The sequence below is a fragment of the Alosa sapidissima genome, chromosome 9, assembly GCF_018492685.1.
Source record: "Alosa sapidissima isolate fAloSap1 chromosome 9, fAloSap1.pri, whole genome shotgun sequence".
NCBI lineage: Eukaryota > Metazoa > Chordata > Actinopteri > Clupeiformes > Clupeidae > Alosa > Alosa sapidissima.
This window is the reverse complement of record NC_055965.1, coordinates 5706491-5850345: the sequence shown is the minus strand read 5'-3', so window position 1 is coordinate 5850345 and position 143855 is coordinate 5706491. Positions and strand designations below refer to the sequence as shown.

General features: G+C 43.2%; 7 protein-coding genes and 2 long non-coding RNA genes across 30 annotated transcripts in view; 4 read left to right on the top strand and 5 right to left on the bottom strand.

The window, feature by feature from the left end:
• The window catches only part of LOC121719300, a 13735-nt gene extending 502 nt beyond the window's left edge, over positions 1 to 13233 (bottom strand). The window contains exons 1-2 of one of the 2 annotated variants that reach the window (XM_042104778.1): positions 13223 to 13233; positions 1 to 814 (exon numbers count right to left, since the gene is read on the bottom strand). The exon at positions 1 to 814 is cut by the window's left edge and continues 502 nt beyond it. In XM_042104778.1, coding sequence (XP_041960712.1) covers positions 1 to 606 — 606 coding nt within the window. In that variant the 5' untranslated portion in view covers positions 607 to 814; positions 13223 to 13233. Of the gene's footprint in view, positions 815 to 1153; positions 1413 to 13222 lie in introns of those variants that run through there. The other variant, XM_042104777.1, reaches the window with a different exon arrangement.
• Positions 4244 to 14379, top strand: LOC121719302. The gene is made up of 3 exons (XR_006034228.1): positions 4244 to 4844; positions 8519 to 8523; positions 14368 to 14379. It is a non-coding gene; the product is annotated as an uncharacterized LOC121719302 (long non-coding RNA).
• Positions 14380 to 37894: 23515 nt separating this feature from the next.
• On the bottom strand, positions 37895 to 74104 carry LOC121718534 (SEC14-like protein 1). 7 transcript variants are annotated; one of them, XM_042103545.1, is made up of 18 exons: positions 74011 to 74091; positions 73713 to 73823; positions 71967 to 72056; positions 55818 to 55967; positions 55227 to 55358; positions 53475 to 53603; positions 52115 to 52379; positions 51632 to 51741; positions 50786 to 50975; positions 46612 to 46700; positions 46047 to 46117; positions 45548 to 45719; positions 45313 to 45447; positions 44709 to 44843; positions 43794 to 44045; positions 42784 to 42962; positions 42340 to 42366; positions 37895 to 41088 (listed from the first exon to the last, which is right to left on the bottom strand). In XM_042103545.1, exons 3-18 carry the CDS (start codon positions 72027 to 72029, stop codon positions 40983 to 40985), a joined length of 2205 nt encoding a protein of 734 aa, XP_041959479.1. In that variant the 5' UTR covers positions 72030 to 72056; positions 73713 to 73823; positions 74011 to 74091; the 3' UTR covers positions 37895 to 40982. The 7 variants fall into 7 exon arrangements, with proteins under 7 accessions (XP_041959479.1, XP_041959480.1, XP_041959482.1 ...); XM_042103546.1 differs by having other exon boundaries at positions 73717 to 73823; XM_042103548.1 differs by lacking the exon at positions 73713 to 73823 and having other exon boundaries at positions 74011 to 74104.
• A 2310-nt stretch (positions 74105 to 76414) lies between these two features.
• Positions 76415 to 77303, bottom strand: LOC121718536. Its single transcript, XR_006033960.1, has 2 exons — positions 77246 to 77303; positions 76415 to 76717 (listed from the first exon to the last, which is right to left on the bottom strand). It is a non-coding gene; the product is annotated as an uncharacterized LOC121718536 (long non-coding RNA).
• A 6671-nt stretch (positions 77304 to 83974) lies between these two features.
• Positions 83975 to 105844, bottom strand: tmem186 (transmembrane protein 186). Of its 15 annotated transcripts, none has more exons than XR_006033968.1 (12): positions 105802 to 105844; positions 104802 to 105609; positions 104228 to 104347; positions 99038 to 99269; positions 98532 to 98615; positions 94052 to 94209; positions 93838 to 93942; positions 92939 to 93559; positions 90131 to 91860; positions 84942 to 85021; positions 84461 to 84631; positions 83975 to 84148 (listed from the first exon to the last, which is right to left on the bottom strand). XR_006033968.1 is itself a non-coding variant. In XM_042103563.1 (8 exons), exons 1-2 carry the CDS (start codon positions 95618 to 95620, stop codon positions 94702 to 94704), a joined length of 702 nt encoding a protein of 233 aa, XP_041959497.1. In that variant the 5' UTR covers positions 95621 to 96458; the 3' UTR covers positions 83975 to 84148; positions 84461 to 84631; positions 84942 to 85021; positions 90131 to 91860; positions 92939 to 93559; positions 93838 to 93942; positions 94052 to 94701. The 15 variants fall into 15 exon arrangements, 6 of the variants coding, with proteins under 6 accessions (XP_041959497.1, XP_041959499.1, XP_041959498.1 ...); XR_006033967.1 differs by lacking the exon at positions 105802 to 105844 and having other exon boundaries at positions 90131 to 90312; positions 90420 to 91860; positions 104802 to 104919; XR_006033969.1 differs by lacking the exons at positions 99038 to 99269; positions 105802 to 105844 and having other exon boundaries at positions 104802 to 104919.
• On the top strand, positions 86715 to 94598 carry LOC121718543 (4-aminobutyrate aminotransferase, mitochondrial-like). The gene is made up of 16 exons (XM_042103561.1): positions 86715 to 87284; positions 87650 to 87735; positions 90159 to 90259; positions 90565 to 90594; positions 90828 to 90945; positions 91089 to 91138; positions 91231 to 91311; positions 91435 to 91527; positions 91649 to 91711; positions 91801 to 91864; positions 92235 to 92383; positions 92673 to 92810; positions 93011 to 93178; positions 93395 to 93541; positions 93850 to 93961; positions 94075 to 94598. Exons 2-16 carry the CDS (start codon positions 87672 to 87674, stop codon positions 94194 to 94196), a joined length of 1500 nt encoding a protein of 499 aa, XP_041959495.1. The 5' UTR covers positions 86715 to 87284; positions 87650 to 87671; the 3' UTR covers positions 94197 to 94598.
• Positions 96479 to 101119, top strand: gde1 (glycerophosphodiester phosphodiesterase 1). The gene is made up of 6 exons (XM_042103562.1): positions 96479 to 97008; positions 97473 to 97648; positions 98395 to 98500; positions 98779 to 98871; positions 99084 to 99295; positions 100174 to 101119. The coding sequence occupies exons 1-6, from the start codon at positions 96745 to 96747 to the stop codon at positions 100319 to 100321; spliced, it is 999 nt and encodes a 332-aa protein (XP_041959496.1). The 5' UTR covers positions 96479 to 96744; the 3' UTR covers positions 100322 to 101119.
• mcrip2 (MAPK regulated corepressor interacting protein 2) lies at positions 101289 to 105397 on the top strand. Its single transcript, XM_042103569.1, has 5 exons — positions 101289 to 101977; positions 102200 to 102269; positions 103124 to 103254; positions 104288 to 104389; positions 104873 to 105397. The coding sequence occupies exons 1-5, from the start codon at positions 101923 to 101925 to the stop codon at positions 104941 to 104943; spliced, it is 429 nt and encodes a 142-aa protein (XP_041959503.1). The 5' UTR covers positions 101289 to 101922; the 3' UTR covers positions 104944 to 105397.
• A 10813-nt stretch (positions 105845 to 116657) lies between the features above and the next one.
• LOC121719342 (phospholipase A2 inhibitor and Ly6/PLAUR domain-containing protein-like) lies at positions 116658 to 119135 on the bottom strand. The gene is made up of 6 exons (XM_042104829.1): positions 119035 to 119135; positions 118149 to 118265; positions 117808 to 117909; positions 117578 to 117718; positions 117298 to 117411; positions 116658 to 117217 (listed from the first exon to the last, which is right to left on the bottom strand). Exons 2-6 carry the CDS (start codon positions 118195 to 118197, stop codon positions 117018 to 117020), a joined length of 606 nt encoding a protein of 201 aa, XP_041960763.1. The 5' UTR covers positions 118198 to 118265; positions 119035 to 119135; the 3' UTR covers positions 116658 to 117017.
• Between the last annotated feature and the right edge of the window lie 24720 nt (positions 119136 to 143855).

Genomic DNA, 143855 nt, shown 5'->3' with positions numbered 1-143855 from the left:
ATGAAGAAATTCAACTCTTTTGCCATCGCTCATGAGCAAGATCTGGACAGCGCCCTTATGTTTAGCTTTAGGGCTGGAAGCTATCAGGTGCTGGAAGCAGGCCAACATTCCTGGGGACATCTCCCCAGACTTCTCCATTTGGTGCATCACTCTCAGGACGTCACTGAGAAAGTCATTCTCAATTCTTACTCTTCGATCAGGCCGGATCTCAATGGCAGTGGAGGAGTTGGCCGAAGTAACATAGGTGAGGTGCAGTTCTCCACATATGATCTTCAACTCCACATTGGCAAGACCATCTTTTTTAGAGGCCATTTTCTCATGTGCCAGTTTCTCACGTGCCTGCTTCATGCAACTCTTAAATTCATCCCTGCAGCAATGTCCAACAAAGTGTGACTCACAAATGTTTTCAGTTGTCAGCGGGGCCTCCCTCACTCTGATTTTCTGAAGCAGTTTGAGATCATTATTGTCATTCCACACCACATAATGGAACACAGGAAAGCCCCAGCAAGTTGGAAATGCATTGATCTTGATAAGAGTTTGCTCTCCTTCCACCTGTAGTGCAGCATCTTCCTTTTTGGACATGGGCATGGCCTCTAGAGCTTTCATGGCGAAGTCCAGGTTCCTTTTTAAGACTGAATCCAGAATGCCTAACTCAGTCTTAACTGACTGGAGGCTTTCAACATCAAGAGACTGGACTCGGAAGGACCTCCTGTGGGAAAGAATGGTAGTCTCTTACATAAATATGTACAGGCTACTTACAGTAGATGATGCACAATGTATGAAACATTTTCCTATCTTAGCAAACTGGAGAACTCTGTTAATTTTCCCTTTCGAATCAGGAATTAAAATGTAACTATCAACTACAAGCTTCCGGGTGGCCACACTAATGACAGTGAAAGATTCCTAGTTGTTGCAAATCATAGTCTGTGTAATCTGACTTTAAATCCTGTGACTGTCTTTAGATGTGTCAGTGTTAGAGCATACTGTAGTCTTTCACAAATCTTTCCAAAGTCTTCTGATGTATCTGAGTATCATAGCCTAGGCCTAGGCTACTTTTCTTGTTTCTTCTTACACTTTCACACCATGTGGACATTTAAATCAAATCCCATTTCAAAGTTACCAAAATGGAAAAATAAATCAATCGTGAACTTACTCTGAGTCTTTGGACATGCTGATTGACGTAAACCTATCTTTGCAAAGAATTTCTATAGTCACATAAAACTGAGGCAGAGCTAACTACGCCACAACTTCTTTTCAAAATCTTCCCCCATGCAGTGTTTCAAATTGAAAGTAGCTAAAGCATTCCCAAGCGTGAATACCAGCATGCCTGGACGAGTATTCAAGACCTGCGCAGATCAATTTCCTCCAGTGTTCACAGAGTTATTCAATCTTTCTTTAGCCCAGTCAACTGTACCAACATGTTGCACTGACATCTACAGTATAGATGTCTGTAAGTGGATTTTCAATTTCTTGACATGCTAGACCCCAAGTGGTGAGGGTGGATAGCCACACCTCTTCATCCCTTACCCTCAACACAGGAGCACCACAGGGCTGTGTTTTAAAGGAGCATTTCACCGCTGGGAAGATGAATGTGTATTTAAATTGGGTCATTTATGTAGTAGAAATGTGGAGTCATCATTGAAGTCAGTGCCTTCTTGACCGAAAAAAAGCCAAACATGTGTTTTTGGCTCATGTGGATGAAAGCCAACAACTCCAATAACTCCCTGCCTTTCACTGCTCTTCGCTGCCCCAAGCCACTCCCCCGGAAAATAGTCAAGACCTGTAAGCACACAGAGGGACTCATTAATGTAACATTTTGGCATTAATAAGGATTCTAACATTAAAACGATCATTGTTTTATGTTACACTCATTCTTGTGGCCATATATCGAAGGTCCTGTTCTTCATATGGACATTTTGCTATTTTGCAAACGTTACCATAGGCTACTTGTTTGCATGTAAATCATGCATTTTACATATGTCCATGTCAGATGTCCCACGAATTGACAGCATAGGCTTGGGGGCAGCTGTTGTTTTGTATCAAAATACCTTATAGGTTTGTAGTTTAAAAATACTGCCAAATATTTTTGGTAAAACCAATAACCCACTTGGTGATGTGATTATAAAAGTGCAAAACAATGAATGCAGCACTGGTGCTGACTTGAAATTTGCCCAGAGTTGTTGTGATCAGAATATTGAGATTCAGGCAGATAAGTAACATGTAGGTTGCTCACACACACAATACACTCCCTCATACCAACCTCAAGTTTCTTGATAACTTAAGTCATCCAATTCGAACACATGGAACCATGTGGCTGCCCTGCAACAAGTTGCCCCATGTATTGCCTAAAGCAAAACGTTGAACATTTCATTTAATTAATAATTTGCCCAGACTTGCTCACACACACAATACACTCCTTCATATCAGCCTCAAGTTTCTTGAGAATTTTAATGATCAGTTTCTTGAGAACTTTAATCATCCAATCGGAACACATGGAACTAGTTATGTGGTTGCTCTGCAACATTGTTCAATCTGGGCATGCATCGATGCATTGACAATGTCAGAGACTTGTCTCCTCTTTGTACCGCTTGAAAGTTCAGTTGTGACTTTTTGAGTGCATCTCTGTTTAGGCTATGAGATGTAACAGGCAGGTCAGCATAGTTGATCTGTTGACTGTTTGCAGGTTATGGCATGTCTCGTAGGCAGAGAAAAACTGAAAAACTCAAACACTGTTTGAGTATTTTTGGTACTTTCCCAATAGAAAAATACAGTTGATTTTGATACATGGTGTGGCTATGCATGTTATAGTTTATTTTGATACATTTAAAATTAGGGTATTTGATATTTTATTTTAAAATACATTGATGTATTTTTGCCCATCCCTGCCAACAGCTAGAGCAGCCAGGCAGCTACAGTGCTACATCCTGTTGGCTGCAGTGCTACCTAGGGCTGGCCCTGATGCAGGGTACTGTCAAGTAGTGAAGTGATATGCAGGTAGCCATTGTTTAAGTCACTCTGAGTTAGACAGAAGGCGAGCCCTGCTTGCTCTGTTAAGGTAGGTAACGTTGCAATTATGCATTTGCGTAAAAAAAGGTAATCTACAGTACATGCGAAATTCCCTGAATATTAGTGCAAATTCCCTCTTGTTAAGATATTAAGAATGAAATTGCACAAAATGATAAATCGCCTCATTAAACCTCTCCCCGTGTCAGTATATCTATGGAACTCCTCCTATGGCACATAAAGACATTTTATGTGAGAGTAAGGTATTTGTGTTTTTTGTCCTTCAATTTATGAGTATGGTGTTTGCATCTGGTTTCCCTAATGTATTTGTGCTAAATTCACATCTTGAGCCTGTTTATCTGGATTTTTTGCCTCATGCCACCCTTGAATTAATCAGTGCCTCACTAGTGCCACCCTTGTTAAAAATGTCTAGAATCGCCACTGCCCTTGAGCAAGGCACCTAACCCCTCACCACTCCCCGAGCGCCGCTGTAGCAGGCAGCTCACTGCGTCGGGATTAGTGTGCTTTACCTCACTGTGTGTTCACTGTGTGCTGAGTGTGATTCACTAATTTACAGATTGGGATAAATGCAGAGACCAAAATTCCCTCACAGGATCAAAAGAGTATATACTTACTAACTTACTTATACTTCCAATTCTAGGGAGTTTTTCCTCGCCCCTGTTACCCATGGGCCTTTTTTTTTTACTTAAAAAGAAACAACAATGTTTTGTGTTTGTAATTGAGTGTGCAGAGTGTGTGGTTGTTTTTGTGTACAGTATATGTGTGCTTCTGTGTGTGTTTATTGAGTGTGTGTGCCTGCATGTAAGTTAGTTTTGTGTGTGTGTGTGTGTGTGTTTGTATGTTTGTATGTGTGGGTGCATGTGTGTGAGAGTGTGTGGGTGTGTATGTGTGTTTGTGCATGTGTGTGCTATTCAACTACTTTACCAATATCCTAGCCTATCTGTTACAATAATGCATACAGAACTGGTTCCTTCCTTCAAAAGACTGTAGGGGACTAGTGAATCACCTTCATTTAACAATGTTAACAAACATCAAATATAAAGTATATATATATATATATATATATATACACACACACAGTATAGGGTAGGGTGGGGTGATAAGGGTTAATGTAACAACAACATATTACAGTTTATAGCACTTTTCTTGACTCTCAAAGTGCTTCACAGGAGAGGCGGAATCTCACTAAGCACCACCAATGTGTAGCACTGTTACGTGCCCTTGTGTAGCCTACTTGGCTGTTCTAGTCTCACCCTCTACCTGCATTCTCTCTACCTGTCATTACCCCTTATTGTGTGCAGGTGTGCTGGCGTCTGCGAGTGGGCCTGCCTATAAAAGCCGCCTTTTCCAACATGGCCGCAGCTCGATCTCGGATCACACGCTGTTTACAGACCGATTCAGATACAGATTCTATTCTCGCCGGTCCGTTACTCTGCTCACAAATTGTCTTTTCTTTTCCTCGTTTTTCGAAACTGACCATTGTAACTGGTGACGGGCCGGTGAATTTTTTTGTTTGTTTTCCCACGTTAGAATAGCTGGATGTTAGTGTAGAAGGTAAGCCGTGCGGAAGACTCACGCATTTTTATTTCGAGGATGTAAGATAGTATTTGCTTAAAACTATTAGAAGGTTAGGAAGCTTGCTAGAATCTGTTTTTAGTTATTTATTACTGTGCTTTCGAAGCATTGGCATCGTTGCTGAAGTCTCAGTTCGTCCAAAATAAATTAACATTTATATTTTTCTTATTCCTGACTCCTGGGCCTTTCTTATGTTGTGTTTCCATTTTCATATTTTATTGGATTCATAACAAGCACTCATCTGAGTGATGCACAACAGCCATTATGTGCCAGAATGTTCACCACACACTAGTTTCAGGTTGAGAGTGAAGGAGTGAATGAACCAATTACACACTGGGAGGATGATACAAGGCCACACAAATCAGGGAACCACCTACTCTTTGCAAAAAGTGCAAATGGGATCTTTAACAACCATGGTGAGTCAGGACCTCATTTTAACATTCATGCAAAGGAAAACATGTCATGCAGTACAGCATACCTGTCAACATTTAGCTTTCCAAAAACGGGAGATTTTTTTGGGGGGGGGGGGCAGTGTTTATACCGGATCTGTGTTTGCATATTTAATACGTTTCATACGCATGTTTAATTTAAACACTGCATTTCGGTCGTTGCTTTTACCTTACCATTACAGTACCTTACGCATGCCAGTTATGTATCCACCAGCTGCCTGCCTGCAGCCTACTTCCAAAACTCCAAAGCTGCTTGCTGTCAGATTTGGTTCCGAGGGCACAAGTTCAGTATGGGCTGGAGTGTCTATTATTCAAGCTCTCAACGGAAGAATGTACGGGTGTGAGGCATTTGGAAAAATAGCTAGTTTGGAAAGCATCTTTTGCAGCGATTTTTGTGTGAGCATATCAGTAAACACCCCTGACCACTCGGTGAGTTTCGCGTCTTTGTAAACGAAAGTTTAATGCGTTTTAGAAAGATTTTTCCAGTGCACCTATGGAGCGTTGTGGAGGTGGGGGGGTGCTACCAAAGAAACCGAAAATACTCAGGACAGCAGCATGTGTCCAAATTTCAATCTTAAACATTCTATTTAATCATAAACTATCTGAAAACGGGCTTTTTAGTGTAAAATACCGAACTTGTCCTTTAAGGCGCCCCTGTATGTGTGTGCGTGTGTATCTGTTTATGCACATGTGTGCATATGGAATGGGTTAACATGGCCCCTGGAGGCAAACATACGCAAACAATTGGTCATCCTAGGCCCTACGGTTCTCAAGATATTCACAGAAAACTATGTTGGTGTACAGTCACTAAATGTACACATAAATTAATTTATTCTATGGCCCCCCATGAACGAAAGTCCACGAAACTTGGCATGCATTCAGAGGGTGTCAAAATGATCCTACGCTTTCAATTTTGTGCAGTTTTGACCATGTCAGCCAGAGATACCTTACAACATCTCATTTTTGCTTTTTCATTTTTAACTAGGTGGCACTATACATGAAATGAATGGTTATGGGATGAGTTGACATGACCCTTTAAGACCAACATACAAAAAAAAGGCGGTCCTCCTACGCCCTACCGTTCCCGAGATTTTCGGTGTTTCCGGCCACCTAGGCCACATGGTACCCTGGAAATCCAGAGTTCTCGCAAGAGCACAATGGAATTGACTCTGCACATTGATCGTAGTGTTATCCAATTGCGTCGAAGTCCGGAATCATTCAGAGTAAACATTGGTCTGGTGTTAGTGTGGCCCCCATGAACGGAATTCAAAAAACTTGGCGTGCATTCAGAGAATGTCATAATGATCCTACACTTCCAATTTCGTGCAGTTTTCACCATGTCAGGTCAGAGATACCTTACAACATCTCATTTTCTGTTGCTTTTTCATTTTAACTAGGTGGCGCTATACATGAAATGAGTGGTTATGGGATGGTTTGACATGGACCCTTAAGACCAACATATTAAAACAAAACGGTGGTCCTCCTAGGCCCTACAATTCTCGAGATTTTCACAGAAAACTGTCCACCCTACCCTCCTTTCGTGGGTCCAGTCCTGGTCCAGTCCGGCGGGGGGGTGATGGATCAAAATGAAAAACAATGGTTCCATGCTATCCTTGTGGGGCTACATGCCCACCAAGTTTCGTGCACCCCGGTCTTTCAGTGTCCCGGGAATCCTTGACGGAAAATTACACATGCGAAAAAAAAAAAAAAACGGAAGAAAAAACTCTGACTAAACCTATGGCCGCCGCTTCGCTGCCACTGTCTATGTTCGCTGCACGGCGGTCATAATAATAGTAAATGGATTTCATTGGTTTGTCAAAACTGATCCAGTTAAAACGTGATTGACAGAAGTAGCCCTAGGTAACTGGGGATCTCGGCATTAAGAAACCAAATCAAATTGTCCTGAAAACTTTTCCTGCACGTCTTTTTTCAGGCAAAAAAAGAACTTTTAACAGCGCCTGGTATAGTATCAGAATCTAAAGGTTATACTGGGTAACACCAGTTCTCTGAAACATCGAGTGGAGAGATCCACCTAAGGGAGGGACATCCGTACCCGACCTCTGCAGAAGCAACCAATTGCACCAAGTCTGGCTTTGGCAGCGCGAATCCGACGCCACGGATAGCCCCGCCCTGCATCCGTGGTATAAAGGATGATGCTGCGCTGCCTCTCATCAGTAGAAAATTCGCTTCTCGTGAAGCAAGTGGGGCTTACTCGGTGGATCTCTCCACTCGATGTTTCAGAGAACTGCGGTTACCCAGTATAACCTTTAGTTCTCTTTCATCATCTCGTGTTCGAGATCCACCTAAGGGAGAGATCTGGACAGCTCCCCGATTGCCCATTTGCCTACCGTGACACTGTCAGCCTCGGATGGTCTCCACGCCAGGGTGTCCCCTCAGCGCAGTGGTGCCAGACACATCCAAAGTTATACGCACAATCACAATATAACCCCACTCAGCGGACAGCATGACCAGGGAATGTGTTTATGGTTATGAATACGCCATGGTTATCGGCCATGTAGCCCACATCGACTAGAGATTGCCCGAGCAGGGCTGCGCCGTGAGGGAAGTGACAGTAGTGTAACGAACGTAATGATGCGACTCGCGCAGATCCAACGCTCAGGACTGAATGAGAAACCGGCGTTCTAGTAACATCCAGCCGGTAGAATTTCACAAAGGTGTCTGGACTAGTCCAACTAGCTGTGGAACACACCTGTTGCACTGATATCCCTTGAAACACCGCCCATGAAGCCACCATCCCCCACGTAGAGTGAGCTCTCAGGCCCGAGGCTGAGGGGCTGTAGCCCCTTCGAATCGTACGCTCCCGCTATGGCGTCGACAAGCCAGTGCGATAAGCGCTGTTTCGAAATAGGTTTTCCCGTGCGCAGGGGGGCCCAGGAGACAAAGAGTTGGTCGCTCTGCCTAAAACTCTTAAACGTCCCACATACTCGACGCACCCGACCAGTAGCGCACCAATGTGACGTCACAGTAGCGCCGTAACCATTTATACTCGCGCGTGGTGGTCGCAACACTAGTTGCAATATTCTCCTGAACAGAGGTGTCGCTGTTGTGAAAAGACTAACATTAACTACTTACACAGCAGAAGAAGCTGCAGTAAGAAACACCAGTAGCTAGCCTCTGTGATGGTACTTCCAAGGGGGCAGGCGAATTCCCGGAAGTAGAAGAATCGACGTAGGCTGGAGGGACCACCTCTCTGCTAACTCCCATAGAAGTCCATTCATTCTAGGATTTTTTTGAAATACCATAACTTCATATAACATATATCCTGTGCCGATATTGTAGCTTCTGTGTAATCCACATAAACACTACAAAGGCAAAACAGACTCCACTACCTCGTCCGTAACGTTGGTTACCCATAAGAAGAATGGTTAGCTTGTTCGGTTGGAGGGAAGCTAGCTTTGACGTAATCTCTCTTTCGCGCCGTAGGGAGATAACCGTATTGTTTGGATAAGAATAAGTCCACCTTACTGTCTATGACGGTAACTCATAAGCAAAACCTAGCATACACGACCGTATGTTAAGGTAAAGCATTACACAGAGGCAACCTAATAATAATAAAAAAGTAAACCTATTTTTTTTTTTTAAAAACGGCACTAATCATTACAGAGGTTTTCGATGGATTGACCGTAGGTCAGAAAAGTGGAAAGAAGATTAGCTTCAAGGCTAAACTTTTTTGTTTTGTTGACTGTTTTTGAAGATGATCATGTATGGTAGCTTCAACATTAACACGACTTGATGAGGATGATATTAATAATAATACATAAATAAATGTTTAACTTTGATGACTTTGAAGGCGAAGGAAGTGTGAGAAGAATTTCTGTGTATCTATCATATGAGTTACAAGATTCAGTTCGATGGCTAACGTCACGAAGTTAAGTGTGAGTCTGCGCAGTACTGGGGGGACCAACTGAAAAATCGTTTTATTTGACTCAGTGCCCTCCCATTGAAAACGACGGAGTCTGTTCGTCCATTTCTTTTACTGTCTATGGGTACTTCAGACTTTGGTTGCTACTATTCACAACTACCATCATCATTATCATGTAGTTTCCAAGGTGTGTGCACAGGTAGATAGATAGATAGATAGATGGATATATAGATAGGTACTTTAGTCATCCCGAGGGAAATTTTAATAATTTAAACAGTTTAGTTAGCTGGCTAGCTAGCTAGCAGCTGGCTGAGTTTGTGTAATTTCCTGAAGTGGAAAGAGATTTTGTTCAGGCCTTAATAGAGATCCTTTGTTTGAAAATAAATCGTTTCTATTCTTTCCTCTTAATTCCATGTGTTGCAACTCTCACTGGTAACTTTGTTAACTTATCCAGCAAACTATTAAAAATTCACGACTGTAACAAAACACTGCAACTCGCTTGCCCTCGAACTAGTCCATCTTCCGGTTTCCGCCTTGTCGCGCTCGTCTGAAAAAAAATGAGTTGTGCGCTACCGTGTGCTACACGGCCAAAACCCTGGCGCGCCAGAGAGATCTACGTCATTTTGACGTCACATTGTCGCGCTACCGGTCGGGTGCGTCAGGTATGTAGAAGCCATTAGTCCTGTCCATGTATGTTCTCAAGGCTCGAACGGGGCATAAAGTGTTTAACCTTTGCTCTTCCGCTGATGGAAAAGGGGGCGGGTGAAAGGCTACAGTGGGCAGTGCTTCGATTTGGCCAGCTTCACTCGCGGTCCGCGCGTGGGATCACGCGACTTTAATTTGTATTTTTCCAGTGAGACGCTGCAACAACCCAAACAACCGGTAGATGGCTCAAGTGAGCAGGGTGTCTCGTAAAAAGAAATGGAGCCTGGAAAACCCTACACAGACTTCACTACAAACTTTAGCAGACTGGTTTAGAAATAATGTAATAGCCAGAAATATGCCTGCCCTGCCCTAATAAAGAAATATTTGGTTAACTGCGAGTGAATCCCGTTTGCAGCCGTAGAGACGCAGGACAAATTAAACATTCTGGTTTTCTCCGAGTGCAACGATGATAGACAGACATCATTTGGACAAAATATAGAGTATTAACCTCCGTTGCTCAGCCAAATGCCTTCCTGTTATGTCCTGTTATCACGGAGTTACAGGCGATAAACGATTTTTGATGGTCACAAGTTTACTTCATTAGGGACTGTTCGTTATTTATTTAAGGGGCTACCGGAGGAGTTTTGGGAGCATTAGTCCAAAAAGACGTGACCCTCCCTCGCCAGCAATACATTTTTCTATGACCCTCCAAAGTGATTATGAAAAAATCACTGTCAACTTTTTCCGGGTTTATCGCCTACTGTATTTTAACGTTTTCACATATTTGGCCATAAGCCGTTTATCATAGGCTATCACGAAACCAAACTACAAAGGCGAACACTTTAACAGGGGGAATTAATTGGGCATGAATCATGCTGAACGCTATTTCGCTACCTTAATAATAAGGTTCTATCTGCGTTTTGAGTAGGTACTGTACAACCGGGACGATTGAAACGGGGACGAATGAAACATTCCGGTTTTCTCCGAGTGCAACGATGATAGACAGTTTGGACAAAACATGGAGCATATTAACCTCCGTTGCTCAGCCAAATGCCTTCCTGTTACGTCCTGGTATCACGGAGTTACAAGCGATAAACGATTTTTGATGGTCAAGTTTACTTCATTAGCGGTTTATTTTTTTGGATTATTAAAGAGTGTTTTTCATTTAAAGGTTTGACTTCGTGCTTATTCAGTAGAGCATTTAGTGCTCTCCCCAATCCCAGACGTTCACAGTGCATGTTTGTTTGTAATGGATGCAACCGCGAGATAGGCTATGCGTTTGACAATGAGTTGTTAACAGAACCAAGACATATAGCCCAGCAGCAATCTAGGGACTGATCGTTATTTATTGAAGGGGCCACCGGAGGAATTTTGAGTGCTTCAGTTGGAAGTTGCATGACCCTCTCTTGTCTGCTAGAAATTGTTCAATGACCCTCCGACAGAATTGTTAAAAAAGACATGACCCTCCCCTGCCAATTGTCTTCCGCCCGCGCCACAGCCACACACTTTGTGATAACGTTCTTAAATCAATCTTTCCCGTGAGCTTGCATGCTACCAGTCCTTCCTTTTCAAATGTGTTGCGCCTGTTTGCACAATTTCACAAATAATCATATGTGATTAATAGTATGACAAAAAATCCCTGTGCACGGGGACCGAAACAATGCATGCCAACTTTTTCCGTGTTTATCACGTATTTTAGCTTTCCCCGCTGTCTTGCTGTTTTAATGTTTTCCCGTAGAATATCCCATATTTTAATACTCTCATAACAGCCCTGCCATCAGGCCTGTCTCTGTGTTGCCCTGTTGCTACCCCTTGCCCTTCCAACGAAACAGATGTCTTCAAATCATCGTTTTCCTTGCTTGAAGGCGAACGGCGCGATTGTCGTGAGAGGACGATTCATTGGCGCTTGCATGTTCGGCCTTATGTCTACGTGCTCACCTGAGGCTACTCAGCTGCAAGAGAAATAATTTCCCCTGTTTGTATGTTCACTGCAGGTTGGCCTACCATAACTTACCAACTCTGCACTGTAGACTGGCTATTTATATTTTTCTGTGAAATAAGCAAATGTATTTGTTCAACTTTATGAACAAATAGGGTACTTGGAACATAATACATTTGACAAAGGACAGATGAATGTTGCTAGTGACAAAATATTAACTTTCAGTGTTTTACGATGTCTTTGTCATGGGGAAGTGTTTTTCCCCATGCATTTATTCTAGGTTACTGTCAGTGACTGCCGTGAGAGAAGCGGGTTCTGTGTTTCGTTCATGTCAGTGACTGACGCAAGAGAAGCGGGGTCTGTGTTGTGTTGTGTTGCGTTAATTTATTTTCATTGGGCATACCGTGCCGTGTCGTCCACAGTTCTTCAGTTCTGACAAAGCCAAAATTACTCCTTTTGAAACAATGAGTGCAGGAAGCGCGTTTGTATGGTTATATTGCTTGACGGGGGGGGTCCCAAGCAGCTTTCAGCCATAAGGCTACTTTGAGAACATTTCAATTCACCCGACACTAATATTCAAAATGTTGAAAACTATTTCGGCATAGCCTATAAAGCAGTTTAATTAAATGGAATGTTAGTTGTAAACAAACGAGCTACTTGGTGAGGCTTGGCCTCACAGATGCGCTCGTGCCTTAGATGGCAGGAAAAATCTTCACGATAGGCCTATTAACTAACCACCCGATTCACGTTGGCTGGGGGGAAGGGGGGCCATCAGACAATTGTGCCCAGTTAATCCGGCCCTTCCCCCAAAAAATCACACCTTCCCACCTCTGACAGCTTAAAAGAAGTCAAGAGGACTCCTTACTCACAGACCTATTCACAAACCTGCGGTTTTGAAATCCTATGCAGCTACAGGAGCTTCCAATCGCGAGGAAGCAATTTTGCATTGTAGGCATAACTAACATGCAATAACGCCGCCAACAACAACCAAAACTAGGCTAATCATTGTCAACATGTAAATGAAATGTAACATTAGTGTGAATCAAATTAAAATGTTCTCTTTTGCAAACGTAGGCATAGTAACAGAATAATTTAATAATGTTACAAAGATACTACATCAATCCGTATGTTTCATTGGGCTACTAGGCTATTTGTTTTGCCTTGATTCATTTAGGCTAGGCCTTTTTATTCAGGGGCCGTATTCACAAAGAATTTTAAGGCTAAAAGTAGCTCCTAACTGGCGAATTTAGGAGAAACTCCTAAAAATAATGGGCGTGTCACTCCTAACTTCAGGACTCCTAATTTTTTCACAAAAAGTAATTCACGAAGCATTTTAGACCTAAATGTAGCACCTAAGTCTGGGACAGCTTAAGTCGAGAGGACTCCTAACTCACTAAGACCTATTCATAAACAGCTTTTTTGTGGCATTTTACGTTGCAATGTTTTGAAATAGCCTATGCGCAACAGGAGCTTCCAATCGCAAGGGAACAATTTTGCATTCATAAAAGGGATGCAATAACGCCACCAACAACAACCAAAACTACTCATTGTTAACATGTAAAGGAAATGTAACGTTTCATTGTGAATCAAATTAAAATGTTCTCCTCTTTGCAAACGTAGCCTAGGGATATGGTGACAGATTCATTTAATAATGTTGCAAAGGTAGGCTACTGCATCAATCCATAGGCCCATGTTTCATTAGGCTACTAAGCTATTTGTTTTGCCTTACTCTTTATTCATTTAGGCTAGGCCTTTTTATTCAGTTATTAATCATCTTCCGTCCTTGCACTACTTGTGTAGCGCACGCATTCTCCGACCTGTCAGTCATCATCGGAAGAGAGGTGTTTGGAATTCCCGCGTTACATTCGTCAGCCAATCAAGGTGGTCACTTCAGTCAAGCTCGTGCATGAGTAATGACGTCACCCATAGCCACGAAGACTCACTCCTAGTTTAGGAGTTGTCTGAAAGGCTTTGTGAATAACTTTTAAGAGAAAACTCCAATCTAAAATCTTTAAGTGCGATTTAGGAGTAGCCTACTCCTAGTAGTAAGATAAAAGCCTTTGTGAATAGCCTATGAACCCAGTTATTCATCATCTTCCGTCCTTGTGTAGCGCACGCATTCTGAGACCTGTCACTCATCATCGTAAGGGAGGTGTTTGGAATCATGCCCGCGTTACAATCATCAGCCAATCAGCCAATCAAGGTGGTCACGCTTGCCCATTTACCCAAATTAATGGTCGAATATTACTGATGATCATTGTTATTTAAGAACATGCAGTGTGCGTAGGGTACCAAAACATCTTGCTCGTAAAAAAGCATCATAACGCACATTCTGGCGGGTCTGTTATTTATAATAATAATAAAGCTTTATTTGTATAGCACCTTTCATACACAGAATGCAGCTCAAAGTGCTTTACATTTGAAGCATGTAACACAATAGTAGTCAGTCAGTCATTATCAATCACTTTTCTTTGCTGTTTATGATATGCTCAGCAGCATATCAAAAATATAGAAAATGACGTCATAAGACTGGCAGCCTTAACCCTCTTACCCCCCACAAGCACGCCATATGGCAACTGTGGCAAGGAAAAACTCCCATATTCCAGGAAGAAACCTTGAGCAGAACCTGACTTAATAGGGGGAGCCCATCTGCTTCTGGCTGGCTGCGCCCTCCAATAGTAGCAGATGTAGAATAATCTGAAAATGTAGTCTACAGGATAAGATGAGTTAACTAAAAGCTTTCCTGTACAGGTATGTTTTCAGATCTTTTTTAAAAATATTTACTGAACTCGCCTGCTTGATGTACAGAGGCAGGGTGTTCCATAGTTTGGGGGCATAATGGATAAACGCAGCTTCTCCACTTTGTTTGTGGAGCACTTTGGGTACGATTAAAAGATTAGAATTGGATGATCTAAGTTTCCTTTGTGGTTGATAAGATATTAAAAGCTCAGAGATATATGAAGGTGCTATGCCATTCAGAGCTTTGTAAGTAATTAACATAACCTTAAAATCAATTCTATAGGAAATAGGGAGCCAGTGCAGTTCAGCCAACACAGGGGTGATGTGTTCTCTCTTCTTAGTCTTAGTTAAAAGTCTAGCCGCAGAGTTCTGTATGAGTGCCAATTTCTTTAGATGTTTTTTGGGAAGACCAGTGAAAAGTGCATTGCAGTAGTCTAACCTGCTAGTGATAAAGGCGTGAATTAGTTTTTCTGCATCTTGTTGAGTTAAAAAGGGCCGCACTTTGGCAATGTTTCTCAAGTGGAAATAGGCTGTCTGAGTAACTTTACTGATATGGGGCTTAAAACTTAACTCTGCATCTAAGATGACACCGAGGCTTGTTACTTTTGGTTTGACCTGGTGTGCCAAGTTCCCCAGATTACTAAGAATAATATCTCGCTTTAGTTTTGGTCCAACCAGAAGTACCTCTGTTTTGTCATCATTTAGTTTCAAAAAGTTTTTGCTCATCCACTGATTAATGGAGGTTAGGCATGCAGTGAGGGAGCAAAGGCCATCTGGGTTAGTTGGCTCAACAGAAAGATACAATTGGGTATCATCTGCGTAGCTGTGGAAGTTTACATTATGTTGACTTATGACGTTTCCCAATGGAAGCATATATAGAGAAAATAGCAGGGGACCAAGGCAGCTCCCCTGGGCCACACCAAAAGGCAAGTCATGTTTTTCAGATACATGATCTCCTAGACTGATATAAAAATCTCTGCCAGTAATGTAGGTTTGGAACCAGTTTAGAGCATTATCAGAGAGACCCACCCACTTCGCAAGGCGGTGAATTAGGATGCTATGATCAATGGTGTCAAATGCCGCACTCAAATCCAGAAGAATAAGGATTGAGACTTTGTTTGAGTCGGTAGCTAGTCTGAGATCATTGACTATTTTTACTAGAGCCGTTTCTGTGCTGTGATTTGATCTAAAACCTGATTGGAATTTTTCAAGGATACTGTTTTCGTTGAGGAAGGTATTTAACTGATTACAAACAACTTTTTCAAGTACTTTGCTCAAAAACGATAGATTTGATATAGGCCTGTAGTTGCTCAGATTGGTATGGTCAAGATTTGACTTTTTAAGTAAAGGTTTCACAACAGCGGTTTTAAAAGCAGTTGGAAATATACCTGTTTCTAATGAGGTATTTATTACCTTGAGAAAAAAGGGAGCTAAGCCATCATATACTTTTTTGAGGAATGTAGTAGGGATTGGATCTAAAACACATGTTGAGGAGCCGGTTTGAGTTATAATTTTACCAAGCTCAGATTGAGTAATAGTGCTAAAGGACCTTAATTTTGGGGGGCTGTTTTTGGGTGTACTATCAAACATATTACTTGTGTTACCAATAGCCTCCCTTATAGAAATGACTTTGTTTTTGAAGAAGTCTGCAAATTCTTCGCATCTTAGAGAGGATGCCTGACTGAGTGTATCAAAAGGTGTTTGATGCAATAGCCTATCAATGGTAGAGAACAACACCCTAGAGTTTCCACTGTTTTCAGCAATTACCTTAGAGAAGTGGTTCCTCCTCTCATTCCGAATAGCTCTATTATAATTTGCAATTTTTTCTTTTAGAATGGCACGGTGAACCTGTAACTTAGTTTTTCTCCATGTTCTCTCAGCTTTCCTACATGATCTTTTTAGATCATGGATATTTTCGTTCATCCAAGGTGTCAGTTTGCTACAGGGCCTTTTTTTAGTCTTTAAGGGTGCCACTCTGTCAAGCAGAGCGCCTAATTCACGATTGAGAGCCTCTACCATTTGATCAATGGGATGATGTAAAATATCAAAATTTATGGAGTCTATAAGAGCTATGAACTGCTGTTCTGCTCTAATGTCCAAGAGTCGCGATTTGATTGCAATTTCGGGATGAATTTTTGGAGTATGTAGTACAATATTAAAAGATACACAATGATGATCAGACATATTTATATCATTTACTGATAAGTCTGTGACTTCTATCCCTCTGGAAATGACTAGATCGAGGGTGTTGCCAAGGTTGTGGGTGGGTCCTGTAACATGCTGCTTTAGCTCTAAACTGTCCAACACATTAAGGAACTTACTGGCTTTAGCATCAGTTGTCTTATTGACATGAATATTGAAGTCGCCATTTACAATTATCCGATCATAGCTAGTGATGATGAGCGACATAAGTTCAGAAAACTGGTCGAGAAAGCCAGTCCATAGTTTAGGAGGGCGGTATAAGGTTAATAGAAGTACAGCTGGGTCAGCCTTCAGAGTGAGGGCAATATACTCAAAGGAAGCGAATTCGCCAAAGTTGACTCGTGTGCAACTATATTTGTTTGAGAGAATGGAGGCAATTCCACCACCTCGTTTGCCTTGTCTAATTGAGTGGAAGAAATTATAATTTGGGGGACAAGTCTCAACAAGAACAGCTTCGCTGTCTGAAGTCAGCCAGGTTTCAACAAGAAACAGAAAATCCAATTTTTTTTCACTAATAAAATCATTGATTGCAAAGGTTTTGGTAGTAAGTGCACCTATATTTAGTAAACCCATGTTAGCTGAAAATGCCTCTGGCTTTTGAGGAATATGCTGAGGTATGGAAAGAATATTTGTTAGGTTTCTAGTTTTAAATTTGTCTTTTCTTTTTACTATACGTTGGGTAGAAATCAACGTTGGAATAGAACTATAAGCATAAGTCATGCTATTGCATGACACAGCTTGATCTATGGTAGTAGTATTGTATGTTACCCTGCAGAAAACATTCTCAGACTCATCCACATGTATAATGCCATTCGAATCAATACCTGGGGGGCGTGAATCTGTAATATTTTCTACAGAATGTCAATGTCTCAGTGTGGACGCTATGTTGTCAGAGAGTAGCCTGGCTCCATGTTGGTTTGGGTGGAGACCATCACGCTTCAGCATACTGGGCCTCTCCCAGAACAAGCCCCAGTTGTTGACATAGGGGATGCTTAGGGAAGCGCAGTAGCGTTTGAGCCAGGTGTGGAGATCGAACAGTCTGGACCATCTCTCAGCACCTTTTCTGTAGGTAGGGAGAGGCCCAGAGATGACAAAGCGTTTTTCTGTGCCCATCAGAGTGGTGATGAGAGTTTTGTAGTTTTCCTGCAGTGCTACTGACTGCTTATCTCTGATGTCGTTCGTGCCCACGTGTACGATGATGTTGTTGACCTTGGTGTGGCGGGCCAGGATGCTTGGGAGTTTCTGCTGGATGTCAAGGACCTTGGCACCAGGGAAGCAGTAGACCTTGGAGGGACCGCTACATGATGGGGGAATGCAGAGGTCTCTAACCATGGAACTGCCGATGACCAGGGTGGAGGTTGATGAGGTCCGGGGAGGAGGGGGTCGGGGGGGCGCCGACTTTGAGGAGGGACCAGGATGGTTGTCTCGGGGCTCCTCATCCTCGGTCAGAATGGCATAGCGATTTTCCAGTCGTATAGGTTGGGCTGGGCCTGGGTGCCGTCCGGACCGTCTGCCGTGCTTGTGATGCTTGCTTCTACGCCATGGCTCAGGCTGGTGTGGAGTGGAGCTGGCCAGCAGAGCAGGCTTGGTTCTCAGCAGAGGCCGGGGAGAGGCAACAGGGACAGAAGTTGCATTAGTGCATGGCATGGTTAAAGTATTGGAGGACAGAGTGAAATCAGGGCATCTGGCATTTGTGTGTGTAAGAGAGGTAACGTTACTTACGGAAAGAATGGTGTCGAGGAACTGTTCATCCTTCTCAATCTGATGGAGGGTCGCTATTCTGGCTTCGAGTTCCACTATCTTTTCGCTGAGAAGGACGCATGAGTCGCAGCCTGGTGCACAGCTGAGGGGAGGCATCGTGTCGCGGCGAGGGCTCGCCGGTGTCAACTGTTTTTTAAACGTTTGTTTGCTAGTTGACTAGCAACAGCGATATCGTGCAGTTCCTTGATAACTCGAACACAGGTAGCGGGTAAGTAATCTGAGAGGATCTCACTTTTATATTGAGTCACTAGTTTTGAGAGACGTTAAAAGGAATTTGATGCTTTCTTCTTCCAGATATCGTTTCCTTGGCCCGGTATTATTTGCAGCCCACGTTTAACGTTAACGTTTGACAGAAAAGTTTGACGATCAAGGTTATAGAGTCCGATAATCCAAAGCCTCGAGCAACAACAGTTTATGCAAGAGTTTGTTCACGAGATATAATCGGTAGCCAGTAAATCCGTAGAAAGTAGATGGTAACAAGGAGTTTGGAAGTTTAGGTAGTTACATACGGAGCACGCCGACCGGAACCGGAAAAAAAGTGTGGTTTCTCCAGGATTCCTGCACTCTCTCAAATCTCCTATTTACTGTAGGCTGCGCCAACAACATGCCTTTATTTTGGGCAAGCCTGCATTCATTCATTCATTCAACCTTTATTTATTCTCGGAGGGTCATTGAGGGAAGCCCTCATTTTCAATGAAGCCGAAATTACAGAAGCGAAGCAAAGCGCTCCACAAACAAGACAACATTCGAGGCCTTCTGTTGAAGAATTTTATATAAAGCCTGCGCTGACAGTAATCCTCCTGCCCCTGATAGGCCTACCACAGCTGTGGATAGTGTGGAGTGTTCAAGTAATAACACAATCCAATGTGTGTCTCAATTGTCCCCCGCTGACCACCTCACACATTTCTCTAGATTTTGCAACGAACTTACATGACACAATGCCATAAAATATGCCAGTTTTAGGACACAGAATAATGTTTGTAATGATACCAGGTAGGCCAGGTATTGTCGAAGGTGCATGGTGAAGTGAAATTCTTACTTTGGAAAACAAACATTTGCCGATATCATCGCCGATCATCAGAATATTACAACAGATTCTGTGTTCTGGACTGTAGGTAACTTGTTAAGCCAGTGGTTCTCAAACTTTTATTTCATTCCCCACTTTGATCAAGGGGCATGACTGATGATAGTGGAGATAACGTGTTATCCCGAGGCTTTTGCAAGTCAGCATCTTTGACGGTAGTCTATTAAAAATATAAGTTTTCGATGTCCCAAACGGAGAGCCATACTTTATTGTTTTTAACGATCTCTGTGTTACTCACAAAAATGTAGGCATGGGGACCTGATGAAGTAGGTTATCCAACTGTCGTGTTTTAAATTATTGTGATTACGAGCCAGTGGTTTTCAAACATTATGCGTGACTCGGACATCTAACTAAATGCAACAGGCTCATATCGTCCTCGCATTCGCAAAATGAGGACCAGTGTTTTGTCAAATTGCAAATAGCTATTCGTTTTAACTATTTTTTTACAAAAAGCACTTCATACTATCTTAATCTTGGAATATGGGGAGGGAAGTGGCGCGTCTGCAGTCAGCCAAATATGAATGTAATTCTGCGGCATAAAACAGATGTAATTGTTTATTGTACAGAAAAATAAAAATGACATGTCAAGCAGTCAATTGACTACATTGCAGTCAAGAAGTAGGCCAAATTAATTTACGAAACCAAAACGTGGGTCATAGTTGTCTAAGCCTCTATTGCGTAGCCTGTTAAAAACGTCGCCAGATAGTATTAAATCGGCAACAACATTGTTTTCTGCAGAAGCCTACCCAAGGCTACAGATTAATTCTGTACAGTTATTTCTCTACTGGCTCAATTATCACACCACTGTTTTGATTTGCGTAGTTGCGTTAACCCCAACACTGACAATAATGTAGACAGCAAATTTCGATTTTCGTGTAGTCAAGCCTTAAGCCATACCCAAGTAGCCTAAATCGAGGTAATGTTTAATTATGCCTGATTTATTTTGTTATTGAATTCGTAGGCTGGGATTACTCTCGGCAACAATTATGTAAGGGACGGCAGGCAGAGCGATGTACAGTGGCAGAGCGACGCACAGTGGCTGAAAGTGGTACTAAAGCTTCACGCAGCTTCACGCCGCGTAATGCGCGAATGAAGTGGACATTTGAAAGCGATGCCCACTGTATGAGCTCCCAACACCTCGCAAGAGAACGTAGGGAAGCATTTCGGTACAAAGGTCGGGTTAGGTTTGAGAAAAACCTTATCCCCATTAGAAGAGAACTGAAGGCATGAGGCGTGCACCGAAAATGCATGCAAGTCACTAACACGTTTAGCCGAGGCTAGCGCAAGCAATAGGGCTGTCTTGAGCGACAGCAATTTCAAGCTTATATCCCCAATAGGCTCAAAGGGCTGCCGTGACAGCGCATCCAAAACCAAAGGGAGATCCCATGACGGGATGAGCTTTTTCGAGATTGGCAACGAGCGTCACACCCCCTTCATGTACCTGCGTACTAACGGGTGCTGACCCACCGTGTCATCATTGAAACCAAAGTGACACGCTGATATAGCCGCCAAATACACCTTAATGGTGGAGAAGGATTTCCCCTCCTCCTTAAGGTCTTGTAAAAAGCTGAGAATGTCTGAGACAGAGCACTGATATGGCACTAGATGACGCACGTCACACTACTTTTCAAAGACTCGCCACTTATAGTCATACAGAGACCTAGTGGAGAAAGCCCTTGCGCTCTGGATGGTAGCCACGCCGTTGGGCGGTAATCCCAGCGCAGTCAGGTTCAGTCTCTCAAGCCCAGAGCGCCACCCGATCTGGATGGTTGTGGTAAATTTCCCTGTTCGCCTGTGATAGCAGGTCCGAACGTAATGGGAGCGCCATCAGGTGCGCACACAGCAGGGAGGTTATCTCCACCGTCCACGGGGCTTTGTGCCATCTGGGTGCTATCAGAATCATCGTAAGCCCCTGTTCTCTCACTCGGGTGAGAGTGGGAATAATCAGACTCAGAGTGGGGAAGGCATAGAGGAGCACTCTGGGCCACGGGTGGGCTAGTGCATCTACGCCGAGAGGCGCGTTCTTGTCCTGAAGCGAGAAGTACATAGGACAATGGGCGTTTTCACGCGAGGCGAAGAGATCTACGGCTGCTCTGCCGTATCTCGTCCACACCAGTTCTACTACCTCCTGGGTCGCACCCCAACCCCTCAGGGATGCGCGTCTGTCGTTACAACTTTCCTCGCGGTCACTGCCCCGAGGGGAGTGCCGTGGGAATAAAACTCCGCGGATTTCCAATGGCGCAGGGCATTGCATTTGCCTTTGCAGTGCATTTGCGCGACACTTTCACATCTCGGCGGAGATCGCACATGGGGTCGAGGTGGACAGATGCAATCCATTTCATGAATTCCCTCATTCTCAGCAGCCCCAATGGCAAGACCTGTATGGCGGAAGCCATGAGGCCCTGTAGTCTCAGGCATGTGCGAAACTTTACCCTCGCTCCCTCTCTGAACAGTGTGAGGCAGTTCATGAGAGAGCGCACGCATGGCAACTGAGTTCAGCTCCAGTCCTATGAAAGTGACATTCTGGGCGGGAGTGAAGTTGCTCTTGGCATAGTTTACCATGAAGCCTAGGGAGTTTAAGTGCACCCGCACCCGTTGTGTGTCCCGAAACATCTGGTCCTTGGAGCTGGCCAGAATGAGCCAGTCGTCCAGATATGTTAATATTATTATCCCAGGCATGCGTAGGGGGGCTAACCCCGCTTCTACACACAGGCAAAATGTTTTGGGGCTGAGGGCAAGCCCAAATGGGAGAACTGTGAATTCGTAGCATTTGCCTTAATAAGCAAAGCGTAGAAACTTCCTGTGTGGGGGATAGACGCCAATTTGGTGAAAAGCGTCTGTCAAATCGATCGATGTAAATAGTTTTTTTGTATTGAGCGTGATAGAGTGTTGAACATTAATATCCTGAAATGATATCGTCTCAAATGTTTGTTTAACACCCTCAGGTCCAGAATAGGACGGAGCGAGCCGTCTTTCTTCGGAATTAAAAAATATCGGGAATAATATCCCTGATTCCCTTCGCATGGGGGAACCTCCCGAATTGCTCCCGTTAACAAAAGAGAGTTGATTTCCTCCTCTAGGAAGTGGCCTGAGCCCTCTTCCGTTTGAGAAAAGACTATACCGTTGAAACGCGGGGGCCTTATACCGAACTGTAGGCGGTAGCCTCTCGATTGTCTTGACCACCCACTCGGGGACGGACGTGGCTTTCCACGCTGCAACGTGTTGAGCCAGTCACCCTGCCGTCAGCCCCTGAGTGCCTGTATGAGCGTGCGGAGTGAGAGCCCTCATATGCGCTGCACTTGGCCGTAGCCTCATATGTTCTGGTATTTGATTCTTTATGTTCAAACACACCATGGCCGTAGCCTTTATTGAGAATGTGTGAGTGGTGTAGTGCGAACGGTGTGGTGACACTGCCTGTGCACTGAACATTCCCAAGTCTCCCCCCACGAGCGCGCTCTGGCTTGGGGAGGACGGGCTTTCTTTTCTCAGCACAAAGAACGGTGCTGGAATTCCCGTTGAAACCGGGGAGGTGGAGCGCTCCCCACCTAATTCGAGTCTCCTCCTCTTTAGCGGGGAGACACTCAGGTGCTAGTCCAATGGGCTGGCAGCCGGGGAACCTGGACTGGAGAGCCGATGGTCACGTAGACCGCTTCCTCTTGGGATCGGCCGGCTTCTTAGCCGCGGCGGCAGCGAAAGACATCTTACTGTGTTCTGCTCGGACTGGTCAGCCCAACTGAGCAGAGCCGGGCCCTGGAGGGTGTCCGGGGCCTTCGTGTCTTCGTCGTCTCCCTCGTGGTCCGACCACGGCTGCTCATCAACGCTCTGAGTGGCGGCCACTTTAAGCCTTCGCCGCAGGAGCTTCCAAGGCAGAGCCATGCAATGACTGCAACTCTCCGGTTGAGACAACGCCTCTTGAGCGTGCTTGTAGCCCATGCACACTACACAAAAGGGATGGGCATCACTGGCTGCGATGAGGGCACCACAAGTGGCCGGGCAGGCACGCGATGTGGCCTCCTGGACGAGAGCAGGTGTAGCGGGCTTCGAGAGAGCCATTAGGTTGGCAACCTGGTGGCAAGCGAACAAGCGACGAAAACAACTTAACAAGCGTCAGCCCGTTAAAAGAGAAAACGCCAGTAAGCTGGAAAGCTTCTGGTAGCTTCGTCTAACAGCTCGTTAACTGACCGAAACGTCAACAATCACGCCCGGCGGAGGCTGATCCGGTGGGCTACTGGATGTGTCCTCCTGCAGGCAGTTAAATGAAAGCGAGCGATGACGGTCGAGCTGCGCAGAGTATTGATGGGTCGCAATCCGCGAGAAGCGAATGTCATCTGATGAGAGGCAGCGCAGCATCATCCTTTATGCCACGGATGTGGGGCGGGGCTATCCATGGTGTCGGATTCGCGTTGCTATCTGTCAAAGCCAGACTTGGTGCAAGTGGTTGCCACGTGCTTTTTAACACCATATCTTATTCTCTACACCTGACAATCATATGCATTTGTCATGTATACAGACCTTACAGGCCCTTGAGTCGTGGATCTGCTCGAGGTTTCTTCCTATATGTATCTCCAATTCTAGGGAGTTTTTCCTCCCCTGTTACCCATGGGCCTCTCTCTTTCTTTTCTTTTCTTCCTTTCTTTCCTTTTTCTCTGATTGCCTACATTCTGTAAAGCACCATGATACATGTGTAATGTTTTGGCGCTCTACTGTATAAGCACAATAAATTGAAATTAAAATTGAATTTTTGCGTAACAAGTAGTTTCCTCATCACAGTTGGGTTAATACACAAACATTGCTATACCTCATTATACATTGTACTTATATATAAATACAGTAAATATCTTGGGTTAGACTCGTGTGCATGAATGTGGACAGATTTTATATTCCTCAAATGAACAATATGAACGTATCACCGTACTTGTAACATTACTGAACGTCTCCGTTGTCTGTACCAAACCATAGGTCACTGGCTGGGTCAATGGACACCGATGGGGAGTTCCTGGATAAGAGCAGTACAGTCAGAAGTGGCTCTGCTGCATCACCTGAAATGACAAGTGGCCCTTTGAGAGAAATGATGCACAGGATGAAAGCTGCCCTGGCTACCTTGAGGAGAACTCATACCTCTGAGGTCTCTGAGACAGCTGTTCTACGCTCTGTGTCCATACTCTCCACTCACACTGGTGAGCACATCGTATCCAACGTCTCTGAAGCCATGAGAGATGCGCAACATGGAAATACATTCCACGACTCGACTTGCATCAACACAATCCTGGAAAGGCTCGTATCCAGTGGGAATATCCACAAGATCGCCAAGAACCTTGTCAGTCACTTTCAGGATGTTCTTCAGAATGAGAACGTCAGCCAGACATCCATTCCTGTGGCTGCTAGTGGAAGCACATCAGATTCTGAGACTTTGCCAAAAGGAACTCCAAAGCGGACTTTAAGTGCCTCTCACGTGATTTACTCCTACGCAGAAGCAGCCATCAAGGATTTGCTTCAACCGTATTTTCTTCCTGGTATGGTACAGAGCGCCGGTGAGGATGTTGCCTCGGCCAGAGTTCCCCTTCTCAGGATTCAAAGCTTCCAATCTTCTGATGCAGGAAGAAGTATCCCCCATGTGCCCTCTAAAGCTGAGTGCAAATTTAAAGATGTGGCCAATGTGTTCACTCGAGTGATGACCTTCCAGGTCATGTATATAGTTGATTCCGAGCTGGAGAAACATCAAAAGTCATCTTCTTCCCGGTTGTCTGATAGATCCAGGATGCTGTCATCAGCTGGTAGAGACGTAGATGACACAGCTATGGAACGTTCCTCCACTCGACCCCCTCTGCTTCATACCAACCCTGATCACTATGGCGGTCGGTTCTCTGAAAGTGGTTTCTTTCAGAATTGAGATATTCTGACTCTGCTCAGTCTGGTGCAGTGGATGACGTCAGAGCCACCACATCCTCTACCAGGAGCCAAAGTGCCAAATCTGCCACTGCAGGTCATGAGCCAGACATGGCACTGAACTACGCATCCCAGAAACTTGGGGACCCACTAGATCTGTTCACCAGGGTTATGGTTCACCAGGTCATGGATATCCTCCACGTGGAACTGACCAGGCACCAAACTGAAGTTGGCCCCATTGTGCAGCATCAGAGTGCAGGACGTCCATCCACCGGGACCTCTGTGCCAGACAGCAGTGACTATGGCTGTTTTGCCACAGTTCTGATGCTCAGACTGCTGGCCAAAATCATGGATCAACAAACTGCCTCTGCCGATATGACGGATTGCTCCCGAGAGTTGATTCAGAAAGTCCTCTCTGAGTTCAGCAGTGCCTCAGGAACGCCGAACTTCCTGACATATGAAAGCAACACCAAAATCCAGACTTTGTACAGAAGCATGGACAAGTTCCTTCTGAAGGAGTTTGGACCTGAGGCCATCCTGCAAAGAGCTATGGAGACACAGGATGTCTCCTTTGATAACATCTTGCTCACGGCATTGAGGAAAGAGCTGCTGCCTCATTGTGACACAGAGGCAACTTCTGCCCCATCAACTCCGACTGCTGCACCCTCTGAGCCACTTGAACCTGTGCCTGGAGCAGCATCTGGGCAAACCACCAGGAAGAGGCCCAAACTGAGGTTCAGTATGAAGGTGCAGTGATATGGCTTTGTGATCCTTTACCTTTCCCACGTGTCCTGTTTTGAGCACAATAACAATATAGTGGTTATTCACATGTGGAGGTATACAGGTAGCACAGCTCATGTGTTTCCCCATTCCTCGTTCAGATGCCAAAAAGACGCAGCAAGAAGGTGGCTCCCACTTTAAACATTAAGTAATATTGAGGTAATAACATCTTCAGTTTCATACAGTGCTGTCCTGACAGCCTGGCGTAGCAGAACAGAATTTAATTCTGGCAACATGCCATTCAGATTTGTATTAAGAGTTGAGTTTAAACTCAGCCTGGCTGGAGCCCAGTCCAGTTTGCGTCGCGTAAAAACAATTTTATAGGGGGCACGTAACTGCGTTCCGTTTGTGACGCATAAAAACAAAAACAAACGTTGAATAATTGAGTATTTTCACAGGCTGAATTTAAATTTACTGGGAAAAACATTAATGAATATCATTACATAATTAACTTACACTTTTACCTTCAAGAGGACCCATCATGAGTGTAGAGGGGGGTGAGTCTGGGACACCAGATACTAGTGTTAAGCCTTTTGTAGGTGTCATGACCTAATTCAATAAAACGCCTACTGTATAAAGGAAGGTGCCTGCTTGAAAACCCTCGTAAAATGCTCTTGAAGGCTGAACTGTTAGTGATGTTTTTGTTACTTATTTGTGATTTGTTAGTGATTTTGGTTTTGACTGCAAATGCCTACCTATAGCACAAAGAATTTAACATCTCTCCTGTGTGTATTTGAAAATCACTGTTGAGGACATGTTGAAGTCATGTGTCTCTCCACAGTAGCATAGCCATGTGATGGTTTTTGCCCAGTTAATGGCTTAAAAGAGTGATTTACTATGAAGTAGCGAAGTTTACCCTATAAGCTATGATTTATGCTGTAAATGCGTATTCTAGTCTCTCTCAAAACTGTGCAGATTGATGTAATTTTGGTCCCAAACAGATCAGTAAGTAAACAGAATCAAATGTTAAAGGTGCAGTCAGCAGTTGTATGTGTTTTTTTTTTTTTTTTATCACATTCAGCAAGCATGTCGTCACAAACACTAGCTGCCCATTACGTGAGTAGCCTACACTGTAAAAAAAAAAAAAAAAAACGTCTCTGTAGGCAGCACAGGCTCCGAAAACTGGAAACAAAGACGTGTTTTTCTGGGAATACTGAAGGGGGAGGCTCCTCTCTGGTGTGTTTTGTTTGTGGTCCTTTGTTAAAAATATAATGTGTAGTCTTTTGGACAAAAGCGTCTGCTAATACATTTAAACATAAACAAACAAACTTGCTTGCTCTTTGCTCACTTTAATGAGGGCAGATTTATTTGTGAAGACTAAATAAGGGTGAATGATGAAGTAATTGGAATGCTTTCTTGCTCAGCTGAGTGGCCACATCTGGCCCATCACTACTCACATTGTGTGCGCATGCACTCCCCTGGCTGTGAGGAATGAAGGGCCTTTCCCATCTGAATATCTAAAGTTGATGGCTGCCAGTTTTTAATCATTCTCAGAATCGCTCTGAAAGTGATTTCCAACTATCCGTCTACAGAGAATCAGCCCCAGCAACCCCCCCCCCACACACACACACACACACACGAGAATCACAAATTGCTTTACGCCAAATGTGCAATAGCCTACTATTTGTATGATACGTAAGGGATAACGGCCACCGAGGTGTCCTGTTATATGGAATGAATGGACTCCCCAACGTGCAGAACTCCCCAAAGAACTCCCCAATGCGCAGTGGGCTCCGCTGCGCATTGGGGAGTTCTTTGGGGAGTTCTGCGCTATGGATAGTAAACTAATCCACAGGTACTGTGTCCAGGGTAAAGGGTGCAAGCCATTTACAATAGTTGTGAGTGAGATCAGGAGAGAGGGAAGGCCTCTCAGGCTTTGGTGGGGAGATAATAAATAAAAACACGGCTCTATGAGCATTCAGACCCGACATTAGTGCGTTTATTTAACACACAATATCTATGTTACATGCAGATTCATTAAGGAGAATGTCCTAAATATAACTTTTAAAGGACAAAATAATAATAAAACAACTAGAACATTACTAAATATTTGACAAAGATTACAATGTTCAAGAAAATAAATTGTGTAACATTGTAAGATAAAGCAGTGAAGTTGAGCTCAGAAGTAAGTCAAACCCATTCATTGATTACATTATTAAAAAGGCTCCTCAGAATGCAACAGAATGTCCCATTGAATTGGATGGTCAATCTTAACGTCCTAATAATTAACAATTAACTCTTCTTATTCTTCTAATTGGCTAATCTTATACCATGTACACAAAAACACCCTTGATATTCATATGGTTACTGTCCCATGTTATTGAAGACAGCGTTCTGTCGTATATGGCGCATCTCTGGCTTGTTGTTAGCACCAGTGAATATAACAAAACAATCAAGCAGTTGAAGGTCATCACGATATAGAAACTCAACTCTTTTGCCATCACTCATGAGCAAGATCTGGACAGCGCCCGCACATTTAGCTTTAGGTCTAGAAGCTATCAGGTGCTGGAAGCAGGCCAACATTCCTGGGGACATCTCCCCAGACTTCTCCATTTGGTGCATCACTCTCAGGACGTCGTTCAGATAGACATTGCTAATTTTTACTCTTCGATCAGGTCGGATCTCAATGGTAGTGGAGGGGTTCAAAGTAACATAGGTGAGGTGCAGCTCTCCATATATGATCTTCCGCTCCACATCGGCAAGACCTTCTTTTTTAGAGGCCAGTTTCTCACGTGCCTGCTTAATGCAACTCTTAATTTAATCCCTGCAACAGTGTCCAACAAAGTGTGACTCACAAATGTTTTCAATTGTCAGCTGGGCCTCATTCACTCTGATTTTCTGAAGCAGTTTGAGATCATTATTGTCATTCCACACCACATAACCGAACTTTGCAAATATAAAAAATGCATTGATCTTGATAAGAGTTTGCTCTCCTTCCACCTGTAATGTAGCATCTTTCTTTTTGGACATGGGCATGGCCTCTAGTAACCGGACCCTAGCCAGATAAATTTCGCTCCGCCTAGCTCCACTCATCCATCTGGAACCGATCCATTGAAGTGTTGCTTCAGAAGGCTGGGCCTAATCAAAAAATGCATGCATATGATTGAATAAGCCACTTGTCCGTCATCTAATGACGTGCTACTTCAACCACTCACATCGAAGCCAACCCGTGACGCTGATAACAGTCTCACAGTCGCTTCTACGCTATGTCACATCTATGAAACTCCCGCCCTGCGTCCTGTCCCATAAAATCGGTTGCAGAAATCACTCTCAATGGAAGAGGTCCCAGATGGATGTGAGTGAAGCTAGGCGGAGCTAAGCGGAACGAAATTCATCTGGCTAGGGTCAGGTTAGGCCTCTAGAGCTTTCATGGCAAAGTCCAGGTTCATTTTTAACACTGAATCCAGAATGCCTAACTTAGTCCTAACTGATTGGAGGCTTTCAACATCAAGAGAGTGTAGGCCTACTTGGAAGGACCTCCTGTGGAAAAGAATGGTAGTCTTACATATGTATAGGCTACTTAAAAATAATATAAAATACAATATAATATAATACAATACAATATAATACAATATAAAATGAAGGCAGAGCTAACAACTTCTTTTCAAAATCTGCTTCCTCTTAAAAACATTCACTTTCGTTTCCCGGTTAATTTTCATTTTCCTCTGACCCATCAAAAGAGACGTCGGATGATTATTTAAAGGTACAGTGCATAGATTTTGCTGTTAAAGTAATGCACCATAAACATGAACACCATAAACATGAACATAAACATTTTAATCATTTGTGCCATTGAAAAGACTGGCGTCGCTCCTGCCAGTACTGGTTTATGACGTCAGCCGCTACATCTCTATATTAATATTTTATGTATTTTTATTTTCCCCTTCCTCCTTTATAATGTTATGTAGGTTATCATATTATTTGTTTTATTTTATTTACCACAATTATTATACTATATCTCTAGTTATTTCATTGTTATTGTAATCTAAAGATGAATGAATGAATCACCCGGTTGCCACTACAGAGGTGTAGCGGCTGACGTCATAAACCAGTAGCCTACTGGCAGGAAAGTTCAGAGCAGCGCCAGTCTTTTAACTCGAGTTTAAACGGCTAACCCGTAGGGAAAAAGATATTGTCAAGACATTAGGATATATATGCAAATAGGCTACTGTACCCTGGAATACAAAAATAAACTTTGGAAAGACATTTGTTTTCATAGAGAGCCTCAATGACCGAATCAGTGGATTTACCTGTTGTCAGTTGAGTTCATTCATTGGACCTAGTTAAAAATGAAAAAGCAAAAATGAGGCATTGTAATCGCAGGTATCTTTGGCTGACGTTCAAAACTGCACAAAATTAAATAATTTTAAGTGTAGGACCATACAATAAATGAATATATGTGTACATTTCGTGACTGTACACTACGCGCGTGCGCACACACACACACACACACACACACACACACACACACACACACACACACACACACACACACACACACACACACACGCAGTCATAAACACACACAAACACACACATAAAGATACATGCAGGCGCACACGCGCACACACACACACACACACAGGTACACACACACTCACACACACATACACACACACAGTCTCACACACACACACAGCGTACACACACAAACATGTACATCCACACACACATAAAAACACATGTGGGCAAGCAGGCACACGCACCCCCGCCACATACACACACACACACACCACACAAACACACCATTACCCCAACACATACACAAGCGAACACACACAGAGAAGCACACATACAGTAGCCTGGCAAGCCAGACCCACATTAAAATGTAGGGTCTGGGCACTCACCGTTCGCAGTGCTCAGTCCGAGGGGCGGGATAATCGGTTGTCTTTCTAATTCCCTCTGCACGCAATAGGACAGCGCTATGAGTCCCATGCATTTCCCACCAGCGGAGGTAGTTGGCTAGTTCAAACTTTTGCCAACTTAATAAAAGCTTAACTCGTGTCACACCAACAGCAACATACATCTTATTTGTTTTCAAGTAGCAGGGAATTCAAGCCCAACCGTTGCAACTCTGCCATCAATCATTATGTTAAGCCCGCCTAACGACTCTATACATGATTTGATTGACCTGATAGAAGTTTCATTTTTCGAGCTCACAAGCCAACGGAGAGTTGCTATACTAGTCGCTAGGGTGCGTCTAGATTTCTTGGCTACACATACAGTGCAACCGGAAAAGTATTCAGACCCTTTCAAGTTTTCCACATTTTGTTATGTTTTATACTCATCTTAAAATGGATTAAATTATTTTTTCTTCCTCATCAATCTACACACAATACTCCAACACTCCACAAAAAAGCAGGTGTTTGGAGTGTTTTGTGAATTTATAAAAACTAAAAGACTAAAATATTAAATTTACAAGTATTTAGAGTCAGACCCTTTGTTGTGACACTTGCAATTGAGTTCTGGTGCATCCTACTTCTATCAATGGTCCTTGAGATGCTTCTACAACTTGATTGAAGTACCTGTGCCTAAATTAATTTACTGGACATTAAGAGGGGCACACATCACAGTTGATGGTGTATGTCAGAGTGAAAACCAAGCAACAAGGTCAGACTGATGTAATTTTGGTCCCAAATGGATCAGTCAGTAAACAGAATCAAACATTAAAGGCGCAGTCAGCAATTGAATGTGTTTTTTTTATCACATTCAGCAATCATCTCCTCAGTAGCGATTGTAAAAGTTTTTTTTTAACAAGGGTGGCCCTAGTGGGGCACTGATTAATTCAAGGGCGTGTTGAGGCTAAACATCCAGATAAACAGAAACAGACTTAAGATGTTACATTAGCACAAATACATTTGTAAAACCATCAACCATACACCATACTCATAAACTGAAGGACAGAAAATGACAAAGACCATACTCTCACATCAAACTTCTTTGTATTTGAATAAAATCCAATGCAAATAAACAAACATATTAAAGCTAATTATCTAAGTTGTCTATCACTGGGTTATGCTGTGCTGAGTACAAGACAAATTCCCCCATGGGGACATTAAAATATATTCTATTCTATTCTATTCCCCTTGTCCCATAGCCTAAATGGGAATCAGAGCATACGGTTATGTATAGTGAAAAGTTTATATATGAATATATTTATTTCAGAATAAAAGGAGGAGTCACAAGAACTTAAATGACCTAAGTACTAACACACCATTGGAAAAAAGAGTTTAAGGAAGAGATATAAAATACTAAGTTCATGTCACGCTGTAGGCTACGATCTTGCGGGGATCCTTCTCCCAGACCCAGAGTTGGCATGGCTGCTTTTGCGCAGGCGCGCTGGAACCTCTCGACGAGGATGAGAAACAAAAGAGTAAAGAGAAGTACAGAGAGAGTCGGGAACATGTTGGAGGGGGATAGATCGGATGATAGGAAAGTGAAGAAATGAATCATCCGGTTTCCTGAATAGCATCCACCAACAGATTATGGGATACCCAAACGTCAAAACTACTACTCCCTAATCTAAGAACATTATACACATTATGCCCATATTCTAACATAAAAAAGCACAATAATACAAGTATTAACCCCTAACCCTTAACCCCTAACACATAAGCCAACATGTCACATCAGAGTCCAACCCCATTAAACCGTGTAGCCAGAGCTCCCCCCTCTGTCAAACAGAGGAAAGGAAAAAAGGACAATCAAAACTTACCCCCTCTTTCCAGATTCCCCAAATTCCAGCAGAACTCTGTTGTAGATTCTTACACAATAATTTCACAAGGACTTGAATGTATATCCAAAGGAAAGAGTGGGTTTCCTTCATGCACACCGGGAGGGGAAAAACAGGAGGGGACATCCAGACAAAAGAAAATGTCTTTATCCCTTCCCCACTGGAAGTAGTTTTATTGATTTTTTTGTGTCCAATATATAAAAGGTATAAAAGTAAAAAGTAGAAATTATAAATTCAAAAATACAGATAAAATTTACATAAAGAAAAGCACAGTAATCCATAAAATGAATCCCCTCAACACACTTTACTTGAGCCAAAGGAACATACAAGGCTGCTATCAAACCCCTATCAAACTCTATTTATGTGGCCACCCATGGCTATATATGGTTTGGTTCCCCATTCCCACTCCTGATTGGTAGCTTTTGTTATTTAATTTTAATTTCATTTTTACTCAACTTTCCGACAGTCAGGTGGTTGACCGTGTTCCGACCCCCCACCCGACAGGATGTACATGTCTGGTTCTGCCCCACCTGTTTTTCTGGGTACTGCTCCCCCAAGACATTGTCTGTCTAAGCACCTAGTGTTCTTTTGTGGTTTATTAGATGGAGACATTATAAACAGCCCAACGTGTGGTTACATTAGTAAGTAGTAGTCACCTGCATGTATACCTGCATGACTTTATGTGCCATATTCATACATGGTTATATAACATATCTGAACACTTTAACTTTACCTACCAACAAGTGATTATATTGCATACCAAAATTACATGTCAAAAGTTGATATGTTGCATACAAAAGTTATATGTCAAAAGTTGATTATGTTGCATACAAAAGTTATGTTATACAAAAGTTATATGTCATACAAATGTCATACAAAAGTTATATGTCAAACAAAAGTTATATGTCAAAAGTTGATTATGTTGCATACAAAAGCTTGCCTTATGCCTGAGGTGTGTTGTAAAGCAAAGCAATTGTGAAGTGCAGCAAAGCATAGCAGCAGCGGTATGTTTAGCAGACACATCTTTCATTCAAAACTCACAATCATATTCTCAATGACTTCCCCTCACCATTCCCCTGTGTCTTATTAGTCTCTTCACAGTTCAGGTTACATCTCATATGTTACATCTTTAAAGTGAAGACATGAAGAAGCCGAAGCCCTGAAGTACGGGAAAAGTTGAAGAAGGAAGAAAAGTCCTCCTCTAACAAATCCCATACCATAAGTCACAGACATCTCTATAAAAAGGGTGCCTCCACCACAGTGTTCAGAATCAAGTCCAGTCATGTTACAGTGTCATCCAATGGAATTGGACTAGTCCAAGACATGTTACTGAGTGCTGGTTACAATGCAAAGAATATAAAATATAAAAAGATACAAAAACTAGATATAATTGCATACATCTTGAATTCAATATACAAACAGGATACATCTAGCCTGGCTAACGTCAGACCACATCTCATTGAATAAAATCGCGCACGTAAGGCAGCATGGGAAAACCCAGGCTAGGATACTGTACATCATGAATTCCGGTCTAATTCTTATAAAGGTGGTTAGCCTACTGTTTCTCATTTACTGTAAGTATGTTTGCATTACAGTTCATAAATGGCATTGGCATAGGTTACACTAGTATATGCCTCAATATAAAATCCACACAGAACAGTACAATACAGTACAGCATAGCATTATGATAAGCACTTTGCACAGAACTGTAGACTTTGGTCCGAAAGGGCCATATTTTTGCGCCACACACGACAGACAGTATTATCAATAAATGCTTTTTTCAAAAGTACAGTTAACACTTAAATTACCTATTTGTTTTATTAATGTATTGTCTTTTTGTGTACATGATATATGATTACAATGTTCAAGCAAATAAATTGTTTACAGTAACATTGATAAGATAAAGCAGTGAAGTTGAGCTCAGAGGTAAGTCAAACCCATTCATTAATTACATTATTGATTATTTACATTATTAAAAAGAATTCCTCAGAATGCAACAGAATGTCCCATTGAATTGGATGGACAATCAATGTGCATTCCGCCTACACTAGGCCTAATTCAGAATACTTGTGGATTAACAGGACACTCTTCTTATTCTTCTAACTTGCTAATCTTATATCATGTACACAAAACACCCTTGATATCCATATGGTTACTGTCCCATGTTATTGAAGACAGTGTTCTGTAGTATGGCGCATCTCTGGCTGGTTGTTGGCACCAATGAATATAACAAAACGATCAAGCAGTTGAAACTGATAACGATAAATAAACTCAACTCTTTTGCCATCGCTCATGAGCACAATCTGGACAGCCTACATGGATGAAGGCACATCACCTCCACCTCCTGGTCTACAACCAACCCAAAAGTGCACGTTACCCCGCTGCTCATCCAGCTACACTGGCTACCTATGACGGCATGCATCAAATTCATGGCTCTAACGCTTGCCTACAAAGTAGTCGCTGGTTCTGCTCCCACCTACTTGAATGCCCTCATACAGACATACCTCCAGACCGCTGCGCTCCTCAAGCGAACGACGTCTAGCTGTACCACCGGTTTGCTCAGGACAATCCAAACTTTTCTCATCTGTTGTTCCTCGTTGGTAGAACACACTGCCAGCTCCTACAAGGGCAGGGACATCCCTCTCCATTTTCAAAAAACTCCTGAAAACCCAGCTCTTTAGAGAACATCTCCTCTCATAGCACTACTTACAACAAGTCTTGCTGATCCTAGCACTTACCACCGCGTCAGCCAAATGTAATGTAATGTAATGTAGTATGTGTATATTTCATGATTGTACTACGCACACACACAGTCATAAACACACACAAACACAAATAAAGATACATGCACACACATGCAGGCGCACACACACACACAGGTACACATACATAAACACACACGCAAACACACACACATAAACACACACACACACAAACACAAGCATGTACACCCACACACACATAAAAGCACACATGTGGGGAAGCAGGCACAAGCACACACACAAACACTCTATTACCCCCCCCACACACACACACACACACTCACACAAACACTCCATTACCCCCCCCCCCACACACACACACACACACACAAACACCCCATTACCCCCCCACACACACACTCACAAGCGAACACACACAGAGAAGCACACATACACAAAAGCAAACACACACATGCACACACTCATTTAAATACACTAAAGTTGCAAGAGTAGGGGATGGAGTAGGAGATGGAGACAAATTGACAAGCGTGATTTATTTTTGAGTAGAGAATGTGCAGGACTGAGCGGTGGTCATATTTGACATCTATTATTATTTATAATTTATATGTGTATATGTATATTCAGTGTTCAAATCAGTCCAGTTTATACAGGTTTTGAAATATTGTAATCCTCTAGTGTTCCAAATTATTGAAATGTTATTTAATAAAATGTTCTCTATAGCTACAGAACTCCACAGAGCACCTTTAATACATCTGAGAAAATGAAGCATATTGAAGTAGAAAATGATCAGAATAATAAAACTCCAGCTAATGAGGTTGTTATCCTCTCCCAGTATTCTCTCTGTTGCCTTGGGGTCAGCGGGTTGGAGCTTTTCCTACCAGTCTATTCATGGCAATATGTCGGCGTACTGGACTATGTCCTGTTGTGCACAAACCCGGCATGAGTCTAGGAGGACTGTAGGCCACCCAGTGCTCTTTAGATTCTGTTGAAAGCAATGAAGACAGCGTGATAGCAGTATTTATAATTGAGGTGATCGTGTGTTCTCTTGCTCATAATTGGAGTGGCCTTGCATGGCCTTGACAAGCAGTAGGCCAGCAACTCTTGCATTTGCATGTATTTTGATGAAAAGTGGCTCTTTAACTGATTCAACAGCTCATTTTGAATGGAGAGCACATGAGAGAAGGGAACGCTCACCACGAGATGCCTTTCCCAGCCTCAGTGTGCCACCGCCTTGGCTAACAAGAACACAGGCCCGACTCAATAGTCTCACAGAAAAGTGACGATAACACGTTAATTACAGATGGAGATTAATTAAAGTGATGTGATTGCTGCTCTGACAATGGCTGCACCCACTGAATGGGGAGATAGTGGGGTCTGCTTGCTTGTTTCTCCATGTACTTGAGCATATGAAGGGTTCAGATGCAAAAGCCTCTAAATGCCACCTACGTCAAAAATGAGATAAAGATGGTGAGTGAATGCTTTCCTCACATAGTATACGTTAATCAAATAATTTAACTTCAAAACACATCAAATAACACTCTCTTCCTGGTCTGAAATATCGATTTCTATGCAAAAACCTATAGGAACCGGATTTTAAATGCTCATTTAAAAGAAATGTGGTCAGACGGATTTAGAGGGTTTTGCATCTGAACTCTTCATATACATTACCTCACACAGACCATATGAGAGGAGTCCATTCATATTGATGGATGGGAGTCAATAATGAATGCAGAGGAAGAGAGCGAGGATGGTTGATTAAAAGAGATTCATGAAGAGAAGGTCAAGATCACTAAGCCGAAAGATTTCCATTCATTTTCATCTTTAATCAGCCATTATGTGGTTAATCAATATGCTTTCACTCAGCTTGGCAAATATGCCTAGGAAATGTATTGTTTAGCGTTTTTGGTTTTGATTTTATGCTGATTAAAATGTCCAATACAGCACAGATTATACTCTTCGCATTGGGGCTATAATACTATCGGCTCTGTTTGTACAAAGCACTTCTTAAGATGGTAATTACACAGTATCGCTGCCTTTTTACATTTAAAGTGTATTGAGTTTCTGCACACTGATGAAGCCTCTGTACCTTTCCCTCTGAGACAATTCCAGCTGTCTGGTTTGATCCTTTTAATATACTGCTTAAGAAGAAAATGTGATTGATATGGTATGTGTGTCTGTATGATGTGTACATTTCAGCACACTGCAACCCTGTGAAGGCCTCCGTCTCCCTCTACTGGTAGGTTTTAAGTAGTAACCATACAGCCTATTGCATGAAAAGATCACAAAATATACAAGTACATAAACACACACACTGAATCATAGAGTACAATGAGCTCCCTATCAAACCACTCTGCATTAAATTATTCACTTTACGTCCATGATTTACACGTGTTGTCAGTAGTTGTTCAAAGCAAAAGTTAATTTGTTCTAATGCATTGTAATGCGTGTAGAAAAGCAAGAGGGCAAACACATTTTAATCTCATAATTCAAGTTTAATAGTTTTAAACAAAATGTAAAGGCGCTATTTTGTATATTAATTTAAACATTTTTTGACATACACAATAATTTCTCAAAAGATATGCAGTACATGGAGTAAGACAAGCACACAAAAGACAACGAGAGGTGGTTTAGAGTTCAGGAAATGACAAGACAAGAACACTTTTAGCCCTCTTAGTCAGATGACATTTACACTGGCAAAGTCAAGGTTACAGAAACGAGAGGCGATCTTTCATACGGTCCACATACAAACACGTAGCGACTCCTGTCGGCAGGCTGCTGCATGACTGAGAATACTGAGGGGCGGTAAGAAGCAGTCAGTCAGTCACACGAAAAACCTCACAAATCCAGCGCAACCTTTCAAACAGGCATCCTTGCCGACCTGATGATGGGAAATTTCCTTGGATTAAAGAGGGTCATCAGTCTCGGAAAAAAAGCCAAAACTGTAACTTGCATTCCCTTAAACACACACACAAACTCAATAAGGACCCATGGGGGAAAACGACAAGGCTTTATAAAGTGAGGGAGGTTTAGGATGGGGGAGAATGAAGCAAAAGTTACAATTTAAAAACAGGTCGGCATTGGGAGCCAATATGTCACCGCACAATCACAGCTGATACAAACACAGCCCTCTTTCTTCTCTTGAGTAAAGCATTTCTTGGTTAATGCAGTAGCACATCGAGACTATGTTCACCTTCTCACCCAAAAGTCTAAACATGACACACACACACACAGAGTGAAAAATGAATGTACATGTAACAAAAGACTGAATGATTCAAAAACAAAGACTGTGAATGAGGGTCAAATTCGCACTACTTTTACTAATGTAACAGAAGACCAATGACGTGGTCTTTATTGTTTATGGCGATCACGCATTTTGTCTGAATTATTGTGCTGATATCCAACCTGGACTGAAAACTAAAGCCAAAAGCCAGTGGTAAATTTGACACCTCATCTCACGCATGCACACAAAACCACCACCACGCAGCTGCTTCGGTAACTGCATGGTATCCGTTGTCGGTCAAACTAGTTCGACCGCTGCCTTAAAGATTCAGGGTGTTTGATCTGGCCACTCTGTCCTACCTGAAGACCGTCGTTACACGAGAGAGATTCTGAAAGCTAGTCGCTACTGAGGTTGTTTGAAAGGCTAAAGCCTACTAAAAGTGTATAATCTCAAGCACAACAGTAAAATGGCAGCTTGGAAAGGAGATCAAGGAAGATATGGTTCTCTTCAGCACGTCTTGCTTTTAGTGAGATATATATATGTGCTCAAGATGATAATGGCAATAATACAACGTAAGGAACTTTCTTTCATCCTTTTTTTGCATTACCTGTACAACAGGCCCATTTCATACGGCAAAATCAGGTGTCAATCTGCAATCACATCAAAGTCCAGTCCCATCTGGCCTGTAACATGGTTGGGGAAACATTCAAGGACTTTATTGCAATAACCAATGCCTGTGAAATATGCACAGAATGATGTGCAGAATCACATAATGCTGAAGAATGTATGCCCCTGGAAAACTCTCTAACTGTTTATACACTAGAGAAAGGTGATGGTTTAAGGAAATCCCTTTAAACGCAACAACAGTAATGTGAGTTATGTCAACTCCTTGAAAAAAAAAAAAAAAAAACATTGTACTTTGGGGAACATCCCCGGAACACCAGCATTACATTGCAAAAAGTAACTTATCTCCATTTTCAAGCATCCTCTTCCAAATAGGTTATCATCAGTAAAGTTGTCTTTGTAACAATATCAAAGTTGACCTCTATTTGGTTGAAATGACCACTTCACAAATATGGCAACTCTGAAATTCACTCACTACAAAACCCACCCCAGGTCATCTGAACACCCAAAACCATCCCAAACGAGGAAAAAAGTTTGACCTATTAAACCGTTATTAAATCACACGACCCTCCAATGGTCAGGTTCTGTACAGACAGTTCTGCTCACCCACTTGATCAGTAGCCCATCTGAGGAGTCATTGTTCAAGACTCCACTCCATGAATATAAAACTACTGACCAACAGGGGAGCATCGCAAACTGGCCTGTTGCTTGATCGACTTGTCTTGTGAACGGTGAGGCGCTGACGTCGGCCTGCTCAGTCCTGACTAGAGCTGGGGGTGGGGGCGGGGGGGGGGGGGTCGTGTTCCATAGCACCCAGAGTACACCAGCTGCCTCCTTTTGCACACGTCACGTTCAACATGATAAATAGAAGTCTGACAGCAGAAATTCAGCTGGGATTATTGCCTCTAGCCCAAGTCTCTCCACAGCTCACACTTGACCTAATAATGAAAACAAAATGAAAACCCTCACCAGAGAGACATCACACTCGCCCTGGTGATATGGCATCACACTCGTCCTGGTGATATGGCATATTCTGTGTAACTCTGTGGTGGTGTGGAGAGGGTGTGTATAATACATACACGTATACATCAGTGTGTGTATGTGCAAGGATATGTCCACATGTACACAACACGCTGTAAAAGTGTGTGTGTCTGTGTTGGAGTTTGGTGTTGTGTGTGTAACAGCGGATCCAGTTCAGTGTCCCCAAACCCTTTGGTTTTGGGAGGTGTATTGCTCGGTCCAACATGGCGTCCAGGATGCACTGAGTGTCCAGTGAGATATGGCCCATACGGTCCTCTTGCTGTCCTCCAGCCTGAAGCACAAGGAGGGGAAACCTGCTTGTGTGCGGACCTGCTGCCACGGCTGATTGCCACGGCTAGGCAGGTCGTAGCCCTTTAGACATGGAAGAGGTGTGCGTGCAAGTGGGGGTTTTGTTTATTTGTGTTTGTATGTTTTTGTTGTTGTTATTTTTTTGTTTTCCACCCCGTCCAAGACCAATGTATGTTGTGTCTGTTCCCTTAATGCAGTAGTTCAGTCGAGCTTCAGGTCCACAAAGGGGAGATGGTTAGTGAGCATCATGGACGTGGGGTGGAGTAAAGGATTGGGGAAGGGGGTCAGAAATGTGGGATGTAGATAGGGGAGCACAAGGGATTGTGGGCCAGTGTTGTCCCCTGCCCCTCACACCCAATCCCTACTGTCTCTCTGATTGGCCAGCTCTACCTTGAGATCATGGAGCTGGACTGTGATTGGCTGGAGGTGGTGGTGGTGGCGCTGAGCTGGGAAAAGCCGCTGTGGCTGGACTCCAAACTGGTCATTGAGCCCCTGGGGAAAGAAAGAGGGGGTATAACTTCTAGTAACCTCTTTGGTTTAATTAAATACTGTAAAAATATATCACAATCATGATCCATTAGCCATCAGGTGATTTGCAAAATGCAGAATTTTGGTTTCTTGGAGGGTTTGAGAACTCCTGTGTGATCTGGTGAAGGTGTCCCATGCCCATTCCAGAGCCCATAGCAAAGCATGCAACCTTAAGTTAGTGATAACACGTTTCATTCTGTGTCAGACAGAATGCAGGAAAATGGTTGCTGCGCGGTCAACATTTATGAGACGGATAAGGTCTGAACAAAATCTGAGACGGTGCAGCAACGACCTTATCTGATATGACACAGAACGATCCACACAACTCTATCATCTGGTACTCGCGGCACTGAGGAGCTAGGGGGTTTAACACCCTCTTATTCCTGGTAGTTACATGAAGATGTTTTGGGTCTACAAGTTAACATTTTCAGTATTCTTTAGGCTTAAAAATTAATTCACTTGGATCTTAAAGAGAAATGACAGTGAGGATTTGGTTCAAGAATTTATAGACTTCATAGAAGTGCTGATCGTTGCCTGCAGCTAAAACATTTAAAAAAAAAAAGTGCATAACACAAGAAGTTCCATAAAAAAAAAAAAAAAAGTGTTAAAAAGTGCACCGTGCAAGAGGGTGCGGAGATCACATGTGGCCAAGATGGAGATTGCAGCCATCTTGGAAGATGGAAGATTTGCGAAAGCATGAGTTTGAACACAACAGCAACCAGTTTACAAACTTAACAGATCCAGGACCAGCAAAAGGCCATTACTGATACAGGAAAATATTAAATAAGCTGCAGCCTTCTGCCTGAGCACATCTACAGTAAGGGCAATAGCATGCCACAGCCAAGCACTGCACTTGTAAAAAGCAGCTTATTAAGTGGTCGCTCAAGCATGAGGGGTCACAGAGGTTAGTAGCCAGTGCTGATGACTTGCTATGTAATTCAATAGACCTTATAAGCTCATTAGCATGTGGAAAGCAATCAGCATTGAATCAAAGCAAGCTTTCCATACGGACATAAAATATGGTCCTCTGATTGCACATGACTCCTCCAAAAAGAAGTTTTTGTTTTAAAGTGAGGACCTTACTGTATGGCCAGCATGGGAAGGGTTAAGAGCAAGTCAGGAGCAGCGAGCATCCACACTCATGCTTAGCCAGGCTAGGCGCGGTTAGCGAAGCGCTGCTGCGGCTAAGCAAAATTCAAACACGAGTCCACTTACAAACTCTGCACATCACAGCAAGCCGTTCTTTACAGAGGGAAGACACAGAAGAGAAAGAGGGGGGAAAAGAGGAAGAGGAGGAGGAGGGGAAAAAAAGGGGGAGGAGAAAACAACAGAAAGGAGAGGAGGTAAAGCGGTGGGCGCGTAGCCTTGCTTTAGCTTCAGTGGGACTAAAAGAGATTAGCCACCGAGGAACAAAAAAGAAACAAAAAAAAGAAACTGGGTTTCTTTCTGGGTTTTCTTGTCCTAAGCAACCATGTCTTCACCACTATAAAAACTCCCATCTGAATCCCCCTGTCTAGACAGCACTGTAACAACGCAAAGGAAGATCATACTAAACACCAGTGAAGCCTGACATTATCAGTGAGGTCTCACATTATCATGACAGTAATTGACAACAGGTATGATATTTAATCTTGGTATGTGTGGAGAGAGGGCTCTTACCTGAAATCCTCGGAGCCCAGCACCTCGGTGTAGTACATGACCTTGCACTTGTGCGAGGACACCTGCAGCGTGGCCAAGACGTCGTCCACGCGCGGCAGGTTGGTGGCGGCGCACGCCGGCATGCTGTGGAAGCGCCACTGCAGGATGTAGAATCCTGGCCACCGCGTCACGTGAGAGCCCTGGGGGGGGGCAGAGACAGATGCACGTCATCTCAGTCCAATTTAAACACAAACTTATCGGTTCACTTATCGGCTTATCAACCTGATTTTATATCCCCATAACTCCTGGACAGCAACAGCAAGGGAGACGGACAAACAAGGTTTTATCTAAATCATAGCTAACCTGCCGTACAACCACACGTCCAACATTTACTACCACAATGTCTGACTCAGTAGCTATAACCATCAGCAGAGTGTATGTCTGAGTCTGCCACAAATGACTGGTTGGTAAGGGTTGTTGTGAGCACCATATGCGATTTTACAGGAAACTTCTGTGGAGTCTAAAGTAGTGGAACCTGGAGAGGGAACTTTAGGTTGGGTTGGGCTGATGTATAGCTTATCAAGTGCACTCATATGAGATGTATATATTTAGTGATACTCATGTATAGCTTATCAAGTGCACTCATATGAGATGTATATATTTAGTGATACTGATGTATAGCTTATCAAGTGCACTCATATGAGATGTATATATTTAGTGATACTCATGTAGCTGCACTAATAATAGGTCCATGTTAATTCACCATTCTCACCACCAGGGGGCAGTCAAATGGTGCTGATAACAGTGGTGCCTTTGTGTAGTGAATTCATTGGCTATGTTGGGCACAGGCTTAGAAAACAAAACACTGTGGCAGACAACTTGGCTGAAAATGCATCACAGATATCATTATCTCACCCAACTTCATCTCGCTTCATCTCTTTCGTCTAAGAGCAGACAACATCTTCCATCCCCTCACACCCATCACACCAACCCACCCCCAGCCCACCTGGGGGCTCTCCCACCCCTCTCACCTGGACGCTCTCGCCCTCCTTGCAGGTGAGGGGCGACTCCACCATGCTGTAGTCCTGTCCCAGCATCCAGGACTTGTCGATGAGCTGCACGTTGTTGCCCCCGGGCGAGGTGATGCCGTGGCCCACCTGCGGGTCCTTCCGGGGTTGCTGGGGCGCCCGCTTGGAGTGGTAGATGTTGAAGACCACGTCGCCTTTGCACACGTCAAAGTCCCAGGTGATGACCGAGGAGGCGTCGATGATCTCGACCACAACCTGTGTGTGGAGGTAATAATAATAATAATAATAATACGTTTTATTTATATAGTGCCTTTCTCAGATTCGAGGTCACCACAAGTCAACACAAACAAAGCAGGACAACACAAAAACAAAAACACAGTCAAAAAAAAAAAAAGTGTGGGGGGTACTTTCATCATCAAGTTCAAATAAGATTTTTGGTCATTTGGAGAAATGTTTTGATTAAAGCTTGTTATTAACTATGAGTTATTAACTATGATATACTAGGCAAGATAAATTATGTCTTTGTTTGTGCGCCTGGAAATTCTTTCCATTCCCTACACATCACTAGGGAAACAGGAGACCAAAACATTCTGTATTGTTCCAACATGACACCTCTGAATACAATCCCTCACAAAACCTGCAAAACACACAATACACTGAGAACAGGCGGTGCAAACTCCTCCGCAGCCCTGGCACATTCCAACACTGCCTCTGCAGTCCACCAGGTGGCGCCCCCACTCTGCATCTCTGCAGCTGATTCTGCATTGAGGGACTCTCCGCATTGAGGGACTCTGGTAACTTTCCACTCATGAGCCTGGCTCCACTCTCTGCACCCCTCCGCATCCAGTCAGCCCGCTGCATACAGGGGGGGGGGGGCACCCAGAGGACCAGGCTGGGGAAGGAGGGGGGTGAGCTCACCTCATGGGGGGCACCCTTGAAGACGCTGGCGCTCTGGTAGATGGTCTCGGTCCACAGGCGGATGTCATCGTTCTCCAGCTCCTCGGGAGTGCGGTACAGAGACTTGGGCACAACACCTCCCTCAGGCACCTCACACTGCAGAGACAGAGAGGAGCGAAAGAGAGAGAGAATGAAAGAGTGAGAGAGAATGAAAGTGAGAGACAGAGAGCAAAATGAAGATGACTGCACCTAACCCCGGGCTAGGGAAAGAGGAACGACTCTGCAACGGACAAAAATATGCTCAGTCCCTAGTCTTCTGTTTGATACTAAAATGTTGAATCTTTAAGATTGCAGTGTTTTGGTTTGCAGCATTACTTCATGTTCACCATACATGCGTGCTGTGTTATAAGACCAAAGGCTCAGTATACACTCATACGTGCTCCTTTGAAAGATCACAAAAGCAGCTCTCCTCAATTAGAGTTATGAGAACTCTCAAATGCAACAGTGACAAGGGACATCAAACAATCCCCATCTACTAAAAGAGCTAAAAGACTACTCCTCTACCATAAACTACATATCTCTAAAACAATGTATGCACACAGACACAGACATCTCTTTAACGTACCATGCACTCTCCGCCAAGGAAGTCTGGGATAATTTCTTTGTCGATGTAGTCCACCAGACCCCCAGGGCCCTGATAGTCGTTTCCAGCATAAATAAGGAATTTCTTTCTGGTGTTCTCATCGATGAAGGGGCTCACCTGGACACAGGTACACACAAAGGCTATAAATACACCATACACGGATACACAGTCACCAAATACTGTGTACACAAAATGGAGATATTGTGTGTGTATGTACCAGTGTCCAGAGCACAGGGAAGACTCTGGGTGCTCGGAGTATGAGGAGGCGTCCGAGCGTCTCGGGGTAGTTGGCCTCCACCACCTCGATGATCCTCAGCAGAGCCTTCACGCCCGGCCTCCACAGGTGACGCATGTTTAGGCCCTCCAGATCCACCAGACACGTCCAGCAGCTGAGAGAGAGAGAGAGAGAGAGAGAGAGAGAGAGAGAGAGAGGAGAGAGAGAGAGAGAGAGAGAGAGAGAGAGAGAGAGAGAGAGAGAGAGAGAGAGAGAGAGAGAGAGAGAGAGAGAGATATAGAGATAGAGATAGAGAGATACGGGGGATTTAGGTTAGGTGGATTGCGGATGTGAAATTCAAAGAGCAACAGATTGACCAAGAAAAACAAAAACAGGAACAGAAGTATGGGAAAACAGGAAGCTGCTTTACACAACATATAAATAAAGACATCCACCACACACACAGGACAAGAGTTAAACAGGACAGGAGTAGAGGTCTCACCTGATTGGCCTGCCAAACACTTTAGTGTTTTCCTCACAGCGTCTCAAGCCCTCTTCATTGATGGAAAGCACCTGCACACACACACACGCACGCACGCGCACCCGCAAATAGAAAGCTGAGTGAATGTCTTTCACCATTTTGTGAGACCATGTCATATACAGAGCATCATTCACAGCTTGCCGACTTCATGGTGTTTACTATTTCGCAAACAATTCAAACCTGCATGCAATGCAATTTCCTTGACAGTTACGGAACGACAAAGCACATTGTGGATCTCCATTGTCTTTGCTTATATATATATATATAACATATTTTCTCTTCCTCGTCTGACACAAGACAATGCATTAGTGAGCATTACAGTGTCTATTTCAAGGATGTTGTGCGGGTTTCCTGAGTCTCGTGTCAGGTTCACGTTATTCGATGATCAATGTCAGCTTGTCAGCATGCCGTAGATGACTGCAGGTTGTCATTTATTTCCGCTTCCTTGTTTGTCAGCCAACAACACATTTCTGGGAAGTGCAAGTGACACCTTTGTTTAGACTGGCATGCGGAGACTGGCACTTACATGTCTGAGGAGCGACTCCTCTCCGAGGGCGCGCACCAGTCCTTTGGTGTCCATCTGGCCCAGGCGCAGGATGTACAGAGGACGACCATCTGTAGAACACGCACACACACACACACACACGATGAGCACACATACAGATACAGATACAGAGGTAAAACAACATAGGCTGAGTGTAGTTTAGGTATTTCACTGTTCCCTATAAATCAGCCTTAACAGCATCATACAATACAGTACTCAGAACGAGTGGGAGTATCTCTGAAACTGGTCAGGTCCAAACCCATTCACCGCTGCCCTGTATTCCTGTGCCTCAGGAAGCTGAGCACACTGCACACCACAGCCTCCTATTTATGGGGCCTGCCCACACAAACAGACACTTACAATACTCACACATACTAAAGTCTCAAGCCCCTACGGAAGACTCTCTCCCTCCCCCCCCCCCCCCCCCCCCACACACACACACACACACACACACAGCACTCGAAGACGGGGTCAGTGACCACGGGGGACTCCCTCCCTCCCTCCCTCCCTCCCTCCCCGACCGATGATGCCCTCAGGCTGAGTCAATACCAGGGCCTTGTGACTGAGAGAACACACCAGTAAACACATACACAAGCCTGCCCCGCATGTGCTGCGGAGAAGGCATGTGCTGCGGAGAAGGCACGTACTGCTGTAAGTCAACACACACACACGGCTCCGCCAGTCCAGCCCTGTGTGTCCTGACCTGTCCTGCTTGTGCAGTAGAGCCCTGTGTGTGTGGTGTGTGTGTGTGTGTGTGTGTACTGTAGATCCCTGTGTGTCTTGTCTTGCCCTGTTGAAGAGCAGGCGTATACTGCTATGACTCAATACAGGACGAGATTATTATGATTTGCATGAAATTGTTTGAGTGCTTCCATGGGAAAGGGAAGTGCTGGTGGGAGATGAGGAAGGAAGAAGCAACAGAAATATTCAAAGAAAAAAAGTGATAGAGGGATGGATGGAGGGATGAAGGGAGAAATAAATGGCCTCTTCTCTTCCTCTCACAACGAGAAGCGTGTGTTGAGGCCTGGTCATCATATGATTCTTGCTGAGTCACTTATCTGATTGATTGAAGATAGTAAAATGATGTACGTGCTCAATCTGGCTTTTCATCACAGTTTGTTTCTCCAAAAAAGAACAACTAAATACTTTTATGTGACTTCAAACCATTTGTAATGGGCACACAAATAAACAAAAGAAACTCAATCGTGATTCTTTTAATGCATAAAAATGAAGGTGCTTGATTTTCAAAAGACCACCGTGTAGGTAGTGGCACCTGAACTACCTCTCTCTCTGTGTGTGTGTGTGTGTGTGTGTGTGTGTGTGTGTGTGTGTGTGTGTGTGTGTGTGTGCGTGCGTGCGTGTGTGGGCGTGTGTGGGCGCACTAATGAGCGTTAGGAGTGCCAACAGATAAGTGCTGGCGAGTGGATTAGTCAGTGCATGTGTCAGAACACACAAATGTCAAAGTGTGTGTGTGTGTGTGTGCGAGTGTGTGTTCCATGGAATGAGTGAGTATTTCAACGGCATTGTTTCTGTGTCCATGCGGGTGTGTATATTTGTATGCCTGCTCATGTGTACAGATGCACGTGGGTGTATTTTGGCATGCCTGCGCGTGTGTGTGTGTAATTTTGTAGTCCTTTTATGCCAAGATGTGATGTGATCTGTATGTGTGTGCTTTTGAGTGTCTTAGAGTGTGTGCTTTTGAGTGTAAATGAGTTTAAGTATGGACGCCTGTAACAGTGGGAAGCACACAGCACGCCAGGTGATCGGTTCCACTCAAGGACAAATATGACAATCTCTCTCTCATTCACACACACACACACACGCACGCACGCAGTTGCAGATGGCTCAGTGACGCATGTGACCCACTGGGCCCCTGGCAAGATGACGCCGATACACTGCCTTTGATACAGACGCGAACCACAGACCGTGAGCCGGCTGCACTCACAATGCCAGCAGCACTCACACCAGTGCGTGCGTGCGTGCGTGCGTGCGTGCGTGCGTCTGAGACAAGGTGGGGGCTGAAAGATACTGATCTCCCGTTGGCTGGCACAAGACGTCGGAGAGACGGTCTGTGAAGTGTCTGACGCCGCTAGGAGGACGGAGGCATGCGGAGGCTGCAGATGGGAACATGGATAGCGCTGCAGGTGGATGGGTACGAACATGAGCATGAGGAATGCTGATCAACACTTATGTAACCTGGTGCCAATCGCTGGCACAAAGTGGACGGAATGGAGACTAGAGGTCAGCCAGCAGCAGACGATGAAAATGCTCCGTGTTGAATACGGGCTTATTGTAATGGAGCGAGTTCATTCTGAAGTGTAGCAGAAGTTCATACGAGTTTCACACTGTGAGCTCCAGCAGGCTCTGGCACGCAAGGGCATTAGCAGAGGCACCAGAGCCAGTATGCTAATATGCTAATAACCTCAGTCATGTTCTGGAGTTATGTGCATTCATTATGTTCACATTTCACCACAAGCTAACCACTGAGCGTATTGCATTAATGCTGATCTTATCATCCAACATTGCTACACGGAAATGCTCCTCAGTAGGCTATGCAAGCAGGGCCGGTTCTAGGCTACTATATTTGGGTGGGCAACATGGCAAAGCGGTCAAATTGGATCAAAATGGACATAAACAAAACACACAAAAATCACAACCACCTAGCACAAGTTGCTACAGCCAACAGCCAGGAATAGGCATTATTTCTAATACAAAATAGTATGTTATCATTTGTATTTTATGTTGTTGAAGAAATATTTGCGAAATATCGTTGGAAAACCAACAGCCTACCTTTTGGTAATGTGAGGACATCATAAAAGAGCAAAACAATGAAATGCAGCCTCTGACTAGCGCTGACTTGTAATTTGCCCAGAGTTGTTGTGATCAGAATACGGAGATTCAGGAAGCTGATTCAGTGCAAGCTTAGTGACGTGTAAGTTGCCCACACACACACCCTACCCTCAAGTTTCTTGGTAACTTTAATCATCAGTTTCTTGAGAACTTGAATCATCCAACTAGAATACATGGAATCTGTAATGTGGTTGCCCTGCAACAAGTTGACCCATTTATCGCCTAAAGCAGTGTTTCTCAAAGTGTGGTCCGGGGACCACTAGTGGTCCGCAAGCTATCCCAAGTGGTCCGCGAGCAGACGTGGTAGAATATAATATAGATGAGTTGTTTGCAATATTGAACCAACTTGTATGTAAATTCAAACAGTTCTGCAACATGCCTATGTATACTACGCCAGTTTAAATCATATGAATCCTCTGACACAATAAGCAAGGTGAGGCCTATTGTGTAATATACTGTTGAAGTACGTCTACTCTTCTTTTTTTTTTTAGCTAGGTGGTCCGTGAGGTTTTTTTTCATTGGTTAAGTGGTCCTTGGTCTGAAAAAGTTTGAGAAACACTGGCCTAAAGCAACACAATGAAAAAGTAATTGCTTGAATGAATAATTCGCCCATACTGGTGATCATAACATTGAGATTCAGGAAGATGATCCAGTGTAAGATGAGTAACTTGTAGGTTGCTCACACACATGCACTGACAATGTCAGAGACTTGTCTCCACTTTGTACTGGTTGACAAGTTCAGTTGTGACTTTTTGAGTGCATCTCTGATACAGTATTTAGGCTATGGGATGTAACAGGCAGGTCAGCATTTTGATCTGTTGACTGTTTGCAGGTTATGGCATGTCTCGTAGGCAAAGAAAAGCTGTTTCTTTCAAACACTGTACACTTAATCAACTGCCAACTTAATCAAAGCGTCAGTGTAGCGATGAAGGAATAGATTAAATAGACATATATGGGAGTAGAGTGTGGGTATGTACCTTGTAGTTTATTTTGATACATTTAATTATGGTATTTGATATTTTGTTTTAAATACAAAATAGTGCCCCCCACCCATAGTGTAGTACTGTAGCAGCCTGGCTTTTCCCCTGTCTGCACAACTGAATAAAACTAATTCTTGACTTTGTTTGGGTGGGAAAGACACAATGTTTGGGTGGGCTAAGCCCACCCTGGTCCCTGCCTAGAGCCGGCCCTGTATGCAAGTAACCCTATTCATCAGCCCAGGGTTAGCAGTCAAGCTAGCCACTGACAATGTGTGTGTGTGTGGCGGAAACGTTAGCTTTTTGGCATTAGCGCCACTTCTCCTTACCCTTATCGTGGTGGTGCCAGCCGCCAGTGTAGTAGTCGTGCAGGACCTGCGGGCAGCTCCAGGACTCCAGCAGGTAGTCCACCTGGTGCTGCTTGCGCCAGGTGAGCGACTGGCACAGGATCTCGCGCGCCTTCTCCATGTTGAAATCGCGCGCCCGCAGGAAACGCAGGATGTGCTCGTCTTTGGGGATCTGGGGGACGGAGGGTGAAGAGTGTGGGGATGAGACAGTGTGGGGTTTGCGATCACAATTTTTTAAGAAAGAAAGAAAGAAAGAAAGAAAGAAAGAAAGAAAGAAAGAAAGAAAGAAAAAGAGAGAAAGAAAGAAAGAAAGAGAAAGAGAGAAAGAAAGAGAAAGAGAGAAAGAAAGACAGAAAGAAAGAAAGAGAAAGAGAGAAAGGAACAAAGAAAAGGGAAGTGACCGTGTGTATGTGCATATCCTGATAGATCAATAGCCGGGGGGACGTGTGACTGAGCAAATTGAACCAGCCATCTGTGTGTGTGTGTGTGTGTGTGTGTGTGTGTGTGTGTGTGTGTGTGTGTGTGTACGCGCGCGCATCAATGTGTCTGTATGGAAAGCAGGTGTGAGAGAAAATAAATATTTAGCAGCGCTGGGACTGAGAGGGAGACTCAGGGACCGGTCTGGCCTGTATAAATATTTATTAGCCAAGGGAGTGGATCATTTAGCCTATGTCTGCCTGTGTGTGTGTGTGTGTGTGTGTGTATGTGTAAATATCCCAGGATGTAATTTGAGTGTGTGTGTGTGTGTGTGTGTGTGTGTGTGTGTGTGTGTGTGTGTGTGTGTGTGTGTGTGTGTGTGTGTTATTGACCTTTGTGGGTATGGCTCACCTTGCCCTTGTGCGTTTCCTGGAGCCAGCCACGCAGCCGGATCAGGCAGCTCTCCTGCAGGGGCGTGAGGTCTCCCAGGTAGCGCTTGATGTAGTCAGCATCCAATTTGTCTGGTACACACACACACACACACACACACACACACACACACACACACACACACACACACACACAAACATACACAGTAATTAATGACTTTGTTCATAATAAAAGCTCAAAGTTAGACAATCTGTTAGACAATCTGAATCCAGCTATCTAAGTGCTGCATACCCTAGTAGCTAGTAACAAACTGACCCTGACAGTTCAATCAATTACAAACTCATAATACTAGTAATATTAACAATCATGATGATCCAATGCTCTCTCACTGAACAACTCTACCGGTCACCTAATACTCACTTCACTGACCCACCAATCTCCACCAATCACCTCTCACCTCTCTGACTAAGTCCCTGTCTCTGACCAATCAAACGGCTCGCTCACCATCAGGAGTGCCGGCCACTGGCTCGTTGGGGCTGCTGGGGGGGCTGGTGCCCTCCTTGCAGACGAGGGCGAGAGCGTCCGGCGGGGCGCTGGCGCTGTCCGAGGGGGCCGTGATGGAGATGGCGGGCGTGACGGGCAGCTCGGTGGGGCGCACCAGCGGCGCCAGGGGCTTGGCTGGGGAGGCGGGGCCAGGAGTCCAGCGGGGCATGTGAGTGATGCCCTCGTCCTCCAGCTGCTTCAGATAGTACTCGATGATCTCCTTACCCTGCAGGGGGAGGGAAAGGACTATAAGTCAGCTGGACTATAAGTGTGTGTGTGTGTGTGTGTGTGTGTGTGTGTGTGTGTGTGTGTGAGAGAGAGATAGAAGAGTGGCTGGATGTGCATATGTGCGTGAGTGATTGTATGAGTGAGTGTGTGTGTGTGTGTGTGTGTGTGTGTGTGTGTGTGTGTGTGGTGGTGGGGGGAGGGGGGGGGTCACTTTGATCCTTTGTTCACTCTGTTCCTTTCATAAAGGAGCTGTGGTTGTGTACAGCATTGTCTGACCTGGAGAGTGAGGGGTGGATTCAGTGTGTGCATACAGCTGGAATGCTTAGTCACAGAAGCACACACATGTGGTCTTTTAAAGGCTATGTGTTACACACAAGTGTGTGTGTGTGTGTGTGTACAATTGTAGCAATCTTAAAAAGAAAAATTAAAGAGACATTTGGAATATTTTTGGGACATTTAAAAAATCAAAATCACAATATCTGTCAGAAAAATCGCAATTAAGATATTTTCCCCAAATCGTGCAGCCCTAGTACACACGTGTGACAGAGTGCAATCATAACAATAACTTGTAAAGGAGCGTACAGCACACATGACTGGGGAGAGGCTCCGGTGAAGCAGGCTCAGGCCCACGCCTGTGAACCACCGCCAGCACAACACAGCTCCAGCACACTCACCGCAGTCGAGCACTCATGCGCATGTGTGTGTGTGTGTGTGTGTGTGTGTGTGTGTGTGTATGTGTGTATATATGTGTGTGTGTGTGTGTGTGTGGTCAGAGAAAATGAAAGTAGCAGGTAAAAGCTGCTGAACCACCATTTCACACTCACACTCACAAAAAAAACAAAAAAAAGTGTTCCTTCAACTAAAAAGAAGTGTTGCTTTAACTTTTCTAACCCTCAGAACAGCTGAGCAGACATTCTGAGGGTTTATTTCTTTTGAGGAAGTGAGATTTACAGAGAAAAGGGCTGTGAGGTACCCATGAGGTCATCCACAACAGGGCGTTCACCAGCAAGGAAATACCATAAAGAGCCTGTAGCTGTGTGTCGTTACGGTTTGACCACCGGGGTGCAAGTCTTGACTCATGAGTGACCCTGACCTTCTTGATGCTGCTGGCGTACTGCTTCATGGCGATCTTCTCCACAGTGCTCTCGAAGCCGAAGAAGGACTTGATGTCCAGGCTGGCCGTCTGCTCGAAACACGTCCAGTCCTCGTTGTCCGGGTGCACCTGTTAGCCAGCGATATGAGAGAGAGAGAGAGAGAGAGAGAGAGAGAGAGAGAGAGATGTAGCGTTACCATGGAAACTCATTATAGCATATATGTATAAGTTACATAACAGTCCAAGATGGGAATTATTTGTGTTTGCCAAACACACCATTTACTGGAAGAGAAGAGTAGGTGGGGGTCTCAATAGAGCTCACCTACCGGGTGTAGATCTAGTGTTTACCAAAGCATTTTTCAAACCAGAATATTGACAATACTAAGCAGGGTAAGGCAGCTACACCTATACCATCTACTCTGCTCCACTCTATCCAAACCAATATGATCTCACTATCTCAAACCAATATGATCATTAGGACATATCAGGCTAGTGTGGGGGGCAGGGATCTGCACATGATGGCCTGGATAAGTTCATAGCAGCTGATCTAGGACCAGCTCAACACGCCTCAAAGAAAAAGAAACAGGGGAACTTAACGGGGAGATGGTGCAATGGTGAGATGGGAGATGTAATATTAAATAAAATGTTAATAATAATTGTAAAAGAAAAAAAAAAAGTCTTCTCAGAGGCAATGACCTCATTAACACTACCCTGGTTCTGAATGTGCTGTGGCCCCATTCCGAGACTTGACACACAACTCCCATCTTTCCCCCGTGTGGAGAACCTGGCCTGGTGATCTCGCCCATCAGACACTGACCAGGGATCAGCATCCCAGGGCCCGTCCGCCCAGTCACCACCACAGAGGGAGCAGCACAGACCTGATCTGAAGTCAGATAATTGCTCCCCCCACCCCTGCACCCCTGCACCTGCAGGAGATCTGCCCTGGCCAGCGTTGGCTCTGTGTGCTCTGACTGCGCTGGCTTGGACTGCCCTGGAGCAGCATGCCGGAGCGCCAGGAGGAGCCTTCAATTATTCATCCAGCTGAGGAGGGCCTGGCGGCAATCCAGCGCTCGGGGAACGGGGCCAAGGCTGCGGGCGGAGAGCAGAGAGACATGGCGCTCACGGCTCTCCTCTCCACGCCGCTTAGGAGGGGGGTGCGCGGGTGATCTCTGGTCTTCAGAGGGGGGTCAGGTTAAGGGATCTGAGAGGGCTACGGAGACACGTGGGGGATGTCAGCAGCACACGCTGCAGTGGTGATTTATGGGCAGACAAGAGAGTGAGGAGGGGCTGAGGCCCTGAACCCAGGGAGGCAGGGAGAGTCAGCTGATGGTGTATGCGGCACTGGAGAAGGCATCATTCCAGAAGCCTGCCTGCCTGTGTGTGTGTGTGTGTGTGTGTGTGTGTGTGTGTGTGTGTGTGTGTGTGTGTGTGTGTGTGTGTGTTTTAAAACATCAAGACATGCTAATTATATATATGCACATGTGGCAGAAGAGGCAATGGTTTCATTTGTGCCTCGTACATACCATATTTTCTTGTGTCTATATTTGTGTACTCCATGTGAAGGTCTATGTGTGTGTGTGTGTGTGTGTGTGTGTGTGTGTATTTTTGCATGTGTACTCCATGTGTAGGTCTACGTGTGTGTGTGTGTGTGTGTGTGTGTGTGTGTGTGTGTGTGTGTGTGTGTGTGTGTGTGTGTGTGTGTGTGTGTGTGCGCTCATGTGCTCGTGGGTGTTTTTGCATGTGCGCACTCACGGAGTAGATGCAGAGCTCGTGGATGATGACTCTGTTGGAGAAGGTCTCATTGTGCGACTCGATGTGCAGGGTCCTCTCTTGGCGGTTCAGGGAGTTCTTCTGGTTGAAGTACACATAGTCCACCCCAGCAATCTGTGGCCAATCACAACACACACACACCTCATCACAGCTGTGCAGTGCCGCTGGGAACTTCCGACTTACGAGACGTCTCAACAGTAAACTTCCATGACTCAACACGCAAATAAACACGTCTAGACATATTCTTGACATTGTATTGCACAGATATTTTAGCAGGGACTTAAGAGTACTGTATGTCACACCGCTGGTGCATCTGAAACCACAGCAGCGCTCTTGAGAAGCTCTCGTCACAGGAAGGATGACACACGTGAGCCTTGTGGGTTTTTAAGATGGATGGAGATAATTTGAAGCAACATGATGCTGAACCTGCAGATGATTTTAACTCTGCGCAAGCCTAGTTCAAACCACAGAACAGATAAACTAAGCCCACCATTCCCCTCGTCTCCTAGCTGGGTATGAAGGGCAGGCTAGTGCGTTGGGGGTGGATGGTGACATGGCACGTGTTTGACGTACTCTTTTGAGGAGCCGCGGGGCGTCCACGTCCAGCTTGCAGCGGCGCTCGACGTTGTGCATGCAGCCGTCTTCGCTCTGGTCCTCGTCCAGCACGTCGCTGCCCACGAACATGGGGATGAGTGGACAGGTGGGGAACCGCCGCTCATACGCCTGGGGGAGAAGAGAAGAGAAGAGACGAGAAGAGAAGAGAAGAGAAAATGTAGCTTAGATAACCAGAAGAGAACTTCTCAGAATTACAAAAAAAGCATGGCTTAAGCAGAACAGGCCTGCAGTAAGCAGAAGAGCTGCTGTTGCAAGTGACTCTTGATTTCAAAATGACAAGAATCCTCTCAGCCCTTCAGATTCCTTCCGCTTTTTCAGTGTATGAGGATATAAAAAGGGGAAGACATCACAGAGCTTGCACGTCGAGGCAGAAAATAGTCCAACACAATCAGTCACTGCCTCAGTGCTTGCCTTTGGAGACAGACCAGACTGATGTAACCTTGCAGGACACAATGGAGGGGGAGGGGGGCGGGGGGGTGGAGGGTCTGCAGACGGGACTCAGCTGCAGAGAGTGGAGGCACATGGTAGTTACAAAACCTCACGCCTGCTGTGCTGACGAGGGCGTACGTGCATTCATACAGTGGAGTGTGTGCAGAGCATTACACAGTGTCCATTCCCCTATATGGTTCATACCATATGAGCTATAGACCTCAGTGTGCAGATTTTGTTTGTAAGTGTGTGTGTGTGTGTGTGTGTGTGTGTGTGTGTGTGTGTGTGTGTGTGTGTGTGTGTGTGTGTGTGTGTGTGTGTGTGTGTGTGTGTGTGTGTGTGTGTGTGTGCGCGTGTGCGTGTACACACACACACGTTCAGGTGCGGACCTCCAACAACAGTGGCGGCAGCAGAGCCGCAGCAGATCTGCACTCATCACTCACTGTCCTCAATCCGATCTTACGAAACGCGGCGGTCCCAGAGGAGCACGGCGGCCTCAGAGCAGTGAGGACGGACTCCACACAGGCTGGATACCAGCACAGACGGGGGAGTGGCTGACCTGAGCGCAGCCGTTGGGCTAATAGAGGGCGGAGGGCCCTAGTTTGGAGCGGGGCGGAGTGGTGTTACAATTCCCAAATCCCCATGTAATCTTTGGCGCTGGCCTACAGCAGGCTTACTTACGGCATTATATTTCAATCTTCTCCAGCCTGCCAAAAATGACCTTCCCTAGCTTCCTAGTATGTGCCCCGCACAGCATTACTGCACACACACACACCAACGAACGAACAGTCCAACATCGGTCCAGGCAATGCAAGGTCACCGAGCATAAAGCGACCACTTGGTCTGAGGAAGACAGGGAATTGCTTTTATATAAAAGCACTCAGCTCATGCGTGTGTGGCTAGCCTGTACTAAGGAGAAAGGGGGGGGGACCTGAAGCCACGCAGACTCACGCAAACAGGAGACATTACTAGCGACATCTGGTTGAACAAGCCCTGAGTGCAGGAAGCATGGGTCAGAGAGGGCCAAACAGGACTGAACTCATCTGAACCAACCCAGTTAGGCATACAAGAGCACACACACACACACACACACACACACACACACACACACACAGGGCTGCCAAGACGAGCCTGGATTTTACTATCGGAAGAATATCACAGTTGTGAACTGTGTGAGATGCGTTTTACGGTGTGTGTGTGTGGCGAATGTTGAAATCGCACCAGAACAAACAAGGCCGAGGACAGTCCAGAAGAAAAACAATGATGACAACAATGACGACAACAACCATCCAAAACAATGTCATCGAATCTGGGCCAGAAACACGCGTTCCAACCAGGACAGGCATGGATCAATGCCCTGACGTTCTCTGTGACCCAGATCTCACAGTGTCTCTGTGTGTGTGTGTGTGTGTGTGTGTGTGCAAACAGGAGACATTACTAGCGACATCTGGTTGAACAAGCCCTGAGTGCAGGAAGCATGGGTCAGAGAGGGCCAAACAGGACTGAACTCATCTGAACCAACCCAGTTAGGCACACAAGAGCACACACAGGGCTGCCAAGACGAGCCTGGATTTTACTATCGGAAGAATATCACAGTTAACGGTGTGTGTGTGTGTGTGTGTGTGTGTGTGTGTGTGTGTGTGTGTGTGGGGCGAATGTTGAAATCGCACCAGAACAAACAAGGCCGAGGACAGTCCAGAAGAAAAACAATGATGACAACAATGACGACAACAACCATCCAAAACAATGTCATCGAATCTGGGCCAGAAACACGCGTTCCAACCAGGACAGGCATGGATCAATGCCCTGACGTTCTCTGTGACCCAGATCTCACAGTGTCTCTGTGTGTCTCTGTGTGTCTCTGTGTGTCTCTGTGTGTCTCTGTGTGTCTCTGTGTGTCTCTGTGTGTCTCTGTGTGTCTCTGTGTGTGATTTCGTGCCAGGCATACATTGCCCATCCACTTGCTGAGTCCACCGTGTTGGGCTCTTTTCAGCGCTAGGTGCACGGCTCTGGAAAATCAAAAAGGCCACCTCCCAAAACGTCAGCAATAATGGACTTTCACAAAACCACGCCTGCCGGCCACGAGCCTGGTAAACAAAGTTCACCGGCCGGGCCAATACATGACAACAAACAGAAGAGCTAAAAAGGGTTGGAGGTTGAAAGCAAAACCAACACACATGATTACTTAACCAGCAGCACGTATGGAGTACAACTTGCGTCACTTCAAACTGATTCTGAATATGTTGTATAATTTGAATTGCTGAATTTAAGCAATAGTATTGAGAAGCGAATTTGAACATAATATGCTGAAATTTAATTGAATGAAATTGAATTCTCAATACAATTGCTCAAATTCGGCAATTCAAATGCTCTACAATATACTCTCTGTAGGAATAACTCTAAATCTGTGTCTAAATTACATTTCTTCACTATGCAGTATCAGGGGAACATTGTCCACCAACCGGAAAAGAATGACCAAAGGCATCCGATTTCTCAGAGACACCAAGCAGATCAGTAAGAGAGAATCAAAAACAGACCCTTCACACCAAACAAAGCAACGATCTTGGCAGAGGTTCTGCCTCAGGGCGTGCGTGAGCATTGGTTAATAACAATTTCAATAAAAGCCTGGAGGCAATGTAATCAGTGGAGCCACGGGATGCGTCAGCATAAGCACGCCACATGGACACGTCCGGCTGCCAAAGCGTGGCACCATGCCCACCGACTGCACAGCAGACCATGCCCATCCCAAATGAGCACGAGACCCAGACACCGCAAACAAAGTAGGTCAGTCAATATTGAATTAGTGGATCATGACACTGAGCCAGGCTTGATAGCTCTTCAGTTATCAGTTTAATTGAAATCAAGGAGATCCTTGTCGTTCCGCCTCAAATGGGGCACATCCCGGGGAAGGGAAACATCTGGGATGCAACAGTGGTCACGGCAACGTGATGCACACTCACGTGAGTGATGCCTGCTGAGGGGTGCTGACCGTATGTGGGACAGGAGCCAGTTGGTTCCTTTACACTTTTGCAATCAACCCTCAAGTGGAACAAACAGAACAAATGTCTTTCTCTCCCTCCCTTTCTCTCCGGCCTGCTGTTGACCCAGAGCCATGACGAGCCTCGTCGAAAAACAGACCTCTCTCTTGAAAAGAGAATTCAGATGTTTTTGTTGAAGGCCCGAAAGATTGCCATGGAGACTGGGTATACTCCGGGAGAGCACGCATCGGGTCTAGATTTGAGCGGTGGCTTGAATTCAAGCGTGATTCGTTTGGCTTTTAAAGAGTGGTCCTGCCAAGGGTGAACGCTGAATGTGAACGAGGTCCTCTTCCAAGGGAGGATGAAATGCTGATTAGATTTGAAGAGTTTTGGTCTAAACCTTCCCTAAAAGAAAAGCAAAACTTGAAAACATCACCACCACTAAAGAGCACTGACAAACTAACTGGTATTGCTTGGTGATGTAATGGGGTAAGTTCAGCTGTAAAAGCTTCTCTCATATTTAAGTCGGGCGGTCCCTCCCAGACTGCAGAACTACAAGACACAAACCTGAGAAGTAATCTGAGGATGATGGCAAAAGTATTTGCCTGTAAAAACACAAATAGAGCCAAACTGTTGCGCTCTGCCGCTTTAAAAAGAGACACTGTCTTTTTTACACCCCTCAGTTGGAGAGCTAAGAGGGTAATGGGGAGTGATCTGATGCAGAGCATAATCCACTTAGTCTATGAGGGAGAGGCTCCTTGGACAGGAAGGGGGGGGGGGCACTGCAGTCGCCATCAATTACAACAGCGGGGGTGCCACAGCCAAGGTCAGGCAGCTACGCTTGGTGTCGGAGTGCTGCGCCGACACCGTAAGTCGCTCTCTTTATGCCCATCTGACCCCTGGCACACATGCAGCGTCAGACTCACAGAGATATGCTAGAGTGAACACGGTGACACAAAGAGCAGTAACTCACAAACATACGACAAAGCAGACACAACGCAACTGATACACGTTCACGTTCACACACACACACACACACCCCATGTGCCGGGCAGCGGTTCATGCCGCAGTCACGTTGCCTGGGGGATGGTGCATGGCAGCCACTGGCCCAGCTAATTAAAATCAGCTTATCAGCAATGGCCAGGGCGCGTCCAGACCGATGGGATCAGCCATGTGGCCGACGGACACCACAGCCGTCGCTCCCATCACCTCCGTGCACCTCGATCAACATCAATCAGTCGGGGGGGGGGGGGGGGGGGGTTGTCAAAGCTGAGTAAGTGAAACCCTAACTGGATGCTAGGATCAGCTAAAATAACTGGCAGTTCTAGCGGACTTGACTGAACTTTCTCAGCTGGACTGATCTGGGTTCGGGTCAAATCCTTTGCATAACAGCATAATCATGGCACAGTGCGATTCTGATCGGGGTTGAGAGGGTGATTGTTTAATGGTTAGCAAATCAAGGAGATTAAGCACATTCATCCAAAATGTGTTTCGAAACAGTCTTGGATCATTGATTGGAAATCTGCCACCCAACACAGGATGTCGAATTTTATGATCTTATAAAACCTCAAAATCTCATACGGCTCATCAGGTTTCCAGGCTGTACATACTGCACTAATGACATAATGAAATCTTCCTTTTCACATTCATGCCTCGACTCACCATGAGCAGATGACAGAATCATGTAACAGCTCGAGCAGACGGACAGCTGGGCCAATTAAAAGTGCCTCAATTAGGGGAGCACCAGAGCGGTAGATAAAACAGAGTGGCGACACTCCTGTAGACCTCCATAGGAAACAATGGCGGCGCTTTTTCCCGGCTACTTCCACATTATGCTGAGCTTAAAAGTTGCTAACTTTGACATTCACGGCTTTAGCCCCATTCACTTCCATTGCTTTCTGCCTGATATTGTCAGTGGCAAGTAGACAAAGCTACGACGTTTTTTTAATTGGCATATGCATTTCCTATACCAACTGCACTAGTAGATACTGGTATTGTTCTTTGAGGTTTATGTGCTGCTTGTTTAACTGATATTTATAGCTTAAACGTTGACCGAAATTTCAAAGCTAAAAGTTAGCCTGCAAACCTTGATGTGGAGAGAGGCTAGCTTAAAGATAATGTTCCTATGACAATAATGAATTTCAGACAAAACACATTTGGTTAGCCTATTGTAGTAGGGCAACTTTAGATGATAGGTTGGTGGTCAACAGATTTTTTTTAATGCTAGAACTATATATTTCAAACTTAATTGCGTTAGCTTACGTTAGCTAGTCAGCTCATTCACATACATAGTGTTAACGATATACGCTATGAGGGGGGAACACAAACTTTATCTTGATAAAATACATTTCATTCAGCATGGTAACTCATGGTATTCAGATGTGCTGGTTATCAATGGGTTTGTGATTAACGCTTTTCAGGTGAAAAATGGAGCAAATGAATGTGATTATTGTCTTTAAACCTGATATAGATTAGCTTGCTAGATGGCGAGTTTTATGGCGTTATGAACTGAACCGTGGGCTGAACCAGACATGAAAGTGTCCACGACTCGTGAACGAGGGGATTTCAGTTATGAATTTCAGGAGAAGCAGTAGGAGCAAAACCTAGACTATTATAAGTTATTGTTGTTGTTACTGGTGCGTGGCTCTTCCCTTGCCAGCCCAGTCCTGTGCCACTATCACTGTAACAAACGGGACAGTGGCCAGGGCTTAAATTTCACTGCGGGATTGCGGGTATTGCGCATAATTTGTTCAAGTCCCGCAACTCTAGCCATCATAATGCGAGAAATTCCCGCATACACTTTTACAGCCTGTCTAATGACGTTAATATAATCATGAAGTGGCGTGAATGCGGTGCTATTGACCGGACGGATCAACCACCGAGTTGAATTGAACATAGCCTCATGCAGACACACACACACGGAGAGAGAGAGAGAGAGAACCACTTTGCGCTTACGCAAATAGGCTGCGCAACCATGGCAAACTTTTACATCTGGAAAGAGCTCCTTGGTAACTATCCTGCTAGCTCAGTCACGTCAACACTTGATCCCAGAAAGATCGTCTTCGACTGTTAGTTTTTTGAACATTTATTGTATCTAATGACATAGAAAACATAATGATTTGCATCCGCATTTCCTCTATGCACACCTTTTTTATGCATTCTAGCTACTGTCAGTGACGCGAGAGAACTTAAGTTATTAGGAAAGTCCGGTGTAAGTTTAGGCTACATTAATTTGTGCGTAGTGCCAGTGTCATTCATTTATTTTACATGTCTTACAACATATACATGCATTCACAGTCGAGTGAAATCAGATATAAGCACACAAAGACGCTTAGAACTCATGTTAAGCCGATGGTAGCACACTGAATGCGAAAGCGATTTTTGTGTGAGCATATCAGTGAACACCCCTGACCACTCTGTGAGTTTCACGTCTTTGTAAACGAAAGTTTAATGCGTTTTAGGAAGGATTGTTCCAGTGCACCTATGCAGCGTTGTGGAGGAGGGGGGGCGCTACCACAGAAACCGAAAATTCTCAGGACAGCAGCATGTGTCCAAATTTCAATCTTAAACATTCTATTTAATCATAAACTATCTGAAAACAGGGCTTTAAGTGTAAAATACCAAACTTGTCCTTTAAGCTGTTAGGCTACTGAATGCTATTGCTAGTGTTACAATGATCAAAGCTGTGTGGTAGATTTGGGGAGGGGGGGCACCTTCATCTTCATCTCGCCAAACAAACTGAAAAGGACACTGGATCTAATGTCCACACACAAAAAGGATACAAAATGCATAGCCTACGTTTTGACAATGTAAGTAAAGTATATGTAGCGTGATACAGGCAAATGTAGGAATCCAATAACAGCAAGGAAACAAACGTTGTTAGAACTACCAAAGAACATGTTTTAGATCGATGTTGCAGACCAATTATACTCGCAATATGTAATTGACACTATAATGTAAGCATGCTAACACGTAATAACACTCGTTTTTGGCTTGTTGTAATGTTTCCCGTCAATAACGCACTCGCTGCTGTCTATCCTATTGAAATAACATGACACGCAAAGAGCTGTTTGGAACTGTTGAAGCGTACGTGAACCATGTGACCGCGTGTCAGTGACTTCAAAGAGTGTCGCAACTCTTTTTCTATGGCTCTGGGGAGCACTAACTCCTTATCTGTGTGATGTAGCGAACACACAGCGAAAACAGTCTCCTGCAATAGCTTGCCTTAAGGCATTTGGATAAATGGTAAATTATTTGCAAGAATTTTGCATCAAGATGTTCTGTTCTGACATAGACAAAGAGAATATCCGTTTCCTATGCAACACACAGATGTAAGAACCATTTCATTATAAATGTTTGATTAATTCACACTCTCTATCATTAATAGTATAACGTGAGCTCAAATGTGACTGAATTCTTAATGACATAACTGCATGCAAGTTGCATAAAGAAAAGGCAATGCAACTGCTCAAGGAAAAAGTGTGGTCACCAAATTATCCATCACGGACAGGCAGTGGAAGTGAGCGCTCCAAAGCTTTCCTTGACAAAATGATGGGCGGCTGTCTCCACCCCTGCGGGCCTTACAGAAGGGGAGCTGTGCTGTGGCACTGCGATAACGAACACTTCAGCCTCTCTCTCAGCGTGGCTCTACACATTGTGTAACAGACCCCCGGTGCCGATGGGAAGGTCAGGCACTATTTATAAAAGCGCTTGACGTCTGGGAACAGAACATTTTGGTAATGGGCGCTTTAAGATATATAGATACACAGACAGGGCTGGTGGGGCCTGTGATGGGGATTGGAGAAAGGGGGGGGGGTCAGTTGCCATGCAAAATGGGAAAACAAAGGAAAACAAGGCATGCCTGCCAGATGGAACACTCTGTTCGTTTGGACTGGTTCAGGAGGGCAAAACACTTAAGGCTCTGCGGAGTTTTGTAAATAACCGGAGACAAAGGGCGGACGAAAAAAAAAACACATAGGAAGGACTCGCACGCACGCGTTTCTCACAGTTGCATAAGAGGCAAACTATTAAGCAGGTGTGGCTCTTTTCCATGATCGCAAATTAGACCCAAAGCGGTGTTCTTCCTTTCCCCTCGCTCTCTCGCATCCAACCTCCACTCGTTTTAACAACAAGCATTTGATTCATGGCCCAGCTCACATAGGCAAACCTTCCCCAACAAACAAAAGGGACAAAGGCAGCATTATTGCATTTGAATCGCATTTTTCTGGAAAGCACGCCACGGCTTCTCTCTTGTTGACGCTGTGGGTTTTGGATGGGTTGCCTGTGCGGGGGAGCAGCGATGCACTCCAAACACTGCTAATGAGCCACCAACTGATCTCAATTAGCGTGCGCTATCCCACATGTTTACCCAGGGCTCTGGAGAGGTCAAAAGGCAAAGATAAATCACTCGGGGTATTACAAAACAAAAGCGTGTGTGTGTGTGTGTGTGTGTGTTGCCAGAGCTGTTTTTGTTAAGGAGGAGTAAACTTGTATTGCTTAAGTTACTAGTTAAGTTGTACGTCAAGCTTGTATCTGTTGTTCAGTGTCAGTTGTTATGTAAAGATGTATATGAGTCTGTGTTGGTGTGAACGTCAAAGAGACTAACTTGTCCAGTACTGAAATGTTTAGTGATCAAATAGACCATTTTAAAGGCCGTGCTATACTGGTGGCTGGCTAGACATTCACCAGCCAGGATAAAATGCACACCAATTACTGAGGGTAAACAGATCTGATAGCAGCACTCCAGATAGAGTCCTGGGGAGGAGTGTTTGTGGATGGGGTGAGTATCTACTCTGGATGTCCAATGTTCCGAACGTCAGCTCTGAGTATAAGGGGGATTCGTGTGTGTGTGTGTGTGTGTGTGTGGTGAGCTCAAGGGGAACAAGTGGCCAATTATTGTGGCTTTCTGACAGTAATAGGATCCTCTGCTAATGAAGCCCTTGTGCACAGCTGTATGGTCGTCCATTACCCTTGGCCCCGAGCCAGAGGGAGATCACTTGTACATATACACTACGGCAAACACTGCAGACCTCACAGGCGCCTGGTTACACAACACGATTACATCCAGACTACAGGCCGCTGCCCGGAACAAGGACAGCAGGGGTACAAAAAAGGCAGGCAGCAATGAAGCATTTCGTCTGCAAACCTGCCTAACCAAAAATGTGTCTTTCACCCTCCAATGTGGAGGAATGGGAAATGAAAATGAAGCAGAGAAGTAGGTCACTGAGCGAGCGAGAGGAAAAGAGAGAGAGGGAGGGAAAAACACATCAACTTTAAAGCTGAAATGAGGTTTTTGGAGAGGGCAGGGAATTCACTTGTCTTCAAGGGTGCAGAAAACACAAGCGTTTAAACAGCTCACTAACCCCAAGACAGCAAAGACTATTAGGCATCCCGAAGCAAAAGTCGGACTGAATAACAGTCACTGAGGTGTTTCTGGTCCTGGTAACTGCATTCTTCAGCCGAAAAAAGCCTCCATCTATGGAGGCATTCACAAGCAAGGGAATTTTGCCTTCTAGAAAATCTCATTCGCTTTTCTTGCTAGACCGGTTAAGCAACCTCAGGCCACACCTGAAAAGCGAATATAATGTACCCATAAAAATGCAAACAATAAGGGACATGAATGACTTTCTCTCCTCCATTGCAGTTTTAAAAGCGAGGCGAAGGACAGGACAGCTGACTGTGGTCCTGCTGGTGTGAAAGTGTGCCCTTCAATTATAGCCTGAAAGACCAAGAGAGCCAAAGAGTTCAGGAGGAGACATTCTGCTGACGCTGCGGTGATGCTGGATCCTGGGGACTGGAGGGACGGACGGACAATTAGGAGGTTTTCACAGCCTGGAACCCCATTCACCCCAGGCACACTGAGTGGGTCTGATCTGTAGAGTTACAGTGAAGCTACACCAGGTGCGTAACTGAAGCGTTCCGTTCGCAACGCGTAAAATCCATTTTAGATGAATGGTCTATTTTTTTTTTTGAACGTACGCGCCGCCATCACGTCTGGTGTAGCTACTTCCATTGATTATAGTGGCAGCTAATTGTTGCAGCAGACGCAACGCGAACGGAACGCTTCAGTTACGTGCCTGGTGTAGCTCAGCCCTTAGGTGGCTGGTCTGTATACCTTCATATTCAGAAGACAACATTGGAGACTTGGGGGCTTGACAAGGAGAAAGGAGCAGTCGAAACGCCAGCTAAGTGGCAGAGGAAGCCCATCTGTCGGCAGTCACATGCTCTTTACCATCAAAAACAGGAAGTCCCGACACAAGCAGCCCAAGCGAGACAGTATGCAGTTTGCGGTCTGCAAGGCAGGGCGAGGGGGTTGGCATCCAGGGACAGCACGAGAGAACCATTGTCTAGCAGCCATGTATATTTAGCCAGTCTAAGTCTGCCTATATCACAGAGTTCAGCATAAAAACAGCTACATTTGAGTAGCACGTCTGAGTGATATTTCTGCAAGGGCTGCCATTGCTGCAGTGGCTGACGCAGTAGCTGCTGTAGGCAAATCCAAGCCTGGTGCTGCTAAAATGATTACAAGCTGATCAGTGCTGTGCACTGCCGGAAACTGTGCAGTGTTGATTAAGCACCATCCATTACTGGAAACTCGGGGAGATGAGCGAGGGGGCCTGACCTCTCGACGGTCCACTGCTGGCCCATGAGGATGGATGAGGTGGTGATATAAGCTCGCCTCAGCATGGGGCACTTACGGGGAAATAGAGTGTGAACGATACGGCCAGGAATCATGCTGGCTGACTGCCCCCATAACACTGTGCGTGGTGCGTGTGTGTATATAGTTCCATGCCGCGGTGAGTCAGAGAGCATAAAGATGCAGGTTTGACAGACCACAGGACGGCTGGAAGACAGCCTTACAGTCATCCTGTACTGCATCAGCACTCCCACACAACGCATTGTGCGTCGGTGCGCATGCACGCGTGCGTGTGTGTATAAACGAGTGACATGAGGGATGGGGGAGGCTATAAGGGGGGGGGGGGGGTGGTGGTGGTGGGGGGATGGGGAACTAGTGCAGTCAGTCCTGCAGAACCTTATGTAAAATCGTGTGTCCAGGCACACGGCCGTCATCACCATCATCATCATCATCACCCCTCCAGAGGCAGTGCCGCTGCTCATCTCTGGGCTCGCCACTCGTCCCCTTGGACTCGTTTTGCCAACGCTGACATTTTCTAACAGATAAAATAAGTGAATTACCTCAGCGCGCCTCGTGTTGACGTACTTGCTCTGCAGCGGGGGATGAAATTTCTTTATCAAATTTTGAAGATATTGGCAAGCTGTCAGCTGTGCTTGGACGGGTCAAACGAGCAGCGGCAAAAGCACTCTGCCAACAGCAGTGATGTAGGGGGGAGTAGAAACTACAGTCCTGCAGCGCTGGTACTGGACTCGATTCACTAAGAACTCGGAATCGAGTGGTGAGGTGCATTTTCCAGGTTACCAGTTTCTCTAGTCATCAGATCGCCACACGTGACATATGCAGCACATGGCCATAAACCATGGCCATGGGGTGTGTGTAAATAAATAAATAAATAAATAAATAAATAAAAACAAACATCTGTTCTGGACAAAGCAGGGTCTGGAACATCAAAGAACGTAAATGCTAGGTCAATCGCGAATCCGACCAGACCGTTTGACACCTGGCGAGACAAATCAGGTCAACTATGTGATGAATCAAATCCTTGCAATGTTGCAAGATTTTGAACAGAAATTCTGATTCATAGCATTTGGTATTTCTTTAAAGATGATTTGAGTCCTCATTATCTAATTGTACATCTTGTACTTCACAGTGTGTCAAAGTAACAAAGCTGTCGACACAATGCAGTCTGCTGGAACACAAGACTGCATTCCAAATGACATCAGAATTCCGTTAATGCTTGGGGAAGGCAGTAATCACTGTCCTGTTAGCAGCACAGGCCAGTTGTCACGGGGTGAAAATTGTGAGCTTTTGTGCAGCAAATGAACCCTTGTGTCTGCTGTGGCGGTCATTATGCCGAGGGCTGGACACATGCCTCCAAGCTCAAGCCACAGCGCAGGGGACCAACGCGTCCCTCACAGCCTACACAGGCCACGTCTTCATGGGCAGTATCAGGAAACACAGTTTACAGAGACATACTAAAGCAGACATTCTAGCTGTTTTCTCTGGAATAACCAGGTGAATGTGACTTTTCTGTTACTGGTCACTGAGGAAGTAGTCATGCCGGTTGTTGGCTGTCAGTGTCAGCCATTTCCAACCCTGGCTCAGCAATGGCCCGCAACTTTGCCTGATGTATATTCTTATACTGTCGAGTCGACAGCTCAACCAGGGCAGAGTTGGGTTAGGGTGTCAAGGATCAGCTCAGCCGCGATTACGCGGAGACTGAGACGGAGCCAGCGCTGCTGATGAGAGAGGGCTATTAGGAGAGAGGGGAAGCATACCGATGTCAATCTGTTCTCCAAATATGGCCTCGTACAGGAGGAGAAAGGGGCCCCCTGTACATACACTTTTCTGATAGACAGTCCAGCAAATGTGTGAGTTCTATCAGAGGAAGGTACCAATTTCCAGGCTGGGTGACGACATTCAGATATTTATCGGCTGGGAAAGTTCAAAGTTGGCTCATTTTCATTACACGTGGTTGTGCAAGTGGCATTACAGAAGTAGTTGCATTTACACTGTGTGCAGGCAAGGGGTATGAGGACACGAGGATTTGACTAAAACCAGCATATCCCCCATTTCCTGATGATGCCCTGATGTGCACAAGAGTGTCCCGGCACATCCTGTCCCCTCGCCGCATTAACACGGGAGCCAATGGAGCTTTGTCCCAGGAGATTACACAGGCTCTCATTTAAACAGACAAAGCAGGCTTATGCCGCTAATGCGGCGGCACTGCAGCCGGAGGGGGGAGGGTGGTGGTGGTGGAGTCGCCGCGGTGAGAGGGCAAGGGGATGGTTGCTTAGCGCAGAAACGGCAGGCATCCAAACCTGAAACAACAATGACCGGGGCGGGTCAGTATCGTTCCTCCCCAGTCCCAGGGGGAACTACTGTTTCACGAGCCCCACTGCCGGCAGTGCGCTATAATATCAACAGCGCTATCGGCTCAATTTCCTGTTATTGCTAGAGAGCTTCCGTCAGTCAGGCTCTCCAGGTCAGAGGAGTTTGCCTGGGGGGCCCATGCCCTGCGTCTCGGGCCATCTCAGGCACCGTCGCTCTAGCCTCCACACCGCTCCCCACACCCACCCGCTCACCAGTGACATTCCTCAGGGAAGACTCCTGGAAGTTCCACTGGGGTGGTCACGGGGAAGGAATGTCGCTTGGTGCTGATGCGTTCTACAGCAACTGGGCGGACACCCCATTCCAGATCTGAGCTGCGTGCGATCCAGCAGCTATTTTGCTGAGAAAAGAGGAAGTGCTGGTTTCTTATCGCAGGGTTAGAAACACAGCTGATCAGCTGCCCCGTACACACAGACATGCTGGTGTCAACTGTCTGTACTGTGGGCTTGAGCCCACAAGTGCCTCCAGTCTGTCAACCTGCAGCTGTGCATCAGCACCATATCATTTGGAAGATTCCAGAGGATCCTTTGGGGGTTGTGCCCCTGAAAAGCTATTTTTTTTCCAGCTTTTGTTTCTATGGTAGGAAACAAAACACACTTCAGAGACTTTGCAGAGTTTGCCTGCAAACTGTAATAAACAAGAAGTTCAACAACTCCGTCTCACTTGACACAGACAGGAAATAAACAACCTCTTGGAATCTAAAACTTGACTGATGCAAAGAACAGTCTTGAAGGCAGGCGACAACAAAGGCCTGGTGAGGCTCAAGAAAACCTTCCACTGGCTTCCTGGCGTGTCAGCTAAACTAAAAGTAAATTTAGTTGTAACCCGCTGTGTGTTGACAAAGGTTGCCAGAACAGAAACTCAAGCTTCCAAACACATTCAGCCAGTACCATGAGAGCGGAGCAGTGAGGGAGGAATAGTTTTCCCAGACACATTCCAGATCCCGACGAGCACGGACAAGCTGTGGGCGTATGAGTCAGAGCCAGACCAACACCTCCACGCGCTCTTCTTCACCACACTGACAGTGTAGAAGACTGAGGTCATCTACAGTTGGAGTTCTATGAAAAGTAGTTATGTAATATTCAAAACATTCCAACATAAATTAAAAAAGTAAAAAGATTAAAAAAGAAAAAAATCTTCTGCACAACTAGGGTAAAAACATCTTATCTAAAATCCCAAGGGATCTTTTAATTTATCATCAAACAGAAAAGAATAATAATCCCAAATAACAAGGATGAACATCAAGGTAGGGGTAAACTGGAGGTTGAATAGCCATTTTCAGGGGCAGGATGTTTGCTGCAAATTTGATGAAATGTTCCCTCAGAACAAAGCGCCCCCCCCCCCGAAAATAAATAAAACAAGGCTAGAAACTGTGTAGGACTCGCCAATGCGTTTAAGAAAATCGCTGAAACCTCATTCTGTTCAGGGTTTGGATATTCTGCAGCGTCCTTTCCATCTCCCGTTTGCTAGTTTGCAGCAGCCCCTTCCTCACGCACCCCTGGGGCCAGGTCATGTCTTTGGTGGGTCCCTCAAGCAAAAGAGTGAGCACACAAAATGCTAGCAGACCATTTTTTAGAACATGCCTAGGACTTGTAAGCTGGTGGGGGGGGGGGGGGATCAAAGCTTTTTTTTCTTTTCCAGAAAAAAAAGAGAACACGCGCACACTTTCAGCTGATCTGCTGTACTGTAAGTCCTTTCTGCCTAGTCCATCATGATTTGACACAAGAGCTTTCACACACGGGGTGCGGCTTCATATCAAAAGACAACTTGTCCTCGGACTCCCACCCACAAATCTTAATCTTTCCACATGCCCTGAAAGCACATTGCCCACTTCTCAGCTCCATGACCATCAGAAGCACGCCACCAGCCAGGCATAAACACTACCGCTTGATCAAGCTCAGGTGGAGTGCGGAGGTGTGCCTGGCGGAGCGGAAGAATAAACAGCTGCCTCCTGGTCTCTGTCTTGCGTGTATGTGTGTGTGTGCGGCCACCGTGCCTGCGCTGAATCACACAGTGTTTTTCCACTGACGCTGAGCTGCCGGTGAGCCGACCCCTAACACTAATAACTAATAACACCCTGACAACCGCGGCTCGTTGGGTGGACAGAGGGGGCAAGAGGCTGCTGTTCCGCCTCCTGCTCCCTCAAGAGACAATATGTATGGAAAGAGAGAGAAAAAAATCTTTTACCCATGTGACTAAGTGGTAACAAGGGTTGAAGGTCTCTAAAAGCCTGTGCTGCTGTGTTCAATTTTTAAAGCAGTAAATGGAGTACCAGCAACTCAGCAGAAAAATGGCTGTACAACCTGAATGCTATACATTCTCTACTCAGGAAAGGACACTGATTCAGCTTGCATGACTTCTACTGGTCTAACATAGAGGTGTCATATAGCCTAGGCATAGTACTAACAGCACTTACAAATTTGTTCTATAGCTTCTGGACAGAAGTAGTTTGATACTTATGGTCAATGGATACTGTGCAGGACACTCTTGCTGGCAAAAAGACACTGATACCTTAGAAAATTAAAAGCAGAATGTGTTTGTGACTATTAGGACTTTGTCCATTTATATTCTGACATATAGGCTATATCAAAGTGTTGCAGACAATACAAATGCCAATCAGTAGTTGAGAAAGGGGAAAGAGGCAGTTACTGAATAGACACTAAAAACACTTACCGCCATCACCAGCTCAAAGGGCTGTTTGTAGACCCTCACGGGTGACTGATATTTTTGCACCATGGTGCCACCTCCACTGGTGCCGTCAACCTGTGAGCAAAGACCAAGAAATAACACGTTTACCTCAAGTATTACATAATAACTGAATATTTCTATGACAGGCCATGATGTGAGTAATGGCCCAACCTCAGCTACTACCAGCTACTTTACGCCACAACAGCTGCCAACATAGAGGGATCTTTCAGGGAGTACAGGAGTGGGGGGTAGGAAATGTATACAGGGTCATCTCACTGGATGCAAATAGTCTCCCATTCATCAGTTCGGCTGCATGAGGTTGGCAGTGCGCCCAGCACCTTGAGTGGCCGTCCGCAGTGAAATACTGCAGGAGAACACTCTCAGCCGCTGTGGGTGAGCAAGCCCATCTCATTGATAAACACAGCGGTCTGAATTAATCAATGGCCACAGAGAGACTACTCAGGGTGGCACTGGTACACACAGCACAATGCTTAAAGCAAGATTGAACTCTGTCTTGGTGCCAGCATTGCACAAAAAAAAAAAAAGTCCTCTCCCTGATTTCTGGAGGAGGTACTGCTGATTTCAGTACTTTGGTATCTCAGCAATAAACTGTGCCTGCTGAAACAGAGGACAGCACTGCACTGCACCTTCATTCCATACAGGACCTGGCAGGGTTTAGGAACGCGGTTATTTTTAAAAGCACGTTTCGCATTGTTTGTACTATACACACTACACAGAACGTACTGCATCATCACGATAGGGTGTCTGACGTTTGGGAGTCTGAGACTTAAAAGGAGGGGGGAATTTAATACACAAATAGCATGTCTAAGTCATTTAGGTGGAGGGTTTGCTAATGTCTGATATAATAACAGAGCGACTATGGTCTCAAAAGCATGGCCAGACTAAATTAAGTCTATAAAGTTACTGTAGGCAATCAATACAAAGTCTACACGTGTTTACATGATATTTACCAGCATGGCTTGTATGGGTTTCTTATCACCTGTTTTAAAAAGACAGATAGTTCCATGATTCAGTACATAGATAGCAGCATGGCAGGCACACCAGAAATAAGCCCTTTGCCACATGTTTTACTAGGCTGCAAGGAAGAGACACTCAGTACCTTGAGGTTAGATAACAAGGATGCCCCTAATATGTAGTAGGTTAATGTCGTCAAAATAACAGTAGCCTAGCTTCAATCAGCAACTAAGATCAATGCTGCAGTTACTTAACTCTGTGATTGAATCACATCATTATCACATTAGGATAACTGCCTGGAATATTAATGATACTGAGCTAGAAAGGCATCTAGTTAAACAAGTGCAGAACAGCTCGTACCCCCGGATTCTTAAACTGTAACGCGAGTCAAAGATAGCCTACAAAATCGCAACATGGAACTACCTGGTCGCATTCGACACTTTCTTGGCTACAAAGTAGCGAGTAACTTACCACATGGAATTATCAAATAATAGACAACCAACAATGATTAAAGTTACACACAAATATGATTCATAGATCCACATACTGCCCATTGACTAACGTGCAAATGGACAAGAAACAATGTTAACGGTTTGAAGCACGGTTTTAGTCTAAACAATGCTTGATTTTGTTGCTAGCTTTCGTGGTTTCGTTGCTAGTGAACAAACTAGCCAGCTAACACATATAAGTGCAGTCTGCGTTGTTCGCCACAATTTACTAGCATTAAAATACAAAAACAATAAAGCAACAACTCACCAACCTATGTGAAAAATGGAAGTACGCCCAGGATTCTGCACCGGAATAAGCAGGCAGTAACTAAACAACGATGTAGCGAATCAATTCCAAAGGCATCCCGAAGCTTCTTAGCTGTCGGAGAATAGCAAACCCGGTTTGTGTTAATACTATCGTTAACTTAGCTTTTGTAGCTAGCTGGCTTGCTGTGCTGTTTCAGTGACAGTCATATGATTCTGCTACTACTATGCAACCCACTATTTAATTCAGCATCTTAACATTTTCAGACGCTAACTTAAAAGGCTTCAGTTCAGTAGCCTACCTCTGGCAGTGAAGGATGTGTTTTCGTCCGTCACTGCTGAGGGGGAGGCTGTATCACCGATTAAAACCATTCACTCAGCCTCCCGTTGACAAATTATCACACTCCGCCCCCTTGTACTCTTCCGCACTCTGTACAGCAGCATGGATGTCCAGAATACTTCACTGCCCTCCTGTGTTTGGTCACAGAACAACTTCGATTTTTTTTTTTGCCCTGCCATTCATGCCGTTTCACACACTGTACATGTTCAGTGGTTTTAAATGCTCAAATGTGTTAACAGGAGATCAGTTAATAGGTCTACAATGCCATCAGTCAGTGAGAGTATTTTTGTTTTATTGTAGGCCTATGGGTCAAATATGAATATTCACACAATAACTCCACACTGTTAACTGTAGTAAATGAACAAATGGATATAATGTGGCATCTGCAGTACAGCAGGGAATTATGTAACAGCTCAACAGTACAGATGCTGGCACAAAATGTCCCAACCATTGTGTAATTATGTAGCCTAACAATCTCTGTTCAATTAATAGAACAGACTACCATTTTTTCGATTAGGCAACACAAGTCAAATTATTCAACTATTAAATAATTGCTATAACTACTAGCCTTGTTCAATTCCAACATTCTTGCTCATATGTGAGAAGGTGGCCTACATATCTTTAAAGAGTCAAGGGTTTTGATGCAATGTGTAACACTATTTTGAGGTTTAATGAAAGCATCCCAGCTACACCAGAGGCAATATAGGCTCCTGTGTTCTGTATACTTTTGCAAAGCACAATTTGTCACTTGATTTATCCAAAGTAAAACATGTTCTCTCCATAACTGATTGCCTTAAATAAATGGATTCTGTTATCCAAGAGCCCTGTTTGGCACTGGGTCCAGGTCACATCAAAGTGGCTTACTCAGGAGGTCCAGGATGTCTCTGTTCAAGGCTGATACTTTCAAGGGCGGATAAAGGCAGTCTTTTTAGGAATGCTTATTAACGTGTAACTAAATAGCTTAAGGCCCATAAATGTTTGGTGAGTACTAGGTCTACATCTGAAAGTTTATAAATGTGAAAAATTTAACTACTATTCTGTGTGCTTTTTTTCTAAGGTCTTTCTAAACACTCAGGGCATCACACTTTATATACTTAAATTTCACAGCAGCAGTCCAGACACCAAACAGGCCAACATCTCTCTGTGGGTATCGGTCTGTGGATTTCTAACCACAGGGAAGCATGTACACCCCTGTAGTTAGAAATATATAGTAGTATACATAGTAGTCAAGCAGTTTACAGCCACAGCTGATAGCATTAACCTGATTACATTCCGCAGTTAAGGCCAATGGTCTACATCTTATGGTCTAACATCAAAGTTCCCCAAAGTCAGCTCATTTATAGCACAAGTCTGTGAGATTCTGGTTTTGTAATGCATGTTGCGGCTTTATGCGTACCACATTAGGTTTTTTTTTACTTTGACTTCATTGCCATGTCAACATTTTTCTTAGTGTAGCTCACAAGCTCACAACAGATAATCATGTAATTTGCCAAGTGTGCTCTGGAAATTCACAATTTCGTCGCCGTTTAAAAAAAAGAAAAAACATAGTCCAGTCCATACAACTTCATTTCAATTTCAAAAGAAATACTGGATGTTTTTTTTTTTTTTTTTAAACGGCGACGAAATTGTGAATTTCCAGAGCACACTTGGCAATCGACTCCTACGGACTTTCCCCTAAAGATGGCAGCAAAGATGGCAACATTTCCGGAAAGGTACTGGCTTGATGAAATTCATTCTGGACTCTCTATCCGACCACATAAAGACCTCGGGATACTTCGGTTTGGCTTTAGGGACCCTCTACTCACTACCACGTAAGTGTAATGTTGTTTGGAACTGTAGAAGAGGTATAAAAATAGTGTTTTGTAGCGGCGAAATAATATGCCCTTCTCACTTCCACGCTAACGAGTTTTGACTAAAAACGGTAACATCGAACTTTCTCAAAATACATCCGAATGACATGATTTGGATGTCAACTCAACGTATGTACTCCCAATCATCCGTAAATTGATCTAAAGTGCATTTTACTTCGGATAATTCCTTTAAAGTCATTTGCATAGCTACCGTCGGGAACACCCACTGGCATGCGTTGATGGAACGCAGCTGTGTGTGGGAGTCGTAAGGCAGGGGTTTTCAACCTGTGGTCCACAGCCCACTTGTGGTCCGTGAGGACATTGATGGTGGTCCCCGACCATGGATTCAGCAATGTAGATTCAATGTGGGAATCAGTATTTTTATTCAGTGGTGGTTATGTAATTAGTCAGAATGGTGGTCCCTGGCTCACAATCAGTTGAAAACCCCTGCCCTAAGGTCATCAACTTATCAGGTGCAGGCAAATTTGTTACAGAGATAAAACACTAAAACATGGATTTTGGAATGTGTCAAATTTATTAATAAAAGTTGAACAAAAAAAAGCTTTCCATATTTCATGAAAACCAACATTACTTAAAGGAGACATCCAACAAGTTCACCATAACGGCTCCCACACACAGTTGCATGCGGTGCAGTGCTTGAGACGTATCCCGTCCACTTTACATGGGCATAAGTCATCCGTTGCCGAACTGAATTGTGGGTCTGTTGCGACGCGTTGCTCCCGAACTCAACTGTGGGAGCTAAGACTGTATAAAATGGGTTCACATAGATCTCCATTTCTCCAGGTCACTGAGGACTGTCTGTGTGAAGGGGGAGAGGAAATGAAAGAAGGGGGGGGTGAAATCGCCCTTTATGCAGACCAGAGCCAGCAACTGTTCCATTGAAGTCTATCGCCATATAGTGCAGGGCGATATGTAGCAAAAAAAGGTGTTTGGAACATTTCATATAGATTTTTGCAAATTATGTTTTTTCATATCTTCAGACCCTATAGTTTGCAAAACTACCTGTTCCCAATTTTTTCCCGGACTGCACAGGTCCAAAATCCAAGATGGCGGATATATCACCAAAAATTGCAAATAATCGCCTTTTTAAACATTTTAAATGGATATATGTATTATCATTATATACATACATGTTCTAATAAAATTGAATGACTTAGGTAATAAATATGACCATGGGTGACATGAGAGGTCATGATTATCAACCAGTGATTGGTGTAACCACCATTATGCTATTTATTGGCATACCCGGAAAAACACATTGACTGATTAAAAGTTTTTCACATAACCTAAATAATCATTTGAATTAAAGTAATGTTCTGCACTCACCACAATAGATTAGATTAGATTCAACTTCATTGTCATTGCAGAGTACAAGTATGAAGACAATGAAATGTGGTTTGCGTCTAACCAGAAGTGCAAAAAAAAAAAAAAAGAAAAGTGCAATGTGATATACAAAGTATAGACAGGTGGTGCATAGACAGGTCAAGAAATGTGTAGACAGTATACAGTTGATTTATATAAGGTAGAGAGGTTTAGAGTAATATAAATATGTGCAGTGTATGTTAGCAGTTACTTTATGAGAGCAGAATAAATATGGCTATGTAATGTGAACAATGTATAAACAACATGCATTGGAGGGGGGGGGGGGGGGGGTCTGCCTCCTTGTTGTCCCCGTCAAGATTGCTATGGTCGTGGACACCTCAACAGACACAGGCAAGGAGGCATTGGGCGGGGGTGGCTTTGTAGGTTGGTTGTCAACCAGGATGCAGAGCTAGAGTTCAGCTGCAGGAAAGCTTCCTCTGAACCTGCTGTGCGCCTTATGCAAGCATCACTTGCCCTGGATGGCCTCAATGGAGGGGAGTGAGAAACCAGTGATGCGTTGGGCAGTTTTCACCACCCTCTGCAATGCTTTTTGGTCGTGGGCAGAGCAGTTGCCATTCCAAACTGTGACACAATTGGTAAGGATACGCTTGATGGTGCAGGGGTAGAAGTTCACCATGATCTGAGGAGGCGGTGGACCTTCTTTAGCCTCCTCAGACAGAAAGCTTCCTGAAGTCCACAATGAGCTCTTTGGTCTTCAATAATTCTGTTAACAGGACTTGCAGGAAATTGTGGGAACATATGAATTTGTTGATTATATGCAAGCCTAATGCTGCCCACTACAGCTAAGTCTGCCTTCATCCATGAATTGTGACTGGTTTCAGAAACAGCATCATCTGAACAATCTACAGAGAGTAGCTCAGTGCAATTAACACACACATTGGATAGCATCTTAATAGATGGCATGGCTGTTGTGCAGGAGATGGTTGTCAGGAAAAGTGACATAAACTGTTGCTAAGATCTGGCAGAATGCTTCTTTGAAAATGTTGAAAGTGAGGCACGAGGCTACAATGACCTATAGGCTACTTATTATTTAACAACTATACCATCACAAACTCCATGAAAGACAGGACGAGACCGGTCGATACAATGGGAAAAAGCTCATGATCGGGGATACATGATAAGGGAACCTCATGCACACCACCTTAACTCACCTGGAGGAGGGGAATGGGAATTATGTGAGGATGCTGTTCATTGACTTTAGTTCAGCATTCAACACGATAGTACCCCTCACCTTGGTCACAAAGATGAAGGCCTTAGGACTGAACACCACCCTGTGTCACTGGATATTTGACTTCCTCACCAACCGTTCACAAGTGGTTAGAGTGGGGGGTCTGACATCTGACTCATTAACCATCAGCACTGGTGCTCCCCAAGGCTGTGTTGAGTCCACTGCTGTACAACATCTACACACATGACTGCAAAGCCAACAGTAGTCATACCTCCATCATCAAGTTTGCAGATGACACAGTGATCTTGGGCCTGATTAGTAACAACAATGAACAGTTCTACTTGGATCAGGTTGATGAGGTGGCACAGTGGTGTCAATCTAACAGCTTGACACTGAATATCAATAAACCAAGGAAATGGTAGTGGATTACAGAAGGCAGCAGCAGAACTACAGTTACACCCCACTAATGATCAGCGGGCAACCTGTAGAGAGAGTCACAAGTTTTAAATACCTTGGTGTCCACATTACTGAAGACTTAACATGGACTGTTAACACTCAATATGTTCTGAAGAAGTCCAGACAACGACTCTACTTCCTTCTTCAGCTAAGGAAATTCAAAGTTTCAACATCCATCATGAAGGCCTTCTACATTTCAGCGGTTGAGAGTGTTCTAACTGGTAGCATCATCACCTGGTATGGGAACTCCACAGTTAGAGATTGTAGTACTCTGCAGAGAGTAGTGCGCTCAGCTGAACGTACTATAAGAACTCAACTCCCTGCTCTACAAGATATTTATTCCAGAAGAGTACTCCTAAGAGCCCAAAAGATTCTGAAGGACTCTTCTCATCCTAACAATGGATTATTCCTACCGCTGAAATCAAGACGCCTATGTACTCAAATAGCCAGAACTGAGAGACTCAGAAGTTTATCCCCACGCCATCCGAACTCTGAACTCACACTATACTGACTTTGCACTCATTCACTCCTCAGCACTCACTCATTTCTTCTTATTATTCTAATGCTTTTTGTGCTTGTGTTTAAGGTACAAAAAAAACTTGTGTTGCTTTAAGTTTTTGCGTTTAGTAGGCCCTTCAACTTTTATGACGTGACGTTTCTTGGGCATTTAGCTTTACCATCACGTCAAGTTGTAACGTATGCGCAATGCTCATCTAGGCTATGGATTTAAAGTGGCTTAAAGGCAGCAAAAGTGGGATATAGTGCAACTGCTTCCCCAAAACAAGATTGTCATCACAAGGCTAGCTGGTTCGTTATATTGCGAAGCATATAGCCAACTTTGTGTGCAGCAGTGAAGCGGAGTTTGTTGTTAACATTGTTGGTAACTGTCAGGGAATTTAACCCCAACATAGATACAAGAACCACAACACGTAGTATGACTTTGCCCACAAACTCTGGTACCAAGAGGAGAGCCTGTTAATGTAAGGAAGAATTCCTCACACCATCAGTCTCTGCAGCCCAAAAGTTGTCTTATTGTACAGCTGCACACAGAAAATAGGAAGCATGACATACTCTTGTCTCACCCACACACAGGGTGCAGTTCCTGTCTGTCTGGGTGCACACTTAACTTGTACTCCCTGTTCTTAGAACTCAGCACAAGAACATTTAACTTGAACTCTCTGTTCTTAGAACTCAGCACAACAATATTTCTGCTAACAGCTTACACAAATGGTTATACAATCATTTCCTTACAATAACAAACATTTCTTCAGTTAGGAGCAGTAGCCTACCGTTTTTTTATGTTGCATTCATTTTCATTGGCAAAAGCTAGCCTAATATATAATATAAAATGAGAACCTATATAGATTTGAGGGAGCTGCAGCTGTTAGCATCAGCACGGCACGGTCATATAACACAGCAGGCACTAGCCCAGTGAAGGATCGTGTAAACCCCACCCCCAGAAACCAGTTTCAAACCAAGCTTGCGCTGATGATGCATGATCACTGATCAAATTGCTATTTTCTGACAGGATGAGCACAACCATGCAGGTGGTCTGAATCTCAAGCTCTTTAGCCTAGCATCTTAATGCTGTATTCACAACACGGTGACAAAATGCTGTTGTTTACGAGTTCATAGCCTGGTTATTTATCAAGGACTACATCACGTTTTATATGTTATTATGATCACTCGCATCGCATTACCACGGGGTTACTGTGTAGGTAATGCTACGGTTAACTTAACATTGTGGTGAATAAAAAGAAAAAAAAAAACGAATGGAGCTCTAGTGTGCGGACTTTGTCATTTTAACTTAACATGCCCACCATTACACTGGAGAGATGTTAGAAAACGTTTAAGCTACTTAAGGTAGCTCATTATCTCAGATCAGTGAAGAACTGCCAGAGAAAACGTTGGGGAGAAAACTAAAACAAGTTAATGTTAGACTTAGACTAGCTGTGTTACAGTTTCTCGTTGCAAAATTAAAATCTCCATGCGCTTTTGTAGGCTACACGCAGTCTCTAAAACACTGCTTACAGCTCGAGTCACGTACTAGGTCATTTTTTTTATAACGATAAATTTAGATAGGCCTAGGCTACACTTATGTGGTGGGTGCTATTGCGTTTTCTAAAGAATCTCCCATCTTGGTTTTGTACAGAAATTAATATTAAGTGACACATACGTAAAAGGGAGAAAAAAAAAGCTTCCGATATTTAGCAGGCTACGGTCTGGAATTTAATTTAATAGCCTATTGTTGTAATACACAGTTTACACAATAATTACACTGTGTTATAAATATTGTATATCAATGCATTTATTGTCTGACAATTACCCACAATTGTGGCTCTGTCTCATTGAACAGTAGCTTATTTATTGCATTCTAATCCATTGTCAATCACTTCCGGGAACTTTTTGAAGTTTACATGAACCACGTGACCTTAACGAATTTTTAACACCCATAGAGCTGGTAAGTCCTGCCCATCCGCTAAACCCCCAGTGGACCTCTAGATTGAAAAATCGTCAATGCAAGTGAATGTGAGAAAATAATTATTTTCTGGTCCCGTTTGAATTGTGCCATGAATGAACATATGTTGTCTGAATTTTTAATATAATCTCATGTTACGAGTTTGACAGTATATTATATGATTCTTCGGCTAGCAGTTGTGGAAAAGACATAACGAGAAAGACTACATGTCGCCTATGTGACGTGAGCTAATCGCTAACATTAGCTGATATGCTAGTTTTTGTAACGGCAGGAATAAACACACATGGTAACAAAAATATTCGAAACATGTCTAGCTTTACTCAACACATTAACACTATGATAGTGAACCATACAACTTTACAATTACACTATGTTCAAAGTCGATCTTAATAACCCTCTACATCTCGACCAACTGATGGTTGTTATGGGAAACTAGTTAGCTATCGTATAGGGGAAAGCTGTAGTCCACAAAGTGCTCTCACACAAAGTTTAACCGCATCAAACTTCTACCCGCTAAATTGTAGCATTCTTTACACGAAAATTTATATTAAAATTTCACAAACATATATGTTGACATTCATGGCAAAATTTAAACGGGACCAGAAAATAATTATTTTCTCACATTCACTTGCATTAACATTTTTTCAATCTAGAGGTCCAGCGGGGATAGCGGAAGGGGCGGGACTTACCAGCTCTATTGTCGCAACTCTACCTTTATATGGCTCTGGTTCCGGCCACTTCCAGCAACCGTCTGTCTCAGGCTTTAAGCATACAATCTGGCTCTCTTAAGACTACAGATCCTGTTCAACCGTTTCCTCTGCCCACAACCATTTCAAAATAAAAGTACTCAGTACAATAATATCCTATTAAATAACCTAACCATTTGCACTGTCCAACTATTTAACTATTCAGCCATTCCAACTGTCAGTAGTCATCAACTACAACTCCCGCCAACTGTTTCCTGTCCTCAACTTCAAGATAAGTCCTCAATACAATAATTCGCTATAAAATAATTTAACCATTTAAACTACTCAACTATTTAACTGTTTCGGCCATTCCAACTGTCAGTTGTCATCAACTATGACTCCCCGCCAGCTTTTTTCTTTATCTGACCTCCATTTACTACTTAGATTATATTTTAGACAATATTCAACAATATTTCATTCAGCAGCCATTTTTGCATTTTCATGCACTCGTAATTCCCTGGAATTACATTCTCTAGTTTATTCTGCTGCTGTTGGCCGGTTGCTACACACACACACTCATCAATACGTCTCTTTATGTAGACAGGACTCGATCCCCATTTCACGCCTATAAACATGAACTACAGCGAAGTATCTTGCTCCGCCCATGTGTAATCTTTGACGCAGCCAGGCAGCTACAGCGCTACACTGTGGGGGCAAGTCCATGAGCTCCCATGTACATGCCCTAGAGCAGTGGTCCCGGTGGCCCCCCAAAACATGTCTGTGGTATATAGCATCTGGCCCGCACGGGAGTACAACATCGTCAAACTATAACCTTCGTAATTTCCCCCATTCATTCTCTATGGCGAGTCTGTACAGTACACTTGTAATACTCTTTTTGTCCACTGGTGGTTGTTTTGGCACGGTTTTGCGTTTACCAATCGAAAACTGAATGAAATGTAGGCCTACCTGCAAACAATGTAAGAGGCCTATGCTGACTGCATCAGTGCTCAAAGTATTCTAAAAGTTTATCAATTAATTGTTAATAACTAACTTCTATTCAAGTCATATTCCTGGGACAATTATTTCCATTTTTTATTCACTCGTTCAAATGTTCATCCAAATTCACAAAGTTCTCATCAGGTGAGTGGAAGTTAGAATGGTGATTTCAGATATTTTTGCCAGCGCTTCATAAACTCTCATAGTTTGAGAACTTATTTGTAGGATATCGCTTGTTCACAACTTAGCTGTGTATGCAGACAGAGTTCACACATTGTAAATAAAATATACTTTTGGGACTCCCTGCTAATACTTTTGGGAATGCTAAAGTCTTTTTATTAGTATAATTTCATTTGAGCTACATTTTACTTGGCATGATGGCAATATAAAACACAGCTAACAATGGTATTAAATTGCAGTAGCCTATGATTAAATGTAATGGAATATTCAACTAAGGTATACTTGTTGTTCACAGCACTAAGCTATTTATGGTTACTGATATAGTCCGAGTCTCTGGCCCTCTCAGAGCCAGGCATAGTGAGCTGGCCCTCTCAGAGCCAGGCATAGTGAGCTGGCCCTCTCAGAGCCAGGCATAGTGAGCTGGCCCTCTCAGAGCCAGGCATAGTGAGCTGGCCCTCTCAGAGCCAGGCATAGTGAGCTGGCCCTCTCAGAGCCAGGCATAGTGAGCTGGCCCTCTCAGAGCCAGGCATAGTGAGCTGGCCCTCGGAAGGAAAAGTTTGGGGACCACTGCCCTAGAGCATAGCACTGTAGCTGCAGCAAGGTAACCAGGTTGCCAGGTAACAGATTGTTTTAGTTTTCATACCCACAGTACTCAGACATGGAGAAATGGAGATGTATGAAAACTCACCGGATCTCTCCTTTAAAGCTGCAGTTTAACACTTTCCTTTATTGACAATTCTGCTAACTGCAGTAGAAACAGGGCTATACATTATATATTTGATAAGCCTACATAAAATCCTCTAGGGTGTAGGAGTCAAACTATTTCTTTTGGCATACCTACAGTCACTCAGGTCTTGACGATGGCAGGACACTCCAGACTGCTGAACACATGAAGGGGGGGGGGGGGGGGGGGGGGGGGTGAAATTCAATAGTAATACTACACAGGTACAACTAAGAGTCTTAGAAAAACAACAATTCAACAGAAATTAATGTCTGCAGTATCATACATGAGCATCAAACAGCTGTATACATGCTCACACCTGCAACTGCCAGTGACAGTCTCTTTGCTGTCTCTGTTATAGTCTAGGTCTGACGGGGCAGGCTCCAGCATACTACCCGACAAGTCTGGCAACACTGAAACTTTTGCCCCAGACCAGTAAGAAAAAACTATCCGTAGTCAGTCAAGACAATACCAGCAAATCCAACCAGTAGTGGGACGAGTAAAGGCATAAGATGGTCAACTCATTTCCCCATCAGCAGTGTGTTTCATGTCGGCCTCTAGGGTGGGGGTGGGCGGGTCAAAACCATTTCTGTTGGCATACCTAGTCACTCAGGTCTTCACAATGGCAGGACACTCCAGACTGCTGAACATATGAATGGGGGAGGGGGAGGGGTGAAATTCAATAGTAGGCTAATACTACAAAGTTACAACTAAGAGTCTTAGAAAAGCAGCAATTCAACAGAAATTAATGTCTGCAGTATCATACATGAGCATCAAACAGCTGTATACATGCTCACACCTGCAACTGCCAGTGACAGTCTATTTGCTGTCTCTGTTATAGTCTAGGTCTGACAGGGCAGGCTCCAGCATACTACCCGACAAGTCTGGCAACACTGAAGCATTTGCCCCAGACCAGAAAGACAAAACCACCGGTAGGCAGTCAAGACACTTACCAGAAAATCCAACCAGAAGTGGGCCGAGTAAAGGCATTAGGTGGGCAACACTCGTTGGCTTCGTGTGCTTCATGTCGGCCCTCAGGAGATAATGAGAAGGTGACTATCAATGTAAAGACCATAGAAGAGTCAGTGAGTGCCACGAGGCGTCCTTGGACAAAGCCGCGACTTCTCATCATGCTTCTCATGCATATCACTGTCCAGGTGTTCCAACAATCAAAACTCACTGCAACATAAAAGTTGCAATAAAATGTATTCATCAAAATATGTTACCAGCCTAGTTACATGTGTGTGGGGAAAAAAGTAACATTAGTCATTGCAAAATAGTTTGGGGACAACAGTGAAAGACTAGGACGTTCTTACTAAGTTTGCAACAAATTGGCTAACATTAAGTTAGCTGCTGAACACCAAGCTAGCTGCACCAAGCCTGAGTTGTACCTGCGAATTATTTTTCAGAAAGCTACCTAAAGAATATACCGAAAATTCATCATTGTCTTCAAATAACTAAATGGTTGAAAACAAACGGTTACAAAACCAGATAACGTTACCAACCTCAAAGTTCGCTCCTCCGCCGACCCTCAAGGTCGGAAACAGAACAACTTCCGTGAAAACTGTAGCTGTTTTAAACACAGCCCAGCGAATCAGATTGTCGTGAAACGGTCACGTGCAATGTTCGGACTTCTGGGAAAGGTAGTTTTTGGTATGGCATGAAGAGACACATGAAGTTTCTAATCTGAGGTCTGTGTTAGAACATCTCCAATGAAAATGTACAATGCATTGCAATTTGCAAGCTGCAATTTACGACAAGACCTGGGGAGTATTCCAAGTACGTGGTTTAGTGACAAACCTAGGTAAGTTAACTCAGAGTAAATGGTAAACCACAAGCCCTATGACATTGTTTTGTTAGGAGAATGAAGCCATACAGCTCTTTTTAGGAGGTTTACCACTTACTCGGAGTTAACTTACACAGGTTTGTCACCAAACTACGTAGTTGGAATACCTCCATGGGCTACAAATTTCTAAATTCTTTGAATTGATTGCGGGCCTTTGGCGAACACTCACTGCCTGTAGGCCTAGACTGTGGCGAGAGAGACAGGTAGGCTTTCTGAAATCCGTAGCCTGCTGCACACTGACCCAGTACAGCTGACAGTGTAGTCTACTGCACGCCCTGGTATTCAGGTATTAACACCCTGGTATGACCATACATTTAGGTATTGTAGGCTATACTATGCAGTTAGATGCTGAGTGATGGCCAAAATATTGTTTTTGCCTCTTCACCTCAAAGTCACCAGAGGGAAAGCCTCATATGCTTAGACAGAATACAGATTTGCATTTGCAACTAATTCATGACATTCAGACTTGGTTGCTAACAGGGAATAACATTAACCAATACAAACACACAGACACATTGGCAGTGCAGTGCACATAAGTTGGTTTAGACACACATTTCACACAAAAGCATGCACATACAGACATGCACACGGGTAAATGCTTCACCTGACAATTCAAACATTATGCTAATAGTCACAACCACATGAATTAATACATAAATAAAATAAATATGTTAAGGATAGAGATGGCACCGCCTTCCAAACATGCAGACTGCCTAAGATTGCTGACACAGAACAGTATTTGGTTATTTGCTTAACCCTTAGAACCCTAATTTTCCCTACCTTTATTCATAAGGATTATTGGCCATTCTAAGTGCCACACACACATATTATATATTGTTTTTTTTTTCAGCAGAGTCTAGGCTGTCCAGATCATTTCGTACTAGCATTGATTTTATTTTGATTTTTTATCAAAAATTAAAATATAAAGAGTATTATAAAAAGTCTTATATTTCGACATGTATCTCCACACACTGCTAATGCATTTGTTAATGGCTGGTATCTCTAAGCACAATTCTTAGAGCATTTGCTTTGTCATTCAGACTTGGAATCCATCAATTGAACAAACCCACACACATACTCTGCCTCCCTGGTGTGATTCTTTGTCAGAGAAAAGATGTCTTTGATGTTTTCACCATCCCTGCCACCTACTCCAAGTGCTCATTAACTCTCCAGTTAGCGTAACATTTGGCCAGGTGCCCTGATCAGGGGTGGGCATCAAAGATTTGAAGAAGACACATTCACCATTGTTATTCAAAAACAATCTCATATGACTAGTTACAGCTAGTTATTTCCTGCCTAAACCAGAACGACGAGAAGGCGGTTAACTTTTAGCCCAGCCTGTCACACCTCCTCTCATTCAGTGTTTAAAACCCACTGTGTCCTCTTGCTTGCCACAAAACAGACACACCATCTTGACTGGAACCTGTTGATTGAACTTCATCACAACACAGTGAGTTGCTCTCAGAGAATTTAAAGTGTTAAAAAGTCATGCCACTGTTCCCTAAATGCTGAAATTTCAAAACATGTGTCAGATGTACTATACCAGGAATTGCTATGCTAATAACTATTTGAATTTGACACTGTACAACTACTGTAAGATGGATCAGTAGCAACAGTGCCCCCCTGTGATTATAATGTACCATTTCTAAAGTAGCGATCACTGCACCTCTTGTGATTATAATGTACCATCTCTAAAGTAGCGATCACTGCACCTCTTGTGATTATAATGTACCATCTCTAAAGTAGCGATCACTGCACCTCTCGTGATTATAATGTACCATCTCTAAAGTAGCGATCACTGCAACTCTTGGACAGGTTGGTCCTCTGCAGCTGGAACATGGCCTCCCGTCTCTACAGGCGATGCCTGGCTCTGCGCTCCAGAGCCTGGGTCTCAGCACAGGGTGAGAAGGACCGGTGTTATACAGCCCTGCTGCGCTGCGCGGCACTGCATGCTCATACTGCACTTCATGCACACAGACAGTGAGCAGTGTGGGGCTATGGGCTCTGTATGTATGCCCTATAGTTGTATTAGTGTGGAATGGGTTATATTTGTGTGTATATGTAGCATTAAAAACCTCTAAAGTTTCTTTTCCCTTGAGAATGACTATAAATGCTGACACAAATATGAGATTGTAAAGTGCGTTATGTCACCCATACATCAGAAGAATTTGACAAGATTTGGGAAGTCTTTTGAGTAAAGCTTGAATGGGGGGCATTAGTTAAGATTCCAATCTTTCAAGAATCTTTCCCAAATCTTGTCAAAGTCTTCTGATGTAAGGATGGCTTTCAAGGGCGTAGGTTTGGTCGCAGCTTTGGTGGGGACACATCCCCAACTCCTGTTGTCACAATACCAACATTAGTGTTTCAATACCAATACTAAGTGAAGAATCTCAATTTCGATACTTTTGCGATTTTTTTAAAACTTGATTTGGTTTGTGTGATTTGTGAGATCATTCACATCAGTGGCAATCATATAATTTGATTGTTATGTTGTTGTGGTATAACATAATGACTGAGCTAGGCTTAAGGCTAACAACAGTAGAATGCAATAGGCACAGTGATGGCTCATGATGCAATACAAGGAACAATCATAGCCAGAATTTTGTTAAAAGCAGACCAAAGGTCAAAGTCTGGTCAATTGTGATAGAAATGCTGTAACTTTAGGCTTAGGCCTACTCATTAAAATTAACAGAGAGCCCACTACCTGTATATTGCAACCCAAAACTTAGACATGTCAAGATTTCTGAAACATGTAATATGTATTTCAAATACAAAATAGTATTTTGTAATTTTTATTTTATTGGGTTGAAGGAAATGGCTCTGTATTTTGTATCAAAATACTTTATTGGTGTGTATTTTTGTATTTTAAAAATACTGCAAAATACTATGTGAAAAACACTAAAAAAAGTAGATACTACTTGATGAATAATTGGTAATTAGGCAACAATGGTTAATGTGAGATGGCTAATGTGAGAACAGCTGTGTTCAACGACATTCACAACTTTTCAGTGACGGCCTTTGCTGAAGCATCAAATACTCTTTTGATCCCGTGAGGGAAATTTGGTCTCTGCATTTATCCCAATCTGTGAATTAGTGAAACACACTCAGCACACAGTGTACACACAGTGAGGTACCCACTAATCACGGCGCAGTGAGCTGCCTGCAACAACAGCGGCGCTCAGGGAGCAGTGAGGGGTTAGGTGCCTTGCTCAAGGGAACTTCACTTCACTTCAGCCGTGCCTACTGATCGGGGTTTGAACCGGCAACCCTCCAGTCACAAGTCCGAACCAGTAGGCCACGGCTGCCCTGAAGCCGTACGCAAGTAAAGATGAGCAAGGTGTGCAAGTTCACATAAGGACACCGACAAAGGCAGACAGCCCTGGTAACTTAACGTTGTCGTTGACACACCTGCTCGCTTGACTGCCACTGCAAAGTAGCCTGTGCATTGGCATTCTCCATGCGTGTAGCCTGCGTGTCAGATAACCCTGACGTTTCTTGTATTGTCGTGCTGGCTGTCGGAATGATCAGCAGTACAAATAAGTACGCTAAAATATTGGTGGGGACAATTTTGTCATCTTAAAATTTTGATTAGGACTAGTCCTTAGCGTCCCACCCTAAATCTACGCCCATGATGGCTTTAGTGGCTGAGTGATTCTGAGTTTCTGTCAGTGGGTGGAGCTAGCAAATTTCAAAACTTATGGATGCTCCGGTATCATTCTTAAAAAACAAAAACATACAAGAGTTTGGCCTATAGCGCTTGCCATTACCATACAGTAAACATATCTGTTGACAGGTTAAATTTTGATCACAATGCATAATCAGACCAAATCGACTCTCATCAGGCCAACAGAAGTGCATATACGTGGGGTGAATAGGTCAGGGAGCCGGGTAGAGAGGAGAGGACAATAGTATAATGCCTTTTAATCATCCACTAGCACTATTCTGTCCAGTTCCCTCTGGTTCAGTTCCTGTTTTGCTGACGTGAACCTCAAGTGAAGAAGAGCCAGGAGGAGGAGCTGTTCTCTGAATCTCGTCAGTTACTGTACATACACCTCGGCAGGAACAGGATCAGACTGGATTCAGATTATTGCCCCATGTGTCACCTCTGCTTATTTATTTACACAAGGTCACGTCACCACCGTTTAAGCATCCAAAACAGGCTATGACTTTTTATAATGTAACAACAATTGTCACTTGATTTTTTTAAGTAATAAGTTTTAAGTCTTAAACATTTTGAGTAATAATGACAACTGATTGGGGTGTTACTCTCAATCATAATTGGCACAAGTTTTTTACCACTGTATTTGTTGTGTTTCTGCTGCAGGTCCAAGGCATATCACTCAATCAGCGTCGGTCAAGACCCTGGAGGAGTTTGAGTATGATGGGCCTCATATGAAGACTTCAGTTCCTGGGCCACTGTCACTGGTAGCCTACTCTTGACCAATATCTCCTGAAATACTGATTCAGCTGTCCTGTCACTGTGAATGGTTACCAAATATGTTTTGAGAATTAACACTCACCACCAGACCATTTTCCCTCGAGGTTAATAAATCATCAAGTTTGTAGTGAGGCCTTTTGGGATTACCTTTGAAAATAGCACTAGTTGATGAGTACATGAACTTATCCATGAGGACAGTGCGTATACAATGTTTTGCTTTTGTCATCATTGGACAGCTTGTCACATTCCTGTCTTAACTATTCTCCTCCCCTTCCACTCCACCTCCACATAGGCACTGCAGAAACAACTAGGAGAGATCCAGGTGAGCAGGGAGGGTATGTTGCACACACAAACACCACCCCTGACTTGATACCAATCATGTTAGGCTCTGTAAAATTCATCCAAGAATTTCATCTGGAGCATTTCAGGAGCATTCCTCCTAAAATGCTCAAGAGTCCAAAAATAATTAAATAACAGTATACAATATGGAGTGGAGCATGTGTATATCAGTCAGAGGGGTGTATGAATTGACTGCGCTGGTCCCCCCTCTCTCAGAACGTACAGTCTCTGAACTTCTTCTGTGATTACGAAGAGAGTCGAGGGAACTACCTGGTGGATGTGGACGGAAATCGCATGCTGGATGTCTACACCCAGATCGCCTCCATACCCCTTGGTGAGAGCGGAGACACAAAAACCTCTCTCTCAATGTTTTGTGTTTGCATATGGTTGGAGGTAGTCAGTGATTCTAAAATAATGAACATAATGTCAGAGGGTAAATACAATCAGTGACGGTCTCCATGCTTTATTCATTTGCAGGATACAACCACCCCGCCCTTATGAACATTATGACCAATCCTCGCAATCTGGTAAGGGTGGCTAATGCATTCCTTACCTGTATGAGTGGGAAAAGAAGACAGTGAGAATCATGCATCATCAAATTTAATATAAACTCTTTCAGAGTTCCTTTGTTAACCGGCCAGCTCTGGGTATGCTACCACCCCGGATGTTTACGGAAAAACTGCTGGATGGGTTAATCTCTGTGAGTACTAAAGTACCTCTTTTGTCAATAACTGATTTAACAGACAACTATGCTTGTCTTCCTATTAAATGTAATGGTGTTTTAAGGCTAGTCTGTTAGCCATTTCTATTTTCTCCTCATCAGGTGGCCCCCAAGGGCTTCAAACGGGTGCAGACAATGGCCTGTGGCTCTTGCGCCAATGAAAACGCCTACAAAGCCATTTTCATATGGTACAGAGTAAGTACAATTCAAACACCTTTAAAGGAATAAAAATTCACAGAAATAGAGAAAACTTGTTGTTGATGGTATTGTTTAGCTATAAGTGTACAACTGATTTGGCTGCTTATACACTCTTTAGACTAAGCAAAGAGGCCACAGTGACCCAACTTCTGAAGAAACGACAAGCAGTGTCATTAACCAGGTCAGAGTGACACACATGTTTACCCTATAGTATTTTTTCCTTTTTCCAATGTGTCCTGTAGTTGAATTAACTGGCACTCTTCTCAAAAGGCCCCTGGCTGTCCTGATCTCAGCATTCTGTCCTTCATGGGTGGATTCCATGGCAGAACCCTGGGTAAAGAAGAACACTCTCAACCATGCTAGCTATTAACAAAGAGTATAGAAGTACCATTAAGTTGCCATTAATGCTACATTAAAATTATTATGCATTCACCGTACATTGTGAAACCACCACTGACTATATGAGTGTATACATATATACATATATACACATACACACATCACATATACATATACATACACATACTGTACATATGTGTGTGTATATGTCATTTTTATACATGTATGTAGTCTGATATGTGTAATTTAGGGTACACTTCCTGTTGTTTTAAACTTTTTTTTTTTAATCAAGAGATCACCAAACTAAACTAAATGGAGCATGAGAGGTCACTGCTTCTTGTGTCTGCCATTTATCTGTCCCACAGGCTGCCTGTCCACCACTCACACCAAGGCCATTCAGAAGCTCGACGTGCCGGCTTTTGACTGGCCAATAGCACCCTTCCCCAAACTGCGCTACCCACTGGCTCAGTATGAGAGAGAGAACGCACAGGAAGAGAAGAGATGTTTGGAAGAGGTGAAGTCCTCACACACAGACTCTTTCATCACTGAGAAAGGACATTGAGTATTATAATAATGCTGGCCTGTTTATGTTCCCATAAGCCCTACACTATTATCTTGAAATAAAATAATGTTTTCAATATGATAAGCAGAATCAGATCGAGGACATTAGTTGTTAGTTGTCTTAGTTTGTCCACTGGCTCATTGCTTCTCTCTGTATCGGTGTTACCTTCACTGTAAGATGAACGGTATGTGAAGATGTTTCTGTTAAACCCCACAACATGCCTGTATATGTCTGTCACAAGGTGGAGGACCTTATCGTTAAATGGGAGAAGAAAGGCAAACCAGTAGCAGGCATTGTGATTGAGCCCATACAAGCAGAAGGAGGCGACAACTACGCATCTTTTGACTTCTTCAGGAAGCTCAGAGCCATTGCCAAGAAGGTTTGGATTTTACTATGACCATGTGACTCATAGGCCTCATGGAACTGTAAACGGTGGCTGTGTGGAGCGGGATATGAGGCTGACTGAGTCAATATTACTACCTCTGCTGTGTGCTGTGTCTTTTTTACCTGATCATTTGCACCTTGAAAATTGACCACACAATCAGAATATTGTTGGTGATCTCTGTCTCCTCCCGACAGCACGGCTCTGCATTCCTGGTGGATGAGGTGCAAACAGGGGGAGGTTCCACGGGACTGTTCTGGGCCCATGAACACTGGAGACTGGATGACCCAGCAGACATCGTCTCCTTCAGCAAAAAACTGCTGACAGGTGGCTTCTTCTACAAAGACGAGTTTCAGCCAGACAAGGTAGCGTCCAGACCATTAAAATCTGATTACTGAGTGCTTCTGAGTAGCATCACAATTAAATGCTATTTGGATTTGACAGATCTGATCAAGATTCTTCTCCATCTGTTCACATCAAGATTGTGTCAAAATCACTTTATCATTCATATAAGTCCCTTTATTTTTCAGCCTTAAAAAAACATATGCTTTTCATGAGATCTGTTTTTTTCCCCTCCTAAGCCCATGAGGATCTTTAACACTTGGATGGGGGATCCCACAAGGAACATATTCCTGTCTGAGGTGCTGAAGGTGATGCGCACCGAGAATCTTTTGGACCAAGTGAATCGTACGGGTCATGTCATGCTCAATGGCCTGTATGACCTACAGGTAGGCTTCAGGGGGGAACTGTTGTAAACATACACAACGTGTAAAGGTTTAGCAGAGGTCAAAGTCAGTCTACATACGTAGTAGCAATAACGTCTCTCTACCAAATGTTCACAATGTGCACCTGGAGCAAAGGTTATCAAAGTTTTTTTTTTTTTCATAAGCCTATTGCATTTGTTGGCAAAAGCCGAACTTTCAGCCAAACCCTTGACATAATTGACGTCAAGTTTCCATGGAAACTATTTTCTACTTGGCCCCCTTCATACTTGCAGTTAGTGTGAACACGAGTTTTGTTCTACCTTTCACTCCAGGCTCGTTATCCTCACCTCCTGAGTAAAGCCAGAGGACTGGGGACATTCTGTGCCATCGACGTCAAGGATGAAGACACACGAAACAAACTCATCCTCAAGGCCAGAAACAAGGGTAGGACAAAGCATGACGCCCCAACATAGAACATGAGAATACAGTTATGTCGCATTCAAATAGCACATGCATCCTATTGAGAGCTCTTACCTGCCTCTGTTGCTCTTGCTAAGGTGTTGTACTCGGAGGCTGTGGCACCCAGTCTATCAGATTTCGACCTGCTCTGGTCTTCAAAGAACACCATGCACAACTCTTCTTGAGCATCTTCAGTGACACCTTGGCTGACATGAAGTAAAAGGCCGGGAAGACTTCCCAACGGAACACAGACACACGCAGGGTCATTTTTTTCTGGCCATACCATAAACAATAGCACACCAATAAAATAGCACATTATCTGTTTTGTTTGATGCATTGGGCAGCAATTATTAGTCAATGCTGCTAAATATAGCCATATAAAATATCGCAACATGCATCAACACACAAAATGCTTGATATTCCATACAGAGAACATAGGCTTTTTTTTTTTTTTTTTTAGAAGTTGGTCCAGAAACACTTTTTGCACAAAATGATATTACAATTTCAATGTTGCAGATGTATTTTTAATGTTATGAATCAATGAAGTAAGTTTGGAAAAACTGCATAGGCTATTCTGTTTCTTGTGCAATCATGTAATAAATTGTCTACAACATGTATGTAAGATACGGTACCCCTTTATGCCATATTTTGTACATCACACACCAACATTTCAATAATAAAAAACATGACCCAAAATATAAAATGTAATCAAAATAACACACGATTTAGATTAGAGTGCCAAAGACCTTCTCAAATCCACGCTTATCAACCACGCGTCCAAATCGGGTAGAAAAATACATTATGTCCGTGGTACTATATCGCTTGAAGTACAAAATCGTCTCGTTTGGAGAGTCGCCGACATCTCCAAAAGTCATGACATCGTTCACCGGCATGTACAGGTCATTGCGACGGCCCCAGAACGTCAGATGGGACACCTTGAGCGTAGTCCCAGAAGAGTCCAAGTACATCCTTCCCACTACTCGTCTGGCGAATTGACTGATGGAGTAGAGCATGACAGCAGCAAACGCTGCAATCCCAGTGCTGTAGTTCACCACGGTCAGGGAGAGTTCTCCTTGGAGGAAGAGGTAGTATACAGGGGGGAGCATGACAACAGTGATTCCAGTCTGTATAAGTTTAAGTCTAGACAAAGCCCGCAAAATTGTTATGGTAGGTAATGCATAGATCAAAGTATATTTCTGCGAGGACAGATCAGCACAGTGGGCAACAATCTGGTGTTGATAGAGTAGAGGTGCACTCTGTAGGCCTACGTATGGCAATGCTGGTCTAGTGAAGAGTCCCGAGTGAGAGTGCGCTGGGATCCTACGAAGGACTTGGCTGACACCGCTTCCTTTAGCGCAATAAACGTGTCCCCGACATTGAATTACTGGAGAGATCGCAAAGCGACCAAGCTGTATTGATTTAAGCTGTAAAAGGGGTAATATAAAACATACGACATCAGATTAGCCTACTTGAAAGATAGCGTTAACGTTAACCAGGAGAAGTGTGAGTGACCAACCCCAAATTTCAAGCACTTTAGTCTGTGATATTCACATATGATTGAATTGTTTTGCTCTTCACAACATCACGGTCAGAAGAGCATGCATAAAGGTTATATAATTTGGAAGGATTTTACAAACTTACCATCTTATCAGGCCTGACCAGGGACTTCAAGTAACATTATAAACATGACCTCTACAAGCACATGCGCATCAGCCCTTGAATCGCTTCTTTCTTTTCGTCCAACATGCACTAAAAGCGCAATGCTGCCCCCTTTCGATATGAAGTATAACTAGCTGCCATCAGAACATTCAATACAAAATCAATGATTCAATGTGGGATATCAATTCATCTACACATTGCAAAGTAAAACCTGATTTTGCTACTATTACAATACTACAAAACATTTGGAACATTTGACACACATCTACATATGCTAAGGCTACATAATAATGTGCCATAACTATTACATTTCATTTTGATGTAGTTAGGATCAGAAAGCCCATAGGCCTACAAGATTTACTTATGTATTAATTTGATGTAGGTCTACGCCTAGCTGCGTTTTGAGTTTCTAACAGACAATGCAATCTTGCGCTGTGGTAGGCTAGGCTGCCAAGTAGTTGACAAATAGGCAATTGTGCAATGTGATTACATTATTTGGCACCTTGAAAGACAGCGAGCGGACACGTCCGTTTACTCCAGTTTTTCACAACCGGTAGCCTACATGTTTGAGTCATTCAGGCTTTCAGGGCTGAGCTACACCAAGGTTTCCACTGTTGCCAAACCCATTGTTTAGTCATATATTTCACAATATAAATAAACTATTACAGTGAGGATCTAATTTACATAACATCTCGACTGCATTACTTTCTTAAAGCCTATTGTTACCACGACCACATCTGATTACCTGTATGAAAAAGGTAAGTGAAAGGGGACTCTTATTTCGCTTTTGACTGAACCGGATATTGACTGATTGGTTGGTAACTAGGAAGTCCAGTTTCCCGTGCCACAATTTCGCTTGGTGTTGACATGAAGTCTACCCTGGTCAGATTTTGTCATTCGCTCTGAACTGTTTTAACGAGGAGTGTAATGTCTTGTGTGTACCAAAAGCTGTCTGATTCCCGACTTTTTGATTTTACCTCCTAGCCTAGCCTCCTACATTGGAATCCATCAGTCGTCTGTCTGAATATTGAATGGGCACTGTGCATTCAGGAACACCTTAGCTGCAGCTGAAGTGGCACCGGGATTTTGAAAACAATTGTGTTAAAAAGATGCTACAAATTGGGGACGGTGTCACCTGCCTGTCGGCAGTGTTTATCGTGCTTCTCCTCGGAACCAGGAGCGCGCTATGGTCCACGGTTGTCACTACATCACTTTACTTTTTTCTGGTGATGTTCCGATTCCCGCAAGTCCCGGCGAGCCGAGCGCGGCAGGTGCTGCGGCCTGACAAATCGACCGCCGGGGCGATTTCTGTCATTGCTCATCGAGGTGGCGGTCACGATGCCCCAGAAAACACCTTAGCGGCTATCCGTGAAGTAAGTGAATCTGCATGTGTCTTAAAATTTGTCCAGATTTTATTAAAAAATGTTTTGTTATTAATTCAAATAGCGAGATAATTTCCAGGCTACATTCGATAGATGTCACCGCGTTACCTACTAGGATTTGATAGGAAAAGGCGTTTGAAATAAACGGCATTAGCGTATTAGTTCAGTAATGGGTCTAACCTAATTGTTTGGAGATGGTGCCATTCATGCTTGCACCCTTTAGCCTAGTATTAATCTTTTATTAGATTAGCTTGATTGCCTAAAATCAATGAGGGTGTGTGTTCTTTGGTTAGATAGAACGTTGCCCAAGAGAAGAGCCTATGTTGACAGACTATAATGTCCTCTAAAAAGTGCTGTGTATAGAGGGTTTTACTGTGGGTGCCAGATTCTGCTTTTTCCGTCTTGCCATGCAGCTTTCTGTTCCTCCCCCCACAATCTTTTTTCGCCACCACCAGGCCAGTCAGAATGGAGCGACAGGCGTCGAGCTGGACCTGGAGTTCACCGCCGATGGGGTGCCTGTTCTTATGCATGACGACACTGTGGACCGGACCACCAATGGGTCAGGACCCCTCTGCCAGCTGCGCTTTTCTGAAATCAACAAACTTGATGCTGCAGCCAAGCACCGCCTCAGGTAAAGCACAAGACCGAGAAAGACCAATTCATTGGAAGGGGAGGTGGTTGAAGGGATGGGATTATATTTTGTCACAATCTGATACAAGTAGGAAATAAACAATAAAGTATAAATCAATAAAATAAAAAGAAAGAAGTGAAATGTTCTTTGTTGTCTCATGTAGCAACCGATATCGGCCATGAGTGTGTGACAGACCGGGCCCCCAGAAAGGAGGGTAGGCCGGACACAGTTGTCTGTGAATATCTCGAGAACCGTAGAGCCTAGGATGACCAACTTTTTTCATATGTTGGTCTCAAGGGGCCATGTCAACCCATCTAGGGCTGCACAATTAGCACAATCGTAATCGCAATATGAACCAACGCAATTACCTAATTGCAAAAGCTACAAATAATCGTGCACAGTTACTTTTGTCACATTTATGACTTCCTCCAATTCATGTCATCCTCCTTGACTGTGCCACTCCTGGTTGGTGGGTATGCATAGTTCGAGTGGGGCACAGAAATTCTGATTGGTGAGTTTCCCAGTCGGTCGGGGTGCTATGCTTCTTGTGCGCTGGCCGTGCTCACCAGTCAGGGGGCAAACTCACCAGTCATTGACAAACGTGATTTATTTTTGCGGAGAATATGTGCAGGAATGAGCTGCAGTCATATTTTGTACTGCTCTGCGGTACATCTAGTTTGATCCTGTCTTGTCCTATGTTGTTGTATATGATGTTTTGTAACATTTGTAAATGTACTCCTTCCCAGAGAGCGCTTCCGTGGGGAGAAGGTACCCACGTTGCAGGAGGCTGTAGAGGAGTGTATTAAACACCAGCTAACCATCTACTTTGATGTCAAAGGTCATCCAGATGAGGTACTAGATTAAAATGAGGCACATCATTTACCTCAGGGGTCAGTCCTCCAGCATGTGTTTCACTCAGTCACTGATGTTTGGTCTTTAACAGCATGCTTGAGCGAAATGCCTCCAACTGCAAATAAAAAAAAACCTGTTTTGAAAATGTTTTACCTGTAGCCATATCTCTCATTAGAATACATTTTCCTTCTTTTGTTAAATGAGTTCAAAAGGGTAGATTAGACACACTTCCACGGAGTGATGCTGACTAATTTCTTGATTGTGTGTCTATTTTTCAGGCAGCGGCTACTCTGAAGGACTTGTATAAGAAGCATCCAGTCCTGTACAACACTAGCATTGTCTGCTCCTTTGAGCCAAAAGTCATCTACAGGGTAGACAGTTGTACTTTCACAGAAATCATCATGTCCAAAATGAGTTGATGTTTCACCAGTGATATAATGTATAAATCATCAGTTTGACCAGTCTATAGAATTGTTCCCAGTTGTCCTGACTGACATCTATGGTTTAAAGATTTTCAGTTGAAGCTTTGACACACACCGAGCCACTACTCTACTGTAACCCGCGTCTCCTCCTTCTGTCCCAGATGCGCCAGGCAGACCCAGGGGTGGTGACTGCGCTGACCCACCGGCCGTGGAGCCTCAGTCACCTAGGCGACGGCACGCCGCGCTTCTCTGCCGCATGGAAGCACCATTGGCACCAGGTGCTGGATGTCCTGCTGGACTGGGCCCACCATCACGTGCTGTGGCACCTGTGTGGGGTGTCCGCTTTCCTGGTGCAGAAGAACTTTATCTCACTGTGAGTCTTAATTACCTAATACTTTTATAATTAATTTGATTATTATTAATTAAGATACTAAAAATTAAAAGGTGTTCATTTCTGAGGAAAAGCCATTCAGATCACACTCACGACCGTAGAATAAGCCACAAATACCCAAAGGACCAATCATGTAAAAAGGTAAATAATTAAAAAATACGGCAAGGTAGGCACAGTGGAGATGGGATGTACTGCACTGACCTGTTTTTACTCATTATGATAACCTAAAGTGGCTATAAGCAAAGTTGGCAACGTATGACTAACATATGCCATGCCATTTTGTACCTCAGAGTCCACTCTTCCATTCAAGTTCACAGACCAAATCAATAACAAAATCATTAACCACAAAGGATATGTCTGTAAGGAAGTAACTTCATGAATATTATAGCAAGGGCGTGTTCGATCTTGCAGCACTGCGCATATCTGTCTTACAGTACAAACATGCCTTACATTCAGCTTGCCCACAAAACCTCAATGCACGGTTTTGTTTCGCACTTAGAGTGTGTTTAGAAGCATCAAAGACCCTAATGGAAGTACAAAAGCATAGAAAAAGTTTGTTTTGCATAATATGGCTCCTTTAACAAGGCTGCATTGATTATCTGATCAGTACACACATCCCCAGACATCACAGTAGCTTAAAGTATCACCCATCCGGTCTTGCAACAACCTGGGTCTGTTTGTGGATGATAATGAGTGTAAATCTTCATATGGGACCAAAATGACCTCAATCGGTGCAGTTTGGCAGTAAACAAAAATGTATAGTAAGTTATCATCCAAAAGTAGATCAGAGCTTCCATTTAATGACCCTGAGCTGTGTGACCTCTACCACGGTGACCTCTATTCTCACCTCCCCCTCACAGGGACTATGTGCAATACTGGGCGGATCGGGGTGTGGAGGTGGTTGCCTGGACTGTGAACACGGCGGTGGAGAAGCAGTACTACCAGGAGCTGCTGAAGGTCAACTACATCACCGACAGCCTGAGGGAGGACTGCGATCCACACTACTGACCCACCTGCGGGAAGTCCCAAGGAACAGCACCTACCTACCGTGCGCACTGACGCAATTGCCAAATTCCCCACGGCCTTCAAGTAAAGACGTGTAAATATGATATTACTTAAGTACTGTATAATGCAGGCCCACTCAGGTGCAACTACGCTCAGACTTTTAAGTGGAAGAGTAGAATTTGTAAAAACAATTGTTCCAGATATTTAAATATGTGAAGTTTCTTGGTGCAACTACTCGCAGACCTTCATGTGGTGGGGAAAGGGAGCATTACTGCGTCCATGGTCATGAATAGGTTTAAATGCTCATAAAAATGATATGAAGATGTTTTAGATTACTGTAATTTCATCGACACAATGAATGTGTGCATGCAATATTTCAAGATGTACAGTATTTACTTCTTTCAAACAAAGAAAACAACCATTCTTTAGAATACCACAAAAAAACAACCATTCTTTAGAATACCATTAACACTGGACCACTATCTTACAGCAAGGCTGTACTAGAGCTGCCATGTAAGTTTAAGTATCGTTGTAACCTTGACTCAAGCTACTAATTATCATTTTTCCATCAAATGAAATCACATTATAAAATATTTCTCCTATAGCCTCAGTTTGTGTTTATTGTGTTATCCTCAAACTTGACAGTGAGTATCAGAAATGGAACCAGCAGCAATAAGATAGATAACATCATATCTTCCAGTACAAGGTGCCTGGCAGCTAACATATTGATAATGTTAGAATTCTGCGATGTCTTGATTAAAGGTTTAGCTCACAAATAAAAGCCTGATCACATAATTTGAATTAATTCTTTGCTTTTTATTTACTGTGATATTTAACCCATGTACTTAGTTCTCACACAGTGGGTTAGTTAATCAAAGAACACTTTATATATGATTGTATTAGATTTTTACTTTTCCCCCACTTAATCTGCTTGGAATTGACTAGGCTTGACTGTAAGACAGGTTCTCATACAATGTCTGCAGTGCAGTCACATATCAAGCAGTGTGTCAAATTAACATTTTGTAACATTAAAATCTCCACTAAGTAGAATGGCTTCCATTTTGCAACACCCCATCACAATGCTTGCAGCAACCTGAACTGTTTAACATGCACCAACAACATATTGTCATTTTAGCACCTTGCTTGTTTTCTCACCTATTAGTGTCACCACAAGACAGTCTTCAGAGAGAACTTTTACCATCAACACGACACTGTTTTCAAAAGACCCTCTATAAGAGAAGTAATTCACACATCGTGTCTTTGATGTTTCGCCTCCGCTTCTTCAACAGTGTGTGCTTCAACACTAGACTCAGTATAGGCGGTGCTATAAGCTCTTGTACTGTTGCAACTCCTTGTTGTCACTGGGAGGTCAGTCCGAAAACGGCAACAGCAAGGGAGCAGGCAAGTCGGCAACACTCCACAAAGTTCAATGTAAAAACCTGGACACATTTCCTGTCTGGAAATCCACGGGATTACGTGAATATTGCTGCAGTTTGGATATGCGCAGCAAGTCCAGCATTGTTTTGTAACGTGTCAGTCGAACTGGATATCTCGTGCACTTGGAACACTAGTGTTACTTTCAAGTTTTGTGAGCTTGCCTGCACATGATGTACACAATCACAAGAGGTCCAAGCAAACTTGTTACACAACGGAGAACAGGTAAGATGTTACAAAAGAAACGGCGACCAAGTGAGCGTTGTTAGAATGACATCAAAATAACAAATCAATAACGGGTAACTTGAATCAGCACCCACCTATTAAGATGACATTCATATACTTTGCTATGCCTTCGTTGATGTTTGTATGCCTAACGTTACTTAATGAAAACAGCTGCCTTGAATTTCACCGGCAATGTCAGTCACTGTTTTATTTTTTGTTCAGGTACAGCACAGCAGACCGAGAGCAAAATAACGGACTTGAAACACAAACAGCCCCACTGGTTTACAACAAAGTGAGTAGTTTTGAAATCAGTACACTAAAGACAAGTGTGCCTTTTTGCCAGGTTGTAGTAGCTAGCTAGCTAACGTTATAGCTAACTTTGTGACTTTGGATTGGGAATCATGCCCACGTGCGTTAATGTCAGTAGCATCTACTGTGTTATTAACTTACGGTCATATTCACGACATGCAAAACCAATATAACGTAACGTGGCAAACGTCTTAACTGAATTGAATATCAATTGATGGTGAATTACATGGGGACGCAATAGCTATAATATCTACTTTGATTGCTATGCCAACGTGCATGTAGGCGATGGATAACGCGGTTGAGTAGCCTTGGAGGTTTCGGGGTTTTGTGACCTTGCAAGGTTAACTCTATGCGTACATAGTAGCTGGGAGCTAGAATGTAGCCAGTTAGCTTTAAAGCTATTAACGTAACGTTATCGACTTGTCCTGCACTTAAGCAGCTTTACTGATTGAAAGTTGAAAGGGTGCTTAATGTGCTGATTAAACAAATACTATTCTCTCATTAATTAAAGTAACGTTAATTCTTATGTATGGTTCCCAGTCCCCATTCTCCAGGATGAATGTTCAGCTGTTGTCGTTACATGCACGGCAGGCACACTGGCAGACAGCTGTACAATGTTTTTGTCGAATGGCTACATTTGTTTAGTATTGACCAAACGTCATTTGACAATCGGACAAATGATTACCCTTGCTTGCTCCATAACATTACTGCTATTTCCTTGGGTGTTCATAGGAACTGGTAAAAATGACAATTGGTATTTGATAATTGCAATTATTTTATACCTTAAAACTTTAATTGATCTGATTCCGTCACATGCTTATTTAAACCCTCTTTCAGCTACCCTGCTCCAAAGATTGTTTTCCACCGATTAAACGGACAGAGGTACCACAAACCATCTGTCGCAAAAGCTGTCCCACGTGAAGGCTTCACGCCCGCACATGAAGAGAATGTTAAATTTGCCTTGGAAGGTGTGTGCTTCATTATGATCAACTTTATTAGTTTGTTGCTTTAGAAGATTGGTAATGATTAACGCGTGACTTCAATCTAATAGTGCATGGGATGTCAACGCGGTATTGGTGTTTTTGTAGTTAGAATTATTGTGCAACTGTGCAAACCTATTCTAATGGATGACCGAGGTGATAAATCAAAGCTCATACTTTCCTGCCTTGACATGTATATATACCACTAAGACTAACTTAAACGATCTTCACAATTTGCTTTCTACATTGACACAAAAAACAAGGAATGTCACACAAGGAATGCTTTTCAAAAACCCAAATCTAGTGCCACTGGTGGGAGAGGACTCTGATGAAAGCTCACTCTTTCTTACACACAAAACACACACAAAAATAACTGTACAACTTCAAATGTTAAAACACTGCAGTTTTGAGGAATTATTTGCTGTTCTTATGCAGGAAATGCAGGAAAAAACTGCATTGTACTGCATAGTAGTACTCTACTGCAGAAATGCGATAATTTGGACATGAAAATATTATTGTACTGCACTGTACTGCAGTATAACTGCACCGTACTTCGAAAAAACGATTACATTGTCTCACCCAAATATAGATGTTGAGTTTAGCGACATCTGCTTGAAGATATCGGACGATACAACAAAAGTCTATGGGTCTTCAAGAGCAGGAATTGAAAATGTGGGGATACGATTTCATCGGATGTCAAGACTGGATTTATCATTACAATGAGCTTTGCACCATACAAATGACCAAAAGCTTTAAGCTGAATTAGGCTGAAGGATGACTAACCTCTTTTTGATTTATGCCTTTGAAATGTTGTTTAACCCAATCATAAGACCGAGAACCAGATGGGTATAATACAAGTAAGTTACCCAAGTAACTTTAGGAGTAACCTCTGATCTCCAATCAACACCTCACTTTAAAAGTTTAGCGGTTACTCCCAAAGTTAGCCGGGTTAGCCAGTTACCTTGCTTTGTAGTAGTCTGTTGTCTGGGGAACTGAATATGCATATGGGTCTTCTTCACAGCCTGGAAGGAGGTGGAGCAGAGCATGGGAGCCAGCCGTCGCCCAGAGACCAGCAGAGGACCTGTCCAGTACACAGAGAAGACCCCCAGCCCAGTCATGAGCAGTGAGTTGTCTGGCCAGGATCAGTGGCATACACACACACACAGCCCAGTTATGAGCAGTGAGTTGTCTGGACAGGATCAGTGGCATACACACACACACACACACACACACACACACACACACACACACACCTAGCCCAGTCATGAGCAGTGAGTCGTCTGGCCAGGATCAGTGTTTTGGCTTTGTGTGAAGGCACTCAAGCTATACCAAAACCCAGTGTCGGTGAACAATGGCATACACACAGACAGACAGACACACACACACACACACACACCAAAGTGCTTAAAAGTGAAGGGTGAACCTCACTAACCACCACCAATGTGTAGCACCTACCTGGTATATATATGCACATAGTCAATTAGTAGAAAAAAGTTACTGATCAGATGTGGTGTGTGAGTGTGAATTTCCCTTACATGTATCAGCTCATCTGTGTGCCGGTAGTCATCTTCCGTTTACCCTGTGTGCCGTCTCCTCCCTTATGTAGACTTTGTGCCCATTGACCTGGAGGAGTGGTGGGCCCAGCGCTTCCTGGCCAACATCGGCAACCTGTCATGACGGAGACCCCACCAAAGGAGGAGGTGAAGCAAGAGCCCAGGGACCTGACTGAGCTGCGGCCTGGAGAAGGGGCCTGGTTTACCTGATGGGAGCTCAAAAGAATAGGAACCACAAAAGACTGAGAGACAGAAACCAAGAGAATCTCTGGCTAGAGCCGTGTGTGATGGACTTTTAGACTCCTGCCACACCACCTCTCCAGACTGACCTTCTGACCTTGTCTGGCTGGCTGGTCGGTCGGTGTGCATGGGATTTCCTGGTTCGAACTTCACCATTACCCTGTTTTTCTACAAGCCCCCCTGCCCCCCCGCTCAGGGCTCACTGCCCAACCTGTGCACCGAAGTGAATTGAGATTAAATATTTTCTTGGTACTTGGTGTGTCTTGGTGTGTGTATATATATATAAAAAACTTGGGACAATGGGATAGAAATAATAATAAAAATAATAAAAAAGGTAATGATGATACTACTGTGGTTTTTGAATTTCTCAGTGTTTTAATGGCATATCTGGTCTTCTTGCTTGATCTTATCCTTCCCACTTCAGCCCTCACCTGTGATTTGTAGTGATTTATGAAAGTACCCTTGGGAACGATGAATGTAACCGTTCATCCATTCCCTTAATCCATACGGTCATGAATCAACGAGAGTTTGTTTCCATTTCTGAAGCCGACTGAAGTCGTGTTTGGGGCAAAATGGAAAGGCACAGTCTTGATTAAAGGTGCTTAGATTGAGCATAGCTTTTTAAAAGAGCAAAATGTGTTTCTACTGCCTAAAAAAGAGGTGTGTAAATTGAAGAGCACAGCTACATTTTAATCAAAGTTCTACTAGTTACCCTTCGTTACCATGGAGGTGTTGTATCCACCTTTTTCTAAAGGGCGCAACTGTAAAAAAGGAAGAAAACTCCTGAGATGAGGCGGCGGTTGTACCTATGGTATTTTTGTTTGCTAATTAGCAGAGAGGCTAGTATTTTTTCATGTATTATTTACTGTGTAAACTCGTAAACCTTTTGATACTTTGAATTTGTGGATAGAGCTAGAGAAAGTGAGGAACTCTCATATTAGGCACTGTGAGCAATACCCAACGAGGAGGGCTCGGTGTATACATAGGATAACTCACAAATTAGTGCAATTTGAACAGGAAAATGAAAAGAGGAATTATATTTTAAGACAATGGATTTTATTATAAAAAAGTTAGTAGGTCTATTAAAGGGATAGGGGATAAAGTGGACTCAGGTGCTGAACCACTGATGAAAGTGAAAGTGGATGAAGTTGCTGAGGTAGTGATGCCACTCAGGTGAAGGATGGCAGCAGTGAGCAAAGGAGATAGATAGATAGATACTTTATTAATCCCCAAGGGGAAATTCAAGACAGCAAGGAGTCAGCCAGCAAAATGGACAGACCAAAGCTGAAGTGACATAGGGTCATTCCCCAGGGTCAATGCAGGCTAGGGGTGAGCTCTGTTCTCCTCACAGAGCATGGGTTTTGCTGAACCAAGTCTTGGCTTCAGGGGATCAGGGGATGTTACCTCAGGCTCCTCAGGACATTGGGTTATGGCTTGGTAGCTCTGGAGAGAGTCACCATCTGATGACCAGACTTTCCAGAGCTTTGGCCATCTTGTCAACTCCCCAGCCTGCCTGTATAACGGCTTGACCACAGGGCTGGGTCCCGCTGTCCTCCCAGTCCATGGGCTCTTCTGCATCCATCGCCACGCCTGCCTGCACAGGAGCTAGGCCCCACATAGGCCAAGCCATGCTGACCTCCCATTCCATGAGTTCCATTATGTCAGTATTAAAATGGCAAAAAACTAAATAGGAAAATAACAAAAATTGCTATACGTGTCTCCAACAGTAGAAGTAGTCACAGTAGAATTGGAATGGTAGAATCTTGCCAGTTTTCTGTCAAAAGGAGGCCATGGTGAAGATGTCATAATCACTAGGTGATGATGTCATAAAAGGAGCCAGCCAGCAAAAATGACAAACCAAAGCTAAAGTGAAATAGGGTCATTCCCCAGGGTCAATAGACTTCTGAAGTTCGCCTACAAAAAATCTTTGAGATCCGGTATCTTGCGATTTCTCCTATGGGAAACATGGGTATTTTGATTTATCGCACCTGTCAAACCTGTCAAATGTTTTTGTCCTCTGCCTTCAAGTGGGTACTGTGATCTGCGGTATGTTAAGACGGCAAACTTAGGTTTTCGCCAAAGATTCTAGAACAGAGCTCTGTTCTAGAATCTTTGGTTTTCGCTACCCCAGATCTAGGGTGTGTTCCAAACGGGAGACAGCTGCCTACTGCCTCCCTCCCTACATAGAGAGCTGTCTCACTAGACATGACTTTGGATTAAATGCATCTTTTAAAAATGAGCGTAGCACTCTAGAATCTTTGGTTAACACTACGGTATGACGTTAGCAAAGGCCTGACGTTAAACTAAATTAGCTTACGTAAGCTAGCAGGCTAACGGTATAAATTATTTTTACGGCCGGCAGATATATCAGACCAGACGCTATTAATGGTTACAACAATGGCATAATCAGATAGTAAATTGTTTATTTCTAATCTGTAATCTGCAAATCTAAGCAAAATAAGATCACACAAATGACATTTTAAACAGATTCAGCAGCCATTACCGATGTCATCCGCCATGTTTGTTTACCTTTCACAGCTGTTTCAGACGTTGCCGCAAGGGATTATGGGTAGGAGGCAGCATGAAGTGTGCATCGATGCTGCCTTCAAAAATGACTGTTATTTGGGAATTCTAAGATATCTTAAAAGGCAGCAGAATTTGTTTTTTCGGTTTCGAACCGCACTTGCTGCCTTGCTCCCCAGTTAGATATCTTAAAAGGCAGCAACTTTATCCGTTTCGAACACACCCCTAATCTAGGATCTCCTTATATGGGCAAAGATGGCAGTTTTGGTTCTTTTTTGTAGGCGAACTTCAGAGGTCTATTCAGGCTAGGCCTGAGCTCTGTTGTCCTCACAGACCATGATGTTCAGCTGGTCTTCCATGAAGGGCTCTTTTAAGGGCTTCACATCAGGGGATGTTACTTACCTCAGGCTTCGCAGGACTCCATCTGATCACTAGACTTTCCAGAGCTTTGACCATCTCGTCAGCTCCCCAGCCTGCCTGCACAAGGCAAAGGGCACAGGGCTGGGTCCCCCTGTCCTCCCAGTCCATGGGCTCTTCTGTGTCCATCTTCAAGGCTGCCTGCACAGAAACTAGGCCCCACAGAGGCCAAGCCATGCTGGTGTTACGGGTCCAAGAATGACACTGTGGTCGGGTGTAAAACATTTAATTAAAAGTCTGTTGGGAATACAAACGATGTGACAGTTCATTAGCACTCTTCTACACACATACTCGACAACTTTTGTTCTGGCCAATATTTAACATTACCAAGTATCATAACCTATAGTTCATGTATAACCCAATCACACATTGGATTTCATAAGAACATTGTAAACATATAATAGTTGAACATGCAATTAAATTCAACGTCTCGCATAAGCAGTAATAATGTAAGTTATTCAATCAATAACCACTAACAGGTAAATATTTACTATGTGTATGTAGCAGAAATCATATAACATCTAGGTTATTCATCCATTGACACCCTCTCTCATAAGCAGTAAACATGTAACAGGTAAATATTTACTATGTGTGTGTGTGCTGTAGCAGTAAGCATATAAGTATTTATGACAGTACCCTCCAGAATTAAAATAGCCCCACATCATCACATACCCTTCACCCATAAAAACCAGCGTCGTGTAGACCAGCGGTCCCCAACCACCGGGCCGCAGGACATTCCTAACCGGGCCGTAGCCTACGACATGAGTTTAAAAAAAAATGCATGCAAACTAAACTAAATTTAATTCGCAATAATGTCACGTTTTTACATGGCATAGGCCTATATGCAGTTGTTTGATTGCACGCATGTTTGCATTTTGCAAGGTCTATTTTCTTATGTCTGTCTGTCCCGCCTTCAACACTTTTACATATTGCCTTCAGCGCTGCGCAGCCTCAGGTCAGCTCACTTCACTTGATTAGTTCTTGGCAAACGGTAGTGTCACACGAAGTTAGCTAAACTGCTAGAATGAGCAACAAAAAACAAGCATCTTTAGCAGGTCACTGGCCAGAGTGTTTGAGTTGCGAGAGCAGAAAAAAAGTCACCGTTAGCTGCACATTTTAGTGATGAGGACTGGGTGTCAAAACTCGCTTACCCGTGTGACATATTCGGGTTGCTTAATGACCTCAACCTGTCACTCCAGGGGAGAATGACAACTGTCTTTAAACTGGCAGATAAAGTCGCTGCATTTAAAGCCAAGCTTGATTTGTAGGGAAGACGAGTGGACCGGGGTGTATTTGATATGTTCCAAAAAGTAGTGGGGGTTTTGGGAGAGACTGAGGCAGGGCCCTTTCTCTCAAAGCTGGTGCGCGATCACCTTGTTGCGCTCTCAAATGAGTTTGAGCGTTACTTCCCATCCTTCAAATATTCACGGCAAACCAATGAGTGGGTCCGCAACCCATTTGTCAATATCCCGAATAGTTCTAACTTGTCAGCGCAGGAGGAAGAGCAGTTGATCGAAATTGCAAATGACGGTGGTCTTAAGAGTGTGTATAAGGAAACCTCTCTGGCGGGTTTTTGGATCAAAACCAAAGCAGAATATCCCGAGATAGCCGTAAAAGCGCTGAAAACGTTTCCCACCACGTATCTATGCGAGGCCGGGTTTTCGGCAATGACTGCAACTAGACAAATTGCGCAATCGACTGGACATTTCAAACACACTGAGGATGTCACTGTCTTCCATCACCCCCAGATGGAAGCTTCTTGTTGCAGGGAAACAAGCAGGGCTCCCACTGATTATATTCGTAATGCACAAATTACAAATATAATAATACGAATATAATATTTTTTTTTCACGGACCGCTGGTCCGTGAAAAATAAATAGGAATCAAGGTTGGGGACCCCTGGTGTAGACGGCCCCTTTATATTCCTCTTTTTAGTCAACTTTAGCAGAGGTGCCAACATTTAATAATTAATAATTCTGTAAAAATAATAATTCTGGAGGGTATTGTATGTGTATGTAGCAGTAATCATTTAACATCTATTCATCGAATGACAATCAATAAGCAGTAAACATGTAACAGGTAAGTATTTACTATGTGTACAGCGGGGAAAATAAGTATTGAACACGTCAACATTTTTTTTAGTAAGTATACTTCCAGTGTGGCTATTCACATGAAATTTTCTCCAGACATTAGTATTAACTTAGATAATTCATACATATTAAAAAATCCAAACATTAATGTCCATAAGTAGAGTTATGAGTAAAAAAGTGGAATGCCACAGGTGAAAAGTATTGAACATGCCTACTGAAACTTCTTAAATACTTTGTGGAAAAGCCATTATTTGTAATGAGAGCTTCAACACATTTCCTGTATGACTAAACTAATCAGTTGGAGTATTCAGGTGTGATTTTGGCCCATTCTTTTAAACAGATAGTCTTTTAATATTGAAGATTCCAGTGGTCCCACTAGTAAATCCTGATCTTTAGGTAACTTCCAAAATTGTTCAATTGGATTAAAGTCAGGGCCTTGATTTCCTTTCTCTGAAACCAATTGAGAGTTTTTTTTTGCTGAATGTCCTCATCATTGTCCTGCTGGAAGGTCTAGCCACGTCTCATACTCATCGTCCTGGTGGATGGCAAGATTCTCCCAGGAAAAATCGCTCCTTCAACTGTGTGAAGTACTATGAGATGAAAAAGCCCCACACCTTGATGCCTCCACCTCCAAACCTCACTGTTAGTATGGTATTTTTAGGGTGATGCACAGTGCCATTTTCCCTCCAAATATGGTGTATAGTATGACATCCAAAAAGTTAACATTTTCTTTCGCCTGACCAGAATACATTCTCTCAGTATTTAATAGGCTTGTCCAAATGTTGTGTAGCAAACTTTCAACGAGTTTCGACATGTTTTTCTTCAGTAATAGAGTCATGCGGGGTGAGCGTGCATAGAGGCCATGGCGGTGGAGTGCATTACCTATGATTTTCTCTGTAACAATTGAACCTGCTGCCTCCAAGTCTTTCTGGAGCTTTCTCCAAGTGGTCCTTGGCTCTTAGGCTACACTTCTGACTATCCTTCTGACTTCCTGGTCAGAAATCTTGTGAGGAGATCCTGTGCATGGCCGATTGATGATGCAGTGATGTTCCTTCCACTTGCAGATAATGGCTCCAATACTGCTTACTGGATGATTCTTAAGTTTTGAAATGCATCTGTAACCAGTTCCACTGATATGTTTTGCAACAATAATGTTGCAAAGGTCTTGGAAGAGCTTTTTGCTTTTACCCATTATGAAATGTTTCTTGTGTGACACCTTGGTAATGAAAAACCTTTTATAGCTCATTAATATGTACTAATCCATCTTATATTAATTTGCACAGATATGAGGGATAATTACTCTCTAACTGCGTATAGATTCCAGCTCGTTCCTGGCCATTCCTGGCCTTTGTGCACTGCTTTTTCTTAGCGTGTTCAATACTTTTTCCCTGTGCCATTCCATTTTTTTGCTCATAACTCTACTTATGGACATTAATGTTTGGATTTTTTTATATGTGTGGATTACCTAAGTTAATACTAATGTCTGGTGAAAATTTCATGCAAATAGCCTCACTGGAAGTATATTTACTGAAAAAAATGTTGACATGTTCAATACTTATTTTCCCCGCTGTATGTAGCAGTAATCATATAACATCTATTCATCGAATGACAATCTCTGTCATAAGCAGTAAACATGTAACAGGTAAGTATTTACTATGTGTATGTAGCAGTAGCATATAAAACAGCTATTCACCCAATGACAGTAAACTGTAAACATGTAACAGGTAAGTCTTTGTGAAGATACAATGTGTGTGTGTGTGTGTGCGCGCGCGCGCCGATTGTGTCTGTGCTGGCACGTGTGTACAACATTCTCATTCTTGTCGCTCAATTTCCCTTTCCCAGTGTGGAGATAACAGATGATAATTCCTAACATCAATACAGAAATAATATGACACTTAAACAATAGAGGACAATCCTGTCTTAGTGTATCCTTCATTTAGAAACCACGTAGAGAGTGTAACAATGCAATAACCTCTATCGTGATTAGCGTTAACGTTAGCTAACATACATTCACTCATTACATTGGGGCTGATGCTGACACAAACATGGAGCTAATACACAAAAAGATACCTTCAGTATTCACTTCTAGCATATTTTACATAACAGTAAACCTCATACATTACATACACAACATTCATTTCTGAACTATATTATTCGTCTAGCTGACAAGCTCTCGTACAATGTAAGTTAACAAACATAAAGTTAGCTGCAACTCAGTGGCTTTGCCGATAACCGTTAACTGACTGCGCGCCATTGTCACGTTACCCGTAGAAGCTACGGTATCGGCAACTCACAAGAAAACTCATTGCTGTAGAGAGTTAACATTACAACAGGTCGCTATCTGTATTTCTATCACTGTTAACTATTTTCAAGATTCTGTTTTAAGTGTATTTACCCAGAGCCAAAAGATGAGTCTTCTACAAACGTACTCGTCAACTCTTGTTCTGGCGTCCGTCAGCTATTTACCAGTAGTTGCTTATGTGTATTACAGAGAGCGCCATCTGCTGGAGAGTTTACTCTTAACTGGGATTAATTATATCGCTGAGAGGTCTACAGCAGTGTTATTCAACCTTTTTTGTGCCACGGCACACTTTTGACACTTAAAATGTCCCACGGCACACTAACATCCTGTGTGAAGAAAAAATAAACATACCATAGCCTAAAATGTCAAATAATACACAGATATGGCCTTATTATGGCTTCTATGGAAGACCTGCTCAATAAAACAAGCACCCTCTGTTTCATTTGTAGGTGACTATATCTAATTTAATTGTTGTTATGAACTGGATATGTGATGATTCTGTGAATACTGGATATGGGGCCCCCGTTGTACAATGCCTGCATACCACAAATAGTGCAATCATACAATCCATGAGAGCATGTGGTTATAAATTCTTTGATGCAGTGCTTTTCTGGACGAGTAACATTTGGGTAATTTTCTGCGGCACACCTGATGATCTCTCACGGCACACTAGTGTGCCCCGGCACAGTGGTTGAAAACTACTACTGTGGTCTACAGAATCAGTGGCAGTGTTCCTAATGGGGGTTCAGTCTTTTCTGTTTTCTAAATGTAATCTTTTCTGTCTCTCAAATCACCCTATGCCACACTGGCCTTTAATGTATAGCCTACACTGTCAAACGCAAACACACACACACACACATTATACACACACACCTGCTTTCTTGGGGTGATAAAATATCTGTCATACTTTGGTTGAAATACCAAAAGGATGAAGCACCATAGCAACACCCTTTTCCACTCTATCTGAGCCCTCTTGAGTGTGGCCTATTTGCCTGCTCCCAAATGAGCAACTTGCTGGATCACTTTGCTTTGCTGTTGATGTTCCTAACAGGTCCCAAGCTTGTGGGAAACAAAATAAACATTTGCACTTTCATTCTTCAGCCGTGAGTTGAGACTTTAATTTGGTGGTCTACAGTTATACTGACTAAATTATTCAAATTTATTCACTTCACCCTGCTGCATTTCTCAGATCAGAATTGAAATTCTCACCACTACAACCTCCATAATCTAGTCACTTCTGCACATCATAATAGCAATGTGTCATTACATTGAATTACCAGCAAATGCTTTGGCACATCCATGCAATTGCACGGCCTTGAGCTTGATGGTGTGCCGCGACCGGAGCGCCGTCGTCGCTCACAAGGAGCTCAGGGTTGGACCTGAGGGCAGGGAGGGAGGAAGAGGAACGTGTTAACAAGGTGGAGTTATTGACCACTTTGGACCAGCTGGTTGACCTCAGAGAGATGAATTAAATGACTTAAACTGTAGATGCAAGCTGGGACACTGAAAGTACTCGTTTAATGTTACATGCATGTACAAGTCTGTATGTCTGTGTCTATGGTACACACACACTCTGAACCTACTGTGTACACTCACATCAGCAATAGCCCACAGATGTGGAAAAACAAACATGCTTACACAGCCATGTTTCAGAACATGTACCCTCACGTCTCAACATACACACAAACACAGCAGCACTGTTTGCTGACCTCTCAGAGTCCTGACTCGCGTCTGTGGAGGAAGCGTTGGAGCTCTGCGAGAGGGACAAGGGCTCCTGGGCATCCAGGCTGAGCTGCATTTTCCTGGGGGAGACAGCAGGGGGCGCCCTGGGCTCCTTGAAGTCAGAGCTGTAATTATTTTCTGTACTACTACGCTTGATTGGTCTGCCAGGGAACACCATTACACCACCCCCCTGCTGAAAAAAACCAGCCTGACCAGCTAAAGGTGGTTTGCTGGTTGACCAGCTTGTTAACCAGCTTGTTTGACCACCCTGATGGTTGACCTGCTAGACAGCAAAACTCTTGCGAAAACATACCTTCAGCTGGTTTTCCCAGCTTATGATGGTAATTCAGCTGGTTTTGCTTGTCGTACCACCGCAAGCTGGTCATTTTAGCTGGTGTTGCTGGTCTATAGTGCTGGTTTAACTGGCCATGCCAGCTTATATTGGTCATTCTAGCAAACCAGCATGACCAGCTTGACAGCTTCCTCAAATGGTCACGCCAGCATATCCAGCTGGGGGCCCAACCAGCTACACCAGCAAAGACAGGCAAGAGCTGGAAGAAAACCAGCAAAGACCAGATAAAACCATCTACCAGCATAAGCTGGTTTCTAGCTGTTTTTTTCAGCAGGGACACCATTACACCATACCCCCCCAAACACACACACCAACCCCCCCGCCCCCCCACTCATACACACACACCATTTCATCATCCCCCTGACCCAAACACACAACATACCCCCTCCCCACACACACACACAGATCCACAAACACGTTGGGGAGTCATCACCCGAGTCTGACAGCACTATGAGCTCGACTTCTTTAGACCACTGGTCAGAACTCTCTCTCAGCTCTGACCCTGACTGCTGAGATGACGTCTGAGGCGGAACTTTTAAATCATGTGCCGAAGAGGGGGGGGGGGGCTGGGGGCTGAGGACTTTCAGGCACATGCAGATCAAACATCATCTCAAACTGCTGGCGCCCATCCTTCTATATGTATTATATGTGGTTTTAGAACCACATGTGGTCCTTCCATTATTCTATTGGGACACAAACAAATCATGTGTTTTCAACAAGCCTTTTCCATATGGGATTTTCCCCCTTTTGTCAGTTAATCTCTTATCTCCCCACGGTATCGGAAATGGAAGGTTGTGGGAAACGCCTTACAAATCAAGTTTGCTTAGCAGGTCCGGGACTGATATGGGTAATCAGCGTAAGCTATTGATAAAAACTTTTGTAGCCTAATAACAACCAAACTAAACTGCGGTAAAGCAATGGCTGATAACACTATAGTGATAAGATTAGATGGGCCTAGTTTGTTTGACCTTGTATGGAGGTTATTTGTTGTTCTGAATCAGCCGTATTTTCTACACCTTGAAAAAATAAGGAAGTCTGGACCCTTGTGACATCAATGGTGCGTACGGCCATGATCTGCATATTCTTCCATGTGCTCATGGTAGCCAATGACCTCCAGACCTTTCACACACAAAGCTATTGTAATATGACTGTACATGTCATGTCTAGCAGCCCATCTGACGTGACAGATGTCCATCAGAGGTTTTCTCTTCCCTACATGGGTCACTCCTTTGACCAGAATTCTCAGTCAACAAACTTTCCCTTTTGGGGGTTTTGGTGAAGAACATTAGCCTGGAAAATCCAGACCCTGGTAATCTAGGAAAATTAAGGGTCTGGCCACGAACAATGTAATGGCCCAACTCGAGGGGCGGCACCAAGCATGCATTTGCATCTCACTGCACGCAACTGGATAACACTAGACCAGTGTTTCTCAAACTTTTTCAGACCAAGGACCACTTAACCAATTAAACAAAAACTCCTGGACCACTTAGTTAAAAAAAATATATACTTCAACAGTACACAAGGCCTATTGAACCACCTGCTTATTCCCTTTGCACTTCAACAGTACACAATAGGCCTACTGAACTACCTGCTTATTCCCTTTGCACCTTGCTTATTGTGTCAGAGGATTCATATGTTTAAACCGGGCATAGTTTACTTTAACTGTTTGGATTAACATACAAGTTGGTTCAACATTGCAAACAACTCATCTATATAATATTTTACCACGTCTGTTTGCGGACCACACTTTGAGAAACACTGCACTAGACCAATGTTTACTCTGAATGATTCTGGACTTTGACGTAATTGGATAACGCTACGACCAATGTTTACTGACCTCCAACGTTGCAGCACTGTCGTCATCAGTTTAGCTCGCCTCTGGCCCTCATATATCAGATACGCCAATTTGATTGGTTCCCCGGGATGCAAGGGGTAAAAGTAACGTGCATCATTGCTCATTGCCAGAGCGTCTCGCAGAGACAATTCCATTGTACTATCGCGAGAACTCTGGATTTCAATTGGACATCAATTGTCACATTGATAAAATGTACCTTGGTCTGTGTCTCAAAACATGCCATGTTGGGTCCTTGAATATGCAGAAAAAGGACTCGTAAAATCATTGAATTTGAAACTGAAGAAAGAGTAGGAACACTGATCATAAATATTATACTCATTTATTTTTCGATCACATTGTTAAACCCTTTCCACATTTAAATTTTGTCATTTCAAAACAAAGGGTGGTAAGTTTAATCAATCATTAAAAAAAACATATCCTCATTTACATTTAGTCACTAGCTGAAGCTTTTAACCAAAGTGACTCACAAAAAAAAAGGATCAAGTTACTGTGTGACTATGACATGTTACTGTAGCAAGTACTATTCACAGATATGTCTCACAATCAATATATTTGAAATAAAAATACATTCATTAATTTTAAAGATTTTCATTCCCAACGTGAGTAGTGCAAAGCAGACATTCATCAATGGCCTCTCATTTTGCAGAGATGAGGCAGGTGAACTGTAACCTGGGAGAGACTCCAAAAGGCAACCCACTCAGTGGAAGACCAGGACAGACACGAGAGACCCCAGCAGGAGCAGCACACTCTGGCCCACACTCTGGCCGCTGTTGCACAGGTCCCCCTCACAGCAGGTCAACGCTACAGCCACAGCGCCGACCTGTTCCGAGAAGTCTCCGACGCAGAGACTGCTGGAGGCACATCCTGCCAACTCGATTGTCTGCCCATCCACCTCATCTGCAATAGTGGTGGGGAAATGCTTAACGGTTGAGAAAATGGACTAGGATTAATGGACTTCAAGGTGGGGAAAAACTCACCTTTTGCTGTAATGCAACGGTCCTCATTTCCAACACATGCCAGGTGTTTTGTGCAGTCATATCCTTTACAGGTGAAACACGTCTTCCCATTGGCAGACGAATTTGTATTGAACACTAAAATAAAATGATCACATTACAAAATATAACAAAGTGTGTATGTGTGTCTCTATGAGCAAAAGGAACATAATAGCAATATGTTTCTTCAGTTTAATTTTTTCAGACAATATTTACAATATCATGCTGCTAACATTCAAAGATATTAAATACTCTGAATATATACCAGGAGCGTGTGAATTGCAGTTGTCCTCATGGCAGCATTCGGTGCTTATTATCGTCCTCCTGAATCCAAAGTTCAATGACCCAGAGACACACAAAGAGGATGACAAACAGCTCTTCGAATTTTTGACCTCATTTTTAGCCTCTGTCAGTGAAAAGGAATATTGTGACCATGCCAGTCAGAACTGAGCATCAGATCAGACATTGCAACGGCATCAAATGGCTTAGTCTTACCTGAGTATGTAGTCACAGTCTGGCTGGCACATAATCCTGTACTACAGGTCTCAGTTTTTGTGCAAGGATCCGTAGCGCACTGATAGCAAGTGAGTGCAGCCACTAAAGGCAGACATACAGAGCAATTAGCCTAGAAAGTCTGCTCTCGAGATGTTGTATATGTTTGTTTGTTAATTGTAATGTTTATTGATGTCATTGTAACATTGTAAAATTGTGACAAAACTGTCCGCTATGAACTGTAAACATAAAATTGTACCACTTTAAACTAGAACTTGCAGATACACTCTGGAATACAACAAAAAGGCAAGTGAATCAAACAGGTAGAGAGATTAGAGAATTACCTTCAGAGAGGAGCGCACACAAAAGACTAAAAGTGATGCTGGGATTCATCTTGATTGAAATGATTCAGTCCACTGTGCAAGCTTGTTATATAATGTCTGGAGTGAGGACTGTAAAGACTGGGAAACCAAAACTTAATGTCACTCCACAATGTGTGGGAGGGGCTAGGCTTGATGTTGCGCACTGAGAATAAGCATGTTTGGTTTGCCAGCTGGCCGTGGTCCTGGAGTGTCAATAGTGTAGATCTGCTAACACCCTCTATGGATAAGGGGTGATATAAGCTTAGAGCTACAAATGACACTGAGGAAGAGTGGGAAAGCCCCAGGAGAACGTGGGAGGCTTAGAAACTCCAGAACGTGTGGTGCAGTGGGCATCTAAATGGAATGCCAGAGCGTTTGGTGCAGTGGCCATCAAAATGGAACGCCAGAGTGTGGCACAGTGGGCATCTAAATGGAACGCCAGAGCGTTTGGTGCAGTGGGCATCTAAATGGAAAGTTTTTCAGCAGTTTCAGATAACAAGCCAGAGATGTGATTCCAATTTTTCATTGACTTGTGATTCCAATTTTTCATCATTTCAGTTGAAGAAGGGCATGTTAAACTCAGGATGTTGACATTATAATTATGATTAGAATTGTTGCATATACTAATGTCCAGGACATTTTCATCTCTATAAATAAATGTTTTGAAATGTTATCATAATATCTATGTTTTCTAAGAGTAAAGATGTCCCACGCTTTACCCTGCAAATATTTTTTTTAATAAACCACACATTATCTATAAAATACATGCTCTATTTTGAAGACTAGATATATTTTCAACATATTTTCTTAGAATAAGAAGGAATTTCTATGGAATTTGGTCACATTTTTTAACAAATCTGATTTTTACCAGTTTATTTCCCAGTAACCACAAAAATATGCAAAATAATTGTTCATTTATAACAAGGCTGGCAGCGAGTAACAGGGTGGACAGCATGTACAGTAATGTAAAAACAATATCACTCAAGTGTTGACTGATGGGGAGGATGCATCAGGCTAAAGTTGGCCGTTATTACTGATGAATACTAATGAGCAACAAGATATCACATGGTAACTACACAAAAACATTTTTAACATATTAATGAACCATATCTTCAAAATCACAAATAAATTTCAATTTCCACCATACATAATGGGCATAATGCATAAGCATAATGGGCTTATAACTGATGCTTTAACACATAAGTAAGCTACTCTAAAACACTGAAAAAAGTTATTTTTACTCAGAGATATTTACTCAGCCGCGGTACTTTCCATCTGAAAATGTATCCTACTTCCTGAGAGCCAAGTGACTAAGAACAATCAAAGGGTGTGTCCAAAAGGATTTTCATCAGAGTAGCAGGGACAATAGACTCAGGAACATAATTAACACAGATTTAAAATATTAAATACATTTTTACTTTAACAAATAGCATGTGGTAAGATATAGTATTTTGCAATAATAGGTAAAAACATAGAAATGGTTTGATTTTTATTACTTATGTTTGCAACTTAAGTTGAAAAAACATGACTGGGGAGAGGACATGGCATTTTAAAGTGCTTGCACCTCAGTCAGAGTAATTATTTTAGAGTTAATAAACCCTGAGGACATAAACCTTGTTTTACGTAGTAGAGATGTGTTTCATTTTGTAAACAAGCTTTAAAAAAATAAGTAACAACCCAGGCCAGGTTGTGTAACTTATATTTGATTATGTCATGGGGACACAAACGGCACCATTTGCTAAGAAGGACCCATTTACGGTGGACAGCATTTCCTTGTTAGTAAAAGAAAGATGTGATTTGATAGGCTGCACCAACAAGATCAAAGTTAATGCAAAGTTACAATGCTAGGATCGGAAACATTTCCCAATCATGAGAGGCCTGAAACTCTTCAGGAAGTGACAATAATAAGTGAGTCTAGAAGCCAGGCTACATACCTCCTTTTTACCAAACTTGACCAGTGTTAACGTGGAGGGCTCGGTGTATTATAGGATAACTCACAAATTCTTAGTACAATTTGAACAGTAAAAAGAAAGGAGGCATTATATTTTAAGACAATGGATTTTGGACAATGGAAGTTGCTGAGGTAGTGATGCCACTCAGGTGAAGGATGGCAGCAGTGAGCGAAGGAGTCAGCCAGCAAAATGGACAGACCAAAGCTGAAGAGAAGTAGGGTCATTCCCCAGGGTCAATGCAGGCTAGGGGTGAGTTCTCCTCACAGAGCATGGGTGTTCTGCTGGTCTTCCATGAAGGCCTCTTCTGGAACCAAACCTTGGCTTGGTGGCTTCACATCATGTTACCTCAGGCTCCAGAAGACATTTGGTTATGGCTTGGTAGCTCTGGAGAGAGTCACCATCTGATGACCAGACTTTCCAGAGCTTTGGCCATCTTGTCAACTCCCCAGCCTGCCTGTATAACGGCTTGACCACAGGGCTGGGTCCCGCTGTCCTCCCAGTCCATGGGCTCTTCTGCATCCATCGCCACGCCTGCCTGCACAGGAGCTAGGCCCCACATAGGCCAAGCCATGCTGACCTCCCATTCCATGGGTTCCATAATATCAGTGTTAAACTAGAAATGCCAAAAAAACAAAATGGAAAATAAAAATTGCTATATACGCATCTCAAACAGTAGACAAGTAGTCACACAGAAGTAGAGTAGAATTCACCAAATTCACACGGCGCCCATCTTTCTATGACGTCATGCTCAGGGTGGGAATCCTCTAGGAAGTCCAAACAAATAACTGTAAGCTGTTCGGTGTTTGTTATTATTTAGCCTGGGTGCCATTCCGAACTTAGTCCCGCCCACATTTGAGGTCGGGAAGTTCGGTCTGGCATTGCTTCATTGTGGTGGAAGCATGCTCGCCCTATATCGGGCGGACCAATCAAATCAGGCTTTACGATGATGGACAGGTGAGCAACAGCGCCTGGTCTATCACGTCATCTGAGCACGCTTAGATTAGGCTTATGTTTGAAACAAAAACGCTGTGGCTAGAAGGATACATGGCTTTTAAGACCCCATATTGAAAATTCATATTATTTAATGAGGTTGTATCACTGAAAACGATTATTTCTGAAAACTCTGGCCAAAGTTGAGATGTGGGAAAACTCGTGGTTTCACTTTCATCAAGGGAAAACAGCGCTGTTGCATTGCGACATGTTCCCTCGTTCGTTTATGAAATCTCTGATTGACCACCTGTTCGAGGGATTTGCGACAGCCTTTCCCAGCTGTTTAACATGTTTGTAGCAGATCACTGTTCAACAGAATTATTTTAAAAAACCGAGGGGATGTAGAAGAAGGATGGTTCGTGTGTTTTCTTCCTACACCTCACGGTAAGTTATTTCGTTGCTCCGATTGGTTAGGTCTATCCAATTGAGTGCAGAGGCATTCCCCCCCTGTATCGGTTAAAAAACACGCCCCATATTTACGTCCCAATGGAGCAGTATCAGACTGTGAAAAATATGTTCATCATCTTGTTTTTTTAAAAAAAAAGATAAAAACAGGATATTCTAGAAAACATCTTTCTTTAATTTATCCAAATGTTTAACACACGATAACTTGCACATCAATCCGTCTGACTCTCCCACACCAACACACTGGCCCTTCTTAAAAGAGCACCTGTGGGTGTGGCCCACTTAACTTAATTAACAATTATTATTTTCACCTGCAGACAGTTAGTCAGCTAACACAGACAGGAATATGTGCAAAAGTGCATTCAATTAAAAACTGTGTTCTAAAACAGGGAAGATGTAGTCAGCATCTTCACATTACCTTCCCCCTCTTTTAAGCTTGTAAACCTAGTTTCAAGCGCAGACAAAAAAAAAAAAAAAACAGTAAATTACAATAAATTGTGCAAGTCATTAGTGCTTTAAAAGATCAGTTTAACAATCTCAGGTGACTGCCAGTCTTTTCAAGATCACTCCTTCTTGGCCCAACACTGCACTCTTCACAGTACACAGCCCCCCGATACCTCCTCATCCAGGCCTCCAGACTGCCTGACACACCGCTCAGCCCTCTGCAATCCCAGCAGATAACAGGCTATCCGAGCACCGGCCTACTCCCAAGGCCACAGGCCAGTCTGCCACTAGATATATTCAGGAAGTCCTCAGGTCACTGCTGCCCTCTTGGGCTTGGCAATAGCTCCCCACAAGGCTCACATCAGCATCAAGGAGTCCCTGAGCTATTCCTCCATCAGGCATAGGCCAACCCAACAGGACAGCAGCGCAACTCCTCCAGTGATCTTTTCCCAGCAGGTCTCTTCCTCGGCCTGCCGTCCCCTTCTCCGCAGTACACCTTCATGTTCCAAATCAATGAAAAAGTGGGTTCCCTCCACATAACTAGAGGGATAATCCCCCCACTGCCACCAAATGTGAAAAATATGTTCATCATCTTGTTTTTTAAAAAAAAGATGAAAACAGGATATTCTAGAAAACATCTTTCTTTAATTTATCCAAATGTTTAACACACGATAACTTGCACATCAATCCGTCTGACTCTCCCACACCAACACACTGGCCCTTCTTAAAAGAGCACCTGTGGGTGTGGCCCACTTAACTTAATTAACAATTATTATTTTCACCTGCAGACAGTTAGTCAGCTAACACACAGACAGGAATATGTGCAAAAGTGCATTCAATTAAAAACTGTGTTCTAAAACAGGGAAGATGTAGTCAGCATCTTCACACAGACTCATATTCTGACTAGAATTGAGTATGACTACGTCAGGCTAGTTATTATTAGCCCAGTTATGGCAAGATGGTACAAAAACCTAACCCATCTACCAGCCTTGACATTCCAAGAGATCGATACATGGGTAGATGAACAGGTCGGCATCCCTAACTGCTAACGTTATACCACTTTATGTAGGCTAACTGGGCTGCACCGATAAACCTGTATTAAGGTATGGCTTTGTTTATCATTTCTGTCCAGAACAAGACTCAGGCTTGCATTTATAGCCAAGGCATACCCTAGTATGCGTAAAAATGAGCCATCTTACAGGGTACAGGTAGGCTAATGATGTCAAATTAGCATTCTATAGATTTTTCCCTAGATGTGTGTGGTCTGAGCATCAACAGGCTTTGCATAAAGACTTAAGCCGTGAACAAGTTTTAATATTATCTTTTTTTCCCCAGGTTGAATTGTCCAGTACTGATCAGCGGATTCAGCATACCAGCTGTGCCTGTAAAGCAGGTCTCGGGCACTGCTCACACCTTGTTGGCCTCCTGTACTCTTGCTCATTACTCAAAATTAGGATACATATCAGTCCCCCTAACCAAAAGTAAAACTTCATTACCCCAAACCTGGCACATCCCTTCTCGAGAATTAGGCCTAGATCCAAACCTGTCACTCTCTTAAAAATGAATAAGGTAAAATCCAACAAGACTGATCACAGTTCAGTAAATAAAGATTATGGTATTGGCCCAAAGCTGTACTCTCCCATCCCTTTACCCCTACCCTGTGAATCATTTGCCAGTTCACTGTTAGACAACATAAAGTCAATTGGAAGTGACTGTCAGATGTCCAGACTTCTAGAGAACAATGCACAATATGTTAAATACATCCCCACCAAATTTGGGAATCTCCCATTTGGATCACCTCTCACCTATCAGACCCTAACCACCCCTGATCTCTCTAACAACTTACCCACTTTTAAATTTCCTGCACAGCCATGCAATTACTCTTATGTTTTGCCCAAAGTTTTATCTGAACTATATGATACTTTCAAAACTTCCTGTGATGAAGCTCTACAATTAGAAGAAGAAACAAGGCTCCAAAACAACAGCACAGTATGGCATGAAGTGTGATCCCAACCTGCCATATACAGTGCAAAAATTCACAGGGAAGTAACGTACTACTGACCATGCTAAATAACATCTTGAAAATCAGCCAAGATGTATCTCAATTATCATCCAGCCTGGAGGGGTAAATGTAAGGTCAAATGGTGGTCAAAGAAAGAGTATGTCCTCAAATGTTTACATTGAGGATTATTCGGTGCTTTTTTTAGCCACATGTTTTAATACAGAGCAAAAACAGTGCAGATTTATGTACCATTTCCATGTCATGGAGGGAGATGGGACATGTCTTAAATGGTGTTATATCTCATCTATAGGTTATGCTTTTAGAAAATATAGTTTAGGGAGATTATTCTGTTTTCCCAGGACAGTACAGGCCCAAATGTAATCATACAGCTTTTTGTCCAAGTATGCTCTCTAGGAATTTGGTCTCTGCATTTGTCCCATCCGTGAATTAGTGAAACACACAGAGTACACACATGAACACACACAGTGAGGTGAAACACACACCAACCTAGAGCAGTGAGTCACTACAGTGGCTCTCGGGGAGCAGTGAGGGGTAAGGTGCCTTTCTCAAGGGCACTTCAACCGTGGATGTGGAGCAGTGCTCAACCACTTCCCCCGCCCACATTTTTCTCTACTGGTCGGGGATCGAACCGCCAACACTTCCGTCTCAAGCTCGAAGCCCTACCAGTAGGCCACGGCTGCCCCCACATTTCACTTCACATTAGATTTACCTATACATAATAGAAGATTGTGCATAGCATGGAGGAAGATGGGACATCTCTTAAATGGTGCTACAGTAAATCTCATCTACAGGTTATTTACTTCTAGAAAATGTATAGTTTAGGGGGGTTAGTCTGTTTTCCCTGGACAGTACAGCCAAGCCTCTGCCTCAACTGCAACCTCAGGCAGTTGTACCAGGCCAACCAGAACTGCAATATACAGTGCATACAAAGTAGTAGTGAATTGAACAGAAAATATCTGTGCCACAATTTGCACACTTTTTTTGTTGTTGATCCCATTTCTTGTATTTTAAAAGAGAACAAGCAACATCAGTAGCATATTATTTAGTGGTGGGCATAGATTAATTTCTTTAATCTAGATTAAAATGGCTCATTTGAATTCTGCCTAAGGCTTTCAGAATATGTGTGTTACCCAAATTAATAATAAAATAAAAGTAAGTCTTTGAGAACGGGTTTCTCAAGCCAGGTGGCACATTAGACAAGGGGCTCATCTCCTGTTTCCAAAATGCCTCACAAACTGCTTGAGAAAGCTGTTCTACTATGATAATTGGAGATGAAAATAAATAATCGTCAATAAGATAGAGTACTTGTGTTTACCAACTGTTTATTCAGTGAATTTTGAACTGTAGGCCTACATGCCGTTTTCAACAGCTATCAAAAACAAAGGTCATTTTCAACAGCTATCAAAAACAAAGGTCATTTTTGGATGGATGGATTTTTTGTGAATGTTTCTTCTTCTACATAAGATTTTAGTCATCTTTAGTTCATGTAATACTTTATTGTGATGAAGTATTTACGGGCAATGTGGGCCATCTTACCATAGACAGCAGTGTGCTCCGACCACCACTTCAGTGGACACTGATCTAGACTGGCACTGGGCTCTACCTTTAGCCTGACGAGCCAGACCCACATTAAAATGTAGGGTCTGGGCACTCACCGTTCGCAGTGATCAGTCCGAGGGGCGGGATAATTAGTTGTCTTTCAAATTCCTTCTGCACACAATAGGACAGCGGCAGCGCTATGAGTCCCATGCGTTTCCCACCAGCGGAGCTAGTTGGCTAGTTCAAACGTTTGCCAACTTAATAAAAGCTTAACTCGTGTCACACTGTTCGCCAGCAGCAACATCCAAACCGTTGCGACTCTGCCATCAATCATTATGTTAAGCCCACCTAACGACTCTATACACGATTTCATTGGCCTGATTAAGTTTCGATTTCTGGAGCTCACAAGCCAACGGAGAGTTGCTAGACTAGCTAGGGCGTGTCTAGATTTCTAGGCTACTTTACCTTGTACCTCGCCACAGTATTGTCTTCTGGTGTTTCCTCATCTGATTCTGTGTCTGATCCCATCAGTAGCAGGGCTATTTTCTTCTTGGGTGGCTCAGGGTTCAGAGGCTGCAGAGCAGGTTCTTCTCCCTTCACCAACTCACTTAGCCTTGCCCACACTGGCTCCCTCTCTGCTCTGGACAAGCACTTGAGGTCCTCAAATCGTGGATCTAGAGCAGTCGCCACCTTTGATGAATAACTAGATGTACCTAGTATAGTAACTATGCGGTACAAAATATGACCGCCGCGAAAATAAATCATACTTCAATTTGTCTCCATATTTTACTCCATCCCCCACTTTTGAAACTTTTGTGTATGCTTGTTTGGCATGCCTGAGTGTGTGTGTGCGGCTGCACAGAAAGTAGCCTAATGGTGCTGAAAAGGTGAATAGATTGTAGAATAGCCAAAGAAGATGTAGCATTGTTATAAAACCTTTAAAATCTCTAAACAATCACAAGTAGGGCAGTTCATCACAGTTCATCCATCGCAACTGGATTGATGAAAGGTCACTTACACCTGTAGGCTACATTGTATTTGGGAAAAGCAAAAGGTATCAGCATAATGTTATTTATTTATTTATTTATAAACAAAAACATCTGTCAGTTCCATGCCGTTTTCAACAGCTATCAAAAACAAAGGTCATTTTTGGATGGATGGATTTTTTGTGAATGTTTCTTCTTCTACATAAGATTTTAGTCATCTTTAGTTCATGTAATACTTTATTGTCAATGCACAAATTAAGTAACAGTAGTCTGAAACGTTATTGTTAATGCACAAATTAAGTAGCTTTAAGTAACAGTAGTCTGAAACGAAATGCTGTTTTACATCTAACCAGTGGTGCAAATAACTGACATGTCCAAATGGGCCTTGATGAAATGCGTCGCTAGACTGTTCATACACATTTTAATGGGCCAAAGTTGAAGAGCTGTTGTCCGTTATTGTTCGTGCAAATATAGGCTGATTCATGTTCCCTTGCATTGTGTAACTGAGGTCCATAGCTAGTCTGGCTTTCACCAGACCAAGCTCAATCTTTTAAGAAATCCAAAATCCCTGGGGACGAAACTAAATTTTTCCGTAAAAGTCTAGTGGGGTTACATACCCACCAAATTTCATGTGCCCCGGTGGTTCGGTGTCCCAGGTATCGCTAACCAAAAATTCAGGAAGTAGATGACGGGGGGAAAAAAAAAACTTTGACAATCCCTATATGACCGCTTCGCTAGCGAAATTCATTCTGGACTCTCTATCCGACCACACAAAGACCTCGGGATACTTCGGTTTGGCTTTAGGGACCCTCTCCTCACTACCACGTAAGTGTAATGTTGTTTGGAACTGTAGAAGAGGTATAAAAATAGCGTTTTGTAGCGGCAAAATGACATGCCCTGGTCACTAACAGACTAACGAGTTTTGACTAAAAACGGTAAAATCGAACTTTCTCAAAACACATCCGAATGACATGATTTTGATGTCAACTCAACGTATGTACTCCCAATCATCCGTAAATTGATCTAAAGTGCATTTTACTCCGGATAATTCCTTTAACCCTATTCCACTTGCATGTGAGAAATCTTTCTTACATATGAAAAATATAAAGACAAACCTGCACTCACATTTAAGGGCAATTCCGCGCAAATCTGTCACATCCATAACGCCAACACAATGTCATTGTAGGCTATTTAGTTGGCGTTATGGATATATGACAGTTTTGCGTGGAGTTGCCCTTAAATGATGACAGCCTCAATTCTTGCATGAAACCACCTCACTGAATATGAGCCAGCCAGACTCCAAGGCCACCACCAAATCTAATCTCTGGTAGGCCTAATGTTCAATTTCGCCAATGACATGTCAATGAAAATTGAGTGTTGTGTTGTGAACTATGATGTTACTTTGCATACCAAAGGACACTGGGAAAATAGGGGGTGGTGTTTAGCCTACATGGGAAGCCTAAGGCCTATACTTCTGTCATTCCACTTTACATTTCAAGTTACTTGCACATTACTTTTAAAACTAGTAGAAAATGTATTAAAAAATCCTCTGTTGAATGAAAGTAACTGTACGTTAAATATCCAAACTTTTTCTTGTAACCATCTTTATGTGGCTCTTCTGAGATTAAAAAAAAATTTTTTTTGGTAAAAATGGCTCTCCAGCCAAAAAAGGTTGCTGACCCCTGGTCTATGCTCTAACTTTACCAACTTCTCATATTCAGCATTTGTTGGGAGGGCCAGATTGTGCTTCTGCTGAGACAGCGTTGTGTGCAGTGCATCTCTGTTGCGCCTCACGCGCTTGATCATCTCAAGGGTGGAATTCCACCGTGTTGGATCATCTTGCACGAGTGGCTCCTGAACTTGTCCAAGGGAGGCTTGCTGGACATTCAGCTCGCCTGAGTTGGCCAGACTGTGTTTGAAATGTCCGACTACTTTACGGCACTTGGCCAGTGCACCATCAAAACCACCTTCCCGAAGTGACATTACAATAGCTCTCTGTACAACATGCGCAACACAGGGCAAATGCTCGAATGGCAGTATCCACTCTGCTCCCAACATATTAGGAGCCTGTCTGTTCCAATGGTGTTCATTTGGTCAGCTATCCCCCACTGATTAGCTACATCGAGAAATTGCCTGGCACACGCTTCTGCAAAGTGACGCTCCTCTGTTTTCATCACACCTAACGGACAGACAAAGTAGATCAGAATAAGTTCACTACTAGTAGTAAACAACTAGCAATCATCAAGAAGCAACCACAATGTGGTGGTAATTCGTGGTGTCGTGGTAATTAAGGCTAAGTAATTAAATTAAATTATGTAATTCAAAATTACATAAAGTAGCCTACCTAAAGCGAAGGAGTGAAGTTCCCAGCTGGCATCGATGAGGTGTACAGTAACGCCGAGGTAGTTATCGTTGTTGACAGATGTCCAATGGTCCCCAGTCAGTGCTACACAGCTCGCCTCTACCATCTTCTTATCTTTTGCGGCTTTCTTTGCGGCGTGCTGGTCATGTATTCTCCTCATGATAGTTCACCTAGCAGGTCGTTTGTAAGATGGGTCACCTGTGGCCGCCTGGAGAACAAGCTCGAGCCCATCATCTTCAACCACGCTGATGGGCCGGCAGCTGGTGGCAATCCACTGAGCGAGGAGATTAGTTAGCTTGGCTGATAGAGTTGTGCTGACGGGCTTGCCTCGGTTGCACTCAAACATAGTAGTTTGACGACGACTCTTCCAATGCGCTACATCAGTGCTTGGCCCGGCATCTTCCGCATTAGCTAAGGGATGCTTTGCGTTTAGGTGGTACTTGAGACTGGAAGAATTTCTACAGTAAACTAATTCCGCATTGCACAAGGTGCAAACAACCTTAGTCTTGTCAAAGTTTCCATTGGGAAGCTTCTTAAAAATACATTTTCCCTGAAGCAAACCCAGTGGCTTCGTAGCTGCATCCATGTTAGCATGTCACGTTTGATGTGGTAATTTCACAGTAGACACAGGTTCGAAGACTCATTCTCGCCCCCTACAGTGCAGTTCGGCTAGGTATACATCCCCGCTAAAATATCAAGGTGAAAGTCATGATATCTTGCGTAGTATAGACCCAGCTCCCAACCCAACTTTGAGAATAGATTAACGGTGATATTTTTTTTATCGCCTAGAGTCTCACCTTAACGCAGCACGTTAACGCCGATAACCACTCATATTATTACAAGCATACATGCAGATACTTTGATTACAGCTGAAATAACTTCAGCACATACAATGTGGCCAATAATGTATTTTTACTAATACTACTAAGTCTGCTTTGCATAGCGTGCTATGGCAGTAGTACTAGCCTAATTATAGGCTATGCAAAGATAACGTTACCTACTGTATGTGCAGGTATTTAATGGTTGTTTATTCCAGGCTAGAGGAATAGGTTAAGATGGTTAAGCTGTTGTCAAATTACCAATGTTGTGTCTTGCTGTTGTTGCTTATTATTGATTACAGATAGGGCTACCTTTGATTTGCCTAATAGTAAATGGTGCACATAATTAGCACTTTGAGTAATATAAACTACTCTGCTGAAGAGGCTATGACTTGGCAAACTTACTGCTAGGCCTACAACATGTTTTAAAAAAAACAAATGCATACACTTGGTAACATATAAATAATGTCTCTTTGACCATATTCATTTATGATTATAAGCCAAAACAAATGCTTACCATTAATGCGCAAAAAGGAAACAGGTCACCCTGACGGATATGGCTATGATTGGCTGACATGATTTAAGAGAAGATCAACGTGGTTGGTTGGCAGCATTTATTTTCTTAAGACTGATAGCGCTGTTATTGTACCAATCGATAATAATAATTTGTTTTAAACTATGATAGTCTCTATACTCCAATTTTGCTTTTGATATTGGTTAAGAGAAAATCAACATTAAATTAATATTTGCCAGGGGTATGAATATTTTTTGTTCTTAACTGTATAAAATCTATATACATCTGTACATTTCTGTTCTTATCTGTAGACAGCACACCTTACAGCACTCGGTGGGATGAATGCTGCGGATGCTGTAAGGAGGATTATGCGTCACCTCATCACCGACACGCTTGCAACCCAATTCAACTGGCTTGGGCGAGGAGGCCAAAAGAAGGCTTTTGCAGCGTTACGGATTACTGCAGCTATAAGAGGTGTCTGAATGCCACTGCATTGCTGTCATTGTAAAAGAAAAAATAAATATAGTGTGCTTAATAGACACTTTTTGATTCTCCTGGAATTAGTGCATTGTATTTTCAATGATCAAGAACTGTTACCTGTTCAGGTGCTGCGGCAGCACAGAACATCACTGCCAGCGAGTGTGACAGCCATATCAAGAACTGGCTGAAGTACAGCAGTGATCGGAGTGGAGGGAGGAAGAGGAGACGTCACAGACCTGAATGGTTCTTGCTGCACCATCTCAGATTTTGTTAAAACTTTCTTTATCAAGAATGGGTCCCAAAACCAAAAGCCTGTAAAATATTTCTGTTCAAATCCTGTCTTTATCATATTCATATAATTGTCAGTCCTTAGAATTACTTCAGTTTTGTAGCTTGGAATTCACATTATCTAGGAAGCAATGTTTGAGCATTTATGATGAGTATTATTCATAGGCACAGCTATTTTTAAAACACTAACTGTACGTACACACCGCCACCGACTTCAGCTTCCAAAGAAGCTTGGGTCGCCCTGTCAAGGATGCTTGTCAAAAAAATACAGGGACGCTTTGGCCGCTCTGACGTGAGAGCATTCTACGTTCGATCACACAAGTTCTATCTTACTACTTTATTTAAAGGCCGTCTATTTCGATTGGTTGCTGGTCGTTGGTCGCTGAACCGCGTCATAGCTCATTACCATAAAGTTGACTGACTTTCAACTTTCTGCTTGACGCTCAAGTCGCCCAAAACACAACATAAAACTTTGATCAAAGTATCATCAGTGTCTCTACACATGAACTCTGAGCATTGAGAACATTGTTCGTGTACACATAGTTTACTAAAAAGAAAGGTTTTGGATTTTCAAATTTATCAAATGTTTAAATGCACAAAGAAGTATTCCTAGGTTAATGATTGATATGACTCATACAGTATGAAGGCTACAGTAGCCTATAGCTAATGTTAACTAGCAGCATTAACGTTACCGACCTCCCTGCAAAAACTCACCACAACTTTGTAGGTCTTGTCCCTCATGCTGGCCCTTACAAAACCCACAAGCTGACCCCCCGTCACACAACAGTCAATAATGTGACCCGATTTAAAGTGGCTTTCACCCCTTTGGACACTCACTAAAACTTTTGGCGTCTAAATGAGCATATACAATCGTTTAGTACAGCCATAGCTGGTTTTAAGTCTACCATGTGCAGTTACGTTTTTAAGGCTTATACCCCAATTGTCAATGGAGAAATTGTATTGAATTCTTACTTCCGGCATCGGCTGTGATGCTGTACTGTGATGCTCTATTGTGCTGTGATGCTCGACTGTGATGCTCTATTGTGACGCACAAAGTTTTTTTCTGTGCCAACATCAAAACAACGTTACCCCACCGGACAAAATTAAGTTGGCACAAACAACGTCATGCCAACACATGATATGCCGTTGTGCCAACGTGTGCTTGCTATCTGGGTAGTTTCTTGATGGCTAGCTCGCTAGCTAGTGGGGGTTTAGCGTAGCAGTCACTTGCTACCGAAGCTGCAGGGGGAGCTGTGTAGTAAAAAATGCAAGCCCAAATCCGGCAAAAACCCAGAAACAGCAAAGGAATAACCAGACCGGCATAGTGCATCTTTAAGAGGTTCGAAAAGGTTACCGCCCCCCATATGTGGGCGAAAGCATGCTAACATCACACAATGGCATTTGTTTTACATTCAGGTGGAGTTCTGCTTGTTTCTGAACACAATGATTTGAAGGAATTGTGTTTACTTAAGTGTCCAGTGTATGCTAACAACCTAATTCACCCTTGATTGCTCAATGTTGACGACAAAGCTATTCGATGGTAGCGTCATTAGGTTGCTAACTGGCTAACTTTATATCGTCAGTGTAACATAACCAACTGGTACACATTACTTGTTAAAACTATTCCCACGGACATTGTGGGGAATGTACATTCATGTGTGAATAAATTAAGATGCAATTTATGAGTGTAGCCCAGGGTTAATTCACAACCCTCTAGCTACTAGCTAATTTATTTTTCACATAAGGCATTTTATAGTGGCATTACACTAGGCATTATTGTCTAACCTGCACGGTATAGCTATTAGTCTGCTAGCTAGCTATTTGTCTGTTAGCTAGTTATTCTCCCAAATGGACTGTTGGCATTTTTGCTAATTTGAGGTTTGTGTGAGATGAACTGTAGTTTTCATGTTGAGGAAAACCTAGGTTGATAACGGAGACAAGAAATATCATAGAACAAGTTAACTGTCAGCTACCAATCTCCGCCTATCAGATCTGGTGGGGGGAAAGGGGTGGAGTATGCACACAGAAGGAGAGAAACAGGAGGGAGAAGTGACGAGACGAAAGAAGCTTGGGTTTCTATGATAGAAGTAACTACCAAAACAGTATGTTACATTGAAAGTAGGTAGTAAACCCCGTCTCAAAAAGTGAGTGGTTAATACATGCCAGGTGTTTACCTTTTAGTTATTGACGTTAACGTTATTGAAGTTTCAGCCCCTTAGCTTAGTTTCAGCCCTGGGAAGCTTAACGTAGCATACTGCTGCTAGTTTCTAGCTAAGTGCGACGTTAGGCTTGGTCAGTTGCTCTGAGATGAACTGTAAGTGTTAGTTTGATAAGAAACGTCACGCCTGTGGTTCCACTGAGTAACCGTCGAGCAAGTACCGCCACCCCGATAGCACTACTGGTGACAAGGAGAAAGCCAGTGGTTCCTCCAGCTACGAGGGAGAACAGCTAGCTGCTACCGAATCCACCTGTTGATAGGGCGGCTCTATTATAGTACATTGGTACTTGTATCAACAAGGATTGTGGTTTAAACATCACACAAACTTAGTCAGGGCCAATACACTATAAAATAGACCACTGTAAATGTTAGTTAAACACTCAAACTTTTCAGGCAGCCGACAGGTACTGGTTATAGCGCGGACCTGTAACCGGAGGGTTGGTTGCCGGTTTGAACCCCGACCAGTATTGGGCCAGTCCCAATTCTCTTCCCTTTACCCTACCACTTCATTGAAGTGTCCTTCACTGGGGAGTGCCCCTTCACAATGGAGTGAGAAGTGTTAAAGGGGAACTTGGCAACTATTTCATAATAAACCCGTTTAGAAATCATTTGGATGGTTAAATGACCTGTTCCGGTGAAAATGGTGACTTTCCCCGCTGCGCCTAGCGTCCCCAGGCGGAAAACCAACCTTGCAACATTACCGTCCCGGAAAGAGAAGTGAGAAACAGGTAACTTGTTTTAAATCGTGTTTCTTACCTTGTAACATCCACATAGTTCTGCCAAACTTATGCTAACCGTTCGCTAGCTTGAATCCATGTGCTTTATCGTTACCTTTTCCCACAGTTTGAAATAGCATAATGCACAATTTCTCCAGCAGAGGGGGAAATCCTGTAAAGTTTCCCTTTAAGGGATTGAAATCGTTACCTACGAAATGGGATACCACTCGATGCGTCATTACGAGTTCTCCTACGTCATACGCATCAACGAAAGTAGCCTAGTAGATGTTCCATTGATGAAAATGCCGGCTCCAGGTGTTATGTTAGTTTTTATCATCCTTCTCCGTTAAACCAACCAACGGAGAAGAAATGAGATGAACAGAAGACGTCTTCGACGCCTACTAGCGATGTCGGATGTCTTTCAGATATGTAGATTTTTTCTTTAAAAAAATGTAAGGTTGTCCTTAACTTGGATGATGTTGATGTAACGTTAAATGGGTGGTTCAGGATTTCGGACATAGGACCTCATTTCCAAGTAAGCAAGTGTGATATTTGGTGTGTACTTTGGAGTGGGTAAGACTGTTTTTAGTGTCAGGCTACCACATACCGTTGACTTGCACAAGCCTAGCACCTGCAAACTCTGAAATTAGAAGGACTGGATGAAACATGTTGAAAACGGTCTCCACTGATAAATATCAGACTTGCTTACTTGGAAATGAGGTCCTATGTCCAAAATCCTGAACCCTTTAACATCAGTCTTACCTGCTCGATAGGTGCGTGCGTTCACATCACACAATTTGCGAACATTTCTGTTGAACAAGTTTTCTCTGTAGGTTACACTTAAATTTAACTTTTGTATAAACAATTAGCCTAGCTCCCTGTTTAGTAGTAGCAGAGCCCGTTTACGGAGAGCCGGATCACTCCCTATTAACTCCATTGTCCCTGCAATCTGTTGCAGTTCCGCTAGGGGCGATCACGAATAAGTGCAAAAACAATGGGGGTCTATGGAGCTAGACGGCTAAATTTGTCTCTTTCACTTGGTTGTCGTTAAGAAATCGAAGATTTGATTGTGGTTTCTGCAAGCTCAATATGGATTATAGGTCAAAAGTTGAATGAATGAGTAGTCACGTCCTTTCGATTTCTTACAGGTTGGGTCATTGTTGCCCACAACACACTAGCTTTCTGCTAATGAATGACGTCATTGACACATTTGAAAGGCTTTTTAGAACAATTAAGTGACTCAAAAAATATAATACTCAGCTGTTTGTATTTTCTCTGCCCCCTCTTTCGACTGCAACATTTAAATTTCTACAAAAAAAAATATATAATATATATAACGTGAGAAAAGTGGATTTTGAGGGTACAGCTCCATAGACCTCCATTCATTCTGCACTTATTCATGAGCGCCCTCACATGGAACCAGAATGGGAACTGCAACCAGTTCCCGAGAGTGGCGGTTCTCCCCTTATTAGACATTCTCTGGTAGTAGTATAGTAACGCTCATGGTTAAAGTATAACTTTCGCCAAAATGCATCCTAGGGTGTTTTTGTGAATGGGAATCGTAGGGTCACTAGTCCTACTATTTTGATACATGATCACGTCAAAATCGCTATTTTTTATTAACACTAAAAAGGCTAGGATGCATTTTGGCTAAAGTTATGTAAATCAAAACAAAAAGTCAATGTTCTTCTATATTATTATAGCCATTTCCTGTGTTGGAAATGAAGTAAAAAATAACATAAACACAAGCACACAACAAACAGTTACTCAAGCTCTATGTAGTAACGGCTGAAGTGCCCTTGAGCTAGGCACCTAACCCCTCACTGCCCCCTGAGCTCCGCTGTAGCAGGCAGCTCACTGCGCCGGGATTAGTGTGTGCTTCACCTACCTGTGTGTTCACTGTGTGCTGAGTGTTTTTCACTAATTCACAAATTGGGATAAATGCAGAGACCAAATTTCCCTCACAAGATCAAGTATACTTAAACTTTAGCATTTCCAACATGGCATGTCATTATAATGCAGCTAACATTAGCCTACATGCTGCAACACAGGTATGAAATATATAATTATGTTTTAGTGACCTTGTTTATATGAACATGAATTATTGTTTATAGGCAACATCAACTTAGCCCTGTATATCCTCTCATTAAGTACTTAAAGGGGTATTCCACCATTTAGGGAATTACACTCATTTCCCACCTCCAGTGTTGCCAGATTGGGTTGAGTGATTTCCGCCTAATCACGTTCAAAAACCCGCCATCTAGAGCAAAAAACCGCCCCAACAACGATTTTGTCAGAGGTACAGTCGGTTAAGATGTTCAGAAAGGTTACCGCCCCCCACGAGGGGAAAAGCATGCTAACCTCACACAATAGAAGTCAATGGACGAGCTAGCTAAGTTAGACTTTATACATTCGTTTTACATTCAGGTGGAGTTCTGCTTGTTTCTGAACACAATAATTTGAAGGAATTGTGTTTACTTAACTGCCCAGTGTATGCTAACAACTTAATTCACCCTCGATTACCCAATGTTGACGACAAATTTCTCTGGAAGCTATATTCAATGGTAGCATCATTAGGTTGCTAACTGGCTAACTTTATATCGTCAGTGTAACATAACCAACTGGTACACATTACTTGTTAAAACTATTCCCACGGCCATTGTAGGGAATGTGCATTCATGTGAGAATAAATTCAGATGCAACTTACGAGTATGTGATGTTAAGGCAGAAGGGTTAGCTTGCTAAACCGAGCTACACAGTCCGGCCATTGAAAGCAGTTCTACAATGAGTACACTCGAGACAGTTCTGGCCGTTTAACTGGAATTAGCAAAATGAGGGAACTTAATGTTACCCTTAACCTCCTTGACACACAGATAACTCTCAGTTGAGTTAGTGATGTTTGCTAAAAGATTTAATATTTTTATAGGTGCTTTCTGTACTCAAGCCGTTGCACCTCCATTAGATTACATGCAATCGAAACGAATGTTTTCCCCCTCGGGGGGCTTTTCAGCCACGGTAACCACGGCAACTGGGGGCGGTAACCACGATTATGACTAGTTGCCGACTGTATGTATAGAGAACCATTCAACTCAAAATTTTATTTGCCCGCCTAAAGCTTATTTTCCCCCGCCCGACGAGGTCAAAAGAAGCCCGATTGGGTGGGCAACACTGTCCACCTCCCCTTGTGTTTTCTCCAGTTCATCCAGCCGCTCTCCGAGTCTGGCGATACCACTTTTAGTTCCAGCCTAGTCTAGATCATTGAATCGGATTAGACCGTTAGCATCTCGCCTGCTAGCATCACGGTTAAAAGTGACTAAGATTTCCAGTATTTTCCTTTTTAAAACGTGTCTCCTCTTAAAGTTAGAAAATGTAATAAGACCTATATTGATAAATGAAACGATTTTCTTGTCTGCTACAGCCCAACCTTGTTGCTGGAAGTTAGCCTACAGGGACTAAATATACAGTGCACTGAATATGTTAAGCAGAGACAACAATGAAGTTTATGTTTTTGCAAGGCAGATGAGAGGTCTAATAAAATGTTTGCCCAACCGTTCCTCCTGTTTCTCCTCTTCAGTCCACACAGAGAATGATTCCATGCGTGCTGCTGTGACAAATAGTTTACATTCAATGGTGGGAACTTTCTGATGAACTTGAAATTAAAATTCTGATGAAATAACCCAAAATTATGTTCAGTTTGACAGATAGTTAGCCAAATGTGTGTTTAGCCTATGTGATTAACTTGCAAACTGAGAAAAAGGTAAAGTTAGCTTCGTTGTTAGCATGCTAGTAGTCTTTCGGACAGTTAAGCTCATGGTATCCTGACTAGCATTCCAATGGGTGTGTATGGCAGATTATAACAATATCACGTATGTTTTCATGTAAATATACTTGTCTTGGTGCTACTTCGTTTAATTCAGACTTTATCATTGGAACTGGTGTTTCTGTCTGTACAGTTTTAGCTAACAATAGCACATGTCGTTAGCTTTAGGCTAATGTTAGCTGATGTCCATTCACTCATAGGCTACCCATTTGTTGCATTCAGAGCAGTGATTTAGAAAACTTTTATTTCAACTGAGTAAACATGAACTAAAAGTTTATTTTCTTATGTTTTTATAGGTTCTTCATCTTCAAGATACAGTGGATGTGGAATATTCATGAGTTTGAAGGCTGTTGGTTCATGTTTAATGATAATAAAAGGCATTACGTGATGAATTCCTTCTACAACTTTTAATAGAACAGTTAATTTAATACACCAGCCTAATCTTAAAATAAAACAATATATACAGAACTTAGATTAGTTCATATTTTAATGAGCTTTTTAACATTTATTTTAACCTAGTTTATAACTGCAACTTCTGAAACAATAATTAAAGATTTTGAGTAAAGACTACTATAAGCTTAATTTGTCTACAGCATTTACATAAGGTTATTTGTTGACACAACTAAACCTGTTTAGTTTTATGTTTGGTAAAAACTAAAATGTTTAAGGCAATCGGTTTCCACACAATTTTCTAGTGATGGCAATTAGTTTTAACCTGACCCTAGCCAGATGAATGTCGTTCCGCTTAGCTCCGCCTAGCTTCACTCACATCCATCTGGGACCTCTTCCATTGAGAGTGATTTCTCCAACCAACTTTATGGTTTAGCCAATCAGGACGCAGGGCGGGAGTTTCATAGATGTGACATAGCGTAGAAGCGACTGTGAGTCTGTTATAAGCGTCACGGCTTCGATGTGAGTGGTTGAAGTAGCACGTCAATAGATGATGGACAAGTGGCTTATTCAATCATATGCAAGCATTTTTTGATTAGGCCCAGCCTTCTGAAGCAACACTTCAATGGATCGGTTCCAGATGGATGAGTGGAGCTAGGCGGAGCGAAATTCATCTGGCTATTGCCAGGTTAAATTAGTTTGGGTTTGTGGTCTGTTTCTATCATTTCTCTAGTTTTATTGCATCATATTCAGCCGCAAAAGTCCTCGGTTCAGCCCCGGCCCCAGCCTCGGTTCTGAAAATAAAACAGATAATAAGTACATGACTAGGCCTATTTAGAGCATGTTACATGCATCATGTAATGACAGTTATCTCCATTGTAGTAGAAGCTACACCAAGCAAGCAGCTAACGTGAATTTGATAAAATCCATTGCCTAGTTTGCATATGCCTACATTAAAAAACGTAACTGCTACGTAATTCACATATCTAGAGGTTTGCAGCTCATTAGCTCAACCTGCTAAAGGTGAGCTAGCATAATTTGACTGCCACGTTAGATACTTCATATTTGACAACTTTTTATTCAGTTTCATTCCGTTATTGAAAACTTTATCCGCTACATACACAGCCAAACATGTTACATACTTTCATCGGTGGCCACCAATGGTGTACTTTTTCCGAATGCCGTGTAGCTGAACCTAAGATGAACTCAATGTTGCTAGGTAATGATGTGTAACATGTGAAGTCACACATGGATGTGGATGTCTCAGTCCTGCAGGCTGTAGTTCCCTTGATGTCCCCGGTATAATGTTATTGTCGGGTCCACACAAGAACGTCCGTGGAATGTTTTTGAAATGACCCAATGCGGACGACACCAAGGGACTTAGTGAGGATGTCCCCAAAAGGTCCGACACCGGACATCACAAGAACAAAAACGAGAACTTGATCCGGATGTCAAAAACGTTCTGGTGACGTCCACTAGAGAACATGAAGTTGGGGACCAATTGGGGATGTTGTGAATGTCCGCTTAAAGTCCGGGGGACGTCCCGTGTCGGGAAAATATTTTTAATTTATAGTATTTTGCAATAATAGTTAAAAACATTAGCCTGGGGTTGCCAACTTTCTGATATGAAAATAAGGAACGGGGGGGGGTATTGAAATTATGTATGTATTATTGTACTAAATAGTGCATCATTTTACAAAATTGTGAGCCATTATTTACTAAATGCGCACATAATATACTACATTCTATGCACAATCTAGTAAAATGAGTGCACAATTTGGTCAAATGAACGCACATTCTCACAATATATTTTTAAAAAATTCTTTAACATTATAGCCACTAGCCTACTCATTTTCTATCTGGTGCAAAACAAGAATCATTTCGATACAAAAACACTTGATAAAGAAATAACTGTTTGTAACCTATTATACTCAAACCAAATAACTCTGAAAACTGAACTGGTGGATATGCTGTCATAGAAAAAAATATATTGAAAATCACAAGCAGCTCCAGAAGCTCTGAATTTGAATGAATTTTATTTCTGGCTTTTTTCTGTCTCTGCAGCAAGTAGGCTAGCCTATTTGTTTATCTTGCACAGATGCACTGTAAAACTCATGACAAGACATGTGATCTCACGCTACGCTATCAGCGTAATATACGTGACTCGCAGTGGCTCAAACGAAAAGTGCATTCTCTGTTGGGATGGTGATGACAGACAAACTGAGAGGGATAAATGACAGCAGCCAAAGTTTCCCTTTATTTCATACAAATCGTGTATTTTTCGTTCATAGTCTAACTGTGTTAATTTTGTCACCTATTTTTAATTTAGTCTTAGTCTTGTGACGAAATGTCTTTTTTAGTCTTTGTCATATTTAGTCATTCAAATATCATTTTTGTTAATCAAGTTTTAGTCGACTAAAAGTCTCGTCATTTTAGTCTAGTTTTAGTCAAAAGAAAACTAAAAGTAACTTAGTCTTAGTCAATTTTAGTCAACACATTTTAGTCTTCTTTTTATAACAAATTATTTCTGATTACCATTTGAGTCAAATAGTGTTTCACACATCTCAATTTTCCAACAATATTGTGTGTCCACAGGGCTACTCGTCTGTTATAATTACTCATTCTGATTTTTTGTCAGTCAGTATGTGTACATGCACAGGTAAGTCGAGCTACAATTATAGCTTGGCTGGGATTTGACCATAGACAGTAAAAGATTTGACTGGACCACTGTCATATTCGTAGACCAGTGTTTCTCAAAGTGTGGTCCGGGGATCGCTGGTGGTCCGCAAGCTATCCTAAGTGGTCCGCGAGCAGACGTGGTAAAATATAATATAGATGAGTTGTTTGCAATATTGAACCAACTTGTATGTAAAAACAGTTCTGCAACACTGTCTATGTAAGATATGCCAGTTTAAATCATACAGTATGAATCCACACAATAAGCAAAGTGCAAAGACAATAAGCAAGGTGGTTCAGTGAGTAAGCCTATTGTGTAGACTAATTATACGCTATTGTTGACGTAGGTCTAATTTTTTTTTTTAGCTAGGATTAGTTAAGTGGTCCTGAAACTGAAAAAGTGTGTTGAAGAACACTGTCGTAGGCCAAAGAATTAATGTTTTACTCCGCCTCGCTAGGTGGCGATATGCGCCCAAACACAACACATTCCCCAAACAGACTCTCCATCTTAGCCATAGCTAACTTGCTAGCGAACTTTCCATATTAGCTTACTTGCTAGCAAACTTTGCATCATCAGTCTAACTAGTTAAATAGTTGGCATTACATGATGAACATTTTCGTATGGACATTCTGGGGGATGTTAATTTGTATGAGAGAAGCTTCAACTTCTGGGTATGTAGCATTGTGGCATAAAGCTTAGGTAGTTATCTTGCTAACTCTGGCAGAAATCTCCAGTGTTCTTGTTCCATGTAGTTTCGTGTTGCAGCCACAGGGTTGCAGCAACAGCACGTAGACTAGCCTACAGGAAAGCTGTTGCGTATGAACTCATTCGGAATATTTTGAAAACGTAACAGCTAGATATTCGGTCTTCTCATTTTGTAGACGAAAATGAAGAGAGATTTTATCTTAGTTTTTATTTCATGCAAAACATTTTAGTCTCGTCTTTTTCGTCAACAATAATGCATCTTAAGATAGTCTTATTCAGTGTTTCAGGACATTACTGCCGTCTCGTCATCGTCTCGTCTTAGTCATGAAAAAAAAGGTCGTTGACGAACATATTTCCTCTCGTCTCGTCTGACGAAATTAACACTAACTTATAATACTGATCTGTCATGGATTTGCACGATTGATTCTCAATAATGCGTTCCGTATCAGTTCAATACGGAACACATCTTTTTCCTTACAAATACGGGACGATTCCGTATTTTACGGAACGGCTGGCAACCCTAGTGCCAGCTGAATTTAGCCTCCTCCACAACATTTGAGGTTGGGAAGTTCGGTCTGGCATTGCTCCGTTGTGGTAGCCTGGCAGGCCATCCTATATCATTGAAATGTATAGTCTGGAATCGAACCATTCACCTCGCTTAATCCAAGGGGCGGGCAGAGAATTGTCTTTCAAACTGCCTAGGCATGCAATAGGCCAGCGCTACGACCAATCAGAACAAAGAGCAGGATGACGTGGCCAGAGCGATGAAAACAGTGAACGGGGAGGTAAACTTTTACCGTATCCGGTCGGCAAAACGGCAAATACATTCTTCTTCGAAAGGAATGACTTAAGTGCATTGTGTTGCTCAACTTTCAAAGAAAAGCACAAGTCCAATTCCTCCAAAGTTGACGCCAACGCCGATTCAAACAACCACTCTTCGTTCGCCATAGCCACCTTCCTTGTTGCTACCGTCGCAGGACTGTCGTCTTTCTGTTAAGCCCGCCTTAAGACTCTCTAACAAAATAGAGCGCTGTGATTGGATGACGTCCAAAGCGTCAGCCAATAGAAATCCCTATGGTTTGATACTAGACGTACAGGCTGAGCAAATTAATTTGCCGTCGCTAGGGTGCGTCTAGATTTCTAGGCTACCGTTGTGGAGCAACTATGCTCGAACTAGAGCTGTAAGGACCAATCAAATTGGGCTTTACGATGATGGACAGGTGAGCAACAGTGCCTCACCGAGTAACAGTGCAACTCACCGAGTGGTTAGTGATGTTCATTGATGTTCCAATAACAGCAGCGCGAAATACAGTTTCTGTCGTGTTTTATTTGCCATTTTGTAAAATCCCATTGATTTCTGTTGGAAGACTCATTTGCTCCTTGATATCACTGTGCTACTGGACACGGAAAGGGGGTCTGTTTACGGTTGTAGCCTTTCCCCTTTTCCCCAAATAACAGGGATTGAAATCATACATTGCACTGATATATTTGTTTTAATAATCAACTAACACCACCACTAACCACTCGGTGAGTTGCACAGTTTTGAAAACGAACGTTAAGGGTTGTTTTAAGGACATGTTTGGAGCACATTCAAAACGAGTCAGAAAGTCGAGACAGGACCCATCGTCAAAATTTCGGTGTCCACCACTCTAGTTCATCCAAAACAATCCAGAAAAGGGACTCAAAGTGCTAAATACCGGAATTGTTCTTTAAGGCATATGTGGAGAAGGATGGTTGTGTGTTCTTCCTACAGCTCACGGTAAGCTATTTAGTTGCTCTGATTGGTTAAGGTCTATCCAGTGCAGAGGCATTTCCCTCTGTATCGGTTGAAACACGCCCCATAATTATGTCCCAATGGAGCAATATCAGACTCATATTCTGACTAGAAATTGTTTGAATTTTTTATTACTTATGTATGCAACTGAAGTTGAAAAAGCATGACTCGGGAGTGGACATGTGCTTTTAAAATGCTTGCTTCTCAGTAAGAGTAATTAAAGAGAGTGAACCCAAGTAGGCCTACACAACTTACATTTGATTGTCATGAGGACACAAATGGCACCATTTGCTAAGAATGACCCATTTACCGTACAGTATTTACTTGTTAGTAAAAGAAAGATGTGATTTGGTAGGCTGCACCAACAAGATCAGAGTTAACGCATAGTCTACGCTCGTTACAACGCTAGGGTTGGAAACGTTTCCCAATCATGAGAGGCCCAAAACTCTTCAGGAAGTGAGAATAATAAGTTAGTCTGGAAGCCAGGCTACATTTATACTTCCTTTTTACTAAACTTGACCAGAGTGGTAACTCATTTCCAAGGGGAAGGGGTAAAACAGAAATGGGATTGGCCCTAAGATGGTCTTG

Bases quoted from the DNA above. Each gene is read 5' to 3' on its own strand.
- LOC121718543 (XM_042103561.1), top strand. From the start codon at position 87,672: ATGGCCTCCCGTCTCTACAGGCGATGCCTGGCTCTGCGCTCCAGAGCC. The intron at 91,139-91,230 runs GTAAGGGTGGCT...AAACTCTTTCAG, and splicing joins TGACCAATCCTCGCAATCTG to AGTTCCTTTGTTAACCGGCC. The intron at 91,312-91,434 runs GTGAGTACTAAA...TCTCCTCATCAG, and splicing joins TGCTGGATGGGTTAATCTCT to GTGGCCCCCAAGGGCTTCAA.
- mcrip2 (XM_042103569.1), top strand. From the start codon at position 101,923: ATGATGTACACAATCACAAGAGGTCCAAGCAAACTTGTTACACAACGG. The intron at 102,270-103,123 runs GTGAGTAGTTTT...ACCCTCTTTCAG, and splicing joins CCCCACTGGTTTACAACAAA to CTACCCTGCTCCAAAGATTG. The intron at 104,390-104,872 runs GTGAGTTGTCTG...TCCCTTATGTAG, and splicing joins CCCCAGCCCAGTCATGAGCA to ACTTTGTGCCCATTGACCTG.
- gde1 (XM_042103562.1), top strand. From the start codon at position 96,745: ATGCTACAAATTGGGGACGGTGTCACCTGCCTGTCGGCAGTGTTTATC. The intron at 97,649-98,394 runs GTAAAGCACAAG...ACTCCTTCCCAG, and splicing joins GCAGCCAAGCACCGCCTCAG to AGAGCGCTTCCGTGGGGAGA. The intron at 98,872-99,083 runs GTAGACAGTTGT...CTTCTGTCCCAG, and splicing joins AGCCAAAAGTCATCTACAGG to ATGCGCCAGGCAGACCCAGG.
- LOC121718534 (XM_042103548.1), bottom strand. From the start codon at position 72,029: ATGGTGCAAAAATATCAGTCACCCGTGAGGGTCTACAAACAGCCCTTT. The intron at 46,118-46,611 runs GTAAGTGCCAGT...GTGTGTGTGCAG, and splicing joins AGGAGTCGCTCCTCAGACAT to GTGCTTTCCATCAATGAAGA. The intron at 42,367-42,783 runs GTAAGAGCCCTC...CCCTCTGTAAAG, and splicing joins CTGGGCTCCGAGGATTTCAG to AACGGCTTGCTGTGATGTGC.
- LOC121719342 (XM_042104829.1), bottom strand. From the start codon at position 118,197: ATGAATCCCAGCATCACTTTTAGTCTTTTGTGTGCGCTCCTCTCTGAA. The intron at 117,412-117,577 runs GTATATATTCAG...ATTTTATTTTAG, and splicing joins CTGCAATTCACACGCTCCTG to TGTTCAATACAAATTCGTCT. The intron at 117,218-117,297 runs GTGAGTTTTTCC...CCACTATTGCAG, and splicing joins CCGTTGCATTACAGCAAAAG to ATGAGGTGGATGGGCAGACA.